Genomic DNA, 141,486 nt, shown 5'->3' with positions numbered 1-141,486 from the left:
CCCTTAGATTCCCCACCACCACCAACAACAGATCCCAGGACTCAGGAAGCTAGTCAGGAGGGTTTCTGTGAGTTCAAGGCTAGCCTGGGCTACAGTGAGACCCTGTCTTAAAAAATAAAAAAGATGGCTGAGGATATGGCTCAGTCAGTAAACTGAGTTCAGTCCCCAGAAGCCAGGTGGAGGAAGTTAAAAAAAAAAAAAAAAAAAAAAAAAAAAAAAAGAGTCATAGCAAGGCAGTTCAGAGCCGAGGAGACAGACACAGGCAGGTGACCAGTCAACCAGTCAGTCTGACCTATGTTGTCAGGGGAGTACCAAACAAGTGAGAGACTGTGCCTCAAAGAAAAGAAAAGGAAAGGAAAGAAGTGGATGGTGCCTGAGGAACGACACCAAAGATTTTCCTCTGGCCTCTGCATATGCACCACACACATTCCCCCATATGTACTCATCCACACAAGCAAGCGCACAGCAACACACAGACGTCACCTCACATAAGCCCTATAAGAAATTCTACTCCCCAGACAGACAGAAACACAATTCTTCTTTCATGCTTGTGTTCTCAGGACACCTCTCCCGCCCTCACAAAGGGGTCTCTGGAGAACACATAGCTCCTCCTCTGAGCCCGTCTAGAGTTAGGGTCCCAGGGACCCCACATCAGTCTTGCCATCCCTTGCTAATGCATAACAGAAGGGTCTTGGCTCAAAAGGAAAACCCCCAAGTCAGCAGCAACCAAAGGATCCAAAGCTTGCGGCCTGCAGAACCACTGGGCAAGTTCAAGTCCATCCTGGGCAGAGCCCAATGTAGTGCCTCACACCTGCAAACCCAGGACTCTAGAGGTAGAGGCAGGAAAATCGCTGTGAGTTCAAGGCCAGCCTTCTCTACATTTAGAAGAGAACTAAGATCTTTTTTTTTAATAATAATAATAATAAAAAGGCAAAGCCGGGCGGTGGTGGCACAAGCCTTTAATCCCAGCACTTGGGAGGCAGAGGCAGGTGGATCTTTGTGAGTTCGAGGCCAGCCAGGTCTAGAAGAGCTAGTTCCAGGACAGGAACCAAAAAACTACAGAGAAACCCTGTCTTGAAAAATTAAAAAAAAAAAAAAGGCAAAACAAAAACAAAACCAACCTGGGCAACTTAGTAAGACACTTATCTAATATTTAAACTTTTTAAAATTTTTATGGCCAGGCAGTGGTGGTGCATGCCTTTAATCCCAGCACTCAGGAGGCAGAGGCAGGTGGATCTCTGTGAGTTCGAGGCCAGCCTGGTCTACAAGAGCAGTTCCAGGAAAGGCTCCAAAGCTACAGAGAAACCCTGTCTTGAAAAAAAAAAATGAATTTGTATGTGTTTGCCATGAATGAGAATATTTTCATTTTGAGACAAAGTCTCACTTAGTTATGAAGGCTGACTTTGAACTGGAGATCCAGCTGCCTCAGCCTTCCTAATAGCCGGAATACCACCACCGGCCTGGCTCTGGAGGTTCACAAAGCCTCCTCGCGGGCTGGGCATGGGCACTGGGACCTCCCCTCCTCGCTCCAGCACTAAGGTTTCTAGGGCAAATGGTTCATCTGGGACTGAGAGAGAATGTGTTGGCAGGTGAAAAGGAGTTAGGAGAAGAGGTAACCTCGGAAAATGGGTGTTTCATGGTCACCCTGGCACAAGGTGTGACCTCATTTACCAACAATATAAAGAAAACAGGGCCTGGTGGCGCAGGCATGCAGTTTTAGCTACTTGAAAGGTTGAGGCAGGAGAATCACAAGCCCAGGGCCAGCCTAGATAAAAGAGTTTGTTAGTTCTAGGCCAGTCTGGGCAACTTCATGAGACCTTACCTCGAAATTAAAAATAAGAGGGCTGGAGACCCACAGGCCTTTGCCTGTGGTCCCCCAATGAAGGGATGTGAGTGTGGCTCAGAGGTAGACCTCCCCAGTGAGGAGATGGGGCATGGCGCAGAGGTAGACCCCTGAGGAGATGGGGCATGGCGCAGAGGCAGACCCCCCAGTGAGGAGATGGGGCATGGCTCAGAGGTAGACCCCCCCTAGTGAGGAGATGGAAGCATGGCTCAGAGGAAGACCCCATGGTCAACCTGCAGCACCACAAACCCAAACCAAACCAAAACACTCAAGTTAAGACTTCAAATAAATAGCATTTGTCTTTCACAGCAAAGAGGGAGAATTTTCCTCTCTACAATCCAGAGCTAAGGGTAATGCAGATTGGTGACGTCTTCAGAGACCCCTCCCCACTTAGCCTTGGTATCCCCTGGAGCACTAAAGCAGCACCCCAGTTGTCCTCCGCCCTCATCCTAAAATTCATATGTGTGTCTCCAGCCCCTCTGACGTCTCTGTGGGATATGACAGGATATGACACCTGTCTGTGTCCAGCAAACCAGTAGAAGGACTCAGGCCTAAGCAGACCTTCACGGAACCATACGGGCTTCTCCCCCTCTCCTTTCTCTCCAGCAGGACCGCCGCAGCAGCAATGCCCGCCACCAACCAAGGCTGGCCTGAGGACTTCGGCTTCCAGCTGGGCGGCTCTGGGCCCTGTTTCGTGATGGAAGTGGCTGAAGGAAGCAGCGCACACGCCGGAGGACTGCGACCTGGGGACCAGATCCTGGAGGTGGAGGGACTGGCTGTGGGTGGTCTGAGCAGAGAGCACCTCGTGCGCTTGGCACGGCGCTGCCCTCGAGTGCCACCCAGCCTCGGTGTACTCCCCGGCCCCGAGGGTGGCCCCACAGCCTTGACAGCAGCCTGGCTGACCCAGCGATTCGACTGCAGCCTCCCGCTGGGCCGCGAACTGCTGCATTTGGCTGGCCGCCCCAAACCAGACGCTGTGCACAGAGAGCGCAGGCGCAAGGCCCAGGAGTTCAGCTGCAAGGTAGGGCGCCCAGAGAAAGAAGGGGCTAGGCACAGCCCTGGCTGCCATCTGAGCAAACTTTTTTTTTTTTAAATATTTATTTATTTATTATGTATACAATATTCTGTTTGTGTGTATGCCTGCAGGCCAGAAGAGGGCACCAGACCCCTTTACAGATGGTTGTGAGCCACCATGTGGTTGCTGGGAATTGAACTCAGGACCTTTGGAAGAGCAGGCAACGCTCTTAACCTCTGAGCCATCTCTCCAGCCCCCAAACTTTTTTTTGTTTGTCTGTCTGTTTTAGCTTTTTTGGAGACAGGGTTTTTCTGTTCTGCCCAGGCTATCCTGGAACTCTCTCTGTAGACCAGGCTGACCTTGAACTCAGAGATCTGCTTGCCTTCTGCCTCCTGAGTGCTGGGTGAACAAAATTCTTGAGGAAGATTTACAAAACGAGTTCCTAGCCAGCCTGGGGTACATAGTGAGACCCTGCCTCCAAAACATGATTCATAGCTCATTGGATCATTGATTAATGATAAACAGATAATATCTAAATTAATAGACAGGTGTTTGATAGATGAGAGCTAAACTGGTAAGTAAGTAGATAACGGTCAGATAGATAAATGATAGATAGATAGATAGATAGATAGATAGATAGATAGATAGATAGATAGAATATGATACTATGGTACCCGGGGCTGTAGGTAAATAGAAATGGGAAACAGGTAGGTAGATAGACTGGTGACAAAGACTGGTGATAAACAGATGATTGATTGATTGATAGATACACAGATAGGTAGAGAGATGATAGGTAGATAGGTAGATAGATGACAGATACATAGTTAAGTAGATAGATAGATAGATAGATAGATAGATAGATAGATAGATAGATAGACAGACAGACAGATGTTCCTGTTCCTCATCTGGCCAGGCTCCAGTAGAACAAAGAGTGAACTTGTGAGTGATCAGGGAATTCTCTGGAACATAGATATCCCACTTCACCTGGATGCCGAGCCTGGAAACTTAGCTTCTTCTTCTTGACAAGGGTATTTGAACTCCTGAGCTTGTCCTCCATAGAAGGGAAACTCCTCCATCACGGTCTTGGGTAGACACGGGGGGGGGGTGACCATTAGGATTTGGAGGGGCCCAGAAACTAAACTAGCTATTGTCCACGCACACCAGGATCTCTACAGAAGTTCAGCCGGTTTTCCAGAATGACTGATAACCATGTAAGATTACCTCATCTCAATGGGAAGCTTTGGAGTTAAAAGGGGCAGTTAGGAGGAATGCCGGAGAGACTCCTGTAGATTGTCCTCCGAGTCCTGCCTGCATGATAAGGCACACATTTGCACCCCCGTAACATATGAAATATAATTTTAAAATGTAAAAGGGAAGAGTTCAAGGTCATCCCCATCTATTTAGAGTGCTTGAGATAACCCACAGATGTCTAAAATGCAGAGGGGGGGGGGAGGACGGAGGAGGGAGGGGAGGGAGGGAAGGAAGAAAAAGAAAACAAATCACATCTGCTACTGTCCCAGATGATTTGCTGGGATGAAGCAAGCGAGCAGAAAGCTTGTCCCATCTAATTCCTGCAGAGTTGGAAAGCAGCAGTTAGAGCCCCAGTAAGGCAGAGTGGGCATATAGACTTGCCCAGAGTGCATAGCTGGTAAAGATGGACTCTGCCTGGCAATTGGGGAAGCTCTGATGTAATGTTTTTCAGCCTGGGGACATGTGAAGTGGTAGATTCTGATTGGGGCCTACCAAGCACTCCCCCAAAGTAGGTAGATGCCAATAAAAGATGGCCTCTGTGGAACCCCATTAGTTTATAGTAACCAGCTCCCCTGAACGGGCTCCCACCAGTGCTCGGCCTGCCCCAGTTTTTGCTCCTTTAAGCCGCTGATATTTAATAGAAAATCCATTAGTGTCCCGTGATGGAGTCGCACTCTCCGATGTAGGTTGGCAACATCTGGGTAATGAGTGACACCAAAACCGTTCTGTGGCCCGGGCCCCAGGAGGGGGAGCTATTTTTTCCTCTTTCTTACATAAAGCATCCTTGCAGCTAGCCACACACTCTTTTGAAATGAGGCTGTTGCTTCTGGCTTTGATTCCAGACCTGCAGCCCTTGTAGCATCACGGGGATGCAGGGGTTAGGTTGGTCGTGGTGGCTGGTGTCAGAGACGGTCCTAACCACTTTGAGGACAGCAGAGGTGAGCAGAGGACCTTAGGAAATGCTGTGTGACTGCTGCCCTTTAATTCCACCCCATAAATATGCATGGAGTGCCCACTGTGTGCCAGGACCTGTGCTTGAAGCTGGGTTGAAGTCAGGGGAGGAGCCAGACGTCATCGCTGATGGGCATATAGACAGTAACATACAGAGATCCCAAGTGTTAGGTAGGAGTGACCTCTGCTTAGATCCCTCAACTTCACCTGCTGATGCCAACTCATCCTCTGCTCTCACTGCTCCAGAAAGCCTGCTGCGATGCACTGGTGAAACCACCTAGAAAGCAGCTGGGACCTTAGAGATAGCTCAGTACGTAAATGCAATTGCCACACAAACCTGGTGGCCAGAATTCCACCCCCAGGATCCATGTAAAGGTGGAAAGAGAGGAGCAACTTCACATGGTTATCCCCTGAACTCCAGACTTGGGCCAAAGAGTGCACACATACACAATAATAATAAATTGTTAAAGGATTTGTTTATTTTATGTGTATGCGAGAATGGCTGAGTGTACCTGTACCATGTTTGTGCAGTACCGATGGAGGCCAGAAGAGGACATTGGATCCCCTGGAACTGGAATTACAGGAGGTTAGGAGCTGTCCAAGGTGTGTTCTGGGAACCCAAACCAGGCCCTCTGAAAGAGCAGCAAACGCTCTTAACCACGAAGCTGTCTCTTTAGCCCGCCCCCTTTTTTAAGAAAACTGTCAGACATCACTTCAGTTCCAAGGTTCAGTAGTAGGACCAGCAAAATAGCTCAGCAGGAAAATACATACTTGCTGTGAAAGCCTGGCCCCTAAATTCAGTCCCTGGAGTCCACCGAAGGAGAGAACCTTCAGACTCCAGAGACTGTTCTCTGACCTCCACACATGTATTGTGGCACAGAGACACACACACAATGTAATAAAAATGTACTGACAGAAAGATCAACTTCACTCATAGAACAGCATGAGCCTGTTTTGTCAGGATATTGCGTGAATGAATTCATAGATATCAGGTCGTTGAATGAAGAAATGGGCTTTAGCCTGATCCAAGGCACTTAAAAGGTGGAGGCAGGAGGATACCTAGTTTGAGCCCAGACTGGACAACATAGCAAGAATCTGTCCAGAAAAGAAAGAGAAGGAATGGAAGGGAGGGAAGACAAGAAAGGAAGGGAGGTGTGGGTGGGAAAAATGACAAGAAAACTGGCTCAGTCTGGTAGCCCAGATCTGCTTCCTCAGCTACTCAGAAAGCTGAGGCAGGAGAATGATAGGTTCCAGGCCTGCCTGGCTGCAGTGGAGATTCAAGCTCAGCCTGGACAGCTGAGTGGGACATCTCAAAAGAATAAGAGAAAAAAAAAAAAAGGTTGAGAGTGGAGAGCCACTGAGGAAGACACCCAATGATGTCCTCTGGCCTCCACATGCACACACGTGCACACACATGAACAGGTAGGTACACATGTAAACGCCACACACACAAAGAGCTGGGGAATGAGGCTTTAGTGGCACTTGCCTAGCATGTACCCTGGATTCCATCCTCAGTACTGCAAAACAGTGTGTGTGTGAGAGAGAGAGAGTGTGTAACACCCGATTCTGTGTTACACCCTCGGTACAGTTTGCGCGCCACTGTACCTTGCGAGTCGGGCAAGGGCCTGGAGATTGAACACACAAAGAGACCAGGGTCATTCGAAAGGAGATCAGCCGAATGCCGTTTATTTACACTTGGGGAAGTCCTTAAGTATCTAACTGCTGTACAAGGACCCCTGCCCAGGCAGGTGGGAAATTACCGTATTAACAATGGAGTCAAAGTCCTGCAGCTAATCACCAGGCGGGGCAGGGAGAGCACAGAAACAAACAGGATGCTTAGTTAGCTGACCAGAAACTGTCCCCACAAATGCACCCCAGGAACAAGGGCAGACCCGGGCCCTACAAGAGAGCTTTAGGTATATGAGCAAGCTACTTTCCAGGAACACTGCGTGCATTTGCACGCCCAGTTTCAAAGGCCCCCACACCCCTCTGAATAGATGTTCCTTTATTAGCATTAGTTAGTTATGTGCATGAAGGGAAAGAACACCCCAAAAAAGTTCAGAAACTTAAAATTCAGGGCACGCTTTCTATAGTGCTTTTGTGGAACCAGAATATTCTCTGTAGGGACCCTTAGCAAACAGTGCGCAAAATGAAACTGCAGCATAGTATTGTAATAATAGTAACTAGCAATTAGTGAGCACGTGGCACGTGTTTAAGCACTTATATTAAGTCTTTTGATCCTTAGATTTCTTGGAATGGCTGTTCCTGGGCTGATGAAATGGCTCAGCGGGTAGAGGCATTCACCCAAAGCCCCCCCTTCCCCCCGTGACCTGAGTTCTGTCCCTAGAACGCACACACTGAAAGAGAACTGACTTTGCAAGCTGTTCTCTGACCTTCACAGATGCAGATATGCAAAGAAATGTTGAAAAAAAAAAAGCAAACAATGACTGCTCCTGGGTTCGAATCCCGATCTGATAACCTTGCCACTCACGTCAGTTGGGCGAACGGCCCTCCCACAAGTCACTTCTCCATAAGTCCTTTCTCTGTCAGCCTTTGTGACCTTAGCTCTTTGGATACAAAGTGAAGATATTCATAGTCTCTGTCTCAGGGCAACTGAGACGTTAGAAGTGCGGACCGGTGGGCCACGAGTTTCCTGTGCCGCTGTTCTGGGGAGGTAAACGGAGGGCTCTCTGTGATTCTACCTGGCATCTTCTCCTCGCAGGTGGATGACATCTTGGGGAACCAGCCAACAGCCAAGGAGCAGATGTTTGCTGCCCTGAAGCAGTTTGCTGCTGAGCAACGGGTGGATGAGCTGGTGTGGGCTCTCACTCTGGTGCTGCCCAGCGAGGCCCAGGGGCCAGTCCTGGACAACCTCAGGTATCCCTGTTGATGTCAAGCTGGGAAGACCAAGTGGGTTTCATTCAAGGAGGGTGTCTTTCCAGTCCAAGTGAGACAGGGGCCCTGCCCTCGAGCTGGTGACCAAGGCGAGCCTGTCTCGGCGGGTGTGTTTGTGATGGCAGTGAGCACAGCGGATGCTGGCCTGGAAGGGATCGCCTCTGAGGTAAAGCTACAGGTTTCTGACTCCACCCAAACTACGATGGCAGGAATCTCCCATAGAACACCAAAATAAGCCGGGCGGTGGTGGCGCACGCCTTTAATCCCAGCACTCGGGAGGCAGAGGCAGGTGAATCTCTGTGAGTTCGAGACCAGCCTGGTCTACAAGAGCTAGTTCCAGGACAGGCTCCAAAACCACAGAGAAACCCTGTCTCGAAAAACCAAAAAAAAAAAAAAAAAGAACACCAAAATACTCCCAGCATCTTGGCCCATACTGTGACCAAGCAGTGGCATCTTAGAAGAAAACAACTCTGTGGGGGTCCTGACACCCACCCAGCCCTACAGGCAGTGACCACCGTCTGCCTCTTGATGCCCCCCCTTTTTTGTTTTGAGATAGGTTCTCCTTATGTCACCTAGGTGGGGCCTTGAACTCAAGGCTCTCCTGCCCTAACTGCCCAAGTGTTTACAGGTGTGAACCACACACATCAGGCTCTGTGTGTGTATGTGTGTGTGTGTGTGTGCTCAGGGTTGCTCTGGACGGTCTGAACTTGGATGGCTATATAACCCAGGGTAGTCTAAAATTCACAAAGATCTTCCTGCCTCTGTCTCCTGAGCTCTGGGATGAAAGCTGTTCCAACACCACACCCAGTCATCTCCACCTCTTTTTTTTTCCTTCTTCTTTCAGTTTTTCAAGACAGTGTTTCTTTGTATAGCTTTGGAGCCTGTTCTGGAATGCTCTCTGTAGACCAGGCTGGCTTAGAACTCCCAGAGATCTGCCTGTCTCTGCCTCCTGAGTGCTGGGATTAAAGGCGTGCGCCACCACCACCTGACTCCACCTTAATTTTTAAGACAAGGTTTCTCATTGAACCTGGAACTTTCCACTTTAGCTAGACTGGCTGGGCAGGCAGAGAGCCCCAGGTTTCCACCTGCCTGCCCCTCACCCATCTCAGTGCTGGAGTTACCCAGAGCCACTGTATGTCACACACACACACACACACACACACACACACACACACGGTGCTGAGGATGGAACTTGGGTCTTTGTGCTTTTCTGGGCAAGCACCCCGCCCACTGATCCGTTTTCCCCAGCCCCTAAACGAGGGCTCTTTGATATCAGTTTGATGGTGGTGATGATGGTGGCGGTGGTGACAGATATGTGCCAAGGACCACATTAGGTCCTTGAAGGACACTCTGCACATATAGTCAAGTTGAGGTTCTGAGAGGATCCCAGAGCAAACCAGTGGCGGTCACAGGATCGTGAACCCAACTAGCTGTGCACGTCCCCATTTTGCTCACTCTAAGTTTATTGGAGGAAATTCCTGGTGGGTTCTGGCTTGGAGTGGCCCTGGATCTATCTCTCCCTGGCCTCCTTCCCTGAGGGCCTCGTCTACACAGGACTGCAATCAGACACCTCTCTGAGTCCTGCCTGGCTTTCTCTCCCGGCTCTAGCTTCTGTGGCCAGCGATTGCCCCAACCCCTCCCCCTTCCCGGGCTCAGTCTGCCCCCTCCCCTCGCTGCCATTCACCCCGCGATCTGCCCCTCCCTCTGGGCCTGGCCAATGTCAGGGACTGAGCTGGCCAGCCCCCCCGCCCCCACCAGTCGGGGCTCAGCATCTCGACTCCGCAGCGAAACGCACTGGAGGCCACCGAAAGAGGCCACCATGAGCTGCCTGGGGTGAGTAAGGGGACTGATTCTTGCTGGGGAGAAGAAGAAAAAGCTCTGAATAGAAAAAAAAAAGTTATTTCTAGGGCGGAATTTGTCTCGGAGCTGATGCAGGGGGCTGAGGACTTCCTGGGGAGGTGACAGGCAGAGCTCGGTTCTGCCCAGTTCTATGAGGGCTGGGCTTGTTGGGGGACGCGACGGTCCCCAGGGAACTTGGTGCGTTTGTCTCCAGGTCAGACTCAGCTGGAGAATTGCTCAGATTTCCTGGTTTTATCTCGGTGCTGCGGGGCTTCTGTCTCCTCCACCTCTCTTGGGACAGCGGCAGCGGCGGCTGCCTCTCTGCTGGCTGCTTTTCCTCCCCAAGCGATCGACAGGCCCCTGTCAGCTGAAGATTAGGAAGGGAGGAGGTGGTCTAGCTTTAGAGCCTGGAAAAAGCGGGAACCCCTGGACACTCCGGGATGCCCCGGTTGCCCGCTGCTCCCCTGGGGCGCTACTGGGAAGATGAATGGAAACCCTATGCTGCCAGCGGGTGTCAAGTGCGACAGGAAAATTGGGGAGGTTGTTGGAGGAGGGGGCGGCGCCCAGCTGGGCTTCGAAAGGAGGGTAACGTAGCAGAGGGGCCTTCAGAAAACGCCTCCCCACCGCCACCACCTCCCAACCCCTCTGCATTTCCTCCCTCCTCCCTCCTGGAGATGGCCAGCTGCCAACGTCCCCACTGTGTGATGAGCTCTTGGGTGTTGGGGATTTGAGTGTAGTCTTTTGGAGAAGTCTCAGAAGGGACAAGGAAGCATACCAGCCTCCCTAGCTAATTCTGAGACCCAAGTTCAGAGGCATTGCTCACCCAGACTCCTGCAATCAGGGCAGGGACTCAGCAGGTGTCAGTACTCTAGCTTAGAAAGCTGGGTCTCAGAGGGGTCCTGAAGTGAGTCCTGGAGACACGAAAGTCAGTCACCAAGATGAGTTCAACACCAAGCATCTAGTCTCAAGGCAAGAGCAGGGGCTCCCTAGCCTGCCGTTGAACGAGGACAATGGGGAATCACTGTTCTGGCCCAGGAAGGCCACATGGCAGAAAACCAAGGCTTAAACAGGAGAATGAATAGACAAAGGGTGGTAGGTGATGATGATGGATGGTATGTGTGTGCATGTGTGTATATGTGAGAGTTTTCTTTAGAGCCACACCTGAAATCTCAGCTACTTGGGAGATTAAAGCTGGCAGATCACAAGTTCAAAGCCAGCCTGGGTAACTTATCAAGTCCCTGGCTATAAATAAATAATAAATAAATAATTTTTCCGAGGAGATTAGGAGCCACTCGGAACACAGAAGAGTAGCCTATGGTGGGGGGTAGGGTTGGGGGTGACAGCAGCGGCCCCAGCAGAGGAGAGAAGAGCTGTGGAGTGAGACCACGACCCTGAGCCCTCTCCCACAGTAGCCACTAAGTACATGTGGTTATTGATATAGATGCATTTTTCATAAATTTGGATGACCACACAACCCCAGCACTTAGGAGACTGAGGCAAAAACTGCAAGTTTGTGGCTGACCTGGGTTACACAGCAAGGCCCAGGGTTCAGTTCCCAACACTGCATAAAACCAGGGATGGTGGCTGGTCAGTGGTGGTGCACATCTTTAATCCCAACATTCAGCACTTGGGAGGCAGAGATAGGCGGATCTCTAGGAGTTCAAGGCCAGCCTGTTCTACAGAGTGAGTTCTAGGACACTCAAACTATACAGGGAAACAAAACAAAACAGGGAATAGTCGTGTAGGCCTACATCTCAACCTTAGAGAAGGCACAGAAGTCCAAGGTCATCCTAGGCTACGGAACAAGTTTCAGGTCAGCCTGGGCTACCATAAAAACTGCCCAATTTGTATACAGTTTATCTGGCTCTCATTAATCACACTTTAAGTACTTGATATAAATACAGGGTGAGTGGCCATCATTTAGGGCAGTCAAGGCCTGGGATGTGTCCAGGTTTGTGGCCACAGATTGCAAAGGCATCGTGTCCCCTTACAACAGCACTTCTTGCTGCTACTCAGAGCCTAATTTGGGTCTGTCCCCCAAGGAATCTCAGTCTGATTAGGTGGTAAAATGGCTTTCTAATTAGGACAGGACAGGCAGTTTGGAAAGTGTGATGTGTCCAGGAGGGAACGGGAAGAGAAGCTGTGGGGATGTATCTGTTGGGAGAGGGGGAGGCAGGTAGAGTATAAAGCCACTGGCATGGCTGAGGCGGTGTGATCTGGAATTTCCCTTCACCGATGGTACAACCCTGAACAAGTGAATTGACCTCCAGAGACTGTCTGGTAAATAGGGTTTATCCTACGTGCTTCCAGCAGGATTCTAGGTAGGATGCCCTATAAATGAATTGCACTGAGTATAAACAGGGAGGAGAGTAGCTGGAGGCCTGGAGGTGGAGAGGGACCCCTGTGTCAATGACACCATGATGCCTTGGAGCCAAACGTGGGGATGCACACGTTTGGTAAAACCTTGTACTCAGGCACCTGAGGTAGGGTTGCAAGTTTGAGTCTACATATGGGGTTCAGGGCCAGCCTGGGCTACATAAAGAGGCCTCATCACAAGGAAAGGAAAAGAAAAACAGGAGATAGTCTTTGTAAAGTTCTTTCCTAGTACACCCTGGACCTGGGTGTGATCCCCTGTGCCACACACACACAAATATTTATGTGCTATAACCACAGAGACAGCTTAATGTGTGAAGTGCTTCCTGTAAAAAACACAAGGACCCGAGTTTGGCTCTTCAGCATCCATGTAAAAGCCAGCTGCAGTGGCGCAGCCTGTGATCCCAGTGTTGGGGAGGCAGAGACAGGATCCCTGGGGCCCACTGGTCGTCCTGTCTGGTCTAATCAGTCCACTCCATGCTCAGTGAGAGAGCCCGTCTGAAGGAAAATAAGGGAGAGGGTAGTTGAGGAAGACATTTGTATTGCCTCTGACCTCCACATGCACTCTCAGGCAACGGCATTTCTCTCTCTCTCTCTCTCTCTCTCTCTCACACACACACACACACACACACACACACATTAAAAATAAACAAACTCAGGGCTGGAGAGATGGCTCAGTGGTTAAGTACACTGGCTGCTCTTCCAGAGGTCCTGAGTTCAATTCCCAGCAACCACATGGTGGCTCACAACCATCTATAATGAGATCTGACGCCCTTCTCTGGCGTGCAGGCATACATGGAGGCAGAATGTTGTATACATAATAAATAAATAAATCTTTAAAAAATTAAACAAAGCCTGCCATAATGGCACATTTTTTTAACCCCAGCACTTGCAAGCAGAGGCAGGCAGGTCTCTGTAAGTTTGAGGACAACCTGGTCTACTTGATGAGTTTCAGGCCAGTCAGAGCTACATAATGAGACCCTTTCTCAAATAAACAAAATAAAACAAAACTGTTTATGGTAGCACACACCTTTAATCTCAGTGCTGGGGAGGCAGAAGCAGGTGGATCTCTATGAGTTTGAGACTGGCCAGACACCCTGTCTCAAAAGAAAAAATAAAAATATTTATACATTATGGTAGGGAAAGCAGCTCAGTGGCTTGGGTGCTTTTGGCATGAGCATGAGAACCAGAGTTCGGATCCCCAAAGCCCATGTTAACCGTTCATCTGTAATTTTGGCTCAGAAGGCAGAGCCGAGGATTCCCCCAGAGCAAGCAGGGTAGCAAAACTAGCCTTATCGATAAGTTCTGGGTTTGATTGAGAGCCCCTCCCTTAATGAGCAAGGTGGAAGAGGAATGGAGGATGAGCTGGATATCAGCCTCGGCCCTCCACATGCATAAGCACATAAGTGCATGCACACTCTGCATATATGCCCACATTCATGCAAACATGGATAAGGCACACATGCACACCACAGTGCGACTTCGGGGTTCCACAGTTTCTCTGTGACTGGGAGCTGTCCCATGCACACAGGCCTTGTGGAAGCCTTGGCCTCTACTGCTAGCACCAGCAGCACATCCTTCTCCCAGCTGTCATTTTGTGACAGCCAAAAAATGTCTTGAGAGAATGCCAAATGTCCTCAAGGGGTAGAGGGTTGAGAATGATCGTTCTAGATGGCAATGCTCTTTTGCGGAGGTGGGTGTGGTAGATCGGTCCACATACAGCCTGTTCCCTGGTGTCTACACCCTGCTGTCTGGAGTCACCTGGCCAAATGCCCCCACCACTGCCACCCTATCTGGGGATTTCTCTGTGACGGCAGTGGCCTGGCCCTGAGACAGCATGTCCAGACTGCAGCACGGCCATTCATCCGGTGCCTTCATCTTCCCTGTCGCCAGCCCAGTGGACAATGTTATAGCCTTTAGGAGTGACTGGTTCTGGGACAATGACGCTGGCAAGTAACACCATGAGTGCGTCTGTCATGATGGGACAGTCGTGGGCCTGCTGTCAGGAGCTGTGCTCAGGATGAGACTCGTCAGGCATGGGGGAGGGCAAGGGAGACAGGGTATGAGGAGGCATAGGTGGTGCTGCTGCCACCACTGCTGCTGCTGCCACTGCCGCTGCTGCGGCTGCTGAAAAGAAATAGCTCTGAGAATCTCCAGCTGTGCAGTGGGGCCAACAATGGGTGAGGGGCTGAGGTGTCAGGGAGCAGCATGCCCTGCTGGTATTTTTGTTTTGTTTTTCAGGACTGGGGATTGAACATAGGACTTTGCTCTTGCTAGGGAAGCCCTCTACCATGGAGCTGTGCACTAGTCCCTCCCTTGGTAGATTCTAGCTCTACCCCAAGTCACACCCCAGTCCCTCACTGGGGGATTCTAGGCAGGGGCTCTAGCACTGAGCCACACCCCAGCCCCTCACTGGGGGATTCTAGGCAGGGACTCTACCACTGAGCCACACCCTAGCCCCTCACTGGGGGATTCTAGGCAGGGGCTCTACCACTGAGCCACACCCTAGCCCCTCACTGGGGGATTCTAGGCAGGGGCTCTACCACTGAGCCACATCCTAGCCCCTCACTGGGGGGCTCTACCACTGAGTTACATCCTCAGCCCACTCCTGTATTTAAAGATTTAACCACTCAGCAAAACATAGTAGAACAGGCTTACAATCCAATCTACTTAAGAAGCTGGGGCATGAAGATCAAAACTTCAAAGTCTAGGCTGGAAATGAGGTTCAGCGGGCAGTATACTTACCTAGTACATACAAAGACCTCATTTTGATTCCCTGGATGGAATAAAACCAGGCCTGATGGTATGTGCTTGTAACCCCAGTACCCAGCAGATGAAGGCAGGGGATCAGAAGAAGGGAGAAGGTAGAGAAGGAAAGGGAGAGGGAGAAGAAGGGAGGGGAGGGGAGGAGGAGGGGAGGTGAGGGAAAAGCAAAGGGAGAGGGAAGGATTCCAGGCCAGTCTGGATTAAAGCAAGTTCAAAACAAGCCTGAGGAACTTCGTCAGACTCTGTCTTAAAATAAGAAGAAAAAAGTCCTGCGGATGTAACGCGGCGGTACTTAAGTAGCATGTGTGAAATCTTTACTCGAGTCAGTACTGGCGGGGGGGGGGGGGTATCTACCCTCTTGTCCCATCCTACACCTTTTCCTGGGTTACCTCCCAACGTCCTCCCCCTCCCTGGACGTACCAAGACCTCAAAACCTCTGGGTTCTTCCGCCTCCCCTCGAATCCATAAACTCTATCATGACCACCCACTGCTCTGGAGTGTACTCTCTGGACCTGGCCTCGGCATTCAAGGTCTCCTCCTCCTCCTCCTCCTCCCTAACTTCCCTTGGGTACGTAGGGAGGGCATTTCCAACATTGGCTAACTCCCTCGAAGTCCTCTACCTTCCCAGGTACTACAAAAGGGGACTCTTCTAAAAGGTGTTGGCCGTGGCAGAGTGTTGCAACCACTAAAAGAGGGACTTGCTGGGCGAGTGATGTCCCAGGCAAGACTCCTGGAGAGGGACAAAGTAGAGAGCCAAAGAAAGGAGCTTAACAGCCTGGAATCACCAGGATCTCCACTCCTTCGGGAGCACCAGCTAGTTAAGGGTACTAGGGCGGAGAGAGAAAAGGCGGAGCTGGGCGGAGCCACCAAGAAGAGGCGGGCATCGGGCCACCATGCAGGACTGGCCGGGAGGGGCCATGCACGTTCGCCCGGCAAAGACGCGTGGAGTCGCGGGTGCCCCTTCTGTCATCGCGGGCTCCGCCACCCGCTACCCGGTGCGCACCTGCCGCACCGCCCTCGCGGATCCAGATGGGGAAGGACCAGGGCTTCTCTCGGCACTTTAGGTAGCTTCCTCATCGCGTTCTGCGCCTCTGGGAACCCTGCGCCCGCATCCACCCAACTTGAGGTTGGGAGAGGGGGCTGGGACATCGGGGGGGGGGTCCCCTATCCTGGGTGGGCAACCCAACGAGACTGGGCGGAGTCCAGAAACGGGGGACAATAGGAATAAACTGATGGTTATGTGGGTGGTGAGTTTTAGATGTTGGGTACCCAGGACCCACGCGCAACCCGAGGAGTTGGGGTGAAGTGAAAGGCTAGGATTAAAAAGACAACCTCCCTGCATTGACTCACGGGATAGGACAGAGGACCAAGAATGGGGTTGTCGCGTGCTCTGGATGAGAACCTAGCGCATCGCATCAAGTTCTGAGTTTGGAAGGCAGAGACCTTTCCACTGTCGGTAACTGCCGATTGCAGCCTCTGAGGCTCCTACCCCTGTCCCGACCTGTTCTCAGATCAAGTGCTAGCTGAAGAAAGCGGGGCCGGGATAGAATACACACAGGAAAGAGAGGACCCTAGGGGGAGGTTCTGGTAGCAGAATTGACCCAGTGGAAGGTTCTATACTGTAACTCCCAGGAAGAACCCAGGGAACTCAGAAAGGCCTTTTGGCATCACAAGGGCATAAAAGCCTTAGAGGCCCATTGCTGGGCTGCCACAATCAAAAAGGCAATAATCTGCCCCTATAATGAATTTGGCCCCACTGCATCTGACTGTGCCAGCTTTAATTAACCTACAACAGTGCTGGGACTTGGGTGGCTGGGGCAGACAGTGATGGAGACGCAGGGACCGTTCATGCCAGCCAGGAAGGGTGTCTGGCTCAGCAGGCGGCCTTGGCCTCTGGCCCGTGCTCCAGGACGCCAAGCAGGGAACTAGCCACCAGTCCCTCCACCTCGCCAGTTTGTGATTCAGCCTGGTGCCCACCTGGCAAGCAGGACTTTAACTACTTGGTGTCGGATGCGGAACTGAGCGGACATCTGACCCCTGCCCAGATTAGAAGCTGGGCCTGTTGCCTTGCAGAACTTGGGGCTGAGGTCGAGGGTATGAGGCGGACAGTCTCTGTGTCCTTTGCCAGGACATGCGGCGGGAGGATGAGGAGAGGGCTGTGTGGCAGGCAGATAGAAGTGTCAGGCTCAGGAGACCTCCTGGTCACCTGGAGTATCCAATCGGAAGCAGAACTCCCTGGGGGCGGGGCTAGCAGGAGCCCACCTGAAGAATCTACTTGCCTTCAGTCCTACCAGTGAGCCTTCTTAACCTGCCTCACTGAGGCTGGCAGAGCCACAGAGCAAGTTCAGGAGAGGGGTACCTCAGGTGCATGCCGGGCCATCTCTCCCCTCCTCTCTTCTCTCCTGACTCCCCATCTTGTCCTTGGCATTGGCTCCTGGTACAAGGAAGAGGGAAGGGAGCCTTGGGGCACAGCCAGGATGCAAGCGCTTGCTAGTGTAGGTGAGCCCTGATTCCAGCTGTGTCAGAGGCCAGCTGTGTCACCCTGGAAAGTTACAGATTTCTGTCTGACTCGGAATCTTCTGCAGTGGATCAGTAAGTCCATCAAGGTGTTAGCGGAAGCTGTTGTGTGGGGATGGGATTGGATCACTCGCAGTCATGCACCCGCCCTTCCTTCTCAAGGGCCAAATCCTTTCCGGTCATTGTGGCCGGCAGCCCAGCTACAAAATCAGGCTTTAAAGAGCTCCTAGAATTACAGGCACCAAGGATTCATCCCAGGGTCTGGACGCTTCATGGAGGCTGTCTTCTCCAGCCACCTGCAGGATGATGTCTTCACAGACCTTCACAGTTGAGCCCCTAGTACCTGGCAGGGACAAAAGGGCAAAGGTTTATTAAATACATGCAGGGAACTGGGAACACCCACTTAAAAAATAATAAAAAGCATTCTTTTAAAAAGATTAAAGCGGCGGCGGCGGGGTGGGGGGTGGGGCGGTGACGGGAGAGTGGCCCAGGCAGAGCCAAAAGCTTGGAGGTGGTGAGGTGGTAATTGCCTTCACAGTTGAGGGCAGAGAAGCAAGCAGGAGAACGGCAGGTGTGAGGATTCTCAGAGGAAGTCAGACATCCCGCCGATAGCTGATGAAGTTTTCCCTGTCAGTCACCTGAAAATAAGCCGGGGAGAGAAGGAGAGCATTAGTCAGGGCTTGACCTGCTAGATACAAGTGCACGAGAGGAGAGAGGGAGAGATCCAAGAGACAGGCAGGAACTGGAATCCTCCATAGACTGCTTTGGGAGAAAAAAGGCCCCACAAAGGTTAGGGTTGTGCGGCTTTCTCAAGGTGGGGTGACACCGCACTCCTGATGTCATCTAGGATAGTCAGTTCTCTCAGTCCCCCATGTGAGTCCCAGAGAATCGAACTCAGGTCTTCAGTCTTGACAGCACGTGCTTCCACCTGCTGAGCTATCATGTGACCAGGTCTCCGACAGCTGGGAATGCAAGTCTGTTCACCAAAGAGGAGAGTGAAAATTTCCCTGGTTACCCCTGGGAAGGGACAGGAGATCCACTAGGAGGCGCCTTTGGGATGTGTCCAGAGGCCGCGCCTGACTGCGGCCCTCGCTTTGCAGGATCTTCATCCCCAAGAAGCATCGGGCACGCTTCGACGAGGTGGTGTCACAGGGTCTGCTGGGCAAGCTGTGCCGGGCTCGGAGGACGCAGGGCGCGCAGCGTTTGCGCCGAAGCCGCAGCGAGGAGCGTCCCGAGCGCCTCCTAGTGTCCACGCGCGCCAGCGCCGCCCCGCGCCGTCCTGATGAGCCGCCCCCGCGCAAAGCGGCCTCGCTGCTGGGCGGCCGCACCGGCCCTGGGGGCCCTCGCAGGTATGTAGGGCGCTGGTAATAATAATAGACACCTCCCGATCGTGAGCGAGCTTGGGTAGGAGACTTGTGCCGTGGGCATCTGGAAGGACAGGGAAGTGAGACATCCGCTTCCTGAGCTCTGGTCTAATCTCCTCAGGGTGAGACGGAGAAAGTCACTCACTTCCAACCCCATCCCATCCTTTCCCCTAGGACTGTTCGTGTATACAAGGGCAACAAGAGTTTCGGCTTCACTCTGCGCGGCCATGGACCGGTCTGGATTGAATCTGTCCTGCCTGGTGAGGGATAGACAGGTTGCCCTGAGTGTCTAAGATCAGGGATGAGTTGAACACCGCCCCCCCTCCCCGCCTCTCTCTCTCTCTCTCTCTCTCTCTCTCTCTCTCTCTCTCTCTCTCTCTCTCTCTCTCTCTCTCTTTCTCTCTCTCTCTCTGATGCTATCTATCTATGCCTGCTAGCCACATTGCATCCAAAGTGAAGAAGTTGAGAGTAAGGGTTGAGGAATTGGCCCAATGGTTAGAGCGATTGTTGAATAGACATGAGAACTGGAGTTTGGATACCCAGAAAACATATAAAATACTTGGTGGGATAGTAGCTTGCTGGTAATTCCAGCCTTGGAAGGAGGAGATGGGACTCCCAGAGCAAGCTGGCTGGCCAACCAGCCACATGGATGAGCTCCGGGTTTGATTGAGAGCCCTGCCTCAGTGAACAAGGTGGAAGATCAGTGGAGGATGACATCTCTGGCCTCTACACACACACCTACACATGCATGCACACCCAGCCACACATATACATATACATCCACCTACACACACGAAAACACATGCACACACATGCATGCCACATGGACATGCATGGAAATGAAAGGGGGAAACCGGCAGGGAGTGGTAAAATGCTAGTGTTTGGCTTGCCTTCTCTGTTTTAGGCAGCCCAGTCTCCCCGCCCGGGGAACATCTCTGCTGATGGCTAAAAGGGGTCTCCCCACATGGGTTACCATGATGAAGACATTCTCTCACCTTCTCAGAGGCTAACTTTAGTTTAGATAACCCCACAGGTGTGTCTGGAGGCCTGCCCCTAAGTGATTCTAGCTTCTGTCCAGCTGGCATCGTGATTTTTTAAAAAATATGTATTTATTTATTATGTATGCAATATTCTGTCTGTATGCCTGCAGGCCAGCAGAGGGCACCAGACCCCATTACAGATGGTTGTGAGCCACCATGTGGTTGCTGGGAATTGAACTCAGGACCTTTGGAAGAGCAGGCAGTGCTCTTAACCTCTGAGACATCTCTCCAGTCCCTGGCATCGTGATTTTGAACAATGCCCATGAGCTCTTGGGTTTAGAGGCTGTTGCTCTTCTGGCTGCCTAGTTCCTAGCCTCAATCTGCTGAAGGCAGGTGGACAGTGGCCTACTGGGGCACACTCCTTAGAGGAGGTGCTCAGGGTGTGGGTTGTGGATTGGTTGGTCGGCATGAAATGCATGTTTATTGGTTGGTCTGTGTGAGATTCATGCTTAGGGTTGTGGATTGGTTGGTCTGCATGTGAAATGCATGATTGCAGGTGAGTCCTTTTTTGTCCCTTGATTGTATCTAAAGCTCATTTCTCTTAAACTACGCTTATTTATTTTGAGGAGGAGGGGTGGGAGCATACATGTGTCATCCGGTGTGTGTGTGTGTGTGTGTGTGTGTGTGTGTGTGTGTGAAGCTCAGAGGACAACTTGTAGGAGTCAGTTCTCTCTACCACATGGGTCTCAGGGAGCAAACTCAGATAGTCACGTGAACTTTCTGGTTCCCTAAACCATCTCGACAGCCCTGAGTCTCTCTTATCGCCCACAAAATTGAAGAATGGTTATTTGACTCACACCGTGGGGTAGAGAGAGGAGAGTCCCATACAATTCCACTTTCCACTACGAAGAAGGTCAACTGACCTTCTCTCTTCTCCAGGCAGCCCAGCTGAAAATGCGTCCCTCAAGTCAGGTGACCGGATCCTCTTCCTCAATGGACTGGACATGAGGTGAGCCGTCCCTGAGGTGTCTTGTGATCTTGGGGATGAACCATCCCCCAAGACTTTTGGCCTTTTTGGACACTAACAGTGGCCCTGATCTCCTTCTGACTTATGTCCTATAGCTTATGTCTCCTGTGCCTATCCACCGTCCCCTGAGGCTATTTTTTCCTGTCATACTGGGAACTGAACACAAGACCCTGGGTTAGGCAAACACTGTCTCAGAGCTACATCCTCAGCCCTTTATTTAAGAGTTCTCTTTTTAGACAGTGCCTCACTCTATATCTCAGGCTGGTTTGGAACTTGCTATGTAGCCTGGACTTGCCTTGAATTCATGAAAATCCACCTGCCTCCAGTGAGTGCTGGATTGCAGGAGTGAGCTACCAAGCCAGCCCTTTTTAAGTTCTTTGTTCTGAGACAAGGTCTTGTTTAGTTGTCCAGGCAACTTGGACTTGCTATATAGTTCAGACTGCTTCAAAGTATGCAAATTCTTCCAATCCTCTTGCCCCAGCTCCCCAAGTGCTGGAATTATACCATGCTCACCCATTACTAAGGATTCCACTTGAATCCATCCTTCCAGCTGAAAATATTGCAGCTACATGTTGAGAACACAGAATGGAAAAGACCAATTATTTCTTGCTCTGGAGGGGAGTCTTGGAAATAGCTTGGTTGACATGGAAATAGCTCCTGCTATGGTCAGGAATGCCAAGCCGAGGGCATCTGCAGACCAAACTGTCGAATGCTTGGGGCGTCTACTGCACAAGACCCTAACTTATGTGAAAGTTAGGGTTCTGGCTAGTCTCGAATGAACAGTGATTTGCTGGGTGACCTGTACATGATGGACAGACATCACTTGTCAGGCCCTCATGGGCCATCTCCTTTGCAGGAACTGCTCTCATGACAAGGTGGTGTCCATGTTGCAAGGCAGTGGCGCAATGCCCACGCTGGTGGTAGAGGAAGGACCGGTCCCTTTTGCTAGCGGTGAGACTATTAAGCCATACATTTCCCAGTACTGTTTTGGTCGCTTCCCAGGAGCGCCGCCAACGTTCAATGCTGTTCAGTGATCTCTACAAAGGTTGCCTTTCCAATATATTGCACGCCCCAGCTCAGAAGGCTGCTGACCCCAGGTGTCTGGGAAACTGCACCTAACCTGGTGACTCCAGGTCACCCGTACCTCCCCATGCCTTGGTCTCCCGCAGATTCAGATTCTTTGGATTCCCCAACCCGGTCATCGGCACTCACCTCGCTGCAGTGGGTGGCAGATATCCTGCCTTCCAGTATCCGAGTCCAGGGGAGGACCTTCAGTCAGCAGCTGGACCACCTCCTCACTCCTCCTGAGCGCTATGGAATCTGTCGGGCTCTTGAGAGCTTCTTCCAGCACAGGTGCCCTGGGCATAGCAGTAGGGACCTAACCTGTTTGGGCCCCACCCAAGTCCCATCTAAAACTGGCATTCCTGGTCCTCCTGCATGGGCCTCCTCACCCTTCTTGGGGAGAGAAGTCCCTACAAAGACGATAGCTAGTATCAAGGGAGTTGAGGTGCCCTAGAACAAACCCCACCCTTTAAATTTATTCTTTTATTTACTTTTGAGACCCGGTCTTGCTCTGTAGCAGTTGACTGGGCTGGAACTCACAGAGATCACCCTGTCTTGGCCTCCTCAGTGCTGAAACTAAAGGTCACTGCCACTCTGCCCAGCTAGATCTGGACTCTGACACCTTGGGCAAATACAGACGTTTCTGTGAATTGAGGCAGGCAGAAACAGTTAATAGGATACCAATCAAGAAACCTCACCAGTTCACACTTAGCCCCCTGGAATTATTATTATTATTATTATTATTATTATTATTATTATTTTTTTTTTTTTTTTTTTTTTTTTACAGTAGCTATGTCTGTCATGCCTTGCAGCAAACCTTCCTCCTATCCATTCTTTTTGATTTGGTTTAAAGCATATATAATTCTAACCTTTAAATAACATATAGTGTGCAATATAATTCACATGCTATATAATTCAGTTTTTATTTGTTTTTAATTTTAAATATTATGTGTATGGCTGTTCTGCCTGCATGTAAGTGCACCGCATGTGTGCAGTGCCCACACAGGCCAAAAGAGGGCGTCTGATCTCTTGGAACTAGACTTACATGTGTTTGTGAGCTGATAGGTAGGTCCTGGGAACTAGACTTGGGTCCTCTGCATTAACATCACAAATGCTCCTTTCTTTCTTTCTTTCTTTCTTTCTTTCTTTCTTTCTTTCTTTCTTTCTTCCTTCCTTCCTTCCTTCCTTCCTTCCTTTCTTTCTTTCTTTCTTTCTTTCTTTCTTTCTTTATTTTGGTTTTGGAGATAGGATTTCTCCTTGTAGCCCTGCCTGTCTAGCGACTCCCTCTGTAGACCAGGCTGGCCTCAAATTCACAGAGATCCACCCATCTCTGCCTCCTGAGTGCTGGAATTAAAGACATGCACCACCACTGCCCCACAGCACAAATGATCTTGATCACTGAGCCATCTATCTCTCTGGCCACAGTTCATTCATCAAATTGTACAGTTCAGTTGTTTGGTGGTTTTGGTATCCTTGCAAATATATGTAACCGTCACCATGGTGAATGTTGGAACGTTGTCACATGTAAAAGGAATACCAACAGCTTTCTGTGACATGCTCCTTCATCTTTATCCCCCAAGCTTTCTTTTAAAAAACACTTATTTATTTATTTACTTACTGAATATGGGGGTCATGCATGCCACAGTGCCCACAGGAGTTAGTGAGTTTGGCGGCAAACACCTGTACCTGCTGAGCCATCTCCTCACTCCACTAGATACTATTTTTAGCTCCAATTTTGCAAAAGAAAACGAGTTAAGTTGCTTGAGAAAGGTCACTTAGTTGGTAAATGGCAAAGTTGAGATTTGACTGTTACTTTTTTATTTATTTATTTATTTATTTTTGATGGTGGTGCTGGGAAATGAACCCAGAACCTTGAATATGTTAGGTAAGCGCTCCGCCAATGAGCTAACATTCCCAGCCCAAACTGGGATTTGAATCAGAGCTGACTGCCTCTGGAGACTGCTTTCTTGTCCTCTCTGCTCTGTCCTTCAAGGGTGAGGGTTGAGGCATGAGCTGAATTCCAGGGTCTGGAACCACCACCTCGTCCACACCCCCAGTGATGAGCTCCCTGCTTCTGCAACCCCTCCCCCGCAGGAACATCGACACCCTCATCGTGGACGTGTACCCTGTTCTGGACACACCTGCTAAGCAGGTCCTCTGGCAGTTCCTCTACCAGCTGCTGACCTACGAGGAGCAGGAGCTGTGTCAGGAGAAGATCGCATGCTTCCTGGGCTACACGGCCATGACAGGTAAGCAGTCCCTGGGAGTGGCTGCCAGCTGCCCCACCTGCCAGGTGACCCAGCAGACACCTGTTCTCGCCTCCCAGAGGTCTGGCCTTCACATAATATGCCCCCATGCCTGGTGTCTGGAAGATACATACTCAACACTGGCGCTTGGCTAGGAGGATCGTGCTTGCGCAGTTCGTCCTTCATGTGGCAAGCACAGCATACGGGGAAAGTGCTCATTTCTTCATCCTTTCCTTTGCTTCCTCCTCTTCCTCTCTCCTCTCTCAAACAGGGTCTCACACAGTCAAGCTGACCTCAAACTCATGCGTAGCCCAGGCAGGCCTTGAACTCCTAATCCTCCCACTTCCATCTCCTATGTGATGGGATTTGGGGCGTATGTCACCTCAGCCAGGTTACATCAGTGGGGACGGAACCCAGGGTCTTGCCCATGCTAACCGAGTGCTGTCCCACTGAAGAGCCCTGTCTTTGTTGGAGAATCTATGGCCAGGCATGGTGGCTCAGGCCTGTAACTTCAGCACTTGGGGAGGCTGAGGCTGGAAGATTCTAAGTTTGGAGCCAGCTGAGACTCACAGTGTAGCTGTCCTAGTTAGGGTTCCTATTGCTGTGAGGAGACACCATGACCACGGCAACTCTTATACAGGAAACATTTAATCGGAACTGGCTTACAGTTCAGAGGTTTAGTCCATTATCATCATGGCAGGGAGCATGGTGGCACGCCGGCAGACATGGTGCTGGAGAGGTAGCCACAAGTTCTACATCTGGATCTGCAGGCTGCAGGAAAAGAGAGTAATACTGGGCCAGGCTTGAGCATTTAAAACCTCAAAGCCCACCCACAGTGACACACTTCCTCAAACAAAGCCACACCTACTCCAGCAAGGCCACACCTCCTAATAGCACCACACCCTATGAGCCTATGGGGGCCATTTTCATTCAAACTACCACAGTAGCCCATAGTGAGACCTTGTCTTGGAATCAAAACAAGAGGCTGGGGATGGCTCAGTAGTAAAAGAATTTATTGAGCAAGTAGGAGGACTAGAGTTCAAATTCCCAGGACCCATATTACGGCCAGGTAGGTGAGGCCGACCACCTATAATACTAGCACTCCGTAGGTGGGGGATAGGGGACCCCTGAAGCACATTGACTATTTAGTTCAGCGAAATGGATGACAAACTCTGGGTTCAAGAGAGAATCCCTGCCTCAATATACAAAGGGGAGTGTGATAGAAGAAGCATCTCTGACCTCCACATGTACGCACATGCATGTATACAAACACACATATGTAAATATGCATATGCACATATACACATGTAAACAGTTTTGAATTCATGCATCCGGTTCACTGTTTACAAACTCATCAGTACATGTCACCTGGATTATGGCCCCGTGGTCAGATCACCTTGGCTGGTAGACTCCAGTGCACAAGCACACATGCAGGGGGCCGCTGAGCCACACGCAACCTTACTGTCCCACTGCTACCTACACTGTTAGAGTATGTCCCCCATGTGTCTAAAAACCCTGCGCTTGGGGCTGAAGAGAAGAATTAGTGATGTAAGTACTTGCTGTGTAAGCGTGAGAACCAACCCAAGTTCAAATCCCCAAACCCACGTAAGTACTGGGTGAGCATAGTATCCTGTGACCTACCTGCTACAGACACTCTGCAGCCACATTTGCTATTGCTTCTCCTTCAAGGTACCGACTTCCTATAGTTTGGAGATTGAGGAGGGCTAAGGGCTTTTAGCATGGAACGCAGGGTCCCCAGAAGGGCAGCATGTGCCCAGAACATTTTCAGTTTGCCTAACAAGTTCTACTGGGTGTCAGTAAGCAGCCTGGAATAAGCACAGGGTGTTGGGACCAAGAAGCATAGACCCAGAGCCCTGTTGGGAACAGCATCAGCCTCCACTAGGCTTTCCATCCTTCAGCTGCTTTTCTTACTCTAGGTACCTGGTTTCTGGTCTCAGGATAATGCTTAAGCATTATTCTAAAGAGCTAGAAATACATGTATTTCGGAAGTAGAGCCCCTGCCTAGAATCCCCCAGTGAGGGCTGGGGTGTGGCTCAGTGGTACAGCACCTGCCTAGAATCCCCCAGTGAGGGGCTGGGGTGTGGCTCAGTGGTAGAACACCTGCCTAGAATCCCCCAGTGAGGGGCTGGGGTGTGGCCCAGTGGTAGAGCCCCTGCCTAGAATCCCCCAGTGAGGGGCTGGGGTGTGGCTCAGTGGTAGAGCAGCTGCCTAGAATCCCCCAGTGAGGGGCTGGGGTGTGGCCCAGTGGTAGAGCTCTTGCCGAGCATGCACAAGGTACTGGGTTTCATCTTCAGCATGACCCAAGACAAACTGTAGCATTATGCTGGGGACAGCGCAGGAAAGCCCCAGGGTCCAGAGGTCACTTATGGTGGTTGTCACTTCTTCCCTCACCTCCCTTGCTACGGAGGCTGACAGTTCAAGGGCCACACGCCAAACCTTGCCTGTCCCACCACAGAACCTGAATCCTCACTGGACCTGGAGCCAGAGTCCACACCAGAGCCCACACCGGAGCCACAACCACGGAGTTCCCAGAGAGCTTCTTCCATGTGCCGTCGTAGCCTGCGCTCCCAGGGCCTGGAGGCCAGCCTCAGCTGTGGTGAGGCGCCACCCCAAGGAGAAAAACTGGGGTTGCTTTCCTCTCCTGTACATCGGAGTCAGCGGAACAATGAGTATTAGTCAGGGTTCTCTAGAGGGACAGAACCCACACAATGAACGTAGATCACAAAGAGGATGTATTAGATTGGCTTCCATGGTAACAGCTGAGTGGCCCAGCAATGGCCGTCTGCATGCTGGAGAGACTGGGCATCTATTAGCTGCTCAGTCCGTGAGATGGAGGCATCAGTAGTTCTAGGTCCCAGTTTAGTGCCTGAGGGCCCACAGGATTCCACAGAGCTACTGCTCCATCTACACTGGGAACCTGAAGAATGTGGCTTCTGATAGCGGCAGCAGCAGAACAGATAGACTCGCTAGCAAGGAGGGAAGGAAGGCAGGCAAACTTTCCCATCAGATCTCCTTCTATTTGCACTGCTGCAGGAAGGTCCTACCCACTCCAGGGGAGTGTTCCCTTCTCAGGTAATGCTTCCAGGCAGTACCTTCAGAGACCCGCCCAAAGGGGGACTTAGCTGATTCCAGTTCCGACCGAGCTGACCACTAGGGTTAACCATCACTATGAGGAGCCGGGAACCTGGGGAATAGCGAGGCTGAGCGCTGACTGCAGGTCTGGACTGAGCTGCAGAGCTCAAGAAGGATAATGAGGTCTCCCTGGCACCTTCCTGGCAGGTCCTGGTGATTGCCCTGAGATGCCTCTACCTCTGATCCCAGGCGAGCGGCAGGCTGGTGACGGCACATCCCTTCCGGAGACCCCCAACCCCAAAATGGTGAGGCCTTTCTGTCTTCCAGATGTAATCGATGATCATGGGCCCTGGTGGCCAGCGTGTGGGGAACCCTGACCAAAGTTTCCCAGCAGCTAGGGCAAAGTGTCCATGTGTGGTCCCGTTGGTCAGACCCGTCTCCGTTGCCCACTAGATGTCCGCCGTCTACGCGGAGCTTGAGTCGCGACTGAACAGCAGCTTCAAAGGGAAGATAGGGACCGTGTCCAAATCCCGGGCATCTCCGCCAGTCCCCAGCCTGGTAGGCACAGCAGGTATGGCCTCAGCCAGCCTCTGGTCCTGAGGGTCCTTATAGCCGGCTGTTCATATGTCGTTCCTGCTCCCAGGCACACCCCCTAGAGGCTGTGCAGCTGGATCCCAGGGACACCCAGAGAGCTCTGTGCATGTGCCAACGGTCATCAAGGTGGGCTTATCCCAGTCCCTCACTTGTCCTTTGTGGTCTTCACCTCGGCTGGTGACCCAGAACAGCAGAGTGTTCCCCCAAACGAGTCCTCAAGTTAGTGTGTGGCTCTCAAACACGCTGTAAACTGTGTATGTCTTGCTGCATGAATGGCAGAGCTGGGAAGACAGTTTCTCTGCAGTCTAAGCAAGACCAGCTGTGCCTATAACACAGTCATCTTAGCTACTCGGGATTTGAGGCAGGAGGATCATAGTTCAAAGCCTATCTGGGCTACAGAATGAGTGTAGGGCTAGACTGGACAACTTATCAAGACCCCACCTCAAAATGTTAAGAAAGTGGGGTCCGGGGTTGTTGGCAGAGTGTTTGCTTGGCATACACGAGGTCCTGGGTCCATTCCCAGTACCACAAAAGAGTGGGTGTGGGGGAGCACACCTGTGGTGGAGACCTCAGGAAATGGAGGCAAGAGTCATCTTCAACCTACATAGGGGGTTCCAGGCCAGCCTGAGCTATGTGAGACTGACTCTCTCTCTCTCTCTCTCTATATATATATATATATATCATATATATATATATATATGAGACAGTGTTTCTCTGTGTAACAGCCCTGGTTGTTGGTTGTTGTCCTGGAATTTGCTTTGTAGATCAGGCTGGCCTCGAATTCACAGAGATCTGCCTGCCTCTGCCTCCTGAGTACTGGGTTTACAGGTGTGTGCCATTATTGCCCGGCCAAAAGAATAAATTCTTTAAATGGGGATGAAGGGATCTGGAGCTGTAACTAACTGACAGATTACTTGCCTAGGTCTCCACTACTGAGAAAATGGCGGTGGGGCGGGAGGGCAGATCCTCCCACTCCCTAAGATCCTCCTGTGTGTCTGAGGCTTGCTGGGCAGGGGTGGTACCTCAAGACCCTTGCCTGAGACCTATGGGGATGATCCCTCATGGGTCTTGGTGAGACCTTCAGGGAGGGGTATGTTCCCTTATGAGCTGGGGTATGGCATGAACTGAAGCCAAGCCATATTCTCTGCTTCACCTCCTGTGGTCTTTGGTTACTCTCTCAGGGAAGAGCCTGGGAGACAATAGCCCAGAGACAGAAAGCCTGTCTTAGGACAGACAGCTGACCACTCCTCTACCCCATGCTGGGTACTGGCTGATAAACTTCCTCTTCTTCCACCATCAAGGGCCCAGGACCCTGTCTGGAGTCTCATGGCCCAGCGATCGGCTCCTGCCATCCCCCTGCTATGATCCGCTGTGCTCTGGGGGCCTGGCCTCCCCCAGCAGCTCGGAGTCCCACCCCTACGCCAGCTTGGACAGCAGCAGAGCGCCCTCCCCACAGCCAGGCCTTGGATCCATTCACCCCGACAGCCCGCCGAGTCCAGACCCCATCCGGCCACCCAGTCGCAGGAAGCTCTTTGCCTTCTCGCGCCCCATGCGGAGCCGAGACACAGATCGCTTCCTGGATGTTCTGAGCGAGCAGCTGGGTCCCCGAGTGACCATTGTGGATGACTTCCTGACACCTGAGAACGACTATGAGGAGGTGGGCCTGCGAGTAGTTGTGAAGAGTTGAGGGGTGGAGGTCTATAGCGAGTACAGTGTCCCCCAGAGTCTACATGAGGCCTGTGTCACTGCAAACTACCTCCGACTGCTTCGCCCCTGCTTCAGTCTGTGCTGGAATCTGTCTGCTACCCCATTCCACGTCTGGAGCCACCCCAAGTTATCCCCTGTTCAATACTTATCCCACCGTTGCCTGAGGCTATCATATATTTGTTGTCTCAGATTACCCCATTCCTCGACCTAGGATATCCAGCTCACAGCCTCAGGCCAAACGTTTCTGTACCTTTCCCTGGGCTATTTCATCCTTTCCCTAAGGCTACCTCCATATACTTACCGTGTCTCAGGCTAGACCATTCTCAAGCTGTCCCACCTGTCCCACGCACAACTTCAGCCTAAGGCAGCGGACTGCCTATCCTGGTCCCTAGTGCCAGTCTGCAGGGCTCCAGCCTGACCTCCCGCTCGCCTTGCTCTCCCTGGGACAGATGAGCTTCCACGATGACCAGGGCAGCTTTGTGACCAATGAGAGAAGCAGCGCTAGCGACTGTGTCAGCAGCAGCGAGGAAGGCAGCTCTCTGACCTACTCCTCCATCTCCGACCACATCCCCCCGCCCCCACTCAGCCCCCCACCTCCACCGCCCCTGCCTTTCCATGACCCCAAACCCAGCTCCCGCTCCTCTGATGGTCCCCGAGGTCCTCCTCAGTCACTGACCAAACCCCTCACCCAGCTCAGCCACCCGGTCCCACCCCCACCTCCGCCACCCCTGCCCCCACCCGTGCCCTGCGCACCCCCCATGCTATCCAGGGGCGTGGGCCACCGCCGAAGCGAGACCAGCCACATGAGCGTCAAGCGCTTGCGCTGGGAACAAGTGGAGAACTCAGAAGGCACTATCTGGGGTCAGGTAGGTGACCTGGGGACCAGTGGCTCTGTCAATTGGGTGAGTGGTCTGGATAGTAACATTGACGGCAAGATCCATCTTCTAGCCCACTGCCTCCTTCTCCTCCTTCTTCCATTCCTCTTCTTTAGTGTTTTTAAAATTACATTTATTAAATTATATTGTGTGTGGGGGAGCATGGGTGTGGAGGTCAAAGGGCAACATCCCAGGACTTTAACTTAGGTCATCAAACTCGTGAAAGCACCTGAGCTATCTCACCAGTTCCTGGCCTCTTCTAACATCAACTAGACTATTCCTTGGTCCTTCTCATCCTGAGCAGAGGACAAGCCAAAAGCGCAGTGGGGAGTTCTGGAAATACTACCCTGCCCTCCTGCAAAACCCGTCACTCCTGAGGCTGAACTAGTTCTCTTAGTTTCTAGTTTTTTACTCATGGCAATCCTTCTGCCTCAACGCCACCAAAGTGCTGGGATTAGAGGAATGAACCACTACACCTCAACAGCTCAACTGTTCCTTCAAATATGGCCACGGAAAGCTGGTGACAGTGGCTCATGCCTGTAATTCCAACATTTAGGAGGCTGAAGCGAGACTCCAAGCACATGAATCATATTGCATGCCTGTAATCCCAACACTTGGGGGAAGAGGGTGGAGGCAGGAGGGTCAGTTCAAGGTCACCCTTGTCTTTATAGTCAGTTTGGTGGTGGTGGTGGTGGTGGTGGTGGTGGTGGTGGTGGTGGTGGTGGTGGTAAGGGAAGTTTCTCATCTTGGGTTCCTGCAGACCACATTCCTACAAGCCCGGGATGTGTCCACAAACGTGCTCCCCAATGTCATCCCCCAGTCACCAAGACTGAACACACCTGGCCACCCGCACTGCAGGGCATTCTTACCAGCAGCCTCTTTCTGAAACTATGTATCTACTTGTCTCTCTTCCTTTAGGATCTTTCCAGCAGCAACCACCCTCATCCTCAGCCCCTGTCCAAGCCCCTTATGGCCTTTGCAGGTGGTCACCTTCTACATGAACTGTCTCAGTCCTTTGGTTCAGCGTCCAGCCGCTGGCCTGTCCCAGCTTCAGTGGCCCTAGCACTAGCTCATCCTGCCTAAGGCAGCCCTGAGATGAACACATGCCCTGCCAACCCTCACTCAGGCAGGTGTGGTGGCACGTACCAGTCATCCCAACACTCAGCAGGCTGAGGAAGGACGATTATGAGTTCGAGACCTCTCTGGGCTACATAGCAGGTCTTTATCTCAAAAAGAGGGTAGGAGAGTGCTGGGAGGTGGCTCAGTGGGTAGTGCCTGCCACGCAAGCATCAGGACCTGGGTTTAGACCCCAGTGCCCCTGTGAAAATCCAGACATGGTGGTGTATATCTCTATCTCCAGGGTTGAGGAGGGTATATCTATATCTCCAGGGCTGGAGCTCATTGGCCAACTAATTTAGCCAATCAGTAGCGCTCTAGATTTAGTGATAAAATGATCTCAAAAAATAGGGTGGATGAAGCTAAAGACATACTTTAGTAGGTAAGAGCACTTACTACTCAAGCTTGAGGACCTGAGTTCAAATCCCCAGTACTCATTTTTTTGTGGTTTTTTCTTTTTGTTGTGTTGTTTTTAAAAAAGGTGAGTTGGGTAGTGGTGGTACATGCCTTTAATCCCAGCATTTGGGAGGTAGAGGCAGTCGGATCTCTGAGTTTGAGGCTGCCCTGGTCTAAAGAGTGAGTTCCAAAACAGCCAGGGCTGTTACACGGAGAAACCCTGTCTCAATAAGCAAAACAAAAAAAGATGGCTGGGAGGTGGTGGTGCACGCCTTTACTCCCAGCACTCTTGAGGCAGATGCAGGCCTATTTCTGTGAATTCTAGGTCAGCCTGGTCTAAAAAGCGAGCTCCAGGACAGCCAGAGCCACAAAGAGAAACCCTGTCTCAAAAAACCAAAAAGAAAAAAAAAACAGTGGACTAGGATAAAGACACCTAAGCCTGCCAGTAGCCTCCACATACATACATACACATGGGCAAGTATGTACACATAGACCAGACACACACAAAATGAGCCTTTGAAACAGGACAAACTCCTCAGGCCTCTCTTGAGCCCTCTTGGTTGTCACCAGCCTCGTCTCTCCTGTCCCAGCCCCATCCTCGTGGATAGAGTACCAAGAATGGCTGCCTTATTGACCAGAAGGGCAATCGGTTTATAATTTGGATTATGTAGTATTTCTTTCTTTTAAAAAAAATTGTATATGTGTGTGCAGATATGTTTACATGAGTGCAGGTGCCGCTGGAGGCCAGAAGAGGGCATCAGGTACCCTGGCACTGGAGTGACCAGTAGTTATGAGCTGCCTGATGTGGATGTTGGGAACCACACTCGGGTCCTCTGCAAGAGCAGCCAGTATTCTTAGCTGCTGTGCCATCTCTCCAGGCCCTGCTTATAGCATTTCTTTTGTTCTTTTATGAGGGGGGGACATTCAAGACAGGATACCTCCATGTAGCCCTGACTGTCCTAAAGCTCACTTTGTAAACCAGGCTGTCCTCAAATTCACAGAGATCCACTTGCCTCTGCCTCCCTAGTGCTGGGACTAAGGGCATGCACCACCCCACCCCACCCCACCCCCTAGCTAATTTATTTCTCTTCCTTCCTTCCTTCCTTCCCTTTTGAAACAAAGTGTCATTGTGTAGAGCAGGCTAGCCCGAAACTCACAGGTACCTCTGCTTCCTGAGTACTGGGATTAAAGGCGTGCACCACCACGCCCAGCTTCTGATTAGTGCTTCTTGCAGCCTCCTCTCTCTCCTGCCTTCCTCTTGAACCTCCTGGGTCTTGGAGGTCTTGGGATCATCTACGTCTCTTTGGGAGACCCCAGGATGGACTTCAGAGGACAAAGGCAGGCTAGCTGCTTGGGTTCTTCCTGCTTTGACCTTCCCATGATCCCTTGCAGCTCGGGGCGGACTCTGACTATGATAAGCTGAGTGATATGGTGAAATACCTGGACCTGGAACTCCACTTCGGCACCCAGAAACCTTCGAGTGAGTGGCCTGATGGCCCTGGGTCATGTCAACAGCCACACTGCCTTCTGCCTTCTGGGCATTCTCTAGCTCCCAGTCCCCAGAGCATGCACGTATTGCTCTTGGGTCTTCCAGCCTTCAGGTCCTTCTGCATGCTTGAATCCCTCGACAGTGCTGCAAGCTAGATCCTGCAGCCACCTTCAGTTCTTAGTGAAGAAGCCCAGAGAGGCTAGGTAGTCGGCAGAAAGTCATAGAACCAGGATATCGTGAGCAGCAGGCATCTATGAATGTCCTTCTCAGTCTCCCTGCCCCCCTAGTCCTTTCTAGGTATCTCCTTGTAGTGGATGGAGTGTGACTCTAACTATCGGCAGTCAGTTCTTGTACACAACACAAGCTCAGAAAGTGGTCGGTTTTCATTGTTGGGGTCAGACAAGCCACGTGCTAAATGGCCTTAGGCTGAAAGGCTGAGGAATGAGGGGAGTTTGGATGCCTGGCGCTGATGTAGTTATGGTGATGCATGCCAGGAAAAGGGTCCTTGATCGCTTGCTGTGGCCACATCTCTCCCTTGGTCCTGCCACATCAGCCCTAGCCTAGCCTCCCGTTCCCCATTAAGCTATCCAGTTTCCCTTCCAGAGCCCGTGCCCGGCCCCGAACCCTTCAGGAAGAAAGAAGTGGTGGAGATCTTGTCCCACAAGAAGGCCTACAACACCTGTAAGAAGCCTAAGGGGCTCATCCTCTGTGACCCGCAAAGGGGTGGGGTGACCGAAATTCCGATGTGGGAGTTGGGACCTGTCGTCCTGCTAAATAATCCGCCTCTCAGGGTAACAGTATCCCCTTCCTGGGACTCAGGTGCACACTTAGGAACCCTCTATTGATCACATTCACCACAATGGATTCCTTCGCTCTGGCCCCGCCTCCAATCACATTATCTACTTAGTCCTTCCCTAGTTCCCCGCCCCATCCGCAGATCCCGCATATATTCCTGCTACGTCTTTGGGGCTCCGCCCCTTATCAGTCTATAAGACCCCCTAGCCTCTGGCTAGGTCTATGCCACGCCCTTCTCCACTAGACACCTCTCCCAGGCCCCTCCTCCCGTATCCTCTAAGTTTCTCCCAGTAGTCACGCCCAATCATCAAGCGCCCCCATTCCCTGAAGCCCCACCCCTGCTCTGAGCTCCGCCCTCTCCCTGGGCCCCCTCCCCGGCTCATCCTGGTGCCCTGCCCTCAGCCATCCTCCTAGCGCACCTGAAGCTGACCCCTGGCGAGCTGAGGCAGGTGCTCATGAGCATGGAGCCCAGGCGCCTGGAACCTGCGCATCTGGCGCAGTTGCTGCTCTTCGCTCCCGACGCCGACGAGGAGCAGCGCTACCAGGCTTTCCGCGAGGCTCCAGGCCGCCTCAGTGAGCCGGACCAGTTCGTCCTGCAGGTGCTAAGACGGTCCCCTGGTCGACGCCGCCCCCCACTGCCCGCCCCCAACATGGCTAAGGGCACCTTTGCCTGGGCTCCCCTCCGCAATTGGGAGTTAGCTTCTGTCCAGGTCCCTTGAAGATTGTCCCTGGCCTCTGAGTCTCAGTTTAACTCCTTTGATGGCCCGTTCCCACTCGCGGTCAAGGCAGATGGGAGAACATCCCCTAGGGGTCGTGATAATTTTTCCCAAGGAGTACCCAGTTCAATAGTCAGAGGACTCCCTCCCCAGGCTGGACAGTAGGTACTACTGACTGCGGATGGATGAATCCTGGCTCCCGACTTTCCTGTAGATGCTGTCGGTTCCCGAATACAAGACCCGCCTGCGCAGTCTACACTTCCAGGCCACCTTACAGGAGAAGACAGAGGAGATCCGAGGCAGCCTCGAGTGCCTGCGACAAGCATCCCTGGAGCTCAAAAACAGCCGGAAACTCGCCAAGATCCTGGAGGTCAGGTGGCTTCCCATGTCTGCTTGTTTGATCATCTGTCTCCTGGGGCTCCCAGGCTGGAAACCAAAAACTACACATGGGGAGAGGGATGAGGTGAGCTATGGACCCCATCACCCTGGCTCTTCTTACAGTTTGTGTTGGCCATGGGCAACTATCTCAACGATGGACAGCCCAAGACCAACAAGACCACTGGCTTCAAGATCAACTTCCTGACAGAGGTGAGGGCCAGCAGGCAGTCACTTGCTCCAGCTGCCAGGCTTGGAGGTCAAACCTTCGCCAAGTTGTGGCAGTAGAGCCGAGTGTGGTGGCATACACCTGTAATCCCAGCATTTAGAAGGTTGAGGCTCAAGGATCAGAAGTTGGAGTCTAGCCTAGGCTAAATAAGAGCCTGGTTCATACAACATACAATGTTCAACAGGGGAGAAGAAAACGTTATGCCCACAAATTCTTCCCCTGGCTGAGGAAGGGGGAAACCAGCTGCACACAGGCCCAGAAGTGACTCAGGCAAAGGGCAGAAGCATGGAACAGGGCTTCTCCGGTTCAGATCCAGGACCTAGACTTGGGAGGGGAGTTGGAAAGGGTATTAAAGACTAAGGAGTCTAGGAACACAGAAAAGCCTGGTGTCATGTGACCAGAAGTCTGGTTGGTGGGACTTTGAGGAGCATCTGTGGTGGGCGTCCCTTACAGCTAAACTCCACCAAGACAGTGGATGGGAAATCTACCTTTCTGCACATCCTTGCCAAATCGCTAAGCCAGCACTTTCCTGAACTCTTGGGCTTTGCCCAGGACCTGCCCACTGTGCCCCTGGCTGCCAAAGGTAGGTTGGGTTCCTGGTGATGGAGACAGATGCATGCTTCCCTGAGCTGGGGATGCGGCCCCCATAAGACTTGGTTCCTTCCTGACATGCAGTGAACCAACGAGCCCTGACTGGTGACCTGGCTGATCTCCATGGCACTGTCAGTGAGATTCAGGTGGCCTGCCAGAGCATGTCCCCCTCCAGTGAGGACAGGTTTGCTGTCGTCATGACTGTATCCTCTAACCAGCCTGCTCCAGCACCAGACTGGACTCTGGGATGGTCGGGTAAAGCTGACTGTGGCTCTAGGGCTTAGTGCAGACCCTTGTAGGAATTCCAGGCAGAAGCTGCGTGTGCCCAGGGATTCTGGGAGGGGTTCCATCCTGAATTATGTAGAGTCCACGTGCTTATGCCAAAGCTGAGTCGCTGAAGATGGCGTTCTTTTGTGTATTTATGACACTGGGGATCGAACCCAGGGCCTCAGGTGTTCAGGCATATGTTCTACTGCTGAGCCAGGCTGGCAGCCATCACTGGAGGATTCCCAACAGGTATGCTACTGCCAAGCCCTGCCTTCAGCCCCTCACTGGGGGATTCTAGGCAGGTGCTCTGCCACTGAGTCACACCCCAGCCCCTCACTGGGGGATTCTAGGCAGGAGCTCTACCACTGAGTCACACCCCAGCCCCTCACTGGGGGATTCTAGGCAAGGAGGGTAGAGTACCCAGTGGCTGTTTCCTTAACCAAGGCCCCCATAGTCCTTTCTGGAAACGGCACAACCCGCTCTGCGGGCTCTGGACGGGCTGCAGCGGGAGGCCATGGAAGAGCTAGGGAAGGCACTGGCCTTCTTCGGAGAGGACTCCAAGGCCACTACCTCAGAGGCCTTCTTTGGCATCTTTTCAGAATTCATGAGCAAATTTGAGGTGAGTCAGGGTGGAGGCTGGAGGGGCCCCTGAAGGGAGGTGGGGCTAGGAAAGCATCCTCCCCAAGTTCCCCTGGGAAAGGGTGTCAGTAAATGGCATATACCCTGTCTCTGGTGTGGTGGGGCCACAGCCTCAGCACCAGTCATCTGGGTGCCAGAAAGAGGCAGGAAGGGTGTCATTGATGCTGGGACCACTGACCATTCCCTCGTATCTCCAGAGAGCACTCAGCGACCTGCAGGCAGGGGATGGCCCACGCAGCTCTGGGATGGTTTCACCCCTGGCCTGGTGACAGCTGCCATCAAGCATCTTCTGCAGTCTGAGCACGGAGACCGAAGGTGGAGGTTGCGACACCCCGAGGGACGTCACAGGGTCCAGGGTACTTGATCATGCAGCTTGTCTGCAGGAAGGGCTTGAGTGTGGTGGGGGCCGCAGCCCCGTATCTCCGGCTACCTCAGCTGCTAAGCTCCGCCTGGCCCTCTTCTGCCCATCCTTGGTCTCCCAGACAGCCTGCCTGGCTTCCCGTCACCACAATGTGAATAAAATGCCGTTTTGTGTCAGGAGCTGTCCCACCTGAGGGCGGATTGCAAAGTGGCCGCTGGCCTGGAACCCTTGCCTGTGGTTTGGTGGGAACACACCACACACCGCTAGGATGTACAGAGTTACTCTGTGAGTCTGCTGGAGGGGGCTCTGGACCAGAGACCGACACTCTCAGATGAACCTACTAAGCCGGTACCAGAAAGAAAGCCTACAAGAGCACTGCCTCCACAGCCGCTGGAGGAGACAAGATGAAGCCTGAGACTGGGTTGCAGAGGCTGGGGTGGCTGTGGCAGCATGGAGCAGGAGAGAGAATTCTCGGCTGGGGCTATTGAGAAAGAGGGAGAGGAGAACCACTGCTATTAGGTCACTGGATCTAGGCTTTGTCTTTGTGAATTTATTTAATTTTATTTTTGAGAGACGGGGTCTCGTGTAGCTCAGGCTGGCCTCAAACTCACTGTGCAGTCAAGGGTAACCTTGATCCTCCTGCCTCTACCTCCCAAGTGTTGGGATCATAGGCCTGTGCTACCATGCTCCATGTTCTTCTTCATTCTCTCTCTCTCTCTCTCTCTCTCTCTCTCTCTCTCTCTCTCATAAGGAGTCACTATATAACAGACTGGCCTTCCAGTTCACTATGTAGCTCAGGTTGGCCCCCAGCTCACCACTATACTCCTGCCTAGGCCTCTCCAGCGCTGGCATTATGTTACTAAAGGAATGAACCAAGGGCCTGGAACATGCTAGGTAAGTACTCTGCCACTGAGCTACACCCCAGCCCTTGCTCTGCTTTTGGGGAAGTGTCCACTCTGTAGACCAAGTGGACCTTGAACTTTTAAGTCTTCTACCTTAGCCTCCCCAATAAGTGGAAGGAAGGCCTGCACCTCCTGGCCCAGTCAGAACCAAGAGATATGGGGTTCTAATTTTGTGTGGAATCGGGGTGGGAGGGGTGTGTACAGAGCAGGTGGGGGTCAGAGGACAATGGCATGAGTCGGCTCTCTCTTTCCACCATGTGGGTCCTGGATATTGAACTCAGGTCATCAGGCTGGGCAGCAAACACCCTTACCCACTGAGCCATCTTGGTAGCCCTAAGAATCAAGCTTCAATCTTACCAGCTCAGATCCTATTTAGCGGTGGTCAGATGCGAGCTGGAGCAGTTGGGAGCAGAACGGAAATCCTGGAGGTTAGGGCAAAGGGGACATGGCAATGGCTGGGTGGGGTAGTGATGTCAGTTCAATGGTCAGCCGCAGTTCCTCACCTGGGTAGTGATGCCATTGCCCAGAACAGGCTGAGTGAGGAGGGCAGGCTCAGGGGTAGCTGACACTATCCCCAAGGCTGCACTGTGTAAACCTGGGATGAGAGATGAGTCGCCTGGAGCCTGCATGTGGATGGGACAATGAACAGAGTTCCCATCCCTTGGTTTGGGTATTCTAGGCCCAGATTCCCACAATACGATGCCATAGGCCTCTCTCCCGTGCTGCTGTTTCTCTTTGGGTATGTTACTCTGTGCGTGTTTGCTCAAGGGTGTGCCACACATGGATGTCAGAGGACAGCTTGTGGGCTTGGCTGCACATGCCTTTACCCAAGGAGCCATTTTGCTTTCTGTTTTTTAAAAAATTTTTTTTAATTAAATCTATTTTATCTTGCTGGGATTCAAACCCCAGGCCCTGTGTTTCCAAGTTCTACCACCATGCTACCCCTCCACCCCTGGCTATTATTTATTTATTTATTCATTTGAGATGGTGTTTCATAGCCAGGCTGACCTTGAATTTTGACCCCCTCTTGCCTCTCACTCCCAATTGCTGGGGTTATAGACCTGTACCACAAAGCCCAGTTTGACTCTTATTTTAATTTATATCATTATTATTTTTTTTAAAGATTTATTTATTATGTATACAACATTCCTTCCCTGTATGCTTGCATGCCAGAAGAGGGCACCAGATCTCATTATAGATGGCTGTGAGCCACCATGTGGTTGCTGGGAATTGAACTCAGGACCTCTGGAAGAGCAGTCAGTGCTCTTAACCTCTGAACCATCTCTCCAGCCCCCATATCATTATTTTTTTTTTTGAGACACAGTCTCTGTAGACCATGCAAGCCTCAGATCTGAGACCATAAGGCATGAACTACCCACCCCAGTTCCTCACTTGACTTTCTCCAGAAGTATGAAAGGCCTTCACCTGTATCTTGGATTTTTTTTTCTTGCCTTTTTTTTTAAACTTCATTTTTTTCGTATCTTGAATTTTAAGAAATGAATTCTATGTGGATGTACACATCCATGGGTGGGTTTGTCCACATGAGTTTGGTGTTCCGAGGCCAGAAGTGGGGATCCAGTGACCTGTAGCAGAAGTTCGAGACCGGTCGGTGTAAGCTGGGAGCTCCTAACCACTGAGCCATCTCTCCTGCACCTCAGACTTTTTCTCCCACTAAAATCAAAATCCCAATAGGTAGGACTTGGAACCTTTGGTTTCTTTTCTCTGGGACAGAAGACTATGCAGACCAGGCTACTCTCAGACTCTGTGGAGAAGATGACCTTGAACTGATCCTCCTGCCTCCACCTCCTCAGTGCTGGGATTACAGGCATGCACCACTACCACGGAATCTTTCTACAGTGCTGGGGGCTGGGAGCCAGGGCTTCATATACGCTAGGCAAGCACTCTACCCACGGAGTCAGATCCCCAGCCCACATCTGGTTCTTGAGAGCCTTCCACAGTCCTTGACTCTGAGCGTGTTCTCTCCTTGTTCCTTTCTTATGCCCATCCAGCCCATAAAAACATTTGAACCAAGATGTGTGTGTCAAGGAGGAACCTGCCTAGTCGGCATACACCTCTCCCTAGCAGCGAGACTTGTACACAGTGCCTGGTACCTGTGTCCCTGGAAAAGGGTGTCAATAACCCTTGTTGGGCAGCTGGAGAGGGGCTCAGTGGTTCAAGCACTGGTTGCTCTTCCCGAGGACCTAGATTCAAGTCACATGGAGGCTCACAGCCATGTGACTCCAGTTCCAGGCGGTCTGACTCCCTCTTCAGGCCTCCACAGGCTCTGAACACATGCGGTGCATAGACATACATGCAGGCAAAACACCCATACACTCATAAAACAATTTTCTTTAGAAACAGTCCTTGTTGGGGAGCTGGAAAAATGACTCAGCTTAGAGCACTAGTTGCTTTTACAGAGGACGGGGTTTCCAGTCTCACCAACACATGGTGGTTCACAAACTCAAGGGATTTTTGTTTTGTTTTGGGGAGGGGGCATTAATCTTCTGATGTCAATTTCTGACTTTCCCAGGCACCAAGCATGTAATACATTCATGCAGGTATAACATCCATACACATAAAATTAAATAACTAAACCTGAATTTACAAGTTTTGGTCCACGTTGTAGGCCAGGAGAGATGGCTTGGTGGGTAAAGGTGTTTGCCACTAAACCTGACAACCTGAGTTCAGATCTCCAGTATACATGTGATGGGGTAGAGAGTGTCCTCTGACATCCTTGCAGGTATGCACAAATAAATAAAGAATAATATATTTTTGAAATCTTTGATGGAGTTAGGATTAAAAAGCATAGCTTGCGCCATATGTGGTGGTGCACGACTTTAGTCCCAGCACTCAGGAGACAGAGGCAGGTGAGTTCGAGGCTAGTGGGGTCTACAGAGCGAGTTCCAAGATAGCCAGGGCTACACAGAGAAACCCTGTCTTGAAAGGAGGAGAAGACAAAGTAGTAATAATAGTCACAGTTTATTCAGAAGGCTGAGGCAGGGGGATAGAAAGTTCAAAGGCCTGCTTGGGTAAATTATTGAGACTCTATCCTTGAAATAAAAACTAGAGAGGAGGAAGAAGAGGCTAGAGGTGTAGTTAGTGGCAGCATGCTTACTGAGAATGCATGAGGTGCCAATGTTCAATCTCCAGAGATCCACAGATTATAGACTCCACCAGGCAAGATCTCCCAGCCCAGGGCTGGAGAGATGGCTCAGAGGTTAAGAGCATTGCCTGCTCTTCCAAAGGTCCTGAGTTCAATTCCCAACAACCACATGGTGGCTCACAACCATCTATAATGAGGTCTGGTGCCCTCTTCTGGCCAGCAGGCATACACACAGAATATTGTATACATAATAAATAAATATTAAAAAAAAAAAAAAAAGATCTCCCAGCCCAAGCAGAGCTCCATAGCATTTTCCTGAAGTTAGAAACACATGCCCCTTGCCTGAAGATCTAGCCACTGGACTGCGGTTTGACAAGCCAAGCACTAGCTAGGGTTTTTTTCCTTAACTTGCCTTGTATCTGTTATCAATTTGTTACAGCAGTGCTGAGTAACAAACTGGCCTTAACCTTGCTTTCCTCTACATTATCCCAAGGTATTGGACATGCTAGGCGGGCGCCCCGCTGCCGATCCATGCCCCCAGTTCCTTCCTCAGTAAGGGATTCTATCTGAATTATTTAACCTCCATTTATTTATTTATTAGGGCGCATCCACTGCGGAGGCATGTGGAGGTCAGAGGGAAACCTGAGGAAGCCAGTTCTCTTATTTCACCTTGTGTATTCTGGAGAACGGAACTGTCACTAGTGGGTTCTGGGCAAGCACTATGTTGCTGGCCACGCCCCAGCCCCTTATTGGTGGTTTCTAGGCAAGTGTTCTACCATTAACCTCTATCCCCAACCTCTTTCAAATTTTAAACTTTGAGACAGAGTTTTACTAAGTTACCCAGGCTGGTCTTGAATTCTTCCATTATAATTCAAGCAGGCCTAGAACCTGGGATCCTTCTGTCTTAGGCCCCAGGTAGTTGGGATAAAAAACCTTAACTCATGAAATGACAACCACTTAGTGCTCAAGGCTTGGGTGACTTGGGCCGGGCTGATCTGAGCCAGATTCCGTGGATCCTCACACTCTGCAGCTGTACGAGTCAGGTAAGTGGCCTTGCCAGTCGTGCAGGGGTCTCTCCCACACGTGGAACTGTGGCAGAGAAAGCGAGGACAGCCTCAGGTGGCGGCTCATCCTCTACCCAAACTGGGATCCCTTTCCTAAGTGAGGCAAGAGCCCAAGAGAACAAATAAGCAAAAGCACAGAAATTCAGGGCTGGGGATATAGCCCAGTTGGTAGAGTGTTTGCCTAGCGTGCTTCAAGCCCTGGGTTCGATTCCTGGCACTGCATAAATGGACTGTAGTGGTGCATGCCTGTAATCCCAGCACTGAGGAGGTGGAGGCAGGAGGATTGGAGTTCAGGGTCATTGGAGCCAGCCTGAGCGACAGGAGACCTCATCTCAATCAATAAATCAATGCGCACAAGCCTCTTTTAACTAGCTCTTGTAGACCAGGCTGGTCTCGAACTCACAGAGATCCGCCTGCCTCTGCCTCCCGAGTGCTGGGATTAAAGGCGTGCGCCACCACCGCCCGGCGCGCACAAGCCTCTTGAGGTTGTCTCAGAACTGGCTCACTAGCGACAAGAGCCAGTCAGATTGGAGTGGGAGAAAAACCATCTGTTTATTTTAATTTATATTTTGAGACAGGGTAGCCCAGGCTGGCCTTGAGCTCAGGCAGGCAGATGCTGTGATGGTCACACTGTGAACTCAGGAATATAGGGAGTATCAGAACATTTTTTGAAATCTCCTACATGGCCCCTTGGCCAAGCAGGTTCTAGCCTCCTTAAGGTCATAAGTGACAGCCAGGGGTGGTGATGTACATCCATGATCCTGACCCTCAGAAGTGGAGGCAGGAGTTTCAGAGTTGTTCCTGGCTACATAATGAATTTGAGGCCAGGCTAGGCTACATATGAGGCCATATCTCAAAACGACAAAACCAGAAAGATGGCTCAGTAGGTAAAGGCGCTTGCTACCAAGCCTGAGACCTGAGTTTGATCCCTGGGACCCACATGGTGGAATGGAGAAAACTAACTCCCAAAACTTGTCCTCTGACTTCTATGTGCACACACAACCCGTTAGTACACACACACACACACACACACACACGAATTATTAAAATGTTTAAAACAATGACAAAACAAAATAAAAAATTCTACGTGGCCCCAAAGTGTGCCTTGGACTGAGCATTGCTCCAGACTGCCACCAGGTGACTTCTAGGTCACCTGTGAGTAGTCTGTCCTGCAGACACTCCAGTGGACAGCTGTGAGCTGGGCCTACCTAGCAACCTTCTGTCGGAAAAGCCCCTTGTATTCTTTTGGAATATTATCGCTCCCTTATTCTGGGGCCAGGGAGCTGAGCAGGTACAGAAAGTAACTGGCCATGTAGCTTAGAGACAGTTCAAGACTCAAGTCCAGTCAGCTTGAAAGGGGAAGCTTCCTTTTCTCTGGAAGCGGTGTGTGTACAAAGGGTGGGAACCTGGGGGTGGGGTGCCTCCGTATCAGCAAAAGACGAGAGAAGGTTGCTATGTGCGCATCTTTGCCCCTGGATCCAACCGTACCTGAAGTACACATCTGGACTTAGCAGTTCCAAAGCCACCACGTCCCCCTTCTACGGTAAAACATTAATTTCTTGACCGAGGCTGGCTACAGACAAACCTTCCATGTTTCTAACATGCTTTCTTTCTTTCTTTCTTTCTTTCTTTCTTTTCTTTTTTTTTTTTTTTTTTTGATTTTCGAGACAGGGTTTCTCCGTAGCTTTTGGTTCCTGTCCTGGAACTAGCTCTTGTAGACCAGGCTGGCCTCGAACTCACAGAGATCCGCCTGCCTCTGCCTCCCGAGTGCTGGGATTAAAGGCGTGCACCACCACCGCCCGGCCTAACATGCTTTCTTTACTCATGAACATAGCTGCCAATATTGTTGACAGGTGCCACATAGAATGCTGGGTGTAGACACCTTGTGGGTCAGGACCTCACAGTTTAATTTCCTATATCTTAGGGGGGTTCTGCCCCAGAACCAGTGCACAGTGCTGTGTGTGAACCAGTACGTGTCCACTCACCAACCCCTCCCCCAAATGATAAAATGTGGGTGCCTCGCTTATGCTCCCGGAATTAACTCGCTCCTCGATAATAGCAGTGACGTAGCCTAGCCCTGTGCGGCTTTCCCAGTGGTGACACCGTGACCTTTACCGAGTAGGACGCTTCACGTGTTTACATGTTTTGTTTCAGTTTCTTCACAGCCCTCCGAGGTGGATTTTGTGATCTCCTTTTTACAAATAAAAGTCTGAAACTCATGGAAATTGCTGGAACTTTCTGGATCCAAAAACTCTTGTCTGTGGGAATTCAGAGCTTGTCCTCTTGAATGGAAATTTTATTCCTTTTCTTTTCTTTTTCCAGACGGGGTAACAGTCCTGGCTTTCCTGGAACTCACTTGGTAGACCAGGCTGGCCTCGAAGTCACTGAGATCTGCCTGCCTCTGCCTCCCGAGCACTGGGATAAAAGGCCTGCACCACTAAATCCCAGAAAATGGAAATTTCTTTTCTCTTTAAAATGTTTTATTTAATTTTATCTATTTATTGGGGGAGGGTAACCCAGTTTGCTTTCTATCACCATGATACAGATCGTGATCAAAAAGTAAAGGGTTTATTGAGTTTACATGATTCGATTATGGTCATTGAGGGAAGTCAAGGCAGGAACTCAAGTAGGGCTGGAGCCTGGAGGTGGGAACTGAAGCAGAAACCATGGAGGAAGGCTGATTGCTGACCTGCTCCCTCTGGCTCGCTCAGCACCCCAAGACTACCTGTACAGGGGTGGCATTTCCCCCAGTGTCCTGGGCCCTCCTACACCAATCAAGAAAATGCTCCCAGAGACTTGCCCACAGGCCAATCTGGTGAGAGCAACTTCTCAACTGGTGTCGCGCCTTTAATCCCAGCACTCGGGAGGCAGAGGCAGGTGGATCTCTGTGAGTTCGAGACCAGCCTGGTCTACAAGAGCTAGTTCCAGGACAGGCTCCAAAACCACAGAGAAACCCTGTCTCGAAAAACCAAAAAATAAAATAAAATAAAATAAAAACATCAACTGGTGTCGCCTCTTCCCAGACGACTCCAGCCTGGGCCAGGCTGACAAAACAAAACACAGACAGCTAATCCGTGTAGGGGTGCCCGCCACAGCGCGTGGAAGTCCCAGGACACGTCTCAGTAGTTGGCTCTCTCCTTCCCCTGTGTGGGGGCCAGAAACTGAACACAGCTATTTCATATGTATGCTTTGGAGGCTAGAAGTTCAAACTCAAGGTGTCCGGAGGCCAGGTTTCTCTCGGACTTGTAAAGTGTTCACTGTGTCTCAATGTCTTACATGATTTCTCTTGGTACACATGTATCCGTGGTGTGTCTCTTGGGGATTTTGTTTCCTTTAGATTTTTTTGCTTGCTGGAGCTGGAGCCCAGGCCCTGTGCACCCTGGACCAGTGCTCTGCCACTAAGGCAGACCCCCAGGCCCCTCTGGGGGGGATTCTAGGCAAATTTGTTGCCAGTGTGTTACATCTCCAGCCCCTCCCCCCTTTAAGACACTCTCTACGTAGTAACATAGTCCAAGCATCTGGCAATCTTCCTTCCTCTGCCTCCTGTGGGCTGGGAATACAGGCGTGCACCACCACGCCTGGCTCCCTCTTTCTATAAGGACACCAGTCCTGTTGAATTGGGACCCGCCCACACAACCTCATTTAACATTAATTTCCTCCAGTTTTTTAATTAATTTTCTCTATGTTTTTGTTTGTTTGTTTGTGGGTTTTTTGTTTTGTTTTGTTTTGAGAAAGGTTCTTAGTATGCACCACTGGCTGGTCTCTAACTTGAAATCCTTCTGCCTCTGGCTTTAATGACCTCTTTAAGACCTTGTCTACAAATACACTCACCACCTCTGGTAGTGGAGGTTGGGCCTCAGCATCTGAATTTGAGGGGAGCACAGTTGAGTCCATCACCATAACTTTATTAACTAAGGTTGTGAGAATTCTCTCCTGAGTGGGAGGTATACCATGTCTACCCCTCCTTCTAAGTTCCCAGTGTCAAACCAAAGTATGATTCTACCCAAGTTCCCCTGCAGAACCACCGAGTTTATTGGGCATGCTTAGGGTGCATAGGGAGGAGATACTAGCAGGAGTGTAGGGAACCCCAAAGCAGCCACACTAGAAAGTCTTTACCCAGCGTGAATGATGGCTTCCGTAGAGATGGAGCCCCCTTCCCAGCATATATCCTAACACCTCCTGAGACCTGCACCCGCAATCCAGGCCACATGCAATTATGGAAAAACTGCCCAAGACTGGCTTAGAGGAGGAGTGGGACCCTGGTGAGGGTCTACAGCCCGTGTTCACCGTCTCCTTCCATGAGGGAATGTCAACAGTCAGTACGGCCAGCTGGACTGGATCATCTGTGTAAGCAGGCACAACTGGACTCCCAAAGGATAGGGGATGTTTAGCTGGGGGGTGGGGTGTGGTTACCAAGGATGTGATGAATGATCCTAGCACCAAGGAAGCTTCAGAAGTCTCTAGGTAAGGGACACTTCACAGTGACCAGATTCTATCATGCAGGGCAAGACCCTATACACACAGAGAGATACACAAACACAGATACACACAGAGACACACACACAGACACACACAGACATACACAGACACACACACAGACACACACACCGACACAGGCACACACACACACACACATCTATACATTTCTATGCATCTGCCCTATCTCCATCTCATGTCTTCTGATCCTACCTTCACCTCCTTCTCTTCAGATCTATTTTTTAAAAAGTAAGCTGCACTACATTTATTTGTGTGTGTGTGTGTGTGTGTGTGAGAGAGAGAGAGAGAGAGAGAGAGAGAGAGAGAGAGAGAGAGAGAAACCACTGTGTGACTGTCAAAAGACAGCTTGTAGCAACCGTTCTCTTCTTTGAGCATATGAATCCAGAGAGCTGAACTCAGGTCATCAGGGTTGTTAGCATGCATCTCTATCCTCTGAGCCATCTTGCTGTCCCCTTCTCCCCTTAAAAATCTAGCCGGGCGGTGGTGGCGCACGCCTTTAATCCCAGCACTCAGAAGGCAGAGTCAGGCGGATCTCTGTGAGTTCGAGGCTAGCCTGATCTACAAGAGCTAGTTCCAGGACAGGCTCCAAAGCCACAGAGAAATCCTGTCTCTCGAAAAACAAACAAACAAACAACAAAAAAAAAAACAACAAAATAAGAAGAAAAGAAAAAACAAAACAAAACCAAAAACATCTTTATGTATGTATGCATACGTGTATGTATGTGCACATGACCATGTGAGTTCGTGTATGCATGTGGGAGGACAGTTTGCAAGAGTCAGTTTTCTCCCTTCAGGCTGGGTGGCACGCATCTTTACCTGCTGAGCCATCTTGCAGGCCCTAAAAGCTAATTCTTCACCTGTACCATGCACTTGTCTTCCTGGGCACCCTGGCCTCTCAGTCCATCAGTGACCAGAGGCCACTGTCCCTTGGCTCTTTCTGCCCCTCTTCCCTCCCTCAGAGCCAGGCCTTCCTGGGCCACTGTCTCCCCCGTCCACCAGTGTCCTCCACTCTCCTGGGCACTACACAGACTGGTGTCTCTGCTATCTCTTCCCTAAGCCCACTACTTGCCCACGTAGGAAACCTCAGGAACCTGTTTTCCTTATCTGCCATGACCATGACCTTTGAACTGGGCTACTGCTTGCCCTCCCTTGGCAAATCTGTACACGCCCAGGGTTCAGCTCCCAGGTGTCCTACCTGACACAGAGCTTCCTGTTGGTGCAGCTCTTTCCAGCTTCTCCAAACAGCAAGTGCTCAGTAATTGCATGATCAACCAAACCAGAGTAACATGAAAAAAAGGGCGACCGAATTGCTCAAGAAAACCACCAGTGGCTGCCAATACAACTTGATTGGTTGACTGTTTACCTGGCATTCAGGAAGCTCGGTTCCATCCCCAGACCACAGAAGTCAGGTGTGGAGTGCATTGCCTGTTATCTCAACATTCAAAGTCATCTTTGGCTTCTTATTAACTTTGAAGTCAGCCTGGGTGACGTGACACTCTGTCTCAAAAAAAGTGTTTGTTCAAAAGAAGAAGCCCTGTGTACCTAGGAAGCAGAGGCAGGCAGATCTCTGTGAGTTCAAGGCCAACCAGGGGTATACACAAAAACAAAACGAAAGGAACAAAAGGCCAGGCAGTGGTGATACATGCCTGTCTTTAATCCCAGCACTTGGGAGCAGAGGCAAGCATTTCTCTGTGAGTTCAGGTCAGCCTGGTCCACAGAGTGAGTTCCAGGACAGGCTCCAAAGCTACGCAGAGAACCCCTGTCTTGAAAAACAAACAAAACAAACAAAAAAATCCGGGCAGTGGTGGAGCACCCCTTTAATCCCAGAATTTGGGAGGCAGAGATAGGCGGATCTCTTGAGTTCGAGGCCTACCTGGTCTACAGAGTGAGTTCCAGAATAGCTTCCAAAGCTACACAGAGAAACTCTGTCTCAAAAAAAAAAAAAAAAAAGGAAGGAAGGAAGGAAGGAAGGAAGAAGAAGAAGAAGAAGAAGAAGAAGAAGAAGAAGAAGAAGAAGAAGAAGAAGAAGAAAAGAAGAAGAAAAGAAGAAGAAGAAGAAGAAGAAGAAGAAGAAGAAGAAGAAGAAGAAGAAGAAGAAGAAGAAGAAGAAGAAGAAGAAGCCGGGCAGTGGTGATGGCACACGCCTTTAATCCCAGCACTTAAATGGCAGAAGCAGGTGGATCTCTGTGAGTTTGAGGCCAACCAGGTCTACAGAGTGAGTTCCAGGACAGCTAAGGTAGTTACGCAGAGAAACCCTGTCTCCAAAAACCTAAAAAACAAAAGAGAGTGAAAGAACGACCAGTTCCTTTCTATACTCCAGTTTGATACTATGTATCCAAAGCAAAACTTTGATAAATCATGTCCATTTTACTGAAGAACGCCCTCTTCTGGCCTCTGAGGGCACTGCATGGGTACACGGAGGCAAACATTTATTCATGTAAAATAAAAATAAATAAATCATTTTAAGAAATCAGACAGAATATTGAAAAGATCACCCCTGGAATGATGTCTCACTAAGTGAGCCCAACAGTGGGCTTAAAATTCCTTAGGGAAGGGGAATTGCCGTCAATCACAGCAAACCTGACATGCAAATGAGGGCCAATATTTGCACCGATCACAGCATTGCCACTTTAGCTGTACCAGCAGTCATTTTGATAGGAAAGTCCATCAGGCCTCAGTGGAAACAGTTGCAGGGTCATCTAGAGTTCAAATAAACCACTGATAACAAAAGGTCTATTCTTGCTGAGGCTCACTGGGACAGCAAGATGGCTTAGTGGAGGAAGGGTGCTTGCGGTCAAGCTCAATCACCTGAGTTGAATCCCCAGAGCCCACATAAAGAAAGGACAAGCTAAATTGCAAACTGTCTTTAACCCTTCACATGTGTGCCGTGGCACATGCTCCCCTTTCCTCCTCCTCTCTCCCCATTCCCGCGCGTGCGCGCGCACCATCATTGTGCAGCATTCTTAAGCTGTCTGGATTTCTGGTGCTGGCTCGAGTGGAGCCAGTCTGCTTGACTGATAGTTCTTTCTTTCAAGGCGGCCAGGGCGGCATAGGAAAGCCCAGGAGCTGCCTATTCAGGACCCAAATTGCCCTGCCCCCAACATCCTTGCTTGTTTACAGGGAAATAACAGGAGTACTGGGAATAGCTTACAAGAATTAGTTGTTAACACTGATAATAAGGCTGGGGAGATAGCCAATGCAGGGCTGGGGACTTAACTCCAGACCTCATGTGTGTGTATTAAGCATGTCACTGACTGGGTTATCTCTCCAGCCCCCTAATTGAATTCTTCAAATTTCTTCTTTATAAATGGCAAACAAGAAACACTGTAAATCCAGAAAGATTGCCAAAGACAAAAATCGGTAAGAAACCGAATCCCAGTCTCCAGCACCCACATAAATGCCAGGCAGGTGTGGTGGAGCTCGGGAGGTGGAGATAGGGGACCCCTCAGCAAGCTGGCTGGCTAGACTAGCCAAATCAGCAAGTTCTGCGTTCAAGTGAGATGCCCTGCTTCAATCCATCAGTCGTAAAGTGCTCTAGGAGGCCATAGACATCAATATCTGGCCTCACAGCACACCCGAGTGCACACACAAGCAAATGCACGTATAAAAAGCAAAAAGCAAGCAGAGGAAGAGGAAAGAAAAGAAGTGGTGGGATTGCTCAGTGGTTAAAGCAGCTTGTCGTCAATCGAGACACCTTGATCCATTCTTGGAGACCCTCATGTTGGAAGGAGAGAACTGTATCGGATTGGATGTCCCCACGCAACCCACAAATAAATGTACTTTTAAATATTTACTTTTATTATTTCAGAGGTGTGTGTGGGTATGTGCAGGTGCCCTCCAAGACCTGAAGCATCAAATCCCCTGGAGCTAGTGTTACAGGCGTTGTAAATTGCCCGGTGTGGGTGCTGGGAATTGAACTTGGGTTCTCTATAAGAGAAGCACGCGTTCTTAACCGCAGAGATTTTAACAGTGCTTACTACTCCCACAAGGCCCCTAAGAGGGATACCCCTGCCGTCTTAGTAAGATAGGGGAGAAAACGCAGAGATCCTCACAATGGAGTGTCATTTCAAAACTTAAAAAAAGGAAATCGTTGGCAGCTGGGCGGAAACCCTGGAGACGGAAATTGCGGAGCACTCTGGGTCCTCCTCAGTCGGCAGCCCACGCGGGGTGTAGGGTCCGGCAGCTCACGGACTCGGGGCCTTTAAGGGGCGTGGCAGGGGCGTGGCCCCAGCGGACGCCCGCTCTCCCAGGCTGCCCCGCGCGCGCGACGGCAGTTCGGCCACGTCCCTGGCCACGTCGCGCCCGCTCCCGCCATCTTTCGCCGCTTCCTCTCTCAGGGGCTGTCGCCGCGTCCTGAGTCGCTGCCGAGCCTCGGGGCCACCGCGCCGACCGCCACCGCCATGAACATCTTCCGGCTGACTGGGGACCTGTCCCACCTGGCGGCCATCGTCATCCTCCTGCTGAAGATCTGGAAGACACGCTCCTGTGCGGGTGAGCGGTCGCCGGGGCGAGGCGCGAGGGGCAGGACCGCACGGAAGGACCCGTTCGGCCCTCGGTCGCTGGGAGGCTCGCGCGGGGCTCGCGATGGCAGGACACACCCACCTCGGCCGGCCCAGCGGGCCTTGAAAGCCCTCCGGGTGTGCACACGGGTTGGGGTGTCCGTCGTAGTCCTGGGTCCCCGGTCTGCGCTTGGTCCGTCCGCGAACTTGATCCGTCCGGGTGCAGAGCGCTAAACTGCCCACCCCCCGGGTCCCGCTGGATCTGAAAAGTTTAGGACGGGGTGTGTGGGGTTCTAGTAGGCGTGTCCCTCTCTTTGGGCTTTTGGGGGGCGCCGCTGAGTCCCCAGGAATCAGTGGGAAACTTGCTCGAGGACGATGGGTAGAACCGCGGGCGGGCGAGCAGGGCCTGACGTGGCAGCCAGGCCACCCGCGAGGTGGGGCCGGCTGGAGGAAGAGGGCATCCTGCTCTTTATCCTGTTCTCTTCAGGGACTGGAGCAGGGGATGGGCTGGGGAGGCAGGACGGTGTCAGGTCAGACCTGTGCTTACGGTTAAAAGGGCTGCACTCAAGTCTTGGGGTTCAGGATCTCGTCCATCATTAAAAAAAAAAAAGATATGGGTCAGTAAGTGAGTTATTTGGCACAGTTTCGTGCTTCTTTGAGAAGCGAACTGGTTTTTTCTCTCTTGAGTGTGGCCATCTAGTAACTGGCTCTCTAAAGCTGCAAGCGCTGAGTACCACTGAGGTCTCCTCTGTGTTCTCATCTAGTTTCCTGGCTCCACGTCACCAGTGAGTTGGCCCTGTCCCTCCCTCCAAGTCATGCATATTTTATTGAGTATTGCAGAGAGGCACTAGAATGAACTTTCCCTGCACAAAAGCTGTGGATTTCTGCATTTCATTAAATTTTAAGACTCAGAATTCTAAGTTTTAGATAATTTCTTGGTTAAATATGATGGTACTTGCCTGTAATCCCAGAACTTGAGAGGTAGAAGCCTGAGGATCAGGAATTCAAAGATAGCATGGACTATATGAAACCTGTCTCCAAAAACAACCTGTCCATCCATACCTAAAATACATTTTTAAAATACTGTCCTTAAATTTAATGCCATTGCCCCCAATGAAATAGCTTTGTAAACTCAAATTTAATTTTTTTCAGAGACAGCAGAAGATAGGCGTCCTAGAGGACCTGGGCGATGGAGACGCTACCTATCTGGTTTATTAACAAACTTAACTCATCTAAAGTTAGCGCTACCCCTTTGCCTCTGCTGTCTGAAGATCTCATCTCTCTCCCTGGAACGTAGTTGAGATCCAGGAAGTGAGCACAACCAAAAAAGACCTTTGATCAATCAAAGTGGATGTTACAAAGTCCTGGAAACATCGTGTCTGGCTTGGAGGTGACCTGAGAGGCTTGATTGCATGATTTGTGATGACAGCAGATTAATGGTCGCAGTTGTGATAGGGTGTGCATTTGGTCATCAGCTTAGTGTTCTCTATGGCTCATCTCAGACAACCCTTAAAATAACCGTGTGGGCAGGTACCCATGCTGGAGGAGGGAACCAGTCGTGGGGAGGGAAGCACAGTTTTGATGAAGCCAGGATTGAAACATAAGCAGTAATTCGTAATTTGGATTTCAAATTAACGCTTGCTTAGTCCTCTGCAGTTCGTCTGCACCTTTGATGCCAGTGCTTCAGGTGTTGTTGTTGTTGTTGGACTCTGACACAACTTTCAGTCTTTAGCTTTCTTTCAAAATCTTTAAGACTCTTCATTCCTTAGGTTCTTCTGCCAAGTAAAGATTTATTTTAGTTGTGTGAGTGCTGGTTCCTGTGGAGGCCAGAAGAAAACACCATATTCCCCCGAAGATGGAGTCACAGGCAGTTTTGAGCTGTCTAACGTGATACTGAAAACTGAACTTAGGTCCTTTGCAAGAGCAGTACATCCCCTTAGTGGCTGAACCATCTCTCCTGCCCCCAGAAATGGAGTTTTTTTTTTTTTTTTAAAAAAAAAAAAAAGATTAGGGGCTGGAGAGATGGCTCAGTGGTTAAGAGCATTGCCTGCTCTTCCAAAGGTCCTGAGTTCAATTCCCGGCAACCACATGGTGGCTCACAACCATCTGTAATGAGGTCTGGTGCCCTCTTCTGGCCTGCAGACATACACACAGACAGAATATTGTATGCATAATAAATAAATATTTTTGAAAAAATTATTTTTTATGTGCATATATGTGTACCTATGTATTTATCACAAGTGTACAGAAAGCCCTTGAGACCAGAAGAGGGCGTCAGATCCTCTGGAATTGAAGTTACAGGCAGTCATAAGCCACCATGGTGTTACTGAAAACTGAACCCAGGTCCTCTACAAGAGCAGCAAGTACTCTTAACCATTGAGCTGTCCTGCCGCCCCCCCCCCAGTAGAATTCTTAGGAGAACCTTGAATAACAAGGGAATGGAAGGTGGTGCTATTGAATATTCATTGTTTTCCTGGGAGATTAGAGTATTCCAGTTTAAGTGCCAAGATGGGAGGTAAGTGGGTAAGCTCGGTTCAGGTGTTTCCCAAGTATTCAATGAAACCATCCTCACTCTTGGACTCAGGGGTCCTCTTCATGATGCTATGTAAAATATCCTGGCCTCTCAGAAATGAAAATCACCAAGATCATTTATTCTGAATTAAATGCTGACTTATCCTAGCTTGTTTTTCATCTTAAGTTATAATAGTTGTTTAGTAACTTTTGAGAAGGAAGAACTTGATCGGAGTTTCTCAAATATCTGGAACTTGAGCCATGTCTGTCCAGGTGGTTCTCAACTTGAAAACGGGAACTCACGTTAGGATTTGAACACAGTGCTGAGCACTCCAGCACTCCCAAACCACAGGACGATTCTCCCTAAGGGAGGACAAGCCAGGCTGGCAAGGAAGCGGGACATTCTGTTTTTTGAGTGTTCAGTGTGGCTTCAAACTTGAAATCCTCCTGCTTCAGCCTCCCTAGAGGTAGGATTGCAGCTGTGCACTGCCACTCTGAGGACCTGTTTGATAGTTGGAGGCAGCAAGCTGATCTTTTTTTTTTTAATTATTTTTATTCTTTTTTAATTAAAATTTCCACCTGTCCCCGTCTTCCATTTCCCTCCCCCTCCTCCCAAATATTGCCCCTCCCCCCATTCCCCTTTCCCTATCCCCACTCCTCTTCTCCTCCCCCCACTCCATTCCCCCTCCCTCTCGATATACAAATTCCCTGCCCTGCGGGAAGACCAAGGTCCTCCCACTTCTATCTAGGTCCAGGAAGGTGATCGTCCAAACAGGCTAAGCTCCCACCAAGCCAGTTCATGTATTAGGATCGAAACCTAGTGCCATTGTCCTTGGCTTCTCATCAGCCTTCATTGTCCGCCATGTTCAGAGAGTCCAGTTTCAACCCATGCTTATTCAGTCCCAAGCAAGCTGATCTTGCTTGAGTGTAAATTCTGTGGCCGCATCTGGAAATGAAATGTAGAGTATTTTGTGCGCCTGAATTGCTAGGCATCTTATTGGTTAATTCTCTCTCAGATTGTCACTTTTTGTTGTTGTTGTTGTTGTTGTTGTTCTAAGCCCTTATCTAGGGTACTTTAGAAGAAGAAGCTTTAGTATTTACTCATTTATGGTGCTGGAGTTTGAACCCAGAGCCTCGCTGAAGTCAAGCAAGTTCTTTACCAGTTCAACCACATCCCAAAGCTGTGTATTTAGGTGAAGTGCTTTCTGACGTTCCCTCTAAGTTGACAGTCACTGTCAGTGCTGAGCACCGAGTAAAAGCCTGCTGGGGTCCTGAGGTGAGTGACCTCCAGCCTGCCTCCTTTGTTCACTCCTTTCCTCCCAGCCATTGTGTAGTTACAAACTCTTCAACCTATCAGATTCAACAGGAGCAACTGTCCCTGTATTTCACATAGCTGAATGATTAATTTATTAATTAATACTTTTATTTATTTATCTTGCTAGTGTTGCGGATTGAACCTAGGACTTCATGATCTGTGCATGCTGGTCAAGCACTCTGTCACAGGACTCTATCCCCCAGTAGGAGTGCTTATTTTTGTTGTTCATGATACTGAATATTTGAAGCTTTTGCATCACATTCCTGGCTTCCTTTTGGAGCTGTTTCCTCTGTTCCTTTGAGGGCTAGTCTCTTAGTAATCATGGCGTGCATTGATTGACCACCCTCTGTGTACACAACAGTGAGACAGCTCAGCAGCAGATTGCAGCAAAGTTTCCAGTCTAAGGCTGCAATGGCAGAACCCTTGGTTCCATCCCTGCATCTTATAAACTGAGCATGGCCGTGCATGCTATAATCTCAGCATTGTGGAAGTAGACACAGGAGGACCAGAAGTTCAAAGCCATCTTTGGCTATGAAAAATCTTGAGAGAATAAAAAAGATGGTGTAGTGAGAGAATGCTTGTTCAGCATGTGTAGCATGTGTGAGGCCTGGGTTTGAGCCTTAGCGTTGCACAAAGAAAGGTGCAGGTCAGGTGAGACGGTAAATCGTGTGTGAAGAGGTACAGACATGGGTGTCAAGCCATAAGGGCAGTAACTTCTGTGAGTGTGAAGTGGATACCTGCTGTGGCTTCCCAGCTGGAGTGTCAAGACTGCCCAGGGAAGAGTGCTTCTGTAGCCAAGGACAGTGTTGAGTTGCATGCCTTCCTGCATCCCCGCAGTGCTGTCCTCGCAGGTGTGTGCTGTCATGCCGGTTTATGGAGTGCTGGGCTTTCGTCCTTGCCAGCCAAGCACTATCCCTGCGCCACATCTCCAACCACAAAACAGATGTAAATAGACATGTTTGCGTAGAATTTACACCAGTAAAGCTACAAACAGGTTGGAGAGATGGCTTGTTGATGTACTCGCTGCTGTTCAGTTCTCAGTGGCCATATGGGTGGCCCCAGGGGACCTGATGCCCTCTCTGTCCTCACTGTGTAACCCCCCCACACATAAATAGAATCTAGAAAATAAAAATAAGTAGAAAATATAAAGATTATAAAAATAAACATAAATCCACAGGGAAAATTATAAATAATTCAAATGTCCAGTGGTTTCAAATACTTTTATGTCCACACTGAACATTGTGAAGACATTAAACAGGATGGAATCAAACATGTGTATTCTTAGGAGGAAAAGATGATTCCAAGATATGACTTCAAACAGCGGGTTGTAAAACACAAGGTTACTTTAAAGGGTAAAAATGTATGTGGTACACATATAAACATGAATGGAAAGGGAACTTTAAGGACTAGTGCAATGGCTCAGCAGTTAAGACCCCCTGCTGCTCTTGCAGAGGACTTGGATTGGCTCCCTGGTGCCTACATGGGGCTAACAATGATCTGGGTTTTTTTTTTTTTTTTTTTTTTTTTTTTTGGTTTTTCAAGACAGGGTTTCTCTGTAGCTTTGGAGCCTGTCGTGGAACTAGCTCTTGTAGACCAGGCTGGTCTCGAACTCACAGAGATCCGCCTGCCTCTGCCTCCCAAGTGCTGGGATTAAAGGTGTGCACCACCACCGCCCGGCTGCTAACAATGATCTGTAATTCCAGTTCCAGGTACTCTGACTGCTTCTGGCTTCCACAGGCACCAAGCACACATGTGGTGCACATACATACATGCGGCCAGACACTCGTACATATAAAACTAAATACTTTTTTAGAAAGGGAGGGACCTTAAAATAGCTCATACACTTAAAAGGAGATGAGAGTGCTCTTTAAAAGATTGGGACTGGAAAGGTGGCTGTTACTGAGAGCACTTCCTGGTTTTCTAGAGGACTTGGATTTGGGTCCGATATCCCCTTGTGGCCACTGCAGGTACCTACACTCATGGGCACTTAACCCACAAAGACATAAATATTTAAAATTAATGAAGATAAATCTTATAAAAGAGAAGATCTTCTACTCATCTGTATATTTTAGCCCATTTGGAAAGGTTTAAGAATATGTACTTTTTAGCCGGGCGGTGGTGGCGCACGCCTTTAATCCCAGCACTTGGGAGGCAGAGGCAGGCGGATCTCTGTGAGTTCGAGACCAGCCTGGTCTACAGAGCTAGTTCCAGGACAGGCTCCAAAACCACAGAGAAACCCTGTCTTGAAAAACCAAAACAAAAAAGAAAAAAGAAAAAATAATATGTACTTTTTAATGTTGACTGTTGTTTCTCAGGTACTCACAGCAGCATGAGTACTATAAAGCACTTTCCTCCATCGTTTCAGCATTCTCAGTAAATTAGTGTAATCTGTGTTTGACAAGCAGAGATAGTGGAATTAGGGTGGCATAGAATAAGTCCAGCCTTACACAGCATCTTGACTGAATTGGAACCTAGACCCTCTGGTTCCAAAACCTCCCTTCCTGCTGAGAATCTAACCCAGAGCCTTGGACACGCTAGACACTCTACCAGTGAGCTACATTCTCTGCCTAACATAAGATCCTGCCATGAAGCCCAGGCTGACTTTGAACTCTGATCTTCCTGTCTGAGCTTCCTGATTACAGCAGATAGGCTGGGATTGCAGGTTGCTTCTGCCATGCCTGGCTGTGAGACTGTTCTTAAGTGTTGAGTTGTGGAGTCCAGGGAAAGGTCATGAGTTTTAAAAGAATGTCCAAGCTGGCTGTGGGTGCACATTTGTAATTCCAGCACTTGGAGGGATGGAGGGGTCGGGTCGAGACTAGGATAAGGAAGTCAAGACCAGCTTTGACCCACAGCAAATTCAAGGTCAGCTGTCTCCACCAAAAAAAGTTTTTTGTTTTTTAAATTTAGAATATCCAGATCCTTTGTGAGACTCTTAGGATTGTAACCTCTCCGGGTGGCCTGACCTACAGTGCTTGGTAGCATCTCTGCTGTTATTAGAATCTCCTTCCTTTGGATAAACCAGTAGGAATGTCAGAAACCCAACTTTGAACTTCACTGTAATTTAAAGTCCTGTGGGCTCAACTGTGGAGATGTGGGCTTTCGTAAGCCTTGCTGAGCTCTGTGGGGAAGGACAAGAATGAGTGATACTAATTTAAAGGGTTTTGCTCTTAAATGTAACTGGAAGATGCATTAGGTATCAGGGCGTCAGTCTGGAGTGCTCTTGTGCTTTGTACGTGTTCACCTGGGAACTTTTATTTGGTTTGGTTTGGTTTTGGTTTTTCAGGGTTTCTCTGTAGCTTTGGAGCCTGTCCTGGAACTAGCTCTTGTAGCCCATAGCCTGGGAACTTTTTGATCCAAGATCAAGGTGGTATTGCCTGAAATTGTAACTCAGTAATGAGGGTCTTGCTTACCATGAGGCTCTGGGTTTGACTCTCAGGACTGTAGGCAGGCAGACAGCCCAGCTCTGCTGATCCATCAGTAGACAGATGAGGTAGCAGCTATTCAATTCCATCCCATTCCCAGATGATTCTTGCCCACCTCCTCCTATCTTTAGCTTGAGATTTCTTCCTTCTGTGAGGTGAGACACCTTTAAGTGAGAAAGAGAAAAGCTGTTACTTGCTAGTCAAGCTCCAGACCAGGGAGAATGGTTGCCACATCCTTTAAGCGTCCGAAATTCCCAGTTCCTGTGTGGATTCCACACCATCGCACATACCACCTGGCTTCTCCTTTGCCCAGTGCTCACTCAGGGTGTCTCACCCTCCCACTTGTAGTAAGATAGGGCAGAGCCCAGGGCACATTATCTGCCTCCTGTCCTAGAGACACAGTAGGACTCAGATCCTCTGCAAGTTTCATCCGGAGACTGCTCATGACATGAAGACAAAATGAGTTCCATTTTCTTTTGAACATGTGTTTTTCTAGACACTACTACATGTCAGGTCTAGTGCACAGCACAGGAAGTACTAAAGGGAATGAGGCACAACCTCCACAAGAGACTTCTGTGTCTTCTGGAGGCTTTGGAGGGCGCAGACCATCAAAGCTGAGTCAGAGTGTATGAGGCCAGAGGGTGTCTCAGGTGTCCTTGCCTTCCACCATCTTTAAGCCCCTCCAGGGGCTCCTCTGTCTCCACTGCCCATCTTTCAGTAGAAGGACTGTGGTGGCAAATGCCTGCTGCTGAGCCTGGCTTCACATGGCTTCTGGGGATCCTCTCACACGCATGAGCCAGCTCCACAGAGTGTCTTCTAGTGTCCGTGGAGAAACCAGGGCAGCAGCTGACATGCAGTGCCCGCGGGATGAATCAGCAGCACTAAGGAAGGGAGTCTCCAAGTGGAGGTGGTAGCTGTTCATTTGGGTCTCAAAGGACAGTGATGAGCTAGCACTCTTGACTTGAGTGCAGGGATGCTGATTGGTAAGCATGTACCTGGCACCAGAGCCCCATTGGAACAAACCCTTTTTTGGCAGACTGCCTGTCTGTATTCTGTTTTATTGAAAAGACAACTGGAAAATTCTCAGGACTTCACCAAATATCCCATAGGACCTGTTTGTGGCTCCTGTCTTTCTCACCCCAGTGTGTAACCTCTGCTTCGACATTTTCCCTCTGAAACAGTAATCTCTGGTAGAAAGAAGCCCCCCTTTCTGAGGAAAGCAGTAAGCAGATCGGCTACCCAGCTCTGCCCTAGGTCCTTGCGTGGAAGCAGTCAGCTTTCCTTTTTTCTACTCCTTTATGAAGGAGCTTGTCACGCCTAATGAGAGAGGTCTTCCGTCCAAGCTTGTTGTTTCTGTAAGCTGTAAATGACCTGAGAAAGGGGCTGGAGAGATAGATGGCTCAGAGGATAAGAGCACTGGCTGCTCTTCCAAAGGTCCTGAGTTCAATTCCCAGCAACCACATGGTGGCTCACAACCATCTATAATAAGATCTGTCACCTTCTTCTGGCGTGCAGGCATACATGGAGGCAGAATGTTGAATAAATAATAAATAAATCTTTTTAAAAAAATGACCTGAGAAAGTCAAAGAGTGCACTTAACCATGTTCCACAGGAGAGAAAGGAATGGGAGTGGAGAGAGCTCTCTGCTGGGTCCATGCTCTGCGCTGTGTGATGGGTGGACTGTGCACTGCCGCTGAGGCGGTCAGCTTCGGATCCCAGTCACCTTCCAGTTGTCATAGATTGCTCCGTCTGCAGTATCTTGAAATTCACATAGACGTGTGGGCAAGGTCCCAAGTATAATGTGATCTGGTTTCCCCACGTGAGCTGTGGCTGCAGCCCTGCTCTGCAGGGGGAAACATGGTGTCGAGGTGTATCCGTTTTTATTATGTATTGTACCGAGACAGGGTCTCTGTGCAGCTCAGGCAGGCCTGGAACTCAGTCTTCCTGCTCCAGCTTCCCGAGTGTTGGGAACTCAGGTGTGTGCCAGCACAGCCAGCCTCAGGAGTTAGGCATATGCGAGTCATACGGAGCTGTTTGAGCTCAGTCCTTGGAGGGTAGACATCTTGGTGTATTGGTGATGTTGTAAGAAAGTCACTTGCCAACATTTATATCCACCATAGGAGGACCAGTTAGAAGAGCCCAAACGGGCTGTTGTAAGGAAGAAAAGCTTTACTTTCTCTGGTTTAATCAGTTGTCCCCAGGCTTGGGCTTTGACCCCAAGTGCCTTCTCCCTGTCTGCCGACTTGCTGTCCAGGGTGATCTCAGGAGCCAAAGTTCTTCCCCAGGGCTATCCTAACTTTCACCTTTTTTTTCTTCAGGCATTTCTGGGAAAAGCCAGCTTCTGTTTGCACTGGTCTTCACAACTCGTTACCTGGATCTTTTTACTTCATTCATTTCCCTCTATAATACATCTATGAAGGTATGGTATGACATCAGCTCCAGCACACCTACCCCCATGTGCACACCCAGGGGAACTAGTCGCTTTTTGTTTTTAATTTCAGTTCTCTAAGACTAATAGCTAGATACGCTATTCTGTTAAAAATTTTCATTTTCAATGTGTGTATGTGTAAATGCAGGCAAGCACATGCTGTGGTGCCCGCATGGCGACCAGAGGGCACTTTTGGGAATAAGTTCTGTCCTTCCTCCAACCCAGGTTGTCAGCCTCAATTGGCAAGGGCTTTTACCTACCGATGCACCTTGCTGATGTGTCTGTGTGTCTGTCTCTAGAGAGAGCTGAGCTTCCAGTCATAGTCACCCCATTGCACTCTCCTGTCCCCCTTCTGCTTTCATGTCTTTTGCTTTATTTCTTGATTTTTCTAGTGTTGGGAATCGACTGGGGCCTCACATTCTGCAAGCACTTTACAACACCCCCTCCCTTTGTGTTTGAAAGCATCTTGATAAATATAGGTTAGGGCATGCAGTATTCGGGTTTATGATCTTTGCTAAAAGTCAAATTTGAGAGCTGGTGAGGTGGCTCAGTGGATAAGGAGACTTACCACCAAGCCTGACAATTTGAGTTCAATCCTGGGGACTCACATGGTAGAAAAAGAGAACCAATTCCTGCAAGCTGTCCCTTAACTGCCACACGCATACACAAATACATATATCAAATAAATAAGTGTTGAAAAAATTAAGGAAAAAAGAGCAAGTTTGAGTTACTTGTAATCATTTTATTCAGGGCTCTTGTAACCAGGAAATATTTGACTGTCTTAAAAATGGCTAGGTTGGGCTAGGAAGGTGGCTCAGTCTGTACAACGCTTCCATGTCAGCGTGAAGTGTCAGTTTGATCCTCAGCACCTGTATAAGTTGTGCGTGGGGGCACTCACTTGTAATCCCTGCTCCAGGGAGGTAGAGAGAGGATCCCCAGGGCTCAGTCCTGCCAGCCTAGTCTGACTGCTGAACACCTTTGGTGGAGCGGTGACTCAGCAGTTAAGAACACATACTGCTCTTGCAGAGAAACTGAGTTTGATTCATAGCACCCACATCAAGAGGCTTACGACAGTCTGTAGCTTCAGACGATCTTACTCTCGTGTGGCTTCTGTCAGGTATATACTTTACATACACATAAATTAAAATAACTCAAACACTTGAAGATCAATCTCTTTCTTACACACACACAGGAACACAAACCTGGATAAATGCATATATTCAGGATAACTAGGTTCTGCTTGTTGTCTGATAAGATGAAACTGCAGGTACTGCGGATAGGAGAGTCAGAGCCCTCTCTTCTACGGAGTCCCAACTCTCAGCACAATCCTGCTTGCTTGCTTGCTTGTGGAGCCAGAACCCAGCTGTAGGTTACAGGCAGGGCCCTGGGAAGCCCCCGGCTACAGTAAGCCTGGACTAGGTATGGTCCAGGGGGGCTCAGTGTGGGTGCACCTACACGTGTGCTTTCTGTATTATTAAATGTGTGGGTTAAAACCAACAGTTTTAATATATGCTGATGATTTACAAACATAAATGCATAATGAGGCCTGAGAACTGTTTAGTGTCATTGTGGGGTTAAGGGCTTGGTGATTACCCTCATTTCCCCATTTAAGTCATTTGCCCCAGTGTTTTCCTAATTAGGTTTCTAATTAGGTTGTATTTCCTAGGAAGAAGGAGTAACAAGACAGTGTGGTCCTATCCCAGCCATCTCTTTTCATGATTGAAATCTGCATTTGATTCTTAGGCCTGAGTGTTTGCAGTTTACAAATTGATGTAATTTCAGAATACTAGGCTTTTCCTTGGGGCCGGGTGACCTTTTGAAGATGAAAACACAGGACTCAATTGTAAGTCCTTGGACAGTTTGTTGCTCTGTACCCAAAACTGCTGTCTTTGAGGCAGAATTGTTTTACAAACTGGCTTTCAGGGGGATGGGGAGATGGCTCAGCAGTTAAGAGCATTTGCTGCTCTTGCAGAGGACAGGAGTTCAGTACTCAGCATCTACAGCAGCCTGTGATTCCAGCTCCAGCTGGTTAAGAGCACTGGCTGCTCTTGCAGAGGACTTCGGTTCAATTCCCAGCACCTACATGGCAGCTCACCATGTAACTTAAGACCCAGAGGATCCAATGCTCTCTTCTGACCTCATGGGCACTAGGCACACATGTAGTGTACATACATAACTAATAATCAAATCTAATTTTTAAAGCAGTGTGAACTTAACATCTTAATTGATGAGCCATCTCTTCAGCTCCAGAATTTATTTTTGACTTATGTGTGTATGTATGTGCACGTTTGTATGTCTACAAAGGCCTGAAAAGGGAGTAAGATCCCAAGTCATGCTGCCCTTGCAGAGGACTTGACGCCTGTAACTCCAGTTCTAGGGACTTTGATCCCTTCTGCTTGTGGAGAGCACTAGACAGGTGTACATATATACATGCAGGAAAAACACTCACAAAATAAAAACTTAGAATCTTAAATAGTAATAATCTTAAACAAACAAAGCTAATTTTTGGCTTTGCTTTGTTGCAATACCAGCCTGAATTTCATAACAGCAATCTGGATATTTATTGTTAAAGTAACACAATATTTTACATTTTAGTATGTCCATTTATTTTGCGTATATCTGTAAGTGTACATGTATGGGTGCACACATGTTATGTGATGTTTTACTCTTTTGACTTTTTGAGGGGCTCACCACCCAGCTCCCAAATAAATCACACACAGAGTCTTATTCTTAGTTATAAATGCCTGGCCTTAGCTTGGCTTGTTTCTTGCCAGCGTTTCTTATCTTATATTATCCCGACTACTCTTTGCCTCTGGACTTTTATCTTTGTCCATTTCTATACGCCTTTCTTTGCTTCTTTCTCTGTGCTTGCTGTGTAGCTGGGTGGCTGACCCCTGGTGTCCTCCTCTCCTTGTTCTCTCTTTTGCTCCTTGCTCTCCTGGTCTCGCTTCTCGTATTTATGCTCTCTGCCTGCCAACTCCGCCTATTCTTGTTTCTGCTTTACTATTGACTGTTCAGCTCTTTATTAGGACCATCAGGTGTTTTAGACAGGCACAGTAGCGCAGCTTCGCAGAGTTAAACAAATGCAGCGTAAACAAAAGTCACAGACCTTACACTAATATTCCCCGTCCACACATGACAGTGCTCGAGTGTGGGTCAGGATCCCTGAAGGATTGGTCTCCTTTCAGCACATATGGCCCAGAGATTACACGCCCTAAGTGCCTTTATCCACCAAGCCATCTTTCTGACCCTAAACAAACGAGTGAAGTTTAAGCAAAAGCCACTGTGGCAAAACTTTAACCTGCATTACAGTGCTTATCTTATCTTTACAAAAAAGCTAGCCAAAGAAGTGTTCTGCAGTGAACTTTGCAGTCTTTTCCCTCTAAGGCTGCTGTGTCATAGGTAGGATGAGATGCAAAGCCTGTTTCTCTCAAGTTTCCTACACTCTTAGAACACATGCTTGACATTTGATCCAGCCAACCTGCTCCCAGGTATAAATGCAAGAGAAATGAAACTTAAATTCACACAAAGGCTGTAACCCATCTTCCAACTGGAGACAGGACACCTCCCCTTTAACTAGTGAATGAGTGAGCAGACTGTGATACACCTGTACACTAGACCTCTGCTCAGACAGAGGAGGAAACGGGCCAGAGGTTATGGCTCACTGGGTAAGGTTGTGAGGCCTGGAGCTCAAGTGCCAGCACCCACATTTGACAGCTTACAGCAGGTTTACAGTAGGCTGTGGTTCCAGCTTCAAGGGATCTGGTGCACTCTTCTGATCCCCGTGGGTGCATATGTACACATTCAAAAACAAAAAGGTTTTGATCTCTAAAAAGGAAAATTACTAATGTATGTAGCAACTTTGGCAGACTCTCAGACACAGTGTGCCATCTGAAGAAGACAGGTGCAGAAAGCAATGTGTTGTTTGACTTCACTCATGGGACATTTTAGAAAAGGCAAACTAGAGCCTGGAGGGGGCTTACCTACAAAGAGCAACAGGGTCAGATTTGAGTGATAGAACTATAGAACTGTCCTGTGTCCTGCTTGTGGTGGGTGTGTGACTCAGGAGTGTACACCAGCCAGAAGTGTGTGTGTGTGTGTGTGTGTGAGAGAGAGAGAGAGAGAGAGAGAGAGAGAGAGAGAGAGAGAGAGAGAGAGAGAGAGAGAAGCTGACTAGGTGGTGGTACGGTAGGTAGTGTTTAGGAACAGTTGCAATGTGCTCCTAACCTGGTGTTTCTCCTTTGCCTAGCTCATCTACATTGCCTGCTCCTATGCCACAGTGTACCTGATCTACATGAAATTTAAGGCCACCTATGATGGGAATCACGACACCTTCCGAGTGGAGTTTCTGGTGGTTCCCGTGGGAGGCCTCTCATTTCTAGTCAATCACGACTTCTCTCCTCTTGAGGTTGGTTAAGGGATTTACTGGTCACATCTGGTTCCTGTTAACAGGAAATGAATTATTCTTGTTTTCTCCCCTTAGTTTTGCTGTTTGACAGACTTCTGGTACAGCATACACTGTTGTAATAGATTGGTATATTGGAATTAAAGCGCCTGGGTACTTGGGTGTCTGCCGGCGGTTTATTGCTGGATGTTTCCCCAAACTAAGCCTGGTGTTGTGGTACATGCCGCTCATCCCCACTTGGGAAGCAGAGGCAAAAGGATCAGGAGCTCAAGGCCATCCTCAGCTACATAGTGAGTTTGAGGCCAGTGTGAGCTATATAAGACCTTGTCTCAATGAAAGAAAGTGGGGGATGAGAAGGACTGGAGAGATATCTGCTAGTAGAGTGTTGAGCACCCGAGTTTGCACTCCAGAACCCATATGAAAAATGGAGGTGTAGTGGTGCATATAATCCCAAGTGTTGGGCAGTTTGAGATAATAGATTGGTGGGGCTCACTGTGAGCCAGCCCAGCTTACTTTTTTGTTGTTGTTTGTTTGTTTCGAGACAGAGTTTCTTTGTAGCTTTGGAGCCTGTCTTGTAACTCAGTTGGAAAAGGCGTGTGTCACCACCGCCTGGCTTCCAGTTTACTTATAAGGCTAATGAAAGACTCTATCCCTAAAAAGAGGTGGATGGCACCTAAGGAATGACCCTGAGCTGTTCTCCAGCACTAGCGCACATGTGCACACACACTGAAAATGCAAGGGCTTCCTAACTTCTGACAGGGGTGTGACCATTTATTGACAGACTCATTGCTAGTTGAAAAAACATGCTGGGCTGTGGTGGTGCACACCTTTAATCCCAGCACTCAGGAGGCAGAGGCATCTCCGAGTTCCAGGACAGCCAGGGCTATACAGAGAAATCCTGTCTCACAAAAAAGAAAGAAAAGAAATGAAGGAAGGAAGGAAGACAGAAAGAAAAGAAAACATTTAATATAGCTATCTATTTTTTTAAATTGATTTTTATTGAGCTCTACATTTTTCTCTGTTCTCCTCCTTGCCTCTCCCCACCCCTTCAACCTTCTCCCATGGTCCCCATGGTCCCAATTTACTCAGGAGATCTTATTTTTTTCTGCTTCCCGTGTAGATTAGAACCATGTATGTCTCTCTTAGGGTCCTCATTGTTGTCTAGGTTCTCTGGGATTGTGATTTGTAGGCTGGTTTTCTTTATGTTTAAAAACTATTTATGAGTGAGTACATGTGATAATTGTCTTTCTGTGTCTGGGTTACCTCACTCAATATGTTTTCTAGATCCTTCAGTTTGTCTGCATATTTCAAGATGTCATATTTTTTTCTGCTGTGTAGTACTCCATTGTATAAATGTACCACAATTTCCTTACCAACCTAGCACATTGTGGACTATTGTTTCCTGTTGGTGCAGGAGGTGTACTTTGACTGACCGGGATCAGCAGCTCTGCTGCTGCCCAGCATCGTAGTACATCCCACTAGCCCGGACATGAAAATTAAGTATGGTTTCTATTGAATGTATGTTGCTTTCGTATTGTTGCAAAGTTGAAGAATTGTCAGGCAGAGCAATCTATAGTGGAGAAATAAGGGCAGTTGGTGAAGAATCAAGAGAAACAGTGACAGAAAGCAGGGTGGGTTGGGGACTCTGGATCTGAAGTGAGATGAGCCCACACAGGAACACCTTCCATGTGGATTCATGGTAGATAAGACATGTAAGACATGACAATTCCCTTACCCAGCTCATCTTAGGCAGCTCACCCAACCTCTTAAATGATGTCCTATGTGGTAGCTGGTTGCTCCCCCAGCTGAAGCCGGCCCCCTGTCTTTCAGATCTTATGGACCTTCTCCATCTACCTGGAGTCCGTGGCCATCCTTCCACAGCTCTTTATGATCAGCAAGACTGGCGAGGCTGAGACCATCACCACCCACTACCTCTTCTTCTTGGGCCTCTACCGTGCTCTGTACCTCGTCAACTGGATCTGGCGTTTCTACTTCGAGGGTTTCTTTGATCTCATTGCTGTGGTGGCTGGTGTGGTTCAGACCATTCTCTACTGCGACTTCTTTTACTTATACATTACAAAAGGTATGTCATGTCTGTCTTCAGTCATAGCTACAGATTCTGTCAAGGGCTTGCTTGCCCAGCTCTCCTGAGACAGGGTTTCTCTGTGTAGCCTTGGCTGTTCTAAAATTCATTCTGTAGACCAGGCTGGCTTGGAACTCAGAGATCTGCCTTTCTCTATCTCCCAGATGCTGGGGTGAAAGGTGTGCATCACCACCGCCTGGCCTGGCTGTTCTTTTCTATTGCTGTTATTTCCTTATACTTGTGCAGCGTGTGTTGAGACAAGGACCAGGGAGAAGGGAATTGAACTTGTTCATAACAGTGACCTCTTGTTTCTGTTCTTTTCTGTCAAATCCAGTACTCAAGGGAAAGAAGCTCAGTCTGCCAGCGTAAGTGCCAAAGACCACCAGCAGCCTCTGTCCTTCAGGGTGCTCGGACAGGATCTCACCACAGTGAGGGCGCGGAATGCTCAGTGCGGAGAAGCAGAGATGGCTCCTTCTGTCGCAGCCGCTCCCTGTGGCTCTGCGGGGATGCAGAGGAAGGGACCAGGAGGCTCTGTCCACTGCATCCTGCCTTAGCTTTTTTATTACTATGTACAAAGAGTTTTTTACACAAAGAAACTTAATGCTGTGTTAATAAATTCAATGCGTAGATGAATTGGGGCAGTTCCAAAAGTGACAGTTTTGTACAGATAAGTACAAGCCTTTTTTATTTTTTGAAAATTCGTTGAGATGGTCGCTTCTTTGTGTCTACAATGAAATTATACTCAACACTTGGTAGATTATTCAAACATCTGTCAAATTTCCATGCTATATTTATTTCATTTTTTTGCCAAAAGATGAGTTGTGTTTGAAATCTGAGACACTGTGTTCCATTGGTGTTTCTACTCAAATCAGTCCTCATTGCCCTGAAAATCCTTCCCCAGATGTCAAAACACTACACTTCAGGTCCACGAGAGTGGCTGGCAAGGCCTTAGAGTTTTCATTATCAACACATCAGGTTCCCAGTGGAAACGGCGTTGGCTGATGCTCACCAAACACTCACCCTTCATCCCTGCCGAGACGTGGCAGCTTGAGTTTGTCCAGAGGGTGTCGAGAGCCCACCACACCCGGAGGTTCTGAGCCTCCTGCCTTCTGAATACGGAGAGTGGAGGGTGATGGCTATTTGGACAAGCACTCTGCTCCTCTGAGGACGGGACACAAATGGCTACCTGTCGCTGTCAGTCACAGATTCCAAGGATCACTTCAACCATGTCAGATTCAAATATTTTCATTTGTGTTTTTGGTGATAAAATGGTTGGCAACACCAATTGTCATTCCATACACTTTTTAGGTTTGTTTTTTTAAACTGGGCTCTTGCATGACCTACCTTGTGTTAACATCCTAAATAAACATTTTATTAAACAGGACATACAGTCTTTTCTATGAATTAGGCTTCTAAAAATTGTGTTACAATACAGCCAAAGCTCTACAAGGATGCATGCAGCTCTACGAGGAGCTGGAGAGATGGCTCTGTGGTTAAGCACTTGCCGTTCTTGCAGAGTCCAATTTGCAGCTCCCACATGGTGGCTCACAACTACCTCTAACTCCAGTTTTGGGGGATCTAACACCATTTTCTGGGCCCTAAGGGCACATGCATGCAAGTGTACGTCCTCATACACACATAAAAACTAATAATCTGGATATCTTTCTGTGTTTTATGGGGAAAGTAGGGCTTTTCATCATTGGTTTATTTTTTTTACTTGAATGTGATTTTGATACACCACAAATATTAGAAGTATTGAATAATTATAATGTGCTGATAACAAGAATGGAATAGCTTTACTTCCTACAATTAAAATGCCTGTGTACGAAGAAAGCTGGGAGGGTTGTATTTTGGGGGGATTTTTTGTTTTATTTTTCGAGACAGGGTTTCTCTGTAGCTTTGGAGCCTGTCCTGGAACTAGCTCTGTAGACCAGGCTGGCCTCCAACTCACAGAGATCCACCTGCCTCTGCCTCCCGAGTGCTGGGATTAAAGATGTGTGTCACCACTGCCCGGCTGAGGGTTGTGTTTTTATTTTTTATTGATTTTTATTGAGCTCTACATTTTTCTCTGCTCCCCTCCCTGCTTCCCCCTCCTCTTCAACACTCTCCCAAGGTCCCCATGCTGCCAATTTACTCAGGAGAGCTTGTCTTTTTCTACTTCCCGTTGTGGTTTTATTTGCTGTGGGGTCTCTACACCTAAGTCGGCAGTGAACTGTAGGCTTGCCTCCTGTCCGTTGAGTTTGCTCCTGTGCCTGTGTTTCTGCCTTACACACCAGCATCCTCTCCCCGCCAGCATCTTAGTCTTGTTTAGTTTCTTGGACCCGCTTTCATCTTCAACAGTTCTGTGGGGATGAGTGGGAATCAGGTCACCTGTCTGCCCACACAGGGCGGAGGGTGTTGGGGAGTTCACACCTGGATTTCACATGTAAACGAGGCACTGGCTGGGGTTGGGCACACTGCCCAGAGCAAGGATCTGAACCTCAGGTCGCCAGCACCTTGCTCATGCTACCAGCACATGTTGGCAGTCTGCTAGGGGGACGTCTTGCTGAGACCGGCACCTGCATCAGTGCATGACTGACGGTGGCACCTGCATCAGTGCATGACTGGATGGTGGCCTCATGAGACCTGGCCTTGTGTGGCTTATTTTTGAAGCTTGGTTTCCTAGTTAACTTTGCTTCCTGAATAAAGGTTATCAGCTAACATGTTCTCATTGAGGTTTATGGGGTTGGGGTTTTGTTGAGAGGTCTCACTGTGTAGACCAGGCTGACAACTCACACAGATGTGCCTGCCTCTGCCTTTCAGTCATAGGATTAAAGACATGTGCCACCATGCAGAGCCCAATATAGAAGTTGAGGGGTTTGACAGGTTTTAATTTAAAATAATGTTCTTTGGAATTCCACATAAGAAAAGTAAAATTTTGGACTCAGGCTCATGTGGATTCTGGCAACTCAAGGCATAGGATTTACTATGAATCTCAGTTCTGTTTAGTTCAATAGAGAAACTCCATCTGCAGACTTTCAGAGGTTTATGTGATCCCCTGGGACAGTAAGATGGGGCTTGGTGGACCAAAGTGATGACCTAGATCCAGTCTCTGGAGCCTACCACACAAGTGCCATGGCGTGTGCATGGTCCTCCACCTCCAAAACACTTCTGATGCAGAATTTGGTATTCTTTGTTTTGTTATTTTTCTTTTTGAGACAGGGCTTCTCTGTGTAGCCTTGGCTATCCTGGAACTTGCTCTGTAGACCAGGCTAGCCTCAAACAGCATATGCCACCACTGCCTGGCTGTGCTTCGTATATTTTCTCTTAGTTTATTTTTATTTGCACTGGTGTTTTTCCTGTATGTATGTCTGTGTTGGGGTGTCAGATATTGGAATTACAGACAGTTGTGAGCTACTATGTAGGTTCTGAGAATTGAACCTGGGTGATCTGGACGAGCAGTCAGTGCTCTCAACTGCTGAACCATCTCTCCAGCCCTGAGCTTGGTATTCTTAAGAAATGAACTGCCATCGCCCGATGGTGACGCATGCCTTTAATCCCAGCACTCGGGAAGCAGAGGCAGGCGGATCTCTGTGAGTTTGAGACCAGCCTGGTCTACAGAGCTAGTTCCAGGACAGGCTCCAAAGCCACAGAGAAACCCTGTCTCGAAAAACCAAAAAAAAAAAAAAGAAAAGAAAAAAAAAAGAAAATGAACTGCCAGGCTGGGTGGCGGTGGCGCATGCCTTTAATCCCAGTTCTCAGGAGGCAGAGGCAGGTGGATCTCTGTGAGTTCAAGGCCAGTCTGGTCTACAGAGCTAGTTCCAGGACAGCCAGGGCTGTTATACAGAGAAACCCTGTCTTTTTTTTTTTCTTCCGGTTTTTCAAGACAGGGTTTCTCTGTAGCTTTTGGAGTCTGTCCTGGAACTCTCTATAGGCCAGGCTGGCCTCGAACTCAAAGAGATCCACCTGCCTTTGCCTCCGAGTGCTGGGATTAAAGGCATGTGCCACCACTGCCCCGATGAGAAATCCTGTCTAAAAAAAAAATTTATAAAAAACCTCAACCAGGCTGGGCGGTGGTGGCGCACGCCTTTAATCCCAGCACTCGGGAGGCAGAGGCAGGCGGATCTCTGTGAGTTCGAGGCCAGCCTGGTCTACAAGAACTAGTTCCAGGACAGGAACCAAAAGCTATGGAGAAACCCTGTCTCGAAAATAAAAAAAAAAAAAAAATCTCAACCAAACAACAACAAAAGTCAACAATAAATGACCCGCCAGACTCCCTTTCTCTTTATTCTTTAGGGACAGCTGCTCCGAAAGCTTCCTGGGAATTGGCATTGCCAGGAGTCTGTCTGGCCCAGATAATAACTGTCAGTTTTGCTAGAAGGTTCAGAATCCTTGTTAGAAACACCTGGGTAGGACCGTGAGGTGGCTCTGTGGGCAGAGGTACTTGCTGCATAAATTTGGTGGCTTGAGTTCAATACCTGCAACCTATGTAAAGGTGGAAGGAGAGAAGCAACTCCACAAATTGTCCTCTGACCTCCATGCTGTAACATATGAGCGGACAATAATAAATAAAATATTTAAAATCCTGAGTATAGGTGTGTGGGTGTATGTGGGTCTCTGCAGAAGCCAGAGGCATAAAATAGCCTTTGAAGCTGGAGTTCCTTCGGAGTTGTGAACCAACTGATGTGGGTGCTGAGAATTGAACTCAAAACCTCTCAGTTGCTAAGCCATTTCTCCATCGCCAATTAAATAAATCTTTGAAAAGGAATGGATGTATAGAAATGAGCTTTTAGGGACCTTCCCAAACCATCATTCAGGTTTCCTGAATAGTGAGTGGGACCTCCATGTGGAATTTTGTTGTTTTCCTGCCCCCTAGTGGTCATTTTTGGAATTCCCGTATAGCCTGAGCTCTGAAAGGTCCCTTGCTCTCTTGTCTGAGCTAACCTTTTTTGTAGTGTGGAATTTTGTGTACATGTTCCTTCTGAATAATCAATTCACTCCCCTTTTTCTTTTGCTTTGAGACAGGATCTCTGTGTATCCCTAGATGCCCTGTACCTCCCTATATAGATCAAACTGATCTGGAATTCATAGAAATCTGCCTTTCTCTGCCTCCCAAGTGCTGGTATTAAAAGCCTCATTTATAATTTCAATTTCTGCCGGGCGGTGGTGGCACACGCCTTTAATCCCAGCACTCGGGAGGCAGAGGCAGGCGGATCTCTGTGAGTTTGAGGCCAGCCTGGTCTACAAGACCTAGTTCCAGGACAGACTCCAAAGCTACAGAGAAACCCTGTCTCAAAAAACTAAAAAAAAAAAAAAAAAGAAAAAATAAATATAATTTCAATTTCTTTTCTTTTTTCTTTCTTTTGGTTATGGGGAGGGCGTTTTTCAAGACAGGGTTTGTGGCCCTGGCTGTCCTGGAACTCACTCTGTAGACCAGACTCGTCTTGAACTCACCGAGATCCCCCTACCTCAGCCTCCTGAGTGCTGGGATTAAAGACGTGTGCCACCACCGCCCGGTTAAATCCAGTTTCTTATCCCTGCAATTTAAAAGCCAAGTGAAGCCAGGTGTGGTGGTACAGGACTGTCATCCTAGCTACTCCAGAGACTCAGGCAGGAGTAAATAAATTCCAGGCCAACCTTGGAAATCTAGTGAGATCCTATCTTTAAAAGTAAATCTGGGGCTGGGGAGATGGCTCAGGGAATAAACTGTTCGCTGTGCAAGCATGAGGACCCGAGTTCGAATCCCCAGCGCCTCCCTGGAAGTTGGGTGTGAGCTTGTAACTCTAGCACTGTGGGGTAGAGAGATTCATCTGGGAGCTTGCTAGCAAGCCAGCCTAGCTGAAAAAATGAGCTCTAAGTCAGAGAGAGACCATGTTTCAAAAATTAAGGTGACAGGAAACAGCGCTGGGGAGACGGGTCTGCGGTTAAGAAAACTCATGGCAGCTCACAAGTGTCTGTAACTCCAGTTCTAGGAGATCCAATACTTTCCTTTGGCCTCCGAGGGCACAAAGCCCACATGTATGCAGACCAAAAGCCCATGTACACAAAGTATTAGTTTTAAAAATTAAGGTGGCCAGGTATAGTGGCACATGCCTTTAGTCTCAGTATTCAGGAGGCAGGTGTATCTCTGAGTCCAGACCAGCCTGGTCTACAGAGCAAGCTCCAGGACAGCCAGGGCTACACAGAGAAACCCTGTCTGAAAAAGAAAGAATGACAGAAAGACAGACAGACAGGAAGGAAAGAAGAAAGGAAGGAAGGAAGGAAGGAAGGAAGGAAGGAAGGAAGGAAAAGAAAGAGAAAGAGAAATGAAAGAAAGAAAAGGAAGAAGGCAGAGAATGATAGAGATCCAAAGTTGACCTCTGGATCACACACACACACACACACACGTGCACACACGCTAAGATTGTAGCTCAATGGTGGATCACTTGCCTAGCATACACAAGGTCACTGGTTCTATCTCCTGAATCAGGAGAGGAAGAGAAAGGGACAGAAGCATGGACATGAAGTGAGGGAGGGAGAAAAGCTAGTTGCAGCACACATACAAACTTGTGTGTGATAATGAAATATGATACTCAAAATCTCCGCCTGAGTTTCATCTATGACTTCTAGTTCCATTCTAGGCAAGCACCACAGTAAACGTCAGTACACTGAAATAGAAAGAAATCCCGCACTTGTTTGCACAGTAAGTGCCTGTGGTAGTAAGTAATCTGCAATAAGGAAAGCGGGGCTAAAGGAGTGGTTTATTATCTCCTTTAAAGCCTGAGAATCAAGGCTAAAGCCAGGCATGCCCACACAGCGCTATAAGGCAGACACAGGTGGATCCCTAAATTGGAAGCTAGCCTGGCTACATAATGAGTTTCAGGCCAGCTAGGGAACATAGTAAGATCCCTCCCTCTTAAACAATGCAAAAGAAAACCCAACTAAATAAACTAAATACATGTTTAAATAAATAAATGTTACAAACAAAACTCTCTAATGAAAACATATTACAATAAATAAATAAAAACAAAAGAAAAAATCCTATTCAAATTCCTGAATAATGACCTTGCAAAAAATGCACATACATAGATACCAATCCAACACAGGCGACAGCAACAAAACAGTAACTGCAAAGATACTAGGATTTTATTTGAATTAAAAAAAAAGTCAAGCCCTACATAGAGAAGTGGAGTCAGGGAATCAGTCATTCTGGGGAATGACAGATGAAAGGCCCTTTCCAGTAAGAGACTCAGTACTTGAAGTGTTTGCTGCACACGCCATGAGAATCTGAGTTTGGACCCCCAGAACCCACATCAAAGTCTGGCGTGCTGGTGTTCCTACAACCACAGCACGGTGGGTACAGACAGACAGATTCTGAGGTCTCACAATCCAGCAAGTGTAGCCACAACAGGGAGCTCCAGGTTCAGTGGGTGTGGTGGTCTGGATGTAATTGGCACCCATAGTCTTCTCTAGAGTGGTGTTATTAGGAGGTGTGGCTTTGTTGGAGGAAGTGTGTCATTGTGGGGACGGGACTTTGAGGTTTCCTATGCTTAGGATACTGCCCAGTATATCAGTCAACTTCCTGTTGCCTGCAAGATGTAGGACTCTCAGCAACTCCAGCACCACATCTGCCTGCATGGTGTCATGATGATAATGGACTGAGCCTCTGGAACTGTAAGCGAGCCACCCCAATTAAATGTTTTCTTTATAGAAGCTGTGATCATGGTGTCTCTTCACAGCCATAGAAACCCTGACTAAGACAGAGGGAGACCCTGTCTCAGAAAGTGAGGCGGAGAGGGAAGACGCCTAATGTCAGCCTCTGGCTTCCATTGTGTATGCCCAGCCAAGTGCACCTGCACCCATGCGTACAAGAGTGAGTGAGCGTGAGAATGTTCATGTGTGCACGCACAAAGGGACTGGTTTCTCCAAGGCAATATCAGATGTGGTGATCTGCCAAGAAGGTTTCTGAAGAAAACTTACTGTACATTTGCAAATAAGTATCGAGGCCAGAGGCTAATCTGAAAGGAGCGGCGAAAACTATCAAAGATCTCTTTTTCCAAAATCCATGATCAAACAAACAAGCAGTTGTTTTTGTTGCTAAATCTGCATCCCAGGTCTTTAAGTGCCAGGCACAGTCTCTGTATGAAATGGTTTCATTACCATTAAAAAACCCAAAAAGTTGTCGGGTGGTGATGGTGCAGACCTTTAATTCCAGCACTCAGGAGGGAGAAGCAGGTGGATTTCTGTGAGTTTGAGGCCAGCCTGGTCTACAAGAGCTAGTTCCAGCACTAGGACTGTTACACAGAGAAATCCTGTCTCAAAAAACCTAAATAAATAAATAAAAATTTTAAAAAAGTCAAGGGCTGGTATGGTGACACACATGGGATCCCAGGAAGCCGAGACAGTAGGTCTTGAGTGAGACCCTGTCTCAAAACAACAACAAAATCCCAAATTCCCTGATGGAGAATACAGTTGGGGTGGGTGCATGGCAACAGGCAGGGGGAAAAAGGAGGGGGCTTGAGCCCGGAAGGTGGTGGCACACACCTTTAATCCCAGTACTCAGGAGGCAGAGGCAGGCAGATCTCTGTGAGTTTGAGGCCAGCCTGGTCTACAGAGTGAGTTCCAGTACAGCCATGGTCACACACAGAGAAACCCTGTCTTGAAAACAACAAAAACCAAAACCAAAGCAGTATAGAAGAGAAAACATGTATTTATTTTAGCTCCCAGTTCCAGGAAACTGATCGTGGAAGGGAAGTCACCGCAGCAGGACACAGCTGGTCACACTGTATCCAGTCAAGAAGCATCCCCTGCCTAGACAGTGGTGGGACCCACAGTTGGGCAGGTCTCCCCACCTCATATAGTATAATCAAGGAAATCACCCACAGATATGACCCCAGGCCTTAGCAGGCCCTTAGAGCTTAGCACAACTAGTTCCATGATGGAAGTGCCATTCAGCTGTAAACTCAGCTCGTAGACAGCAGCACCTGCCAAAATAAACAAAGGCCCAATCCACCCAAGTCCACAGTTCTGGGAAACTAAGTTTTCTCCCCTCGCGTTTTTGGCTTCTGTAGTTCTGCTTCTGGCTGACTGTTCTTGTTAACTGAAGTCTGTCAACCCAGAACATGGTTTGTGTGCTTCAGAGCCCACCCTGAGCTGCTCGGTGCCACACCAGGTTCCCAAAGAGCCCACCCAGAGCTGCTCGGTGCCACACCGGGATCCTAAACACCCATTGGAGTTGCAGGCCAGCGGATAAAGACTTTCTATTGGCTGAGACCCACGGCTGAGCAGTCGTCTCTGGTGAATGCCCCACATTTCTGGAGGTCCCACTGAGGTCCCAGAGACCAGACCTCGAGACGTGGGGGTGGGACGAGTCTCAGAGCCCCCTGGAGTGAGGAAGAGTCAAGTGGCTCCTAGAGGGAGTCCCCAGGACTCCCTTCAACCATCCCTGCCTAATGACTCAGGAGGGTCTGACACCTCCACCCCTGAAGGAAACAAATCAGGAAGTTGCTTGGTCTGTCACCTCTGGGAACAAGCATGATTAAGGCGGCTTCTGTCTGGACTCGGAGGAGAGGTTGGATGCAAGTGCTGATTCAGGGTCTGGGATCCGTATGAGGTGTCGCTAGATCCGCTTGTCTGTGCAGGCGTGTGAATGTGTGGTGGCCACTCTGGCTGTCTAGTGTGTATGTGTGTGTCTTCTATGTGTTTCTGTCAGTTCTGTTTCTCTGTATTGACCAATGGCTTTCTCTGGTGTAAGGACCTCCTGGCTCATCCTGTGCCTCATCCTGTGGGGGACTCAAATTGTCTCAGCTCTGCCAGGTCACCCAGAGAAACCAAAAAATACATAAATAAAAAACCAAAGCAAACAAATCCACAAAAAAAAAAAAAAAATCCTCCACCTGCCCCACTCAGGGAGCAGGAGCACCTGCTTGTTTGGTTGCTTGGCTCCTGCTCAGTCAGGGTTGGGCCCTGCATGGGAGGAGGGAGGGGTTTGACTTCTCACCCAGGGCCCCACCCATCTAAGTGGAATGCACACAGGAAGGGTGAGATCCCTATACTCTGCCTGCTCTCAGCAGCCCTGGGGAAGGGAAAAGTTCCGCTGGGCTGAGCCTGGAGGAAAAGAGAAAGTTTCCTTTCTCCTTTCTCTTTCGTAATCTATGTCTCTTTTTCAACGAATGATCTGTAAAATCCATTATTCTTTGAGAAAACAAAAAATGAAACAAAACAAACCAACCAACCAACCACTGCCCTGGGCATTGTTGCAAAGCCACACAGCCTGGTGGAAGATTCCCCCCTTCTGTCCAATGCTGACCAGCATTGTCGCAAAGCCACACAGCCTGGTGGAAGATTCTCCCCTTCTGTCCAATGCTGACCAAAGAGACTTTGAGCAATTTCACCAGATACTTTTTAGAAAGATTAAAGACAGCTGTTAAAAAGATTTCCTTTTGCTGGACGTGGTGGCGCATACCTTTAATCCTAGCACTCAGGAGGCAGAGGCAGGTGGATCTCAGTGAGTTCGAGGCCAGCCTGGTCTACAGAGTGAGTTCCAGGACAACCAGGACTACATAGAGAAACCCTGCTTTAAAAAAAAAAATTGCTGGACAGAGATCTGTGTAACTCTCTATTTAACTTCACCCTACCCTTGATGTTATAATTGTAATACCTACAATATTCAGGTGGAGTATGAGTTCTTTTCTTTGTCTATCGGCAAAGGGTGACTGCTATCCCCTCTGGTCCCTCCATTGTACAACATGTCAGGAAACTCTTTGGGCAAACTACAGTAACAAAAGCAGCGTGAGGAAACAATGCCTGTCCTTGCAAAACGGAAAAGCGTTGTGACAGTAGCCAACAGTGCCTGGGTTTCCAGAGAAGTCGGTGAGATAAACTTTTATTACAAAATGTGGGCCCAGTGGGAAGCGGCACCAGTACATGAAGTCAGTCCTGGCATGCCTAGCGATGAGGAGTCTTATTCTCAGGAAAAGCATCCTCAAGGGAGCGAAGGGATAGGAACACGGATGCTATCAGATGCCTCCTGGGAAGGGGCTACTCGTCAAGGGCCGGTTTCTGAACAAGCTACCATCTTCCCACCAGCCTGGGAGCACCTGTCACTGCCTACATAAAGGACTCCCAAATCTGTTTCTCCCCAGATGGACTTTGTTTTCAGACTTCTGAGTCTCAAGTAGCCCAGGCTAGCCTTGAATTTACTATGTAGCTGAGAATAACCTCTTGCCTCTACCTCCAATAACTGGGATCACGGGCATATCCCACCACATCTGGTTTACACAGTAGCTGGGGTTGGAAATCAAGACTTTGTACACACTAGGCAAGCACTCAGCAACTGACTTACATCCCCAGCCTCAGGATGGACATTTTAACAGATCCTCCATCTTCTCAATTAATTCGAAGTCCTGACCTTAAAATTAATCTTCCTGCCTGAACACCATGTCTCAATTTATCAGCATGCCAGGCAGCAGTCACACTTGGACCAGGGAGAGATTCAGCACACAATAAGGAAACAAGAGTTAGAAAAAGGAGCCCACGCTGTGCTGTGCTGTTAGCTAAGGGCCTCACGGAGGCGTCTGGGAAATAATGACACCACACCTGAGACCTGGATGAAGAGATACAGAGACAGAGCAGCTGGGGTAAAGTACTGGCCTAACAAATCCCCAGAACCAAAAAAAGAAAAAATAAGTGTGTGTGTGTGTGTGTGTGGCGGGGTAGGGGGCAAAAGAAAAATACCTGTAAGGTACCATCTCCATAAGAGGAAACAGAAAATGTTAAAATTTGGGGGTGAGGGGCTAAGGAGATGACTTGCTGCACTGCTGTGAGGAATAAAATTCAGATCCCGGGAAACGCAAGAAAATGCAGGATGGGCAAGGAAGTACACCTGTAATTACAACCTAGGAAGGTGCAGTCAGAATATCCCCACAGCAAAGTGGCTAGCAAGACTACACATATCAGCAAACTCTATTAGATTGAGAGACCTTGCCTCAGTGAACAAAGTGAAGAGTTATTGGGTATGATTCTTTTGTGTTTTTTTGTTTTATTTTGTTTTGTTTTTGTTTTGTTTTGTTTTTCGAGACAGGGTTTCTCTATGTAAGCCTGGCTGTCCTGGAACTAGCTCTGTAGACCAGATTGGCCTCGAACTCATAGAAGAGACCCGCCTGCCTCTGTCTTCCGAGTGCTGTGATTAAAGGCATGCGCCATCACCATCTGGCCTTTATTTGGAGAGGGGGTATGATTCCTGATATCAACCTCAGCCCGCCACATGCATGAGCACACGTGTACACGCATCTACTACACGGTGCACCCCAAACACATGCAAAAACACGCACATGCACACCACCGACACAAAAACACTGGGTAACTAAAACGGACGTGATGTGAGGGTGGAGGACAGTAGGTGGAAGACTGGAAATACAGACACGAATTACGAGCTTTTGATGTGAGACTCCGCGAACAAGATCTCAGCGAAGAGTTAAGATGTACTCTGTGCCCAAGCGCAGCCTTGCGAGTCTTAGGCATAACCTAGACTACATCTGACCGGTCACCGAGGTCACCCGGGGGGCTGTGGGGAAGAACGGCAACGAGACTGGCCAGGAGCAGGGATGAAGGTGGCTACACCACGGTGTGTAGGAGAGAAGGGAGAACCGTGGAGCTGCGAAAAGGAGTCAGACCTTATCCCGCCAACCGCTGGGTGACCTGTCAGACTTGAACTCAGTCTTGAGTCCTAAGGAACCACAAATGACAGTAAAGTCGCCCCAAGCTTAGAAGATTCAGGGACCCAAGCATAAGTCCCAGCTTCGCCATTAGCGGCCGCGGCAGTGTGGGGAGAGCAGTCTTTCCAGGTCTTCTGAATCTTTATCTGTTAAACAGAAATGACCACATCGGAACAAACCTCACACACCCTCCGACCCGCAGTCGATGGCAAGAAGCTAACTTCCGGGCCAGCGGATCTGAGAAGCAAGCCAAGAAGGCGGCGTGCTAATCAATGCGCGTGCTCAGGCCTCGGGCCAGAGGGCGCATGCGCGAGCCTTTACTTAAACGTGCGCCTGCGCGCCCTGAGGCCCTGGCCGCCCACGGAGTCAGAAGGGTGCGCGCGACTCAGGGCGGCTCAGTAGGAGGTGCACCATGCCGGGTATGGTGCTGTTCGGGCGGCGCTGGTCCCTGGCCAGCGACGACCTGGTGTTCCCCGGGACTTTTGAGCTGTTCCTGCGTGTGCTGTCGTAAGTGAGGCCGTCGTGCGGGCGGGAGGGCAGAAGGCGATCCAAGTCGCCCCTCCTCGGTGCTTAACGGTAGCCGCGCCTGCCGAGCTCGGTCTGTCTGCACCTAGACCGTAGGCGCAGTCGCTTTGTGCATTTGACAGGTGTCCCGGTCCTGCAGCGCCGCGGGGCACGAGCGCTAGGGTGCGGCGCGGAACCCTGGCACTGGGAGCGTGAGGGAAGCGTGAGCATCCAAAAATCCGTAGCCTCCAGGTCTCTCCTTTCGGGAGCCCGGCTTTGGAACTTTGCATCACTCCGTGTTTTTTGCTGGGCGGGTAGCGAAGTAACCTGTCTCTACAAAAACAAACATTTGAGCAATTACAATTTCAGAGCAATTCACAGAAACCAGTATAATAGGTTGGTTTTGCAAAACGTAGCCACGCTCAGTGGGAAACGGCACTAGTGCGCGAAGTCAGCTCCTGGCATGCCTGGCAACGAGGAATAGCGTTCTTAGGAAAAAGCATTCTCAAGTAGGAAAGGAATGGGAACACAGAAGCTCTTTCTAGGAACTTTCTGCTTCTAAGGGCTGGGTTTTTCTCAGATCGTTTTGCCGTTATTTCCAAACACGGAGCCTTGGTGTTTGCAAAACGGACAGAAAAAGTTACCTAGGACCTGGGGGGTGTAACTCATTTTGGTAGAGTGCTCACCTCGCATGCATGAGGCCCTTGCCTGGATCCCCCGCACCACACAAAACTCGTGGTGGCGGTGCACACCTGTAATCCCAGGACTGGGGAGTGTCAGCAAGAGGATCAGGAGTTCAAATTCACTCTTGGATACGTATTGAGGGCAACTGGGCTGCACAAGACCTATCTTGAGAAAAGAAAAGCTACCCAGAGCAATCCTTCGTTTTTTCCCTCTAATGCTTGAGCCCAGCCTCATTCATGCCTGCTAGGCAAGTGGTTTACAACGGAGCTAAATCCCCATCACCTGGAATGATGCCTCTTAGGGCTTTGAAATTTGAATCTTTGAAGGGGGGGGGGTGGTGGCGGGAGACACGGTTTCTCTGTAGCTTTGGCGCCTGTCCTGGAACTAGCTCTGTAGACCCGGCTGGCCTCGAACTCCCAGAGATCCATCTGCCTCTGCCTCCTGGGTGCTGGGATTAAGGGCATGGGCCACCACCACCCGGCTTGGAGTTTGAATCTTTACTAGAACAATCTTGGGCAGCAAGATCTCTCAATGGGTACAGGTGCTTGCTGCCAAGCCCAGTGACCGGAGTTGTATCCCCAGGTGGAAGAAGAAAACTGACCTTCGAGTTGTGCTCCGACCTCCCTCTGCAGGCATGCCATGACACTCCTCCCCAAGCAAAGAGTAAATAAATGTAATTTTAAAAAGCGAACATTCTTGCTAAGTGGTGCTGTCCTCTACTGACATACCCCAAGGGTGAATTTACCTGCTGGAGGTCTGTGCAGTATCACTGTTCACTGCAGAATTACAAAATGTACCCAGGAGCCCGCAGGGCTTCTCTTTTGAATGTATCAGTTATTTTCATAATTTCCTTTGTGCGTGCTTGGTTTTGGACTGTGGTAGGCTATACTGCACATTACTATATGTGTACAAATCGTCCTGTGACTAGTTCAGCAACACAGCCTGTGGTTTCCAGACATGGTTCTAAGTCATGGCAGGTGTTCAGGTGTTTTCCTGCAGAACCCTTATGTATGCTTGCCTAGGCTTTGCTTTGTGATAGGGTCTTCTATATCTCTTGTTTGCCTCAAATTCTACTGTGTGTGGGGGAATGATCTTGAACTTCTCATCCCCCTGCCTCCACCTCCCCAGTGCTGGGGTTGCAGGTGTGCACACTTAGTGTATATCTTTGGGATTGAATCTGAGAGCTCCTGCACACCAGGTAAACACCCTACTAACTGAGCTATATCCCCAGCCTTTGTGTGTTTTTTAAAGATTTATTCATTTTTTATGCATACAGTATTGTGCCTGCATGTATGCCTGCATGTATGCCTGCATTCCATAAGAGGCACCACATCTCTTTATCTCTTTAGTCGTGAGCCACTATGTGGTTGCTGGGTTTTGAACTCGGGACCTCTGGAAAGACAGCCAGTGCTCTTTGTCTCGGAGCTGTCTTTGCAGCCCTGCCTATTTGCTTTTTAAACGGAGACTCCTTGTGCAGGGTCTTGGAACTCAGGCTCAGGCCTGATTTATAATCCTCCTGCCACTGCCTCTCGGGTACTGGGATTACAGGCGTGCCCAGTTCCTGGATTGCAGTAGATATAAAATAAGAGCAGAAAACCACGTGTGTGCCAGCAGTCCGGCTCTGGGTGGACTTTTTATTGATGGAAATTACATTCCACACTGAACCTTACCCTTGCGTTGGAGAATATTAACTCCCTTTATTCCTCATATTCTTGTTTTATGAACCCACTTTCTCCTTTGTCCGCAGATGGATCGCCAGTCTGACGTTGTATCTCGTGCATAGGAGGAAGCTGGACTGTCCTGGTGGAGCCTTGCTCAGCACCTACTTGATTGTTCTGCTTGTTCTCCTGGCAGTTATCATATGCACCGTGTTGGCCATGGTGTGTGTCAGCATGAGAGGTAAAGAGCCACGTTTTCTGCGTGAAGCCGGGTTTTTATCTTAACAGCCATACTGCGATACCATTTGTATAGCATACAGTCCACCCTTTCAGAGTATATTCAGTGTCTTTTTTCCTTCTAAGATTGTGTGTGGGTTTGTGTGTGTGGATAACCACATGCTTGTAAGTGCCTGCTGTGGTCAGAACGGGGCACTGGATCGGATAGCCTGGACCTGGAGTTGCAGGTGGTAGTCAACCACGCCACACAGGTGGTAATGAACCACGCCACACAGGTGGTAGTGAACCACGCCACACAGGTGGTAGTGAACCACGCCACACAGGTGGTAGTCAACCACGCCACACAGGTGGTAGTGAACCACGCCACACAGGTGGTAGTCAACCACGCCACACAGGTGGTAGTCAACCATGCCACACAGGTGGTAGTCAACCATGCCACATGTCGTCAACCATGCCACACAGGTGGTAGTCAGCCACGCCACACAGGTGGTAGTCAGCCACGCCACACAGGTGGTAGTCAGCCACGCCACACAGGTGGTAGTCAACCACGCCACACATGTGTAGTGAGCTCCACACAGGTGGTAGTCAACCACGCCACACAGGTGCTCTGAACCAGGCACAGGTCCTCTGCAAGAGCAGCAGGTGCTCTTCACTGAGCCATCTCCCCAGCCCTTCACTAAGGTTCCGACTGTTTCCATAATTGAAAAGCTGTCACTACAGTTGACATCAGAGTATTTTCTTCTTTGTGTATGTGGTGTATGTACACATTTGTGTGGACATTTGCACACGTGTGAAAGCCGGAGATTGACGCCATTGACTGCCTCCCTGAATCATTCTCCACCTAATTTTTTGGCAGGGTGTTGTCAAAATTCCTTTCCTAGGGCAAAGTTTACCCTGCCTCCTAAGGTCCTGGCAACAAACCAAGGCATGATTTTATTTTTCTTCTGGGTGGGGCTGTCTCCACTCACAGCCAAGATGAGCAGACACAGGAGATTGTCCTGGAGAAGCCCTGACCTCTGTCCTACCCGTACCTGCATGTCCAGTGTTAGCTGATACAGGTCCTTCCTGTCCAAGTTTGAATTGAAATTTTTTTAAAGATTTATTTTTTTATATATACAGTGTTCAGCCTGCATGTTTGCTGCATACCAGAAGAGGGCACCAGATCTCATTATAGATGGTTGTGAGCCACCATGTGGTTGCTGGGAATTAAACTCAGGTCCTCTGGAAGAGACACCAGTGCTCTTAACCTCTGAGCGATTTCTCCACCCCACACTTCCTACTCTTACACAATTGTTTGCAGCGCCCACACGAGGTGGCTCATAATGTTCTGTAATCCTAATTCCTGGCGTCTCATGCAATCTACTGGTCTCTACTGGCTTTGCATGCACACAGTGTACACGGAGGGGGGCTCAAATACAAGAATAAAAATGAAATTTAAAATATGTTTAGCTGGGCTGTGGTGGCAAATACCTTTAATCCTAGAACTTGGGAGGCAGAGACAGACAGATCTCTGAGTTTGCAGCCTCTGTCTACAGAGCGAGTTCCAGGGCAGCCAGCGCTACACAGAGAAACTCTGTCAGGGGGTGGGGATTGGGGGGAGGGGGAGAAGAAAAGAAAAAAAGTTTAGTTCAGACCCTGGGGATGAGCTCAGTAGCCTCAGTACCACCCCAGACCCCCAAGTTAGTTCCTTTAATTGCTCTTGGTATAAGTAACACGTTTTGCTAAAGTGTCAGCCACATGCTGCTGATCATTCCTGTAGTCTAAGCACATAGGAGCCAGAAGCAGGAGGACTGCTGTAAGTGTACGGTCGCAGCTACGTAGTAAAATCCTGCCTTGAAACATGAGTGAGTAAACAAAGTCAGTGCCGCGGCTAAGATTTTTGGCTAGTGAGATGGCCCAGTGGGTAAAGGTGTTTGCAGCCTGTACTGATGATCGTGCCGTGACCTGCGCAGTAGGAGAGAACCTACCCCACAAGTTGTCCTCTGACCTCCACAAATGTGTGACAACACACAATGTCCACCACACACAAATAAATGTTTAAAGAAAAAACTTCTTAAGGGCACAGTGGCTCACGACTTTAAACCTAGTGCTCAGGGAGGTAGAGGTACATGACTCTTGAGTTTGAGGCCAGCCTGTTCTAAATAGCAAATTTCAGACCAGCCAGGGCTACATAGTAAGATTCTGTCTCAAAAAATAAAATTATACATACATGCATGCACACACCACACACACAAATTTTAATGAAGAAAATTAAAGAAAAGGTGTGGGGAGGTTGTAGCACATGGGGGAAAAGGGGTAATTTCCTTGGTACATACAGGGATAGATGGATGGATGGATGGATGGATGGATGGATGGATGGATGGATGGATGGATGGATATAGCCCTTTTCTCTTTCTTTCATTTTTTTTTTTTTTTTTTTTTTTTTTTGCATCAATAGGGATTGAACCTAGGGCCTCATGCATGTATAGGAGGCAAACCCCTTCCACCTGAGTCAGAACCCAGGTCTTTCTGAGATGAAGTCTGGCCTGAAACTGCGGTGGGTTTGCCTGCCTAGCACAGGATCACAGGCATGGCCACCAGACCCAGCAGTGAGGCTTCCGTAGGAAATAAGGGAAGAACCCTGGGTCAGTAGAACAATAGTAAAGGCCTGAAGGATATAGGAAGACTTCTTATTTTTTGAAAGGTTCAGACTCGCAGGGCGGTGGTGGCGCACACCTTTAATCCCAGCACTCGGGAGGCAGAGGCAGGAGGATCTTTGTGAGTCTGAGGCCAGCCTGGTCTACAAGAGCTAGTTCCAGGACAGGTTCCAAAGCTACAGAGAAACCCTGTCTCAAAAACACAAAATAAATAAATAAATAAATAAATAAATAAATAAATAAATAAATAAATTGATTCAGACTCAAACACACACTCTCTCTCACACACACGCACACACACACACACACACACACACATTAAAATAAGCGCATCATTGCATCAGGAGCTGGAAATGAATAAGCAGCTTGATTTGTTGGTGGGGATGTATTTAGCCAAACCTTTGGGGAGGCCGGTGTGACAATGTGTGTGTATTAATTGATTTTTATCTGTATGTTTGCATACACACAGGAGTAGTTGTGACCTTCCTTGTATAGTTTGTGGAAAGAAGGGCCAAGATGATTCTTTTTCATAGTCATAGATATGTGTGGCATAGTTAAGGACAATTTTGCTTTTGTTGTGGTGTTTTCTTTGCTTCTTCAGGATATTGCTGTGTAGCCCAGGCTAGCCCAAACTCAGGGTGCTATTCAGCTTCCCAATTGAGGGCAAGGATCAAAGGCTCGTACCTCCAGAACTTCCCCCCATGAAACCCTACAGTTGCTACTATATAGGGGGTAACTGAGGATGGTCTGCATTCAAGGCTGCTGGTTTTAACAGAAGAACCCATTCATGTGAGGACTGCTATCCACCATGTCTGGGTAGGGTCCTTTGTCTCTCTGTTTGTGTCTGAAGAGCTCATAGCTCAACTTCTGTGTCAGAGAAGATGGCTGCAGTGGCTAAGGTGTCTGTCATTCACAAATCTGTGGCATAGACTTTCTCTTTGTTGTTTTCAGGCAGGGACCTTGGGTCACTTTAGGAAGTCTTTGTTAAGTACAGCCTAATACAGCAGTGTCTCTGAAGGTTAGAGTCATCAAATTAGAATATCTGCTAAGTAACCGGGGATCTCTGCCAGCCTATTTATCCTGAGGAGGAAAAGTAAATATGGAAATAAAAGTGTTTTTCTAGCCAGACATGGTAGTGCACACCTTTAGTTCCAGCACTCTGGAGGCAGAGGCAGGCAGATCTCTTGTGTGTTCAAGGCCAGCCTGGTTTACAGAATGGAACTTTGTCTTTAAAAATGTGTTTTTCTAAGATCTAAACCAGATGAGGCCATCAACATTCTGTCACAGGGTGGGGAGGGATTCATGAGGACCCCACCTCTAGCTCAGGGACCGCTGGCAGTTAATGGTTGCTGAAGGAGGGGGAGTCATTTTTCTTCAATGATGTAGCCCCTGGTAAACTGCCCGTGTTCCGGGGAATAACTCCCTGCCCGTGCCTAAGCAGTCACCCTAGTTAAACTCGGTGAATCACAAACAAGCAAAACAAAGCAAAAGCTACGAAGCTAGGAGGGGACTTCTCAGGAAGAAGGGGTCCCAGAAGGAGTGGGAGAAGCAAGGAGGGGTAGTGACCAAAATGTTCCACACATATACATGACATTGTCCAAGAATTTAAAGCAGTGTTTCTCTAGGTAGATGCAGCTTCCTTCAGTATCTCGTTCATCTTCCAGGAAGTTAAATGCATTCCATCTCTTTCGTTTCTTTGTCCGCCTATGTATTTGGTAAATGTTGGGTCAGAGGCTTTTATGTGGAAGTCCCAATCGCTGATGCTGCTGACCATGTTAGAATGTGTCCATATTTAGTACCCTACCAGTCCAGCACAGGCCTGGGTTCCTGTTTTTCTAGGGTCTCAGCCACTGTTCCATAGTGACGGGCTTCCTTTGTTCCTCAGAGAGGAAGAGTGAGAATGCCGTGAGGCCAGCCAGACTCGGCAGGGTAAGGGGCTGCTGTGCCCAGCCTGGGACCTCTGAGAGGAGGAAGCCGACTCTGGCAGGTGTCCCCGACCTCCTCTTCTGTGCCATGTCACACATGTGCTCACACACAATAAATACATGTAAATGAAAATTTAAAAACCAATTACAGTGTAAATGCCAAGCAGGAGGCTTGATAGTGCATAGTTAAATTTTTTTTTTTAAAAAAATTGTTCTATGCTTGTTAGAGACAGGGTCTCTCCATGTTACCCCAGCTGGCATGAAACTTGCTATGTCGTCTAGATTGTCCTTGAACTTACATCCAAGTTCAGGGGTTAACGGTGTGTGCTGTCGTGTCCAGCACTAAAGAGTTATTTTTAGTTTTTAATTATGTGTGAGTGTCTGTGTGGGGGATGCCACATCTGTGGGAGTACCTGTAGAAGGCAGAAGGGGCATCAGGGCCCCGGGACTGGAGGTCAGTGTGGTGGTCAGGTGGGTGCTGGGAACCAAACTCAGGGTCTCTGCAAGAGCTGCAGGTGCCCTTCGCTGAGCCATCCCCCAGCACTAACATTTTAAATCCGTGATTTGTTCCCATCGTACACCTGTAATCCCAGTGTGGCAGAGTGGAGCCAGGCAGACACCTGGAGCTCATTGGCCAGCCAGCCTAGAGAACTGATAAGAAGTGAGAGACCCTTCCTCAGAAGCTAAAGCGTGGAAGGGCTGGAGAAATGACTCAGAGGTCTTGCAGAGGATCCCAGTTCAACACCCAGCACTTACACTGGGCATTTCACAACTGCCTGCAGCTCCAGGTCAAGGGTTTCTAAAGCCTCTGGCTTTACTGTGTGTACCTGGCGTGCCATTTCCCCATACAGACACGTGCACGTAATTAAAAATAAAATAAATCCTTTTTAGAAACAAGGTGAAGAGTGAAAGAGAAAAGCACCCAGCATTCCTCTCTGGCTTCCATGGGAGATAGTGGACACACACACACACCACTCATGTACACACCACATATATACCACACACACATACCACACACACACCAAACATAACACCACACACCCAACACACACATAGATACCACATATACACCACACACAAACACATATATACACACCACATGTATCTTCTGAGCCTCAATTTCTTCATTTGTAAGATGAGTTAATGACTCGCCCGTAATTTGTGAGAATTAGAGCATAATTGATGTTAAAGTATTTAGCAGTACAAATATTTGGTAAGGTGTTCAGTAGGTGGGAAGCTTATTTTCCTGGCTATTATCTGGGTGACTGTCTCCCTTCCTGCCTGGGGCAGCCCTCCGGAATGCCGGTTGCTGTAGTGTAATTACCCACGGTGCCACTCTCAGTTCTCAGGAGTATTCCAGTTTGGGCAGTGATTATGTAGCCCAGACGCGGTCGTAACTCTGAGTGAGTCTGAGAGGTGGACCTGAAGCTTCTGTCAGGCTCCCATCCCTCAATTTGTCACGTGCTTTCTGTTCTTTTTGTTTTGCTTTTTTTCGCTCCTTTTTGGTTTTTCAAGATAGGGTTTCTCTGTGTAACCCTGACTGTCCTGGAACTAGCTCTGTGGACCAGGCTGGTCTCGAACTCACAGAGCTCCACCAGCCTCTGCCTCCCGAGTGCTGGAATTAAAGGCGTGCGCCAGAACCACTCGGCATTATTGCTTGCTTTCTAATTTTGGCACATGTCACCAAGTATAAGGAGCCCGATGGTGGGTACAGCAAAATGCAGAGATGTTCAGTAGCTATATTCTTTTCTTTTTAAAGTTCTTTTTTTTTTTTTTTTTTTTTGGTTTTTTCAAGACAGGGTTTCTCTGTGACTTTGGAGCCTGTCCTGGAACTAGCTCTTGTAGACCAGGCTGGTCTCGAACTCATAGAGATCCGCCTGCCTCTGCCTCCCGAGTGCTGGGATTAAAGGCGTGTGCCACCACTGCCCATATTCTTTTCTTTTTAAGATTGACTTTACGTTTAAATTATGTGTGTGTGAATGTGTGTGGTTTATGTGTGAATGCAGGTGCCCATGGAGGCTAGAGGGGTCAGATCCCCTGAAACTGGAGATATTTATGTGGGGTTGTGAGCTGCCTGCTATAGGTGTTGAGAACCAATTTCAGGTCCTTGGCAAGAGCAGTGCATGATCTTAACTGCTAAGCAGTCTTTCCAGCTCATGTAGAGTGTGTGTGTGTGTGTGTGTGTGTGTGTGTGTGTGTGTGTGTGTACTTACGGGTGCATATAAGCATCATGGGGAGGTCTTCAGTCACGCCCCACCTTACCTTTTGAGACTGGGTCTCAGTGAATCTGATTCAGCTAGGCTGGTTGGCCAGTGGGCTTTAGGGACCACTCCTACCAGCCCTCGGTTACAGACACACGCACGCCACCTTTCAGCTTCCATGTGGATGCTGGAATCTAAGCTCACGTCCTCATACTTCTGTGGCAGGAGCTTGTATCAGCTGAGCCATGTCTCCAGCTCCCCACGCCCCCAGCTGTCTTCTTGCAGACAGGCAGCTCTGCATCTTGGGAGGCTCGTGAGCAGTTCATTCTTTTCTGTGTTTCAGGAACCATTTGTAACCCTGGACCTCGGAAGTCTATGGCTAAGCTGCTTTATGTCCGCCTGGCGCTCTTCCTGCCAGAGATGGTCTGGGCTTCTCTGGGGGCCTTCTGGGTAGCAAAAGGTATCCAATGTGACAAGACAGTTGTGATTGGCATCATCACCACCGTCATTGTCAGGTGAGGTCTCCCTGCTTTTCTTGGCTTCTCAGGTGTGTTTCCGAGCAGTGTAACACCCTGATGTCCCGGGGACTTTCTAACACAGAGTGGGGGTTTTCTGAGTAATTCATGAAAACTTAAGGATGGCTTTTAGACCGTGAGAAACAACTCCTCTTCCAGCTTACATTTGTGAGTGTTCACTTTCTTCCCAATCCTCACTTTTCTGTAGGGACTGGAGAGACAGCGCAGCAGCTACTAGTCCTTGCCATGCTACTGTGAGGACCGAAGCCCAGTTCCTAGCATCCGTGCAAAAAACTAGGCCTCCCATGTTCACCTCTGGGGACAGGAGAATCCCTGGGGCTTCCAGCCTTCCAGCCTAGCCCAGAACGCATGAGCCCCAGGTTCAGAGGAAGAGATCCTCCTTAAAGGAAGAAGGTGGAAATTGATCAAGGAGGATACCTTCTTTCATGCAGCCAGTTGTTGACCGGCTGAAGACAGCGGCCAAGAGCATTGAGTTCAGGGGAGCCCTAGCTACTTCTCAGCTCATATATACACAGATAAAATAAGTAAATAAATTCTTTAAAGGGGGGGGGGCAGGTACTAGAGAGATGACCCAGTGGTTAAGAACACTTGCTGTTCTTGAGAAACCTGAGTTTGGTTCCCAGCACCTGCATCAGAAGGCTCACAGCTGCCTGTAATTCCAGCATCTAGGGATGCCCTCTTCTGGTTTCCAAGGGCACCTGTGCCCACATGCATATGCACACAGACACACATACATGCATAATATAAAAATAAATAAATCTTACACAGAGAGAAGCCCACAGCCAAAGGAAAGGGTGGAGGTTAAAGGTCAGGAGAACCAGTGTCAGGAATTGAGATGGTGTATAATAGTCTAATAAAGCTTGTTTGTTTGAGACAGGGTTTCTCTGTGTGGCCCTGGCTGTCCTGGAACTCTGTACACCAGACTGGCTTCAACTCACTGAGATCTGTGAGTTCTCCTGCCTCTGCCTCCCAGACGCTGGGATCAAAGGTGTGCACCACCACCGCCTGGCGGTCTGATAAGGGTTATAATGCAGTTTTCACATCTTCTTTACTAAAAAAGTTTTTTAATTTTTTTACATTTGTTTATTTATGTGGGGAAGTATGGTTATATTCTATTGCACATGCGGAGGTCAGAGAGCAACTTGGTGGAAGTCAGTTCAGCCACGTGGGTCCCAGGTATTGAACTTGGGACGTCAGGCTTGAGCAGCAGATGCCTGTATCCCCTGAGCCCTGAGCCCTCTCACCACCAAGCTAAAGATCTTTTTTTTTTTTTTTTTTTTGGTTTTTCGAGACAGGGTTCTCTGTGGTTTTGGAGCCTGTCGTGGAACTAGCTCTTGTAGACCAGGCTGGTCTCGAACTCACAGAGCTCCGCCTGCCTCTGCCTCCCAAGTGCTGGGATTAAAGGCGTGCGCCACCGCCACCCGGCCAAGCTAAAGATCTTAACAGTAGTCTAGTTTTGTCCCTTTTTGTTATGAATAAAGAAGCAGAGGCTGGTGCTGGTGCTGCCATCCCTGAGGCAGGCAGGCAGGCAGGCATGCAGGGACGGCAGCATCTGTGTTGCATCATTGTGGTGGAGAAGGAGAACACACAGGGCCTTGCACACTGTGGGAAGTGTAGAAACAGTTCAGGCTGAGGAAGTGGAGCAGTCATGAGAGCAGTAGGAATTAGTTCAGATTCCTAGCACTTTGAGTGGTGGACATGGCAGCCTAGCCCCGTCATTGGGCTCTATGCTCAGTAAGTATGGTATGTGTTGGTAGAGACTCCTCAAGGTTAACCACTGACCTCTACACACATGCACACACCCACTACAGCACACACACAAACAGAAATGGGTACGTGTGGGTCGGGGGCACCTATTGGAGTGTTCGATAATGTGGAAACTCTTCAGTTTTACTCTGCAGACCCCCGGACACGGAGGGGAGCTGGATTACGGTCAGGGGCTCCTGGAGAACTAGTTCTAGTGGTGTCTGTGCCCAGGCTACAGTGCTGCCCCCCACTCAGCCCTTTGTGTCCTTTCTGGGCTTTCCTCTCAGAGCTCTGGCCTTTGTGGGACTTTGGTTAGCTGTGGACTCATGTCTTTCTTTTTCTATATTTATTTGTGTAGTTAGTCATATGTGTGTACGTGTGTGTATGACATGGCACATCTTGGAAGTTAGAGAATAACCTGCAAGAATTGATTTTCTCCTTCTATCATGTGGTCCCTGGAGATCAAATGCAGGTCCTCAGGCAGGTCCAAAAGCACCTTTACCTCCTGAGCCCTCTCTCTGACCCTCAGAGAGCTTTCCAGAAGAAAACTGCTTGTCGCCGGGCGGTGGTGGCGCACGCCTTTAATCCCAGCACTCGGGAGGCAGAGGCAGGCGGATCTCTGGGAGTTCGAGGCCAGCCTGGTCTACAAGAGCTAGTTCTGGGACAGGCACCAAAGCTACAGAGAAACCCTGTCTTGAAAAACCAAAAAAAAAAGAAAACTGCTTGTCTCAGTGGGGTTCTCAGAGTTCTGCCTCTCCTTTGGCAGTGCAGAAGCAGGCTTAGTTTGTGTGTTTGCAGGGGACTCAGGCCACCCCGCCTCCTCATTCACCAAGCCTTTCCCATGCTTTACTCTTGCAGTTGGATTGTCATGGCTGCCACCATGGTCACCATCTTCTTTGTCTTTGATCCGCTGGGCGGCATGACGTCTCCACATCCCCCGGGCTGCCCCGAGCACCTGGACAGTAACAACTCAAACCAGCTGTTGACTGGCCTGAAGACAGCGGCCAAAAGCGTGTGGGAGACCAGAGTGATGTTCTGTTGCTGCTGCGTGGTGCAGGACGACAACGCGAGGGTCGCTTTTTCCAGCATGGCCGACCTTTTCTCCACCTACTTCTCTGTAAGCAGAGGGATCTGCTGTGGTCTCTTTCCCTGTTTCTGTAAAGTCCTCCGTGGGAAGCTGAGCATGCTGCCACGTGAGCAACTATAATGTGGCTTTGAGGACCTGGACCCCTTGGGCATGGGGTTCCAGTACACTGCCTGGGCGGGCTTGGCAGGCGGCAGTTAACCGCAAGGATGGCCAAGCCTTTACTGCCTCTTGTTTGTTTTGCTTTGTTGGGGCAGGGGTCTCCTGTAACCCAGGATGACCGGGAACTGACTGTGTGGCCAAGGATGATCTGGAACTTCTGATCCTCCTTCAACTACCTCTTCAGTGCTGGGATTGCAGGCATGCTCCCCCACCCCAGTTTATTTGGTGCTAAGGATGGAACCCAGGGCTTTATGCATCTTGGCATGTGCTATACTCGCTGAGCCCCAGCCCAGCACTCGGCCCTTCTCTTCACAGCCAGGTGTGTCCTTTCATTGACACTAGGAACTAAGTAACACAACATGTCCATTAGGAAAGAATTTGCTAGTTGTCTTCTTATGTCTCCTCCATCCGGCGCAGTCAACAGGTAGACACGTACAGGCAGGGGAGTATCAGAAAGCAATTTCTCATTTCCACAAGATGGCTCAGTAGGTAAGTACGATTGCTGCCAAGATTGGTGACCTGAGTTCAGTCCCTAGGCCCCACATTGTCCTCTGACCTCTATACACACACACACACAAACACACAAAAAATGTAGAAAGGAATTTAAATACTTGCCACCCCTTTCCGTGACTAGTGACGGAGGTGCCAAGGGAGTCGCTGTTCCAGGATGAGTTGCCTGAGGACTTGGACATGCTCATTTTTCTCACATCTCCGTGTGTTTGTGTAATGATGTCTCATAACTGTTATTTTTGGTACTGAAACCAAGTGAAAGAGAAGATTCATTTTGACATCCTATGCACCTTCCTGTCTCCGCTTGCTCTGACTTGTAACTGTTGAGAGGTCGCATGGCGACATGGGACAGGACGCTGCGAGGTGTGCCTGTAAAGCGTTTTTTTTTTTAATTTGATTTTTATTACTAGCATCTGTGTGAGCGTGTGCTGCGTGCATGCAGGTACCCCATGGAGGGCAGAAGAGGGTATCGGTTCCCCAGGACCTGGAGTTACATGGAGTTGTGAGACCACCTGATGGGGTGCTGGGAACTGAACTGCCTTCTACAAGAGCAACAGGTACTCTGACCCACTGAGCCACCCTCCTACATCTTACAGGAGTGGTTCAGCCCAATCTCAAGATATCCAGAAGAGAAGAGAAGGTACCGAGTCACTACCAGTCTCCTGCGGCTGTAGCTGAGGCTGATCTTAAACTAATTATGTAACTGAGGGGGGGCCTTGAAATCCTGGACCTTCTGCCTCTGTCTCCTGGGTGCGGAGATCACAGGTGTGCTCCACCAAGACAGTTTTGTTTTGTTTTGTTGGTGTTGGTGGTGGTGTTTTGAGACTGAATTTCTCTCTAGCCCTGGCTGTAGACCAAGCTGGCCTCAAACTCAAAGATCCTCCCGCCTCTACCTCCCTAGTGCTGTTGCTGCCACCACCTGGTCCAAGACAGGTTTGTTTTTTTTTTTTGGTTTTTCGAGACAGGGTTTCTCTGTGGTTTTGGAGCCTGTCCTGGAACTAGCTCTTGTAGACCAGGCTGGTCTCGAACTCACAGAGATCCGCCTGCCTCTGCCTCCCAAGTGCTGGGATTAACCAAGACAGGTTTTATGCAGGGCTGGAGGTGGAACCCAAGGCTTCACGCGTCCTTTGTCCATCAGAGGCCCAGTGGTCCTTCCTGTGGACTAGAAAATCCTGCTACTGGTGGAAATTCCCTTTAGTCTATTTTGTTTTTAGTTCCGTTTATTTTGTGTGTGAACACCTGTATGACATAGGTGGAGGCCCAAGGACAACATGCAGGAGTTGGTTCTCTCCAACTCTGGGTTCTGGGGATCAGACTCAGGTCGTCAGGCTTGACAGCAAGTGTCTTTACCCCCGGGCCATTCATCTGTGGCCTGCCGATGCTTGCCTGCCTGCCCTCCCTCCTTCTTCCTCTCCCTCCTTCTCCCACTTTTTGACACAAGGACTCATTGTATAGCTCAGACTGGTCTTGAACTTGCTATCCTCATGCCTCAGCCGTCTGGGTCCTACAGTTCTAGGCATGTACCACCAAGCCCAGCTAATAGGGGATTTCTAACTTCCAGATTTGTTTACATGAGAAGTCTCACTAGTGTTTTACTAGTTTCTGATTTCTTTCTTGGCACAGTGTACCCAGTAATCATATGTTCAACCTCATGAATCTGCCTCAGAGTATGTATCAATGCAAACTTCCCATCAGCTTAAGAAATGAGAATGCCAGGCATAGTGGTGCACACCTCTGATCCTGTGCACGTAAGCATAAACACACCTATGGTTAGGATAGAAGCTCACAGGCTAGCTAGCCCAGAGTACAGAGTTCAGCAAGTATAAACAGAGAGACCCTGCCTCAGGAGAGAACCAGCCCGTGGAAGTTGTCCTGTGACCGTCACACATGCACTCTGACATGTGTGCACTTGCACACAGACACACATTTTTTTAAAAACAAAAATAGTTATTAAGTCACTTAAAATCAAATTTTGATAAAATGATCAAAAAATCAAATTTTGATAAAATGATCAATCTAGATATTTGTTTGAGGACAAGATAGGAAAAAATGCTAAGCTCACATCTAGGAGGAATCCCGCAAAGGAAAATGCTCTTTAAAGGATCTTTAAGGGAAAGGAGGGACTGCCCAGTGGTTAAAGCTCCTGCTCTTACAGAACACCTGGATTCAGTTCCAGTGCTCACACTGGTTTAACTCACAAATGCCCGTGACTCCAGCTCCAGGGGATCCCACACTTGTAGCCTCTGGGGGCTCCCCCACTCATGTGGTATGCATGGATGTGTGCATCTAAGCTGGGTGTGGTGGCTCATGCTTATACTTGGGAAGTGGAGGCAGGAGGGTCTGGAATCCCAGGCCATCTTTAACTACTTAGTGAGCTGGAGGCCATCCTAAGCTCCACGAGACTGTCCCAGACACACAGAAAATAATAAATACCTTTTTCTATGTAATGAGCCTGTGTGTGAACTCTGTCTAATTGAATGCTAAGAGGTTTCTGGACCATCTGATGGGTTTTTACGGCAGGCCATTGTGCTTTCCCACCCAGGACACAGACCTGGTGCCCAGTGATATTGCAGCAGGCTTCACCCTTCTCCACCAGCAACAGGACAATATCAGCAGCAGCCTGGAGCCTCAGGAGGTCGTCACCCACTTTCCAGGGCAGTCTCAGGTAATGACAACACCGCCAACATTCGTGCGTCTATGTAGACCTTCAGAGTCATACAGCTAAAGCAGGCCGTGGGACACCCAGGAGGAGGAAGCAGAAGGATTGTGAGTAGGAGGCTAGCCTGGGCTATGTAGTGAGCCCCAGGCTAGACATAGACCCTGTGTAAGAGGAGAGAAGGTGAGGGAAGGGAAGGAATGAGAGGGAGACAGGGACAGATGGGAGAAGGGAGAAGAGGCAGAAGTAGCCAAGAACAGTTTCAGTAGTCTTTGGACTGGAAACCCAACTTTCTCACCTAGATTCCAGGCACAGGAAGCCCACTTCCATCTTATTGTCTAGGTTGCGCTGTAGGGAAGTCAACATTTGGTCCTATATTCCAGAAGAATTCCTTCTGGGATGGGGCCTAAGTCACCTCAGAGTGTGTTTTCTTCTCCAGGTCTAGGAAGCAGAAACAGCTCAGGCTTTGCTTGGTGAAATTTTTTTCTGCCATGAATCTTTGTTTTCCAAAGACAAAGTCATGCCAAGCCTGGAAGTGTATGTCTGCATTCCGGCAGTAGGAGGCAGAGGCAGGGGGATTGTGAGTTCCAGGCCATCCCGGGCTACACAGTAGAAGGGACAAAACTAACTCACTCGTTTCTTTCCTTCCCTCTCTCCCTTTTCCTCTCTTCTCTCTCTCTTCCTCCTTCCCTTCTCGTATTGCTGGGTGTGGAACCCCATCTTATACATACTTGGCACATGTACCACCACTGAGCCATGTTCCCAGAGCCTCAAAAACAAAACAATAAAACAGAAAAATAACACATAGAGTCTATGGCAGAGAAACCACAGACTGTGTTTCTCTCTGCCTCTGCTGGCAGTGACTGCACCTGTGTCCCTGGTGTCGAAAGCTGTGGAGTCCTCCAGGCAGGAATCCGTGTCTTAGTTACCTTTTCTGTTGCTGTGATAATACACTAGGACCAAGGTAACTTACGAAGGAAAGCATCTATTGGGGGCTTACAGTTGTGGAGGTCTAGAGCTCATGAGTGTCAGCAGCAGCTAGCAGGCGTGGTGCTGGAGTAGAAGCTGAGAGCTCACATCTTGAGATACAACCGTGAGACAAAAAGCTTCTGGGAATGGTGTTGATCTTCTGAAACCTCAAAACCCTCCCCCAGTGGTGCGCCTCGTCCAGGTGTTGAAAGCGCCCATGTCCAGCGTGGAAAGCCATGAAGAACTCTAGGCAGGAACTTCTGGCAGGAGCCAGAAGACTCACCAGGGACCCCTGCCTTCCTCCCTCGCCACAGTTCCGGTAGAGTCCACCGGTGGCTGTTTAGAAGCAGGTGGATCCGAGAGTTCCCAGCCAGCCAGAGATACATAGGGAGACCTTGTCTCAAGAAACAAGTGCTGGCTGTGGTGGCACATGCTTTCGATTCTAGCACTCAGGAGGTAGAAGCAGGTAGATCTCTGAGTTCTAAACTAGCCTAGTCTACATAGCAAGCAAGGTCCAGGACAGGACAGCCAGGGTACACAGATCCTGTCTTCAAAACAAAACAAAACAAAAAAACCAGTTTCCTCCCTACAAAAGACTGGAGAGACAGCTCAGCTGTTACGAACTTGCCACACAGCTGTGAGGGCTGGAGTTGGGGTCCTCAGAACCCATGTAAATGCTGGCTGGGTGTGCTGACCCATCTGTAATTACAGTCTTGGGAGGTGAAGGTGGGGGTGGGGTAGCCTTCAGGCAAGCTGGCTAGGGAGACGACTCAAGTCAGTGACCTCTGGGTTTGAGGTAAAGACTCTGCCTTGGCAAATAAGGTGGGAGAGTGAAGATTCTCGATGTGAGCCTTGGGTGTCCATATGCACACAGATGCACATACAGGTGCTCACACCCTGTGAACACACATGCACGCAGGTACCCCACAAATACACATGGGGAGAAAAGGAATGTTCAAGAGTCAAGGAGGAAAAACAGGAAGGGTTAGAAGGTGGGGCTCAAGACTAAGGTCTTGGTGTGAGGGTGGGGGTGACCCAGCAGGCTAAGCGGCTTGCTTCACAAGTGTGGGGACCCCCCCAATTCACATAATGGAGCACTTCTGTGATCCTGGGACTCCTACAGCAAGATGGGAGCTGGAGGTAGGGGACTCTTGGAGGCTGGAGGACCAGCTAGCTGGGTGGGTCCAGCAAACATGGTTCTAACGGGTAGACACCTGAGGCTCGGGTTGTGGGACGTGCAGATCTCCGGGTTCATCCCTTGCATGGATGCCACGCACAGAAAGGCTTTTTCCCTTCTCTTCCCCAGGAAGCCGACTTGGACGCCGAAGTGGAGAACTGCCATCACTTCATGCCGTTTGCAGCCGCCGCCTACGGATGGCCCCTCTACATCTACAGAAACCCGTTCACCGGGCTCTGCAGGATTGGTGGTGACTGGTAGGTCGGCCTAGTGTGAGCCTCTCATGGAGTTTCTCTCTAAGAGAAAGCGTCCAAGAATACAATGGAGTCTTAAGTCCTTTTCCTAGAATCTTTCTGGAGCTGTGACTGTGTCCTGAGACCACATGCTTTAGCTCTAAGTTTTGAGGTCTCACTATGTTTGTCCTGACTAGCCTGAAAGAAACTCATCATAGAGATGAGGCTGCCGCCTCTGCCTCCCGAATGCCGGGATTAAAGGCGTGTGCCACGCCTGACACTTGCAACTTCTGAAAAAGCTTTACTGACCCCAGCTGACCCAGAACAGCGCTCAGAACCATGCAAGATGTCACCCTTTATCTACGTGTTGTTTCCAGCATTCATAGGATCGTCAACGTGTAAGGTCACTCTCAACCTGTTGGCAGCTTCAGCAAATGGTTACCACAGCACACACATACCTATGTTATTCTGGGCCAGCATGGAAGAGTAAATAGTTTAAGGGTAGAGCTATGCGGCCAGGCAGTGGTGGCGCATGCTATTAAACCCAGCACTTGGGAGGCAGAGGCTGGCAGAATTCTCTGAGTTCAAGGCCAGCCTGCTCTATAGAGTGAGGTTCAGGACAGCCAGGACTGTTACACAGAGAAACCCTGTCTCAAAAACCAAACAAGAGAGAGTGGAGCTATGCGTTTGGCTTAGGTTGTAGATGCTGATTACATGGGAAATACAAGCATATTGAGGTCGGTCCTCTCAAGAGCGGGTTAGACTTCAGCAGGTTGAGTGCTGGGTGAAAGGCATGCGCCACCATGCCTGCCTTTTCAGGGCATATTATTAACTTGATCGCATGGTCTGGAAAATGTTCAATCTCTGAAGGCAGGAGGAATTTTGAGGAACTATTATCACCCACTGTGGGTCTTGGGATTCAGACTCATATCAGGCTTGGCGGCAGGGACCTTTCCCACTGGGCTAACATCTCATACTTAATGGATAAAGGTCTGCTAACAACTTGGCTGAATTTCCTCAGGATATTCATTGTAGTAAAATTATACAAATCAATACTCAATTGATTGCTAACTGACTGGTAACTTGAATACGCAATAATGTGTATGTGTGTAATATCTGACAGTGGTATATGTCCAAACATGTATGCATGTTCACATGCGTGTGTGTGGGTTTGGAGTCTGTGTCCTGTCCTTCTCTCTGGTAACTTGAATACGCAATAATGTGTATGTGTGTAATATCTGACAGTGGTATATGTCCAAACGCGTATGCATGTTCACATGTGTGTGTAGAGTTTGGAGACCAGAGGAGGATGTCTGTGTCCTGCTGTCCTTCTCTCTACTTTATTCTCTCAGGACAGGGTCTTTCCCTGAGTCTGGAGCTAAGCTGGTGGCTGGTAGTCCCAGCCATCCTCCTATCTCCACCCATCACCTCACAGTGCTGGGTTCCAGGACTTTCACAGCCTCGCCTGGCACAAGGCATGGGTTCTGTGGATTCGAACTCTGATCCTCTTACTTGCACAGCCTGTGCTCTCTACCTACTAAACCACCTCACCAACCCTACTCTTTTCCTTGCTGCTTGAACCCAGGCCTTGCTCATGCTAGGAAAGCATCTTCACATGAAGCCGAGCCCTCAGCCACCAGGTCCAGATTTAGCAACCCTTTGTTCTTACTTCAGTCAGTCATGACTAGAGTGGGTGGGAACTTGCTGTTTTTCTCAAATCACCATTTCTACTGCTGTGCAGCAAGATCCTTGGTATCAGTTCCAACACATGCTTCTTGCTGCATCCACAGCCATGGTTCATTACTGTCATTTCTATAATTAGTATTTGGTATTCACATGCCCCGGCCTGACTGTGCAGACTGGTTCCTGTGTCCTTTTGATGGGTCCCTGTCACTTTCTGAGCACTTCCCTAGTTACCTGTTTTGTCTTTTGATGATTTTGAGGCAGTATGTCATGTAGCCAAGGATACCCTTGGCCTCCTGATCCTCCTGCCTCCACTTCCCAAGTGCTAGGGTTACGGGCTCATGCCGCCACACATGGCCTCTTCCTGCATTTCTGATGGAAATATTTCAGGTTTTATTTATCATTAACATGTGCCTGAGATGTGTGTGGGTACGTGTATGCCACAGCAAACGTCTTCCGACCTCCTCCTGCCTCACCGTGGGCTCTGGGAGGGAACTCGTGTGAAATCACTCACCACGCACCTTTACCCACTGAACCACCTTGGCTTTGATGGAAGGTCCCTGATGAAAGGAGTTGAAATTGCATCCTTTGCTTGCCCTGGAGTGGTTTCTGCCCTTCACCCTGCAAGGTGGAGATGCTAATTAGAAACTAAGATCTAAGTGCTTGGCGTCCATCCCTCTGGAGTATTGCGGCCTGCAGGACTTCCTGGTCGACAGTTTGACAGTTCAAGAAAAAAAGTTAAATTACATTTGTGTGTGTGTGTCCATGGATGTCAGAGCAGAGGACAACTTGTAGGAGTTTATTCTCTTCATCTGTCATGTAGATCTCATCCCAGGGAGAGACTTGGCAGCAGGTGCCCATTTTCTTGACCCGACACAGAAATTTGGCATGATCTTTCCCATATCGTATTTCTGCCACTTTCACCCTCTGCAAGCCCTTGAACCCAGCCACAGGGCAGTTTGTTCTCAAGCTTGATCCCCAGTGCTTCTGAAGTCACATTGGCAAGCAATCCTTGTGTCTTTACTGGTAATGGGGCTGAAGAGGTGTCTCGGTCAGTGAAGTGCTTGCTGTTCAAGCAGGAGGCCTGGAGCTCAAAGCCCCTCATCCACATGAAAAATCTTGTTCAGACTCTGCCTGTGTCCCCTGTGGTAGCGGTGAGGTAGAGAGACAGGAGGATCCCTGGGGCTTGCTGGCCTCCAGCCTAGCTCCAGTTCAGTGAGAAGCTCTGTCTCAAAGGAATTAACACAGAATGACAGAGTAGGAAATTCCATGACCTCCTCTGGCCTCCATGGATGCATGGGCATGCACATGTGCACACAGAGATGAATGAATGAATGAATGAATGCACGGGCCTACACATGTGCACACACACACAGAAATGAATGAATGCATAGGCATGCACATGTGCGCGCACACACACAGAAATAAATGAATGCATGGACATGCACATGTGCACACACAGATGAACGAACGAACGAATGAATGAATGAATGCATGGGCATGCACATGTGCACACAGATGAATGCATGCATGCACGGGCATGCACATGTGCACACTCATACAGATGAATGAATGCATGCATGCGTGGGCATGCACATGTGCACACAGACACACAGAGATGAATGAATGAATGCATGCATGGGCATGCACATGTGCGCGCACACACAGAGATGAATGAATGAATGCATGGGCATGCACATGTGCGCACACACATAGAGACATGAAAGAAAAGAAGGAAAGAAGAGTCAGGAATGTAGCTCAGTGAAAAAGTGTTTACCCCATGTGTAAGACCATGGATTCCATTCCCTGCTACTTGAGAAACTGTTCTTAGAATGTCTTAGAAGTGGTCAACCCTCCCCCACCCTGAATTTTCTAGATAAATCCTAGAGGGGGATCACTGTGCTCTGGCTGGGGGCCCAGACTGCCAGTCAGCTCTTTGTCTTCCCTTCAGTTGCAGAAGCAGAGAGACGGAGTATGATGCAGTTGAAGGGGACCAGCACAACTGCCACTTTGCCTCCATCCTGAAGACGACCGGGCTGCAGTACAGGGACTTCATTCACATCAGCTTTCACGACAAGGTGCTGTCTCAGACGGGGTGTCCAGATGTGGGTCCAAGAGTCCTCTGGGATCTAGTGGTAGGGGTGTGTGCACACACACACGCACCTGTGTGCACATGCATGCATGCGTGCATATGGGTCCTGGGTGTTGAACTCAGGTTATCAGGCTTAGCAGTGAATATCTCAGTCACTGAACCATCTTGCTGATCCCCAGCCTCCTTTTTACTTTTTATTTCTAAATGTTCTAAGTTGCCTATATGCTGGCCCAGAGCTTAGCCTGTGACCCAAATAGGCCTTCAATTTGCTTTCCTTCAGCCTCAGCCTCAGCTTCTTAAACAGGTGGGATACAAGCCTGCACCACAAGGCCTGGAATGGAAGTCACACTCGAGTGTGTGCGCGCGCACACCCCTACCTGCCTACCACCTTCAAATCTGTGGTTGGCGTTGCTCAGTAGATCTCCAACCTCTTCTCTCTTCAAAACCTGGTGGAGGGCAACTGTTGTCAGACTCTGTGACCCGCAGGATCTCTTGGCAGAACTTCTAAGTCTTCTACGGTCGGGCTAGTGAGGTGAATCAGTGGGTAAGGGTGTCTGCCTCCAAGCCTGAGGACCTGAGTTCAATCTCTGGGACCCACACAATAGAAGGAAAACAAGTCCCTCAGGTTGTCTTCTAATTTCTTCACACACGCTGTGACATACACATGCTCATGCACACACGCGCGCGCACACACACAAAATAAATGAATAAATGTAATTTAAAGAAAAAAATTCCTGAAATTGCCAGGTGTGGTGGTGTGTACAACCCCAGCACTTGGGAGGCTGAGTCAGGAGGATAGAATAACCAGGTCACAGACACGCAGGTTTCTGTGACCCGTGGGTCAGGTCTTGTGCTGGCTTCTTCTCTTCCAGGTCTATGAGCTGCCCTTCATAGTGGTTCTGGATCACAGAAAAGAGGCTGTGGTGGTTGCTGTGAGAGGAACCATGTCTCTCCAGGTAATGCCGCCGTGTTGGACAGGTTCAGATCTAGGCACTGTTGGGGAGCAGAGAGTGAGCCACAGTGGGTGCTGGGGCAGAGGAAATCTTCGTTAGGAACAGAGAAAAGCCACTGCGTGAGGTAACCAGGGGAAGCACTGGAGCTAGGAAGTGAGCGTGGGTTGTGGAACACCGACTTGATGAAACACGGGGAGGTGGTTCCCACTTAATGGCCAGCTGTTGGCAGCGGAGGTGCCAACACATTCCAAGACAGTCCACAGGGACACCAGCTTGGTCGCCTCCTGCCGACCCTCCTTAGATGTGCCTAGATGAGCCCCAAGCCTGGGTAGCCGGCCCCCTAATTCCTGCTCCCAGAGCCAGATGGGATGGTGGGGCCAGCCTTCCGTGAGAAGACACGCTGGGCCGTGTGGTGGGACACTCCTGTAATCCCACCTCCGGAGGCTGAGGCAGAAGGATTCCAAATTTGAGTCCTGCTTGGGCTACAGAGTAAGACTGAATTTTGAAGAAGTGGGAGGGGCAGCTTGGAGACGGCTCGCCGGTAAAGTGCGCTGAGGGGAACGGTGGGGACCTGCGTACAATCCCTGGAACCCACGTAAAACCCAGGGGCGGTACCGCGTTTGTGGTCCCAGCTCTCCTGCAGCAGAATGGGAGATAAAAACAGGAGACTCTGGAATCCCAAGGGCCAGATAGCCTGGCGTCTACGCCGGCTGACATGGAGCACATCTCTGATCTGCCCGCCGTACCTGGGCCGTGGCACACGTGCACTTGCGTTCATACACAAACGTGCACACGCACACATACACAACACACAAAGACTTAAAAAAAATAGTCGCGTACTCTCAAGTTCCTTTGGGGGTTCTCTCAGGCCCTCCCTTCCTCCAGTCACCACGTGCTGCCTCTTCTGGGTGCAGCGAGCCCTTTGTCCGCCTCCAGTCCTTTCCCGCCTCCGCTCCTTGTCCCGCTCTCTTTCCTCTTTCAGCATCTGCTTTCTGGTTTCTTCTCCGCCACCCCCACTCTCACTTCCTGGTTCTTCTAGGCGTGCCCAGGAAGGACCAGTGTGACTGCTGAGTATGCAGCACAGGCCTAGAATCCAGACACTTTGAAGGCTGAAACAGAGAATTTTAAACTTAGGGCCAGCCTGAGCAACTTAGACCCTATATCAAAATAAAACAGGGCTGGAGAGATGGCTCAGCCCTAGAGCACTGACTGCTCTTTCAGAGGATCTAAGTTCGATTCCCAGCACCTACATAGCAGCTCGCAGTCGTCTGTAACTCCATTTCCAGGGCATCAGGTGTGCATATGGTATACAGACACATGTGTAAAACATAAAGAAATAATAATAGAGAGGGCTGGGCTGGACATGCTAGCCCTTGGGCCGCAGAGGCAGGCAGATCTCTGAGAGTTAGAGGTCAGCCTGGTCTAAGAAAAGATTCCTGGGCATATCAAGCAGCGGGGGAGCACCTGCTTGGTATCTCCCTTTCAGACTCAGGGCAGAGCACCTAACATACCGTGTGGAAGGCGGGAGTTCAGCCCACTATCTATTATTAGTATTGCCCATTACTCCTTGCTCAGTCGACCGTCTCAGCTCTCACAGCCTCAGGCTGACTAGGTCCTTTCCCAGCCCTTGTTTTGACCACTTGGTTCCCTACACCGAAAGAAAGGTTTCCTGTCATCTCGGTCATCCTAGTCTATCCGTTTTCTTTCCTGTGTAGCCCCCAAGTGTCCCCAAGTGCTGGAACGAAAGCGTGCACCCAGCACAGCCTGCTCCAGTCTCTCCTCTATGCTGTGCACAGGCCTCAGCGTTTTCCTTCCTCCTCCAGAAACCTCCAGTGCACACGGCTTTCCTCCGAGTGTTCGTTCCTGCCAGCCTGGTGGGTGCTCTGTGGCCTGTCCCAGTCTGTACACAGCACTAAGAGTGCCAGGTGCCCTCAGTGGGTCGCTTGTAGAAGTAAGCCAGGCATGTGGTACATGCCTACAGTCCCAGCATGGGAGGCAGAGGAGTTCAAAGCCGGTCACAAACAGAAACCAAAACAGCATGGAGCCCAGGGAGGATGGTTATTCTGCTTCCCTCCAGGTTCAGCCCGGCCACTCATCCTGCTCATCACTATCAGCATCTTTGTTGTTTAGTGAGCCATTGTGTGTGTGTTCCAGGGCAGACACAGGGCTTTGCTCAAACCCTAATTTATGCTCTGGGCTGGGAAGATCCTTAGGTTACAGTGTGCAAGACAAAGGTGTTTCTAGATGTCCCTTCTATCACCGCCATTCCTTCCTGCCTCAGCTATTGTAGACACATCTCAGCAGTCTGACCACTCTGGTGTCCCTGTCCTCAGTCCCCACACATGCCACCTTCACCCGCCATGCAGCTTCACAGGCTGACATTGCTGTGCCCACATTCCCAGGATGTCCTAACTGACCTGTCTGCAGAGAGTGAGAACATCGAGCTGGATGCTGAGCTGCAGGACTGTGTGGCCCACAAGGTATGTTTGTGTTGAGAGGGACATCTCAAAGAGATAGAGTAGCGTGGCTGAAGCCAGAGGATGGACTGTCAGATCAACACTTGAGGCGGGCTGTCTTTCCTTCCCTCTTTTTTTTCCTTCTGGTTTTTCAAGACAGAATTTCTCTGTGTAGTACGTTTAATTCCTGCACTTAGGAGGCAGAGGCTGGTGAATTTCTATACGTTGAACGTAAACCTGGTCTACAAGGTTGAGTTCCAGGCCAGCCAAGGTCTCCAAAGGCCAAAACAAAAGAATGTTTTTTGTTTCGATTTTAGAGACAGGGTTTCTCTGTAGCTTTGGAGTCTGTCCTGGAACTAGCTCTTGTAGACCAGGCTGGCCTTGAACTCACAGAGATCCATCTTCCCCTGCCTCCCGAGTGCTGGGATTAAAAGCATGTGCCACCACCACCCAGCCTCAGCCTCCTTTTTTTAGGCAAGAGTCCCATGTAGCCCAGGCTGGCCTATAGATAACTTGCTTTCCTCTCGCATCCACTGTCTGAATATGAGGATTCCAGGTCAGGATGGAACCCAGAGTCTGCCTCAGGCTGGACAAGCATCTAGAAACTGAACTGTAGCCCCGGTCACTTTCCCCTCTAATTAAAGTCTGATATCTTCGTGGGAAAATGCTTGGTCCAGCCAGAGCAGCAGAGCAAGAGCTCCAGCCTTGTGGGCGGCACAGGCTGGATGGACAGCTCACTCCCACAAGTTCTCTGTGGATGTGGCCAGAGTCTAGTTCTGTTTCTCTCTTCCTTTTCTGTGGGGGTGAGTGGGGCAGAGTTCCTCTTGGAGGAGGAAAACCCCACCTCAGATAGATGTGTGCATATGAAATGGTTTTTAAACATTGTAAAGTAGGTGTAATAGCTCCAGACATGGAGAGTCTTGGGTAGGAGGACCACGAGTTAGTTTCAGGCTACACAGCAAGGTCCAGGCCATTGTGAGCTATGAAACCTTCTCTCAACAAACCAAAAAACATATGATGGAATGGGAAGACAGATGCATGGATGATGGATGGGTGGGCAGGTGATGGGTGGGTGAGTGGGTAGACGGGTAGATGGAGGGATGGATGGAGGGATGGATGGATGGACGGGTAGATGGAGGGATAGATGGATGGAGGGATGGATGGACGGGTAGATGGAGGGATAGATGGAGGGATGGATGGACGGGTAGATGGAGGGATATATGGAGGGATGGATGGACGGGTAGATGGAGGGATGGATGGACGGGTAGATGGAGGGATAGATGGAGGGATGGATGGACGGGTAGATGGATGGATAGATGGAGGGATGGATGGACGGGTAGATGGATGGATAGATGGATGGATAGATCAATGGTAGATGGATATGTGGATGCTGGATGGGTGTACTACATTTATCATTTTAACTGTGATATTTCAGGTCATTGCCATCATGTGTTTGTACAATGTTGTATGCCCATCTTTTCTGTCCCCTAATTTTTTTGATGAACCCTGATGTTGGCTCTGGGCGTACTAAACGCTAACGGCCCCACTCCCAGCTCTGATATTCTACCCTTTCTCCTTGTGAGGTTGCGTCTTCTGGTGTTCATCTTTGTGTGTGTGTGTTCCTATGTGTGTGCAGGTTCACGTACATGTGTGTATATGTGCATATGAAGGTCAGAGGTTGACGCTGGCTGTCTTTTCCAGTTGCTTCCCACCTTATATTTTGAGATAGGGTCTCCCTAAACCTAGATTGGTGTTTAAATTCGTTTAGTTGAATGGGGCCAGGGGAATGGCTCAGCGGGTGAAGTGCTGGCCAGGCAGGTGTGGGATCTAAATTTGGATCTCCAGCACTCACGTGTAAGAGTTGGGCCTGGCAGCGTGCATCTGTGATGTCAGCACCAGATGGTGGAAGCAGACTGAGTCTGGGCCATGCTGCCTGGCCAGCACAGTGTAAACAGTAAGTGGGCACCTGCAGTCTCCACTCTGGGAAGATGGAGGCGGAAAATCCCCAGAAGCTCTAGAACCGACCAGCATAGACAGAGGCTAACAACAAGAAACCATCTGAAATTAAAGGCCCAACACCGGGGGTGTCCTCAGACCTGCACTTGCCTGCTGTGACAAGTGTGAGTCCACACTCGTGTACACACACGAGAGAGAGAGGGAGAGAGACGGGGGGGTGGCCTTCTTCAGAGCTGTACCCATTAATGGTATTGTTATTTCAAACAATAATCGTGTTAGCAACTATTTATGATCACCAGATACTACTAGAACAGGGCCAGGGTGTGTGGCCGAGTCAGTAGAGTGTTTGCTCAGCACGTATGGAGCCCCGGGTTCAGTGCCCAGCATCACGTGAACTGGGTGTGGTGGTGCACACCTTCAGCACTCAGGGGGCAGCAGTAGGAGACTTGGAAGCTTAAGGCTTGGCGACATGTGAGTGAGTCTGAGGCTTGGACTAACTACATAAACAGATCCCCTGTAAATAAATAAGAAAATCCTCCTTTCCCCCAGTCTGCCCATCTTTCATAACTCATTTCAGTCTTGCTGTAGTTCTCAAAATAGTGTCTTTCTAAATGGTATTTTATTTCCCTGGGTACACACGCACCTGCCTGTCTGTATGGGTGCCATACGTCTGCAGTGACCACCCAGGCCAGAAGAGGGCATCAGATACCTGGCATTAGAGCTACTGGCAGGGGTGACTCACCTGGTCCAGGAGCTGGAAATCAGCAAATGCTCTTAACCCCTGAGCCACCTCTCTGGCCCCCAAAGTAGTTTTTAATTCTTCCGTATCTTTGTTAACACTACCAGCCATATCCTGTTTGCTGTTAAACGGGCAACCATACTTTTTAACAGAGCTCTCTGGAAACAGTTCTGTTTGGTTCTCGTGCACAACATCACCCTCATGTGGTGGGGCATTCATTGCCACATCTGCCTTTCCAACTAAGAGTTAGCTGCAAGGCTGAAGAGACAGCCGTTATAAACACTAGCTCCCCTTCCAGAGGACCAGGGTTCGACTCCCAGAACCCACATAGCAGCTCACAACTCTCTGTAACTCCAGTTCCAGAAAATTAAAAAGAAAGAAAGGAAAAAGAGTAAACCACAAAACCAGAGCTCCTGGCTCACTTTGGAGGTCTTTCATTACCACATAACCTGTAAGTGTGCCCCACTCTAAATTGCTCTCTTCCCCTGTCAGCTGTAGCTCGAAGAGCACAAAGCACTAATAAATAGCTTTCTCAAGGTTGTCTGCTTTCTTCGGTTTGTGATCTTTCAATTTGAAGGCACCACACACACACACACACAAAGTGCAAGGCCTGGCTGACATACATATCAACTTGAGCCAGACTGGCAACTTTAAAACCATCTCAAAAAAAAAAAAATAATACTTTTTAGACATATTTATGTGTGTGTGTCCATGTGCACATGCCATGGAGACCAGAATTGGGCAACGGATCCCCTCAAGCTGGTGCCTGTGGGCTACCTAATGAAGCGAGGAAGTGAACTCTGGTCTTCTGACAGAAGTACTCTTCATCATTGGTCTATTTCTCCAGCCCATAAAAACAAGTTCTAAAGGGTCTGGTATAATTCAGTGGTAGATTGCTTGCCCAGCATACACGAGGGCCCCCAGCTTCAATCCCCATTCCTTAGAGGATTCACGTCGTGTGTCGTGCAGCTATGGACTAGCACACAGAACTACAGATGTGCCTGCTGCATAAATGGGTGTTCCTGGTGACACCCACTGGCTTAGATACATACCAGCATCCACTTCCTGGCAGCCAGCCTCTGGGACACAGGCCCAGAGTGTATCAGTGAACCATAGGCCAGAGACTGCCTTCCGAGCCACGCTGACCTCACTCCATCTATTCCTTCAGGGAATTGCTCAAGCAGCCAGGTACATTTACCGCAGACTGGTCAATGATGGGATTCTGAGCCAAGCCTTCAGTGTCGCTCCGGTGAGATCGGTTCATTCTTCTATTTTCTGTTACTGTCACGGTCCATCTGTTCTTCTGGGCCTCAACTCCCTCTGCCTTCTGTCCCCTAGGAGTACCGGCTGGTTCTGGTGGGGCACAGCCTAGGAGCCGGAGCTGCGGCCCTGTTAGCCATCATGCTCCAGAAGGCCTACCCACAAGTCCGTGCTTATGCCTTCTCGCCCCCCAGGGGGCTCCTGAGGTAAGGCTTCACTCTCTGCAGGACAGTCAAGTAGGTGCTCTTTGATTTACATAACTTAATTACCTCTCCTCCCCAGAAGTTTGTTGTGGCACACTGTGTAGTGCTGACATGTGGCATCCCTGAAGCCTGGGGTGGTCTACCGCTGTCAGTGCAGCACTGGAGAAGCTGTGGTGGGAGGCTTACAAGGTGAGGTTCTCTCTGGCCACATGGCGGGTTAGACCCTGAGCTGCCTGAAACCCTGTATCAAAAGGGCAAAGAAAGACTATGGAGCTGAAGAAAGACTATGTAAATTGAACATGGGAGTGCATGCCTGTGATACAGGCACTCAGAAGGCAGAGGCAAGTGAATTAGTCCTTAGAGAAGCCCAGCCAAGAGCTCTAATTTCCTGCGTAGCCCAGGCTGGCCTGGAACTTGCTGTGGGGCTGAGGGGAGACATTGAACTGATCCTTGTGCCTCGGCCTCCATAGTGGCTGGGATTATAACCTGGCTAAATGATAGATTTCTAAGGTTCCTTTTGTTGTTTTTTAAAGATCTTTTTGTCATTATGTGTGTGTGCACACATGAGCAGGTACCTGTAGAGGAGAGGCATTGGGACACATACTTGCAGCAGTTGTGAACTGTCCAACTGGGGACTAGGAACCAGGGTCCTCTGGGAGAGCTGTAAGTGCTTTTAAGCATCTCTCCAGCCCCTAAAAGTTGTTTTTTAAAGATAACTTAATTTAGGACTAGAAATGTAGTTTAATGGTACATCACTTGTCTACTGTCCACTTAAAGAAAAGAAACTTCAAACTACATGTGTGTCTGAGAGTCTACCGCATCTGTGCAGCTGTCCGTGGAGCCAGCAGAGGGCGTCCATTCTCCTGCGCCCGTGCCTAGAGTGCTTGTCCTCCACCACTGAGCTCCTTTCTGGCCTCAGATCTTTCCCTTTTTTTCCGTTTTAACTGCATTTCTTTGCAGGAGCATGCATGTGTGTCTGTGTGGGTGTGTTTATGCCATGGAGGCGTCCGCTGTCCTCTTCCACTGTCCGTGTCCCAGGGGTTGAACTCAGAGCATCAGGCTTGGCAGCAAGTGTTTTTACTTGCCGAGCCCTTTTGTAACAGAGAATCCCCACATACTCTGCCTGCCATGTGAGCCTCCCCTGCTGCCTGCTCCTCCCCTGACCCCAGCTGTGTGCTTCTGATCCTCGGTAGCCCCCAGTGGCACATCACTGCCACCTGGCATCCATCATGTGTGTGGGCTTCACCTGGACCACGCGCATTCTCTGGGGCTGAGCAAACAGGACGTTTATGAGCTGGACATGTTTTCCCGCTACTTGAGCATGCTGACTGGACACGTAAGCTTTGCTTTGATTATAAAAGAAATCCATTCTGGGCTGGAGAGATGGCTCAGCGGTTAAGAGCACTGACTGCTCTTCCAGGGGTCCTGAGTTCAACTCCCAGCAACCATATGGTGACTCACAGCCATCTATAATGAGATCTGGTGCCCCCTTCTGGCGTGCAGGTATACATGGAAGGAATGCTAAATATATAATAAATAAATAAATCTTTAAAAAAAAATCTGTGCTACAGCAAAAAAGACTAAAACTAATTAAGGATTAAAACAATAAAAGTTAAAAACAGAACAGTGAAAAAACCACCATATATCCATCAAAATATTTGAGAAATACAGCCGGACAGTGGTGGTGCACGCTTTTAATCCCAGCATTCAGGAGGCAGAAGTAGGTGGGTCTCTGAGTTCGAGGCCAGCCTGGTCTACAGCGCGAGTTCCAGGACAACTAGGGCTACATGGAAAAACCCTGTCTCAAAAACGCAGAAAACAGATCTTTTGTTTTGGTTTATGTGTTAGTTTTTGAAGGCAGGATTTTTCTGTATAACAGCCCTAGCTGCCCTAGAACTAGCCTTGTAGACCAGGCTGGCCTCAAACTCAAGAGATCCGCCTGCCTCTGTCTCCTAAATACTGGGATTAAAGGCGGCGTGCGCCACCACTACTACCCAGCTTGATTTTTGTTTGTGAGACAGGGTCTCATTATGTAGCCATTGCTTGAAGTTGAACTCAGACATCAACCTGCCTCTGCCTCCTCTGAGTGCTGGGATTAAAGATGTGCACCGTCACACCTGGCAAAAGGTCACTAAGATTAGATCTGATTCAGAGAGCATGGTTTTAGCACTCCATATACTTCCTATTGGCCACACTTACTGTCACCATCTCACCCCTTAGTGTTGGCAGTAACAGCCATTTCCTTAGATGGACTTTCTCAGAGGGCAGGGGATAGAAAGTGGGCTTCCTTTCCTCCTGCACTGATTAGCTGAAAATAGTGTAAAGAACTTGTCAGGTATCTGCTTGTGGTGAGGTAAAGTTTGTGCCAGATAAATAGGAGCGCTGCAGAAATGCTGTGGGTTTGCTTTTTGGTTTTGATGAGACAGTCTCACAGTGTAGCCTAGCCTGGCCTAGATTACATGTAGCCCAGGCTAGCCTCAGGCTCTTGGTGATCTTCCTGCCTCCGTCTCCTAAGGGCTGAGACTATAGGTGTGCTCCAGAAGAGAACCCTGCTCAGTAGGAAAAATACACTATGAGCTTGATTTTAGGGACTGCTTTTATTATTTAACGTTTCTAATTTAGCACACAGGATATCAACATAGTTCCAGACAATTCTATAAAGCCAGTATTCATGCTATTTTCTGTTCTCATTCTCTCAGAAAAAAAAAAAATCCTTTCACACCAGAAGTAGGCATTTCTTAGATGACTTTCACCTTTATATTTTATTTACATATTTTACTTTTTAGTGATTTCTAAATAGGGTCTTAATTGTGTAGCCCAGGCTAGTCCCAATTCTCAGTCTTTCTCCCTCTACTGCTTAAGTGCTAGATGGGAGTACAGGCTAGCTAGCCTTGAATTCAGTCTAGCCCTGGTAGGTCGGTCTTCTTGCCTTACCCTCCGAGTGTCTGGAATCACAGGCCTGACCGCACTGGCCCAGCTTCTGTCCTGCAGATACACACTGCAGTGGCTAGCCTTTTACCTCTGCCTGCTCATATATTGCCAGGGCACCTCGGCAGATTGTGCCATTGGGGCCTTCTGGGTCACAGGGATCATTTGGTGATTTAGCTGTACTATGCCCTGGGGTCCCCATGTCACATTTCTCTGTTAGAAGATTGGAATGTGACACCAACATCTGCCCTGGCAGCTGTTTATTCTCTCTGAAGCCTGCAGCAACAGAACCTAGACTGAACTTAGTTTGTCTCTCACTTGAACTTCCAGCAAATCCCTTTACGAACACTCCAAGGACTTCATCGTGTCACTTATCCTAGGAATGGATGTCATTCCCAGGTCAGTGTCCCTCAAGTGGCCCGTGGGGTCGGGGTCGTTGGCAACACCGGGTACTGAGATTATTTTTTACCAACCAGGTTAAGCGTGACCAACATGGAGGACCTGAAGAGAAGGATCCTGCGAGTGATCGCTAACTGCAACAAGCCGAAGGTAAACGCTCAGCCAGGCTTAGACAGAGGGTCCGCGTGGAGGCAGGCAGAGCGGCTCAGCAGTCTCTAGACCCAGCACACTGATGCTCGCGTCTCCTCCGTGTCTGGGATTCTGTGTGCAGGAGTCACAGAGCGGCACTTAGGAAAGAAACCCTTGCCCATCTCTTCTGTGCTCTCAGTCACATGGTCCCAGGCTTCCAGTAAGGCCGACACATAGGGACTCTTAAGAGGTTCTAGGGGGCTGGCAAGATGGCTCTGTGGGGAAAGGCGTTTGCTGCCAGACTGACCTGCATTCAGTCTTCATGGTGGTGGGGAAGGACCTCCCTGAAGTCCTCATCTCCACACGCATACAATTAGCTAAATAAATGTAATGGGAAAATTTTAATGGCAGAGACTTGAGAGAGTGTAGCTCAGTGGTAGAGCACTTCCCTAGCCTTAGGAGGTTCTAGGTTCAAACCTACACACACAGGAAAAGAAAGTGTATTAGCCGATAGGAGCTGACAGCCATGAGGTGGTGTAATGGTGTTGGCCTCTAACCCAGCTGCCGGGAGACTGAGGTAGGACTGCCAAAAATCTGAGGCCAAGAGGAAAAGGAAGCTAAGGAGGGGGCAGGGGCTAGAGCCCAGCGGTAGAACAGCCGCCCAGCATGCTTGAGGCCCTAGTTTCGTTGCCTGCTATTGGGGTAAGTTTGAAAAAGGGAGGGCCAGCAAGACAGCGGGTTTGCCATGTGGCACTAAGCCCAGTCGGAGTCCAGTCCCTGGAACCCAGGGGGTAGACAACCAGCTCCTTTTGTCCTGTGACCCCCCAAACACACGCACATACACACACATGGCATGCCACCACAGGAACGCACAAAATAAGTAGGATTAAAAACAGTATTCTTAAAGAACAGGTATGTATCAATGGGAATCTTGACAATATTCAAAAAAGTATATGCTAAAGTGTGGTTTTATCTGGGTAATGGGACTACAGGTGCTTTACCTTTTCAATTTTGTTGTTTATCAGAATTTTAATATTCACTTTGTTTTTTTTTTTGTTTGTTTTGTTCTTTTTTTTTTTTTTTTTTTGGTTTTTCAAGACACGGTTTCTCTGTGTAGCTTTGGAGCCTGTCCTAGAACTAGCTCTTGTAGACCAGGCTGGCCTTGAACGCAGAAATCCCTGTCTCCGCCTCCAGAGTGCTGGGATTAAAGGCATGTGCCACCACTGCCTGGCCTAAAAATTACTTTCAAAATACACGTATGATTTTTCTAACTATTGCTGCACATACAATGGGTTCTTGGCACAAGCTTCATTCATGACCTGTGGTTGGGGAAGGACAGGCTAAACCCTGAGGGCTGCCACCTAGCACAGGACCAATATTGCCCTTGGGTCTCACCTTTCAGTACAAGATCTTGTTGCACGGCTGTTGGTATGGACTGTTTGGAGGAAGCCCTGATAACTCTCCAACTGAACTGGACGAGGCCAACCAGAGAGCCCTGACTCAGCCTCTTCTTGGGGAGCAGAGCCTGCTGACTCGATGCTCCCCAGGCTACAGCTCCAGCGACTCCCCACTGGATTCTCCCACCAAGTACCCACCTCTGTACCCACCTGGCAGGATCATCCACCTGGAAGAAGAGAGCGGTTCAGGGAGGTGAGTGGAGGTAGTCATGTGGGTCTCCACGCTCATCTGCTGAAGGTGGCCAGAAGCCCGGCTCAAGGGCAGCATCACTAGCCCATGTTCTCTTTTGTTCAAGGTTTGGCTGCTGTTCTGCTGCCCGGTACAGGGCAAGGTGGGCCCATGAAGCAGAATTTGGCAAGATCCTGATAGGCCCAAAGATGCTGACTGACCACCTGCCTACCATCGTCAATCAGGCGCTGGACAGAGTAGTCGCTGACAGAACAGCCTGTGTCTCCTGCCCGGGACAAGGTGGCCCTCCTGCAGCTGTGGCCTAACCCCGCTCGTGGACACTGCCCAGCATAATGGGCTTGCGCTCCCCTTCCTTTAGACTGACTGAATGTGAGTGAGGCTGTGAAGCTGGTGTGGTGGTTCCCATCAACAGTAAGCTGGTGGGTCCCTGGAGAATGGGCAACAGTATGACCATACAATTCATAGAAACTTTTTTCTTAAGACAGGGTTTCTATGGAGCCCTGGCTGTTCTGGAATTCCATCTGTAAGACCAGGCCAGCCTCAAACTCAAGAGATCCAACTGCCTGGGATTAAAGGCATGCGCCGCCACCACCAACCTATAAAACCATTTTTAACCACAGTATTACTAGGATTAGGAGTCGGGAACACACAGAGGTGTTAGGACTTCTGGGACAGCTTGTGGAGCAAGCCTCCTTTAGCCACCCGAGAACTCCACATATGAAGACCCTCGGTGAATCTCTAGCACTTCAACCCCTGCCAGGAACCCGTCCCGCTGTTTACAAGAATCTGACTCTAAGACGACAGGTGTGCACTTTATATTCCTCGCCGGCGTTGGTGCGGCACTACAGGCAGCCAGAGCATCCTCTGAGCCCACTGTGGCTCCATTTGTACAACATAAACTGATTGCTTAACTTTCACGTATGCTTAATTCTCACAGTATTCTAGCTCTGGAGCCAGGTGTTGGGCTCAGGGAGGATTTTTTAAAATAAAGTAATTGATACACCATCAGTGAGAGCACGGGAAGGTCTGTGTTACTAGGGGACAGGAATTCCCTGCTTTAGCCTCTTGGAGCTGACATGGACCACTGTACCTAGGTAGCAATGAGAGTTTTGCCTTTTTAGGGAAAATCATGTTGTTTGTAACTCTGGCTACTGAGACCTGCACATATTCCAAATAGAGCCCACCAAGTCCAGAAAACAGAGATGCCAAGTGTGTTGGTGGCTTGAGCTGTTTTCCCAGCACTTAGACGGGGGGGGGGGGGGGGGGGGGGCAGCGGCAGGAGAACCAGGAACTGGAGGTCACACTTAGCTACTTAACAATATGCTAACTCGAGATGCTGACTCCAAACAAAACCCCAAAAGGGGGCTAGAAAGACTAAAGGGAAAACTTACAAGATATAAATACAGCTGCCAAGTACAGTGGCACACACCTTTAATCCCAATACTCTGAGCAGAGGCAGGCCATTTTCTGTGAGCTCAAGGTCTGCATAGTTCTAGGTCAAAAAACCATAGTGAAACCCTGGTTCAAAAGAGTACACACCCTAGTTACAGCAAAAAAAAAAAAAAAAATCGAGGAAAGAAATATCTTTGGTCAGAAATCTTAAGGGGCTGGGCATAGTGGCACACACCTTTAATCTCAGCAGTTGGGAGGCACATGCAACAGGCAGGCAGTACCTGTGAGGCCAGCCTGGTCAACAGAGTGAGTTCCAGTACAACCAGAGCTATGAGACCCCCATCCCAAAGAACAACAGAAATAACCCAAAACCGAAACCCCAAGGAAATTCCAGTAATTTTAGACCCAGAGAGTATCCCCCAGTAGAATGGCTTCTGTTGAGATGAAGGCCCTCAGAGACAAAATGAGGGAAATAGACTGTGGAGTTGTGAGGATACAAAGATTTGGTGGCCAGACGATCCTGAGACATGGCAAAATGCAAACTGATCAAAATAAAGTATCTTAGGATTCAACAGAAGGGCCAGAGATGACCTGGTCAGTAGTCTCGCTTGAGGACGTAAGTTCAAACCGCTGGCGAGGGAGACAGGAAGGCCTCTAGGGCATCCGACAGGTGAACCCCAGCAGGTTCAGTGACAGAGCCTGTCTTCAGAAAAATGGAGCATCACCTGGTGCTGGTCTCCACAGATGTGTGCACATACACTTTAAATTTCAGAGTTCAATATGCCAGGAAGTTTAGGCAAACTCTTCACAAATAAAAAGATTTAAGCATTATCCTAAGGAAACCGAAGTGTGGGTGTTATCACTGGATACAGCCTCAAGTGTATGTACTTACAAAATCATGTCTGCTGGACACTCAATGTTTGGAGAGAGTGAAGATGATGGTGTTGGGGCCACTGGGGAGACCTCGTTCCTCACATCCTTCCTTATTGGATCAAGAGCTGTGGCTGAACATTGTGGTAAAAATTTAGACTTGGGAAACGGCCAGATACGTCCCATACCTTTTAATTCCGTCATTCAGGAGACAGCCACAGGCAGATCTTTGCGTTCTACATCAGCCTGGTCTACAGAGTGAGATCCAGAACAGCTAAAAGCACTTGCTCTTGGCAGGGGACCCACAGTTGGTTCCCAGCTCCCACATGGCAGCTCACAACCACCTGTATCTTTAGTCCCAGGAGATTCAAAGCCGCCTTCTGACCCCTGTGAGCACTGTATACTAGTGATAAGGACATTTGAGCAAGCACTCATAAATCTTTAAAAAAAATAAAAGGATGAAGTCCTGCCTCTGGAATGGGTCAGGCAGAGCTCATGTCCTTATAATAAGCATTTACTGCTGTGTTTTAAACTGCCTGTTTAACTCTGGTTAAAAAAGGTTTGGAGCTGAGTGGGGTCGCAGTCCCTTAATCACACAGCACTAGGGAGGCAGAGGGCAGCCAACACTACATAGTGAGACACTCAAGAAAGAAAGGAAGGTGGCTTGGTTTGGGACCAGAAAAGATGGTTCAGTAGGTAAGGGTACCCGCTGCCAAGCCTGCCAGCCCGAGCTGAACCCCTGGGTGGAAAGGGTACGACTCCTGAAGGCTGTCCTCTGCCCACACGTGCTGTGCCACGTTCATTCTCACACAAGTGCTATAACTTTTAAAGGTTCAAAGTACAAGAATCGCCAGTGAAAACCAATTCTAACTGGCTGCATTAACAGTGCATGTTCGGGTTCCCTGAGGATCATGTGGTCTACCCTGCCAAGTTCCACAACCCAGCTTCCCCATGTTAAGCACTCAATTCTGGCAAATCTCCCACAGGGATGTGCTCATGCAAACACACCCCACTGCGGGCAACTTCACGCGGGCACCTCAGGCTCAACAAGACTGAACATGAAGGCCACCCCCACTGCACTGTGTGGCTGTGGAGTCACCTACCTTTTCCCTGGAGGTGGCACTCTCTCCACCCCAGTCTGAGAAGCACACAGCCAACAATCCAGGAGTTTAAAGTGAGGCAAACACGCCAAGAGCTTGTTTGTCAAGTTCCAAAAACACAAGCATGACCAGTTGTCTGATTCAAGGATTTATTAAGTCATACATGCAAAACATACTGCTAACTGCATTAGCAAAAGATCAATGTAAAAACACTCCACAATTCTGCAACTGTCAATTGAAAAGTTTGTTCTAGTGGTTGGAAGGCCAACACTGTGTTCTTGCCAGTGAGTCAGGTTGCACACAACAGCGCTAGCACTAGCAGTTGACAGAACCTCACAGACCCAAAGGAACAGCTCTAGGCAGAGCCACGACGGGAAGCATGTGTCCACGTGGGTGAGGTCTAGAGGGGCAGCATTAGTCACGTGACAGTGTTGGTACTCCGGCAAGACAGTGATGTTTAGAAGGTTCATAGTTTAAGAATATCTAAAATAGTTTAAAAACTATAAAGCTGCAACACATGATTTTTACATCTAATTACTAGAAAACTAAGGAAAGCACTTATTAGCTTTGAGTAAAGTAAGGTGAAAACAGGAATGCACTTCTACCAATCTACCAAAAGAAAAAAAAAAAGAAAAAACAAAGAAAAAAACTCCAAATGCATTATCAGAAAGATCTTATAGTACAGGTCAGACATATTGCTCGTGAAGAGGGGGCCCTAAAGAAAAGTACTTGCTAAGTTAGCAACTGTGGGGGTGGCCAGTTTAAATATGGGTTCCACAACCCATCTGGGGAAGGACGGCAGTGTAGGGAAAGGAAAAGCTCAAGAGAGACACTGCTAAGACCTTTGTCATCTACTGTGTCTGACAGAAATTAACCGTTAAAACTCTTTACCCGTGACACTTTTATTCAGTTGAATTACTCCATGTACAATGTAGTGTAAAGTAATCTCTACTTCATATTAGTCAAAATACTGTCTTTATCCTTTGATCATGTCGTGTTCACACACTCCACCCGGCACACCCACGACTAGGAACAGAATACTTCATTAGAGGCAACACGGGAAACCAGAGTTCTGTTCAAAGTCTGCAAAAGCTAGTCAACTGGGATTTTAGAAAACTCACTACGAAATCAAAGGGCTGAGCTGTTACACTCACTCATTGACGCACAGTACAAAGTTATGTAATGAACATGGGCTGATAAGTTACAGGTGCGTTACATGGCAACATGTTGTTAAGGAGGCTGTGCTGCGTCACTCGGTCTGGAAACTAGGGAAGGGTCTGCACCCCAACTCCAGAAGCTGCAGTCTTCTTAAAAACAAAAGTCTCTCTCAACAGTTTAGTACTTAAGTGTTCTCAGTACAACGCGACTTAGTTCAGAAGGTATTTTGGCAATTCTTAATCTGAGCAAGATTAGGGGTTTTGAAAAATAAGGCTTTAAGAAGGCTTGTCATTTAGGGCTGAATTTTTAATAGACCGTAAGTTGGAATTCTTACATTTAAAACAGAACCTTAAAATTATTGACTGGTTCATTGGTTCAAAATGGTTTTATGGAAAAATGAATCTGTAACAAAAACTTGGCATCAAATGCGAAGGCTCCACCGTTTTTTTGAGCAAAGCGTACAAAGGTTCCAGGGACAGGACCAAGAATGAGGGGCTCAGACATTTACAACAACAGGCATTTTCTCTTCCTCTTCTTGACAGGAGGTGGACAGAGAACCGCTCGGATAGCTTCATCAAACACTGTCTTGAGGCCTCGCTGTGTGAGTGCTGAGCACTCCAGATATTTGACAGCACCTAGAAAAGACAGTCACAGAGTATTGATGGACACTCCATCGGGCAATGACACCACAGGACTGTAAATCAGATCACAGTTTCCCCGCACTAAGCCAGCACAGCGTGGCTCAGCAGCCAACTCCCAAACCAACACTAAAGGCCTGGCTTGACTGGGTGCCCAAAGCAAAGAGACCCCCAAGTAGAAGAAACCTTCCTCTCTCGGATGGACAACTCCAGCTGCTTGTCACCAGGACTGCAAAGCAGAGAACAAGAAAGGAGGGTTCATACCAATCTCTTTTGCCATGGCTAGCCCCTGCGGGTAGGTGATGGGGGTCAGTTTCTTCTCCTTCAGCTTCTCAATCGTGTCCTTATCATCCCTAAGATCAAGCTTCGTCCCCACTAGGATGATGGGAGTGTTGGGACAGTGGTGTCGCACTTCAGGATACCACTAGTGTAAAGAAAGAAACAAGGTCATGCTGCTCTCCTCAGACAGCTAGTATGCACCGAGTACCAAACCTCCAGCCACAGCGGGCCCCACAAAGCTGCTCTGCCTTCTACTCAACCTTCAAGAACCATGCATACCCTGGCTAGCCAGGCCCCGAGACAGAGAACAACACAACAGACCCCACCTGTCAAGAACCAGGAGAAAGGAGAGAAGGACAGAACGGAAAGTACCCTCTAAGGAATCATTTTGTTTTTTAGGAAAGGTCTAATTTATAGGATCACTCTAGAAAAACTCACCATCAGCTTAGAGATGAAAATATAGAAGCTAGTTCCACTGTCCCCACATGGTCCCCATCTCTACACCAACAGGGTCCCTCACCCCTTTTCACTAAATTGGTGCAAGATGCTGGAGCAGAAAGAAATGGTCACTACATCAATTCTGAAGTGCTTGGTACCGCTGGGACGAGAGCCTGCTTCCCAAAGAAATTAGTTCTAGAGACCAACACCCTAAAGCTATAGACTTACAAATGGCCCATTCCTCAGTACAGCTACTAAAGTCAAGTTAAACAATTCAAAGTTCCCAGCAACTGATGGCATTCATCTTTCTTTTTAATATTTCTTTCCTAGAGTAATGCTGACTCCTGACTTTTTATTGATAAAGATTAATTAGCCTAATGCTTTAGAATGACATTATGCAACAATCATTCTGTAAGTTCCACTTACCTTTGCACGGACATTTTCAAATGATGCAGGACTCACAAGGGAAAAGCAAATTAAGAACACGTCCTACAGAAAGGAAACACAGACAACATGTAGAAGACAATCTTAAACTGCCCACCAGCTCTGCATACTGCTGCTTGCAATGAACCATCACAGGCACTATGTGCCTGCCATTAGCAGCACCTAGGTCCTCACTACCTCCCACTTACTCCCACCCCACCCAGTTGACCAGATGACTCCCAAACCATTACCAAGCCTGCCAACCAGACTTCAGATGAAACTGCGCGACAGCCGTGTGAGGCTTGAGAGGTATCAAATCACATCCCAGGAGGCTGCTTTCCAATCATGCCCAATTGGGAACCTAATTATCTGTTATCAGTTACCAACACAGAAACTCTTCTGAAAAACAGCGTCTCGGGCTCATGGATGCAGTCGATTTTAAATACATCACCTGCCAAGATACGCTTTTCATTAAGCTCACCATGTGCACATGAAGCACAAACCATCTTATATCATCACTAGCATCAATCAGTCAGCTTGTCACTGTCCCTGGCACAAAATGGAGTTCAAAGATTTGCTCCCCAGTCCTCCAGTCAGGGAGGGAACTCAGTGTGACTTCCCTTCCAATGACAAGCAACAACCACACCCCAGCACTGTCACAGCTTCCCAAGCACAACCAGGGGCCTCTGGGAAACTTGCCCCAAGGGCAGCTATGGCCCAGAAAGAATGCAAAGGAAAAGCAATACAAGAGTGCTTACTCGAGAGAAATTGCTGGCTAAATATAAAATATCTGAGTTTTTTTTCCTATCTAGTATTGCACATGACATAAAATTCAGATGTTTACCTGTACAAAATAATGTCTAAGAGTCTAAAATGCTAGACTTATCAAGATACAGTCCTAGAAAATGCAATTATGCTATTTTGTGAAATGTGTACAGTTCCCAAGCTAGCTAGCACCTTAAACCATCCAGCTGGTATCTCATACCTGAAAAGGAAAGAAACATCCCACACGACAGCTTTTTATAAATGACATTGTTTACTTCAATGCTGGCACATGCACAAGCCTACCGGAGAATCACCAGGGCCTCCCAGCATCCATGTTGATTTGATTCCAAACCCTCTCAAAGCAGAGTTGGGTTAGCTCACCAGCGCTGCAGCCACCCCCGCAGCCCACCACACAGAACACCAGAGGAAGAGAAAAGACCCTGGGAGTGAGGTTAGTCTGGCTCAGTGTTATGACCACCCAAGAAAGCACCAGGTAGACCCTCCACACCTGCACCTCCTACCATCCTGGGGAGGGGCTTCGGGAAGCCTCTTTCATATGGGAGGAGGGGAGCAGGCAGTTCTTGGACCACTTTAATCAGTTGGTAATGAACAGTCAGGCTCCAGTGAAAGTTTATTTCATCAAGTGAAACCTCTCCTTGAGTGCATCAGCTAGAAAACACTCAAGGAACCTGAGGCTCAATAGTATTCCTGGGGAGACTAAGTGAAATGAGAGGAGAGACAAAGCTGGAGGCTGAAGTGGACTGAAGTCTTACATACGGCAATCGGCTTGTCTCTGCCCCTGGAGGTTCTATCTTTACCACTTGTGTCTCCAACCTAGTAATGCAGGAGAACTTTGCTTGAGTTCAGTACAAACTAAGAAATACAAAAGTCAATATAACTCGTTAGTCTTCATCAGAAGTTGTCTCAGCCCTCCTGAGGAGTCCAAAGGTGTACAATGACTTAACACATCTCAGAAACCAAGAGCCACAAAATCAAAGGGGCTGTCCCCTGCACAGTTCAACAAGGAAATCAAGGGAACACTGGGCCTGCCACCAAGGCACTCCCACTATGGCAGCACCTGCCAGAATTTAACACATCCCACAGAGCTCAAAGTGTTCAGAAAGTGTCCCTTAACATAAAAAGGCCTGTTGATGGCACTCATCAGTGACAAGATAGTTCTCAGAGTAAGCCAAAGGAAACCTCAGAGATAGGTGAGGAACCTGCCTACAGGCACAGTTGAGGCTTTCTAGAACAGGGACAAAGGAGTCAGCCTGGCACATCAGTCTCCAGACTGCAGTTACTCACGCAAATGAACACTGTTATTCAAACTAAGGTCCCTTTTCATCAGAGTTGAAGAGGTCACCACTTGATAGCCATTTTATAGGTGACAACCTTTTTTATTTCCATCACAATACTTTCCACTTGTTTTTATCCTCAGTAAAAATGAGAAACGTTTGGGGGCTGGAGAGATGACTCAGCAGTTAAGAGTACTGACTACTCTTCCAGGGGACCTGGGTTCAATTCCCAGCACCCAAACTGTCTGGTGTGTCTGAGATAGCACTCAACTGTCTGTAACTCCAGGATCCAACACTCTCAGACATACACAAAAATAAATAAATAAAAATTTGCACGCTTGCTCTCCCAATATAAAACACCCCAGAAATTCTAATAAAGACAATCAAGGCAATATTTTAACCTCACCTCACTCAAGCTTTCTATTTACAATTCAAAGAGTGCAATTTCCAGAGACTCCAGGTTTCATCTATGGGCTATTTCTGAAGGTGTTCTCCTAAGGAATTGACACAAAGTGTCCCCCCTCCAAACAAAACAAAAACACACATTGTTTCATTGTGATGATTTTCAGGATAGGTCAGAAAACAGCTGGAGCACCCCCTGGCTTCATTCACTCTACCCCGTATCCCTGCAGCATCTTCCAGATGGAGGAGAGGCAGGCACAAGTGGAACCAGACTTCCAACCTACACCATCTGCCTCCTCCTTTCTTGTTCCTTTTTGGCCCCCTCCCCTTGGTCTAAATTAAATTTGTCAGCTTCTGATGCTTTTTCCTTCCAACTTTGCCTTCCTGATACCAAGGCACAGGGGGCTGTGCTACCTGTGTCCCTGCTCCTCCCCACCTGTCTTTCCTTCTCATGGTCTCTGGCCCGTCTTTCCTGGGGACTTTACTGCTCTCCTCAGATCACAGGACACTCACATGCCTCCAGCTGAGTGTGAGTCTCCAATGACTTTAGTACTCCCTTATCACCAACTACTTCTCCCTCACCAGACAAAAACACAGCCAGAGCAGAAAGAGACAGTTTAGTTAGTAAAGTGTTTGTTGGGGAGGCATGAAGACAGCAAGGTGGCTCTTGAGGCACAACATCTGAGGTTGACCTCTATGTCTGTCTGTCTCTCTGTCTCTCTCTCTCTCTCTCACACACACACACACACACACACACACACAGCATAATACCAACTACAGCTAGAGTGGTTCTACTTGCCACACCATCTCCAGTATGAGCCAGAGTTGAGAAACAAACAGGGCAGAGGAAAAGGTGGCTGAATCCTCACCACCACAGAACTACAGTGGCTTTTATTCTACTCTTTCCTAAAACACTGTATCTATATTTCAGGTTCACATCTGGATTTTTCTTTTCTTCTTTTTCCCCCGTCTCTTTAATATAGGAATTTTCACATACAGAAAATGACTAGGGGTTACATACATAGCAGAGAAAAGGCAGATCTAAAAAAATCTAGACAGGAGTTCCCAAGAAAATACACCTTGGAAAAAGACAAGCAGCCTTGACACCTGGGAGCTGGCCTGATACTGACAGCTTCACTGAGTGGAAGTGTTCCTATAAAGTCTAACGAGAGAGAGAGAGAGAGAGAGAGAGAGAGAGAGAGAGGGGGGGGGGGGCAGAATACAAGGAACTGCTTCTTCACCAGGAGCAGCTTCAGCCCTACTGCATCCCATCACTTTCTCGGTAGGACTTCCTGAAATACAAGGCTGTCACAGAACTCAGCCAGTGTAAACCCCTTTTACTGAGTCCTACACACCCCCAATCATGTAATACAGTGTATTTTCCTCATGGCAAAGAGCAGCAGACCCTATTCTGGTTAACTGCAAGTGGTTTCTAGTGCTCTCTGGCTGGAGGACCAGACATCTAACACTCATCTTAACAAAGGCATGGAAATCAAAACTGCACCAGGCGGTGGAGGTACACAGCACTCAGGAGGCAGAGGCAAGTGGAGCTCTTGAGTTCGAGGCCAGCCAGGCCTACAGAGCAACACAGAGAAACCTTGTCTAGAAAAACAAAGCAAAAATTCAAAGCTGCAGCCAGGTATGCGCGGGTGCTCACACTCTATCCCAGGGCTAGAGAGACAATGGCTTTGCTCTGTGATCACAAGAACTGGCTGCTCTTCCACAGGACTCAGGCTCCATTCCCAGCACCCATGAGGTAGTTCACAAATGTCCCTAACTCTAGTTCCGATGGCCCTGATCTGGCTCCTGCAGACACCAGGCATGCACATGGCACACATGCATAAATGAAGGCAAATATTCACACACACAAAAACAAACAAATCTTTAAAATATCACTGTAAGTTGCAGGCCACCCTAGGCTATACTAAAGGAGACCCTGTCTCAAAATAACAATGGCCATAAGAAGTGTCACATCTCTTTTTAGTGTGCTTCAAATAAGAATCTTCCACTTGAAAAGAACACCTGAGCACAGTTTTTTTTGTTTGTTTGTTTTGTTTTTTTATGAGTCACAAAAACAGACTCATACCTCAGAGAGCCAGGACCATGTACCAGTCAGCAGAGACCCAGAATAAGATGCCAACCAGGAAATCCTGGGTCTGTTCCTGTATGACAGCGTGGCCTAAAGCAGGCAGACTTCATCTGAACATAACTTGCAGATCTCAGAGAGTCCTAGCAGGCAAGTCTCTAGCTGCAGGCTGAGTGAGAATCTTGTCCTTGTCCTTTCTTGCTACTCAGTCTATCTTATATAAGAAAACCGTCCACCTGCTCTGCACAGATAAAACAGCAAATTTACAAGACCTATGTTGACTCAGGCCTCACACACACCACTATGGCTCATTCAGTCTGGGAAGAGTCCACCTCACTCATCTGTGATACTCAGTACACAATCTGACTCCTGCAAAGTCACCTTTGACTTGCTAAGAATGACTCCCTTACACAGAAAGGTCTCGCCCTACTCTGTACCCACTGAGTCACAACAGGGTGGCCCTCATTTCTCAGAAATGATGCCACACCCTTCCAGACACATCCACTGAGCTGGACATATACCAACTGCTGTTTTAAAATCCACCTAAAATCCAGAATTATTCAGCATCCACTAGAGGTAGAGCACTTTAAAGATCCCAAAAATTGCCATCATTTTGGGACTGTGAACTGATTTTAAAGATGCAACCACAATTAAGTTTTAGCACTAGATTGACTAAACAAAAAAAAAAAAAAAAAAACCCTACCCATTCAAACCCTCCCTCTTACATTTCTGCTCTTTTATTTATTCAGCTACAAGTCAATTAACAGACACCTACAGTTCAAAAAGACAGTATCTGGCCAGGCGGTAGTGGCACAGGCCTTTAAGCCCAGCACTTGGGAGGCAGAGGCAGGTAGGACTCTGTGAGTTCAAGGCGAGCCTGATTTACAGAGTGAGTTCCAGGACAGCCAGAACTGTTTCATAGAGAAAAATTGTCACGGAAAAACAAACAACAACAAAAAGACAGTATCTGGTAACTCCTCCACTAAGAAATGAAAGATAGAGAAAAGGTATCTTCTAACGGGTAAAACCACCACTAACTAAACAAAAGTTCATTTACAAACACAAAGGTGCAGACTGGAACTAATTCGAGACAAAAAGTAAGGGCTAAATCGGTTAGAGCTGCCCCATCAATCAGGGCTCAAAGTCTGTCTTTCTCTAAACTGTCTCTCTGATTGTAAACCAGATCTCCCAGTAAACAATGAGGGGCACTAAAGGGCACATAAGGAATGTTCGTCCAAGGAAAACCTGGAACAAGGATCCTTGGCCCATCTAAGGTAGAAGGAAGAACAAGTGGGCATACAGGGTGGGGACTCTGCCAGAACTGGTGTGCACACAACGAGTATTATTTTGTTGTTATTTCTGAAACACGGTCTTACAATATAGCCTAGCCTTGAACTCACAGACATCCACCTGCCTTGTCTGCAAAATCCTGACATTATAGGCTTGAACCAACACACCTGGTCTGAGATGTATTAACTCATGCTAGTGGCAAGTAGGCAAGGCAAGAGATGGAAGAAATTGCCTGAGAACGCACAGCTAGGAAGAATCCAAGGCTTTCACTCTGCTGCCTTTAACGTTGGTCATCTTACACCAAAACTGCTCTAAGATACACTTTTGCTTCCTTACCCTGTGCTGGTATGTACAAAGACCAACACTGCACCCTGAGCCACACCCCGGCCCCAAAACACTGTGTAAAATGAAGACAAGCAAATGACATACATATGAAAACTGCTTTGTATCCTAACACTGTCTTCCAGTACCACTGTTCTGCCAACCACTGCTATGATAAATCATCAATCATTTGGTTGCCTCATACAGAAGCTAAACTAAAGAAATGTTTTTCCTGGCTAAACACAAAGGCTTATTTAACAAGCCTTTAAACTGAAACCTCCACCTCAACTGAACACTTAATACTTAAGTCAAGAACTATGTGCTTTATGGGGGGGGGGGGGTATTAAGTCCTTAGGTAAGTTTACTAATTCAGTTTAAAGAAATCTTAGCTGCTTTTTTTTTTTTTTTTTTTTTTTTTTTTGGAGACAGGGTCTCATGTAGTCCAGGCTGGAACTTACTATGCAACCAAAGATGATCTTGATCATCTACCTTCACTTTCAATTATAGGTATAGGTCACTATGTCCATTTATGTGGTGCCAGGGATATAACTCAAGACTGTGAACGGCTAGTAATCATTTCACCAACTGAGCAACATCCCGACTCAAGAAACCTTAATATTAACTCCTTGTTTTTTTGAGACAAAGTCTCAAACTATAGGCCAAGTTGGCCTCAAACTTGTAGCAATGTTGCCTCAACTTCCCAAGTGCTAGATGACAGGTTTGAGCCACCATGCCCAACCTAACTGCTTAATTTTACATCCCCACACAGTCCATCTTTCAAAGTAACTGCTGTTAAGAATAGCTTTGCAGCCAGGCGGTGGTGGCGCATGCCTTTAATCCCAGCACTCAGGAGGCAGAGGCAGGCAGATCTCTGTGGTCTACAAAGTTCCAGGAAAGGCTCCAAAGCTACAGAGAAACCCCGTTTTGAAAAAAACAAACAAAAGATTGGCTTTGTGACAGTACCTGTTCTGTGTGGTTGTCTGGAGACTAAATAAAAGAATGCAAAATAGAAAAGGCTGAATAACTGATAATATTTAAAAACCCAAATTCTGGTTTGCATGAAAGGAGGTATGCATTTACTACTGGAATAATTTATCTTCCCTGAAATGATCAGAGACCCCAGTCACAGCAACATAGCAGATCTGTGAGCACTGCTCATTAGGTGGACACTGAAGAAACACACTCTAAAACATGGTAAAAAGTCAAGCATGAGCCTTACTGTTTGCGGATAGGAGAGGGGACGCAATCTGTCATAATCTTCTTGTCCAGCTGTATCCCATAAGCCCAGATTCACAGGCTTTCCATCTACCATAACATTGGCAGAATAGTTGTCAAAGCTGTAGAACAGGACAAGGAAAGGTTAGTCACACCCCCACAGCTTCCCAAAAGAGGTGTGCTACAGGGAAGAGGATGATCGGCCTGGAGGCTGCTAGTCCAGAAATCATCCCTGAGGCATGTGAAGCTGCCTGGAAAGAGGGCGGGCTGAGAACAGGACACAGAGAAACAACTACACACACAAGCAGAGAGACGAGAAGGAAAGGACAGGTTACTGACTCACAAGGAAACAAATGTAAACTCAAAATGAACTCTGCCTTTAATAAAGGTTTTCTCTCAGGAGAAATAAAACATGGAAAGTGTTCCTCTTAAAATCCCACTTGTGGGGCTGGAGAGATGGCTCAGAGGTTAAGAGCACTGACTGTTCTTCCAAAGGTCCTGAGTTCAATTCACAGCAACCACATGGTGGCTCACAACCGTCTGTAATGAGGTCTGGTGCCCTCTTCTGGCCTGCAGGTGTACATGCAGGCAGAACACCGTACACATAATAAATAATAAAGAAAACATTTTAAAAAAATCCCACTTGTCAAATTTTCATGGGCATATTTTGTTTCAACTAGTGTCTTCAGTTTAAGTGTACACAGCAAAGTCACCTATGCCTGAGGCCAAAGTGCAGTGGTACAACCAAACACAGCAGGGATTTTAGAAGACACCCACATTTTCAGAATAAGTACACCTGACCACATAAGTGTGCAAATTAGCCTGAAACTGCTACAGTAGGAGGCACCCAAGAAAAGCCTACTGACTAATTAGAGAGAGGAAAAGTCATTTTTGAAAAGACAAGCAGCTGTGATGGTTTACAGAGGGGAGGCAAAATAATCAAGAGTTCAAAGCCAGCCAAGGCTACACAGCAAAACCCTAGTGGTCCCCTTGGGGTCTGAGCCTTCAAGGATGCACTGGACGCGGACCTGAGGATCGAGCTCTGCACTACCATGAGGCTCCCCCAGTGCGCCATTACAAGAAATGTACTTTGTCTTCCCACTCAATTGGGTACGCATACAGAATCCAACCCAGAATCTAAATCTGCCCTACCCCTAGTTTCGCCTCTACAGCCCTGTAAGAGACATGCAACAACTGACGACCGGCCAGAAAGGCTGGTTAAGCCAATGAGGTACTCTGCTCCAGGCCCACAGAGCCAAGCTATCAGAAACTGAACTGCGGTGGTCAGGCTCTGACTTTCTTTACATTCCAGTCTACACACTTCATAGTGTAATTTTCTTTTGTTTTCTAAATGTCTAAAAGTCAGTAAGGAACTGTACATTCTCTCACACAGGCCTCATGTAAGAAAATCATACATTAAATTATTTTTTTTGAAGCTCTAAATACCTAACAATTAGATTCCAATGTTTGGGAGGAAAATAAACACTATTAATTCATATATGGATTGACAAAGGCTTTACAGAACAGAAAACACATCGCAGGTAAAATGATTTCCAACCCGAAGAGGATACTCACACGGTGGGGATGTACTCTCCAGGAAATGCATTGGTCGTGTAACTGATCAGCAGGCAGGTTTTACCAACAGCTCTGAAGGGAGAGAAAACGGCTGTTTAGTCAACATGAACACAATCTTGGCTTCCACTATTCTGCTAGAATACTCTAGAAAATGATGGGAAATAGCTATACCACATCCAGAAGTGTAAACAAATGAGCTTTTCTAACATTTAACACTCTGCACACATTTTTATCTTAAAAACAAAACAAAACCTTTGTATTTCTCAGAAAGGCAGATTGAACGACCTCCCTTTCTGTGTGTGTGGCATCTGGACCAGCAATCAAGGGTATGCAGTAAGTACAAGGCCCAGTGAAGCGCTTAAACATCTTCCACTCAGAGCTGACACCAATATGTGAACAATGACCGCCTCTGCAAACTGCACTGCTATTTCTCAAGTACTGACTAATGCTACTGCCTGCCTGTCCATAACAGAGCACAAACAGTTAAAACAGCCACAGGCTCTCACTCACTCATATATAGGCACATCGCCTCCCCACCCCCAATCCTCACAAGCTGTGAAAGAAGCTAAGTCAAATACACTAAACATGCTAATGAAGGACACACGGATGGAGCAAACTTCTCAAACAGTTGCAAAGAGAAGACAAAAGAGAAAATTGCAGAAATATGTAACCATAAGGGACAGACAGCTATAGCTATCACTAGTGGTATCACTCAGGCAGAAGTTAGGGCACTGTTTAAAAAGTTCTCAACCACTGAAATAATTGTTTTGAGACTATAATTAAAAATGAAAACTGCTAAAAAAAAAAAAAATGAAAACTGCTGCACCATTTGCAAAAAAAATATAAAATTTCCAAGTTTCACCACAGTCCCTAATTGACTACAGGGACACCCTAAAGGCTCCGTCCAAACAGTAGAGTCCAGCTCATTGCTGTCTCTGATGGCTTACTAAGGTCAAGGTGATACACTGGTGTTAATCGTAAGATTCTGTTGCTCAGCACAGGCCACTGCAGACTGGGATTCACTATCCAGAAGTAAGTTTGTACTTCCCTTCCACTCTTGAGGCTAAGGGTTCCATAAGGGCAGAAGCTCAACCACTCAGTCTTGCCAATACTTGCTTGACTTGTAACATTATGAAGAGCTTAATGAAGTTGGAGCTTCCCACCCTAAAGATCTCACCGTCAAACACTACATCACCAGCAGGTTAACTTCCAATCCCTAACGGCTTTCTAAACAGAAATGACTCATTAGACATTTATCTTGTGAAAGGCTTAGAATGTCAAAACAAACCTGTATGAGCAAGACAGTCTAAGATCTGGAGAGGCCTAGACTGGAGATTCAGAACTAGCTCTATCATTTACTTGTATAGTTTCTGGCACATTTGAACTTCCTTTGCTGCCTCTGTTCTTGCTTGTAAGTAGATGCATTCAACTCCAGTGAGCAATAATCCAATACCAATTTACACCAGCAAAGGAAGGTACTGGGTGCTGAGATACTGCAGGAAACAAGACTCATGGATAGCCAGAAGTGGGGGCTCAAGCCTGTAACCTTAGCACTTGGGGACTGAAAAAAAGAGGATCTCCAGGAGTACCAGGTCAGTCTGGGCTACATGGTGAGTTTCACTCTAGCTAGGGCTACTTAAGTGAGAGCCTACTTCAAACAAACCAACAAAAACACAGGATGGTAGAAGAGGGTAGAGGATGATCAAAGTACATTCCACACATAGATGGAAATGTCAATGAAGGCACTTCATACAAGTAATATAAGTAATAATTAAAAAACAAACAAACCTTAGCTGGGGCTGTAGTTCAGTGGTAGAATACTTGCCTACTACACAGGCATCCTGTACTCAATCCCCAGCACTTCATCTTCCTCACACTACCATCATGCTCCCCAGCCTTTCACTAGCTCTGCACCCCAGCTAGAGTAGAGGCATCATCTTTGAAAGGCCCAACTGGAAAGAAGACTGAGACAATCTGGTATTGAGAATTGTGTTGTTGTTATTTGTAATAATGTACCTGTGCACACGCGTCATAGTATGCGTGAGATAAAAAGTTCAAGGTAGCCGGGTGATGGTGGCGCACGCCTTTAATCCCAGCACTCGGGAGGCAGAGGCAGGCGGATCTCTGTGAGTTCGAGACCAGCCTGGTCTACAGAGCTAGTTCCAGGACAGGCTCCAAAGCCACAGAGAAACCCTGTCTCGAAAAACAAAAAACAAAAACAAAAAAACAAAAAACAAAACAAACAAAAAAAAAGTTCAAGGTAGCAGTTCTCAACCTGGGAGTCCAATGAGTCTTTCACAGGGGTTGCAAAGACCATCAGAAAACATATTTACATTACAACTCATTACAGTGGCAAAAATGAAGTAGCAAGGAAAACAGTTGTATGGTTGGGGGTCACCACACATAAAGAACTGTATTAAAGGGTTGCAGCATTAGGAAGGTTGAGAATCGCTGCTTTAAGGGAATAAACAGATTCTCCCCTCCTATCATGTGTACCCAGGGATGGAACTCAAGTTGTTAGGCTTATCGGCATGTACCTTCACCTACTGAAGTGGTCTCAATACTTGTGTATATACTAATACTAATGACCTTGAACTTACTATGTAGATTGGGCTGGTTTTCAATTTGCGCCCATCATGATCCTTTGACCCATTTATCTCTGTCTCCTCCGTGCTGGAGTGACAGTTGTGAGCCACCACACATGGCTGGGAATGTAATTATTAACATAATTAACTACAATTTATGTTCTATAAAAACATGACTATAGGGTTGTGATGCAGCTCAGCTGGCCTAGCACACACCAAGTCCTGGGTTTGTTCCCCAACACTAAATAAAACTAAGCAGGGTGGCACTTGTCTGTAATCCTAGCACCCAGGAGGTAGAAACAAGGAGGATCAGAAGTTCAAGGTCATATAACGCGTGTGAGGCCAGCCTGGGCTATGTGAGAGCCTGTCTCTGTACTTTTACTAAATTCTTAACTTTAAAATGGATCAGCATAAATAGAAAGGTTATTACCGTTCTTTTAGTGTATTTACTCATTCCTTGTAAACACACGGCATAAATCAACTCTAGAAGCCAAAGTCAACAACTGAACTACAGGAAGTAACATCAAGAACATGTTCACATGGGGAATGGAAGCCGTATTTGGTCACAGCCATGACTGACAGTGCTGCAGAATTTCTGGAAGTTTCTATCTGCTTTGGAATTTTCTGAATTTGTATATTTAAGTAGTTAGTTTCAACCTCCTTTTAATCTTCAGAAAACTAGCCTTGGTCTAGTGGAAGGAACTCCTGTCCGTTCTATATTAGTTCTTCCCCTAGCACATGACATTACTATTTCTTTAACCTATCTTTACTTCCTGCCCTATCCTGTAGAAAAGACTAAGAATGAAGCCCACTAGTGATTTCCGTTCCTACTGATGTCTTCATTTTCCTGTTAAGAGAATTCTGTGCTTCAAGCCTTCTGCTTTGACCAGCTTTAATATTATTTTCTGAAATTTACAGATCAAACCTTAAAATACACATATCAATAACCTGAAAGCACTGACAACCTCCTCACATTAAAAACATGTAGAGGCTAGTGAGATGGCTCAGTGAGCTCCAACATCCACATCAGAGGGCTCACAATGCCTATAACTCTTCTACAGCATCTGCGTGCGTGCACGCATACACTCAGACACGCTTCTACACACACAAAACCTTTAAAGGTATGCAAAAAACTGGCTGTGTAATCACAGCACTTGGGAGTCTTAAAGAGAAGGACTGCTTCAAGTTCAAGTCCTACATGGACTAAACAGCAAAACCCTATCCAAGAAGAGGTCTCCATCGTTGCTGTAGCACATTAGTAGAAGGCTTGCCTAGTGCAAACAATCCCCCAAATTCCATGCCCAGCACCGAAGGATGGGTGTAGATCTAAAAAGAGTCAAGAACATAACTAGGTGGTGGTGGCTCATGCATTTAATCCCAGCACTCGGAGGCAGAGGCAGGCAGATCTCTTTGAGTTCGAGGCCAGCCTGGTCTACAAGAGCTAGTTCCAGGACAGGCTCCAAAACCACAGAGAAACCCTGTCTCGGAAAAAGGAAAAAAAAAAAAAAGAGTTAGTTCCAGGACAGGCTCCAAAGCTACAGAGAAACCTTGTCTGAAAAAAAACAAAGAATAAAGAACTTTCTGCATGGCCTTGTAAGACAAAACATTCCTAAGACTGGGAAACCAGACTCATCCAGTAACTGGAAACCAAATGCAGATCAGGTAATACTGTCTAAAAGCACAGAGATCTGACCAAGTCAATCTTAAGGGCGGGCTATGGTGATGCATACCCGTCTAGTTCTTAAAGGGGGCAGAGGGATCCAGAGTTCAAATCTAGTCTTGGGTACAAAGGGAGTTTGGAAGCTGCCCTGGGCTGTATGAGATCCTATTTCAAAAACTCAAGTGGGAGCTGGAGATCCAGCTCAGAGGTTAAGAGCTTGTTGCTCTTCCAGGACTTAAGCTTAGTTCCCAGCTCCCATCAGGCTCTGCCTTTGGAGTAGACAATGCCCAACCCTGACCTCTGTGGGCATCCACTCATAAAAATACACATAAATTTTTTTTTTTTTTTTTTTTTTTTGGTTTTTCGAGACAGGGTTTCTCTGTGGTTTTGGAGCCTGTCCTGGAACTAGCTCTTGTAGACCAGGCTGGTCTCGAACTCACAGAGATCCGCCTGCCTCTGCCTCCCGAGTGCTGGGATTAAAGGCGTGCGCCACCACCGCCCGGCAACATAAAAATTTTAAAGTAAGAAATGGAGTGAAAGATGATTGAGGAAGACGCCTACCTCTCCCTCCATGTAGACCCATGTCTGTGTGCTCACTCACAGATACATGTATGTCCTCCTCTCTCGTATTCCTCCAGGAACTGAAAGACCTTGAGCTAGAGTCTGAAATTTCTCTAAGAAATATCTCTAAGGTACAGAGATTCTGTAATAATATTTCTTCCACGACAAGGCTATGTTCGGAAAAACAGATGAATCATGAAGAATAGTTCAATTATCAGGAAAAGACAAACCCCAATTCAGAGCTCTCACACTTAGGAGTCAGGAACTTCATAACCAATGGGTATAAAGATAGTCATTAACACCATTAAAGACTTCAAACTAAGACTCTGTACAAAGTTTCAATCCAAAGCATTCTTCTGACTTCCAAGGGCATTAGGGACTTGGTGCACAAAAATACATGCACGTAAAACAGCCAAGCATATAAAGTAATAAAAACAAAAAAATTTGGAGTCGGGTGATGGTGGCACATACCTTTAACATGCACTCAGAAGGCAGAAGTGAGTTTGAGGCCAGCCCGGTCTACAGAACAAGTTCCAGGACAAGCTCTAAAGCTACAGAGAGAAACCCTGTCTCAAAAAAAACAAAACAAAACAAAAAAAATAAATAAAATAAAATAAAAAAACAAATTTGGAAGCCAGTGCAGAATTCAAGTGCCTTCATAACAGGCCAAAATAAACAGACATCCACATCACAAGAAAACAAAAACTCATGAGGAGCTTAAGCAAATTCATGGGCCATGCTATCACTGATCAATGGAAGCAGAGTAAAATGTGTCCATTCCTGTAGGGATGACATCATAGGAGGCTGAACTAACGAAATTCCTAGACAGCAATGTTGAAGTCAGACACTGTATTGGACCCAAGTCCATACGCAGACAAGAAGGAAACTTAAGATTTGGCTTGTCAGCTTCCTGGTTGTCCTATCCTAAACTAAAGCAGTCCTGTTAAAACCACTGAGGTAGTTGTGATGGCACATCTCTGCAATCCCAGCAAGAGAACAAGGCTAGGTCAGGGCTGGGTGGGGATTTAATGGAGTAATACAACACATATCTACCAAATGTGAGGTCCTAGGTTTAGTCCATAGCACCAGCACAAATAAAAAAGTGTGCGTGTGTCCAAGAGTAAGAGCGCTAGTTCAGTGTGGTTCAGTGTATGCCATACACTACCAAGAAAAATCACATGCTCTGCTTTCAGAAATACCATCTGATATAAGGTTAAATCTCTATTTTATATCCACTGCCAATTAACTACTGAACAGAGACTAACCCACCAGAAGAATACAGGCTGACTAATCTAACATGGTCATCAGAATTTTTAACTGCAATTCCTCAAAAGAACTTTTAAATAAGAAAGCTCCCAATTTGTACGACCTTAGTTTGTCATCACTCCTTATATTAGAAGAAACACCAAGAGGCTTTTAGCCCTGTAAAATGTGGTATACTATATATGACATTAGGCTTAATTGCTTTAAATTTTTTCAGAGTAAAAGGCACTCCAACTATACCTCAAGCACAGCTTATTTGATAAAAAGCAAAAAATATTATTGGCATGCAAGGCTATGTATCTATACTTCTAGACCAGTGGATCTCATGCTGCAACCTTTAATCCAGTTCCTCATGTTATAGCAACCATAACGCTTTTTCCTTGCTACTTCATAACTGTAATTTTGCTTCTGTTATAAACTGTAATGGGGGGTCCACAGGTTGAGAACCAATGTTCTAAATCAATGTTGTTGTACACTCAAAGTGTAAATTTCATCAGTCTTTTAGTAAATGTCTACTTCTGTCACTTATCCCCAACAATATCTATGTCAAATATAGTACAAAAAAGCACACCAAGAAGGTCTGGAGAGATGCTCAATGGTTAGGAGCACTGGCTGCTCTTGCAGAGAACCCAGGTTCAATTCCCAGCATCTACACTGTGACTTACAACCATCTGTCACTCTAGTTCCAGGGCACCTAATGCCCTCTTTCTGGCCTCCTTGGATACCAGACACAAATGTGGTACAGACATACATGCAGGCAAAACACTCTTATACATTCAGCATGTTTAAAGTACTGTCAGAGCCGGGCGGTGGTGGTGCACGCCTTTAATCCCAGCACTCAGGAGGCAGAGGCAGGTGGATCTCGTGAGTTCGAGACCAGCCTGGTCTACAAGAGCTGGTTCCAGGACAGGCTCCAAAACCACAGAGAAACCCTGTCTCGAAAAACCAAAAAAAAAAAAATAAAAAAAATTAAAAAAAAAAAGTACTGTCAGATGTGGTGATACACATCTTTAACACAGCATTCAGATCTCTGGGAGTTCCAGGCCAGCCAGAGATACACATCGAGACTCCATTAAAAAAAAAAATGTATACTGGGGTTAGAAAGATGTCTCAGCAGGTAAAGGTAAGCCTGACTACCTGAGTTCAATCCCTGGGACCCACGTGATAAAGAGAGCCAATTCCTCCAGGTTGTCCTCTGACCTTCACAGCTTATTATGTCAATGTATGCCTTCCACACAATACAAATAAATACATTAAAAAAAAGTTTTGCTTTTTAAAAAAAAAGACTGAAAAATTCAAGGCTAGAAACTGCATTTCTAACATTCTTCACAAACCTTCATAGTAAAAACAAACAAACACAAAAACCCCAACAATGATAGTAAGAATAGGGGCTAGTGGGAATGGCTCAGTGGTGAGCACTTGTCTAACACACAAGAGATAAGGCACTGGAAAACACACACACACACACACACACACACAACAGTGGTAACCAGCACTTCCAGGCACTCCACAAGGACCAGGCACTTAAGAGCCTCTTAATATTCAGCATCTTGTTTAGTCTTGTTTAACTTTCCCTAGAGGCATCTCTCTTGAGGAAAAGAATGACAGGCTGAAGGTTACTCCAGAAATTGAAACAGCAGTGGGAGGCTGGAGACATGGCTCAGCAGTTAAGTGCACTGGCTGCTCTTCAAGAGGATCTGCATTCGATTGCTAGCACCCCATAGTGGTTCACAACCACCAGAAAACTCCAGTTTCAGGGGATCCCTCTGCTTGCACAAATATATGGCACAGACATACATGCAGACACAACATCCGTACATATAAAAAACTAAAAATAAGAAAAAGTAATGAAACCCAAAGGAAGGCTCCAGACCCCACAGCAGGCATTCTGGATATTTGACATTTTTGTTTTATAGTCGGTAACAAGCTAAGATGTATCTCAGCTGTTCAGCACTTGCCAGAAGCATAAGGCCCTGAATTCCAACTCCAGCGCAGGGGGGGGGGAGCAGACCTACAATATGATCTATAAGTATCAATAAAAATATAAGCATACCTGTTGCATGTGTATTTCAGTCAATCTTAAAAACTTTCAAACACTGTGGTATGGTCCTGGATCAGCAGCAATTTGCCTCTTTTTAAAAAGTAATTTTTTGAGAATGTCTTCCATGGATTTTGATCATATTCATCCCCACTCCTCCTCCTAGTTTTGCATCCCCCCTTAAAAGTCCACCTAGTCCAATTTGTGCTGCCCATATACTCTTGAGTGTGGGGCCATCCACTGGAGCTAGGTGGATCTACCAAGGCCACACCCATAAAGAAAACTGATTCTCCCACCCCAAGAAGCCATCAAGGGTCCATTCCTACTCAGCTTCGGCCCTCCCCGCCCTGGGCTAGGATTCTGTACAGCTGCTATGGAGTCAGAAGTATAGTCCAGAAGGTACTGCTTCCGTCTAGTGTCCCTGACCTCTGGTTCTCACAATCTCCCTTCTTCCTCAACGGTGATTAAGCTTTGGGACGATGAGGGTGGTGATAGAGCAATTTAACTTATAAAAAACTAAGAATGGTACGGCTTCCCAATCCACAAAAGCATTTCTAACTTTTAAAGGAAGTTCAGATAACTTTTCAAACGTTCCCCAGGAAAAGTGCATTCACTTAAAGCAGGCCCGATGGCTCATACCTGTAAACCCAACACTACCAAGGCTGTCACAGGCGAATAACCATCGAGGACCAAGACACAGAAAGACCCTGGCTCCAAAACAGAACTTCAACTGCTTTCATTATCAAACAACTGTCCCAGGTGACAAAGCTTCCTTTTGGGAGGCGAAAGGGAAAGCAGCGTACACATTTCTAGCCTCTGAGATTCCCAATATGTAGTTCTATACACTGAGCCGTGTCCTGTCTGTGAGACAAATCCCCCCGCCCCCCCAAAAAAGAGGGGATCTGACCGTTTGGCTACATTAGTTACAGGGGCAATCCCAGACATCTAACGTAGAGTTATGCAAATATGCTGAACAATCAATCGATCAGGAATTCAGGGGCTGCGATTCAGGAAAATTCGTGTTCGCTGCAAGCGTGTTAGACAGTAAGTTTGTAGAGCGTTCTACTGAACTTGAAAATGTACCAGTTGCATTTTGCGTTTGAGGAAACCGGGAGTAGTAAATCTGCAAGCTTTCTCGTTAACACGAACCTACACAGGCAACGCTGAGACGCGCGATTTTGCTCCGATTACACTGAGATTCTTGTTTCTACTGAAGAGGGGGGGCGCCTGCATAAGACCAGTCTTGTCTCCCTCAAGGGCCTGAAACCATCACGAACAGTCATGAAAAGAATTGCCTCGAGTCACAGGGAGCTGGATCTGCAACGTCCCTATCTAATGCCTTCAGAGAAGGCTCATTTTTTTTTTAAAGACCACACTACGTTCAATGGACAGTCTTCATCACACTCAACTCCTTCAGCTAGCATTCCAGTAACTTTCCCGGCGCAAAGTGTGAAAATGAGCATTTTTATAAACACCCTGCAAAGTCGAAGCAGCCGAGTCCGTTCCTAACTTCCAGGTCACCCAAGTGGCCGGTGCAAACCTGCATCCAATAGGTTCGACTCGGGGGCCGTTACCTAGCCCAGTTCTCGGGGGGAAAATCCTAAGTTAATGAAGAAACTGGACTTCCTTTTCTCAAAAATACAGAAAAAGCAAAAATTTTCAAACCAGCCCCGTCTACGTGCCAACGAGAGCAGGGCGACGGGCGGTGTCCGGGGGAAAAGAAAGCAGGAGGGTGGAGTTCACTTTTCCCTCCGGCCGGCTCGCCCGGGCCCTCCCCCAACCAGAAGCCGGAACCAGGCCTGGGAGGGTGGGAGGCCCGCGCCCCCCAGAAAGCCGGGCGCGCGCTCTACGCCAGCCCGAGGCTTTTCGGGCCTGCGGGGACCCGAGGGCCGCCCGCCCCCCACGGCGCCGCGGACGACACCCCCTCCGTCGCCCCCGACACGGTCGTGCACTCACCCGTCTCCCACCACCACACACTTGATGGCCTGCATCTGGGCCGCTCCGTGGGCCGCAGCGGCGGCGGCCGGTCACTGAGGCGGGAAGCGGCGGGCTCGGGAAGCGCGGGGAGGGCGGGTACGAGGCTGCGGGCGGCGGGGCGCCGAGTGCCGGGACCGCTGTCCACGCCGCCTGGCCCTCAGTGGACTTGGAAGACGAAGCACAGCAACAGCCACCACCCAAAGCTGAGGAAAACTGCAGAGAAACAGGAAATGGCCGCTCCACTCACATCCGGCCTCCCCTCCCCCTCGGTGCCGTCGACGCAGCTCCCAGGCTCCGGGCGGGGCCGCTCCCGCCCGCGCCGTTCCTGGGTTCCACCGGCTTTCGGGAACGCTCGGAAGTACTCGGCTCCAGCCGGCGAACGCGCCTCGAAGGGCCGCGGGGCGGGGCGTCCGCCATCTTGGCACGCTCCCGCATCCCGGGCGTGACCGAGTTTAGGAAGGTCTGCGGATTCTGGGGCTACCGGTTTGGATATCTGGAAGGGCCCCGTTCTCCCGCC

The 141,486-nt window shown here is 48.5% G+C and overlaps 4 protein-coding genes across 10 annotated transcripts; 3 read left to right on the top strand and 1 right to left on the bottom strand.

Annotated features, from left to right (window-relative positions):
• The first annotated feature begins 9,720 nt into the window (after window positions 1-9,720).
• Window positions 9,721-44,057, top strand: Grid2ip (Grid2 interacting protein). 5 transcript variants are annotated; one of them, XR_009056859.1, is made up of 22 exons: window positions 15,786-15,997; window positions 18,551-18,799; window positions 18,989-19,074; window positions 20,734-20,803; window positions 21,678-21,772; window positions 21,991-22,174; window positions 23,978-24,132; window positions 26,606-26,746; window positions 27,430-27,527; window positions 27,676-27,793; window positions 29,118-29,473; window positions 29,916-30,389; window positions 33,303-33,390; window positions 34,003-34,080; window positions 34,597-34,793; window positions 35,125-35,280; window positions 35,412-35,498; window positions 35,968-36,097; window positions 36,190-36,308; window positions 36,827-36,991; window positions 37,209-40,038; window positions 42,710-44,057. XR_009056859.1 is itself a non-coding variant. In XM_057765500.1 (21 exons), the coding sequence occupies exons 1-21, from the start codon at window positions 9,775-9,777 to the stop codon at window positions 37,278-37,280; spliced, it is 3,075 nt and encodes a 1,024-aa protein (XP_057621483.1). In that variant the 5' UTR covers window positions 9,721-9,774; the 3' UTR covers window positions 37,281-44,057. The 5 variants fall into 5 exon arrangements, 4 of the variants coding, with proteins under 4 accessions (XP_057621483.1, XP_057621481.1, XP_057621482.1 ...); XM_057765500.1 differs by lacking the exon at window positions 15,786-15,997 and adding an exon at window positions 9,721-9,788 and having other exon boundaries at window positions 29,973-30,389; window positions 37,209-44,057; XM_057765498.1 differs by lacking the exon at window positions 15,786-15,997 and adding an exon at window positions 9,721-9,788 and having other exon boundaries at window positions 37,209-44,057.
• Window positions 44,058-51,199: 7,142 nt separating this feature from the next.
• On the top strand, window positions 51,200-68,985 carry Kdelr2 (KDEL endoplasmic reticulum protein retention receptor 2). Its single transcript, XM_057764512.1, has 5 exons — window positions 51,200-51,429; window positions 61,004-61,104; window positions 65,363-65,521; window positions 67,349-67,601; window positions 67,936-68,985. Exons 1-5 carry the CDS (start codon window positions 51,339-51,341, stop codon window positions 67,968-67,970), a joined length of 639 nt encoding a protein of 212 aa, XP_057620495.1. The 5' UTR covers window positions 51,200-51,338; the 3' UTR covers window positions 67,971-68,985.
• An 11,653-nt stretch (window positions 68,986-80,638) lies between these two features.
• Window positions 80,639-116,871, top strand: Daglb (diacylglycerol lipase beta). 3 transcript variants are annotated; one of them, XM_057765523.1, is made up of 15 exons: window positions 80,639-80,782; window positions 83,211-83,362; window positions 90,464-90,635; window positions 93,261-93,519; window positions 96,701-96,823; window positions 99,090-99,217; window positions 102,828-102,954; window positions 103,841-103,924; window positions 106,324-106,401; window positions 110,241-110,321; window positions 110,411-110,538; window positions 113,794-113,862; window positions 113,940-114,012; window positions 115,394-115,641; window positions 115,745-116,871. In XM_057765523.1, the coding sequence occupies exons 1-15, from the start codon at window positions 80,688-80,690 to the stop codon at window positions 115,941-115,943; spliced, it is 2,016 nt and encodes a 671-aa protein (XP_057621506.1). In that variant the 5' UTR covers window positions 80,639-80,687; the 3' UTR covers window positions 115,944-116,871. The 3 variants fall into 3 exon arrangements, with proteins under 3 accessions (XP_057621506.1, XP_057621508.1, XP_057621507.1); XM_057765524.1 differs by lacking the exon at window positions 90,464-90,635 and having other exon boundaries at window positions 80,641-80,782; XM_057765525.1 differs by lacking the exons at window positions 93,261-93,519; window positions 99,090-99,217.
• Window positions 116,872-119,138: 2,267 nt separating this feature from the next.
• On the bottom strand, window positions 119,139-141,248 carry Rac1 (Rac family small GTPase 1). The gene is made up of 6 exons (XM_057764987.1): window positions 140,949-141,248; window positions 130,886-130,957; window positions 129,315-129,432; window positions 121,940-122,002; window positions 121,061-121,220; window positions 119,139-120,793 (listed from the first exon to the last, which is right to left on the bottom strand). The coding sequence occupies exons 1-6, from the start codon at window positions 140,981-140,983 to the stop codon at window positions 120,663-120,665; spliced, it is 579 nt and encodes a 192-aa protein (XP_057620970.1). The 5' UTR covers window positions 140,984-141,248; the 3' UTR covers window positions 119,139-120,662.
• Between the last annotated feature and the right edge of the window lie 238 nt (window positions 141,249-141,486).

This window comes from Chionomys nivalis, chromosome 3 (genome assembly GCF_950005125.1).
Source record: "Chionomys nivalis chromosome 3, mChiNiv1.1, whole genome shotgun sequence".
Classification (NCBI taxonomy): domain Eukaryota; kingdom Metazoa; phylum Chordata; class Mammalia; order Rodentia; family Cricetidae; genus Chionomys; species Chionomys nivalis.
This window is presented reverse-complemented; position numbering and strand designations above follow the sequence as displayed.

Coding starts and splice junctions, on each gene's coding strand:
- Grid2ip (XM_057765497.1), top strand. CDS start 15,963: ATGGGGAAGGACCAGGGCTTCTCTCGGCACTTTAG. Junction 24,133..26,605: donor GGGCTACACGGCCATGACAG/GTAAGCAGTCCC, acceptor GTCCCACCACAG/AACCTGAATCCTCACTGGAC. Junction 34,081..34,596: donor CAAGAAGGCCTACAACACCT/GTAAGAAGCCTA, acceptor CCCTGCCCTCAG/CCATCCTCCTAGCGCACCTG.
- Kdelr2 (XM_057764512.1), top strand. CDS start 51,339: ATGAACATCTTCCGGCTGACTGGGGACCTGTCCCACCTGGCGGCCATC. Junction 65,522..67,348: donor ACGACTTCTCTCCTCTTGAG/GTTGGTTAAGGG, acceptor CCTGTCTTTCAG/ATCTTATGGACCTTCTCCAT. Junction 67,602..67,935: donor TTACTTATACATTACAAAAG/GTATGTCATGTC, acceptor TGTCAAATCCAG/TACTCAAGGGAAAGAAGCTC.
- Daglb (XM_057765523.1), top strand. CDS start 80,688: ATGCCGGGTATGGTGCTGTTCGGGCGGCGCTGGTCCCTGGCCAGCGAC. Junction 83,363..90,463: donor GGTGTGTGTCAGCATGAGAG/GTAAAGAGCCAC, acceptor TCTGTGTTTCAG/GAACCATTTGTAACCCTGGA. Junction 103,925..106,323: donor GAGGAACCATGTCTCTCCAG/GTAATGCCGCCG, acceptor CCACATTCCCAG/GATGTCCTAACTGACCTGTC.
- Rac1 (XM_057764987.1), bottom strand. CDS start 140,983: ATGCAGGCCATCAAGTGTGTGGTGGTGGGAGACGG. Junction 122,003..129,314: donor CCCTCTCCTATCCGCAAACA/GTAAGGCTCATG, acceptor TCCTTTCTGTAG/GACGTGTTCTTAATTTGCTT. Junction 120,794..121,060: donor AGCCATGGCAAAAGAGATTG/GTATGAACCCTC, acceptor TGTCTTTTCTAG/GTGCTGTCAAATATCTGGAG.